The 144179-nt window shown below is 38.1% G+C and overlaps 1 protein-coding gene across 1 annotated transcript; it reads right to left on the bottom strand.

Moving 5' to 3' along the window:
• Positions 1-69422: 69422 nt before the first annotated feature.
• Positions 69423-132301, bottom strand: LOC134852926 (uncharacterized). The gene is made up of 7 exons (XM_063868794.1): positions 132146-132301; positions 131460-131894; positions 101645-103239; positions 77134-78074; positions 71919-74165; positions 71139-71572; positions 69423-69723 (listed from the first exon to the last, which is right to left on the bottom strand). Exons 1-7 carry the CDS (start codon positions 132296-132298, stop codon positions 69451-69453), a joined length of 6078 nt encoding a protein of 2025 aa, XP_063724864.1. The 5' UTR covers positions 132299-132301; the 3' UTR covers positions 69423-69450.
• Positions 132302-144179: the final 11878 nt, after the last annotated feature.

Below are 144179 nucleotides of genomic sequence, written 5' to 3'. Positions count from 1 at the left end.
TTTGCACCAACTGTCCTGTCCAGAGTTCTATAAGTTTATTTGAATATGAACTTCTTTCGATGTTGCACATGGTAAAACATTAATTGTGCGATTGAACGTTTACACGGTGAAAAGTGTAGTTTTTTTGCTAACCGAAAAATCGAACCCACTCGACAATTAATTTTTTAAATGTTTTTAAAAAATAGAGTTCTGAAATGTTTAAATAGATTTTTTTGCTTAACTTCGACTGCTTAAAGTTCCACTGGTTGACAATTTGTCGGATTCAAATCTCGATGGTTCACCAAAAATAACGATTCACAATGACTCGAAGAAAAATCTTTTCGAATTGTGTTTCACCCGCCAACTGGTTCTTTGCGAAACTAATATTGACTTCTGTTCCTCTTTTCAGTGGGGTGCGCTGAATTTTTTCTATGGGGGGTTGGTTTTTCAAAAAATTTTGAAAATTTTGCAGACCCTTTTTTAGGGTCGGCCAATTTGATTTTCCGAGCTCTCCTAAAATAGCATGGCTCTTTTTCCTTTTCAATTTTTACAAGTGAAATTACTGTTCCCACCAACCGATTGTTATGAAAATTGACACGCTAACTTATTAGGCCATGACAAAAATATTTGGTCCTAATAAATAATCTTGTAAAAACCCTCATTATACCATAAAATTGATGCTGACGTGAGGTGAGGGGGGGGGGAATGGAAAAAGAGACAATTGTATAAGGACCCTATTTTGCTAATAGCGCGCTCCTCCCTCATAGTTAATCATATTGGCACTAAAGGCGCCTTTAGAAAAATTTTGAGGTTGTTTCGCAAGAAATGGATGTCATAAAGTTATACCAAATGGAACCAGATCTAAACTATAATTTATTATTGGATATTTTATCATTATAAATTATTTAAAACTAACCAATCATGATCCATCTAACTAGCAACCCACTTATTTGTAAGTGCTAAAATTACTTGTAATTTCAGCACCAGAGAGATTTGAATTTAATTTGGAACTTAGTTGCCTCTCCAAGAGACCTACTCGTAATAAACCAGTATACTCTAGATCTATTGAGACTAATTGAGACTAGCATATTTAAGAGTAAGATTAAGATCGGTATTAGACTAAGAAGTTGCACGAATCTATCCTGCCGAAAATAAGATAGCGTGACGAGCAGACGGGGTACCCTATCTGAAATTACTCTATGAGTTACAAATAGAATTTATTTCATCTGGTGCGACCAAAAGTCTCGAACAAGACCTTAAAACGAATTAGCTTAGAGCTAACAAAATAGATTAGAGTTAGACAAAAACATTTTCAAAATGTTACGCGACAAAAATTTAATTGAAATGTCTCTAGGACTCAATAGATCAGAGCCACTATTCCGAACAATACGAGAACTACGCGGTATTGAAAGAAGACCTCGGACAAGAGACGACATACGACTATTGAGAAATTGTCGACTAATTAAGTTTCATCGTCGTACGGCAAAAGCCAATACAAACTTTTATATTTAGAATTTTATTAGCAATGAATTTAGATTTTCATTTGCAAACCTAGAATCCTTGAAGAAAAATCTTCAATGATCATTACAAGCGCTAAATTTAATATTGTAAAACAACGACTGATACAACATCTCTAGTCGTTCCCTCCAAACTGCAGTAAAATTAAAAAAGATATCTGGAAATTTTTTTTATTGAAGACAAAAATAAAAATTAGTTAGTATAAACACAAATTCTTTATATAGACAAATCATCTCGGCATCTCCAAGCTTCATCACCTAAACATAACAGCAAACCATAAAACCACTAACTTCATCCAAACTAAACTTCTCTTTCAAATAAACTTAAAATTATTTCTAAAGGCCTATCCTAATTTTTACCTTTATTTAACTTTTTTTAAAATTAAAACAGATCATAAAGGTTTTCCTTGGATCTCAACTACTAAACATTTAACTTAATCAATTTTTTATCATTATATTTATATCCTGATCGTCAAGGCTTATCCTTGGATCAAATAGAACAATTTTGTTCTTCCCCACCCAATTATTAAGTGTCTAACGACCTCAAACATCGATTCACTACCCAACCTTTTCTCAGACCCAAGACTGATAGAAATTTTTCAAGCAAACTAACCATTCTAATTAGGATAATTAGTGAAGAACTTCGGTTATTCATCCTTCACTTGACCCCTTCTTACCTGACCCAGGCTAATACTTAAACTTAGTAAGTTGAAAATAGTATCTTACGACCTACTTGCGTTCTAATTATACCTGAACCTTGTGAATCGATTTACTATTCTCCAACCCTCGAACACAATCATTACCCCTAAGTAATATTAAGTAAGTTAACACCTTAACTTAGACTAGTCACGAGAAAGTAACAATCATTCTCCGGAATCGATTTATGCTTTTCTCTCCAACCCCGAATACAAGACCCAAGCTAGGCTAACCACAAAAAATTGTAAGGAATAACAGTCTAGGATATTAAAATCACTAATAACAATCTTGTATCCATCATCCTAAATCTTATGTCACTGAACAATTTAGAAAACAAACAAACATTTGTACTACACAGTTGTGAAATCATCACTAAGGACAAACACAATTCTGCCAAAATTTAATTGCAAATTTATTTGAACGAGGAAATAGCCCATGCAAAACTGAATTTTCAGAAAATAGAATCAAAAGACAAATTATCGATTACTATTTAAAACGAATATGTAGTATACAACATTAGTATGGAATCTATTACATGGAAATCAGTTCACCAAATAAATTTCATGGTAAATACACAAATCAAACAGACGATGTAGATAAAGAATTTTCAAAAGTATTCACAGAATACATAAAAAAAATACAACATCAAAACTCACAGAGAGCGAATTCACGATTTACTAACAATATATTTTCAATAATATATAGTTGTTTATCTATAATAGAAAAAACAGAAACCCAAAGTACTTCACCAGTTCAAACATCACGACACACGAATGTAAGAAGTAAAATTGCATCATTTTCAGAATTTTTAAGTGCAACCCGTGAAAATTTATCAAGCAATGAAGTCTCCTAAAACGTTAAACATGACCTACAAAAAATTTTGGCAAGGTTTATTACTGATTATTTCACACATAATATTGATTTAAGTTCACAAGCAAGAAAGAATTTCATACCCATAAGTACAAATGACGACACTGTCTTATCAGAACAATCAGATTTTGTTTGGGACGCCGAATGGTCTCACCCACTATTTTTACCATACCGATAGACATCTCAAGCCAAGCAATTAACACAATCTCTAATCACAAAGACTACGTAAAAGTAATTCCATTTACAATAGACGCAACACCTTCAAACTATAACTCATTTTTACCTGATAGAAGAGGAATTATTAGTTCAAAGTAAACTTTTGTATAACAAGAAAATCTAAATGGAACTAGTAATGTTACCCAACAAGGTATTCAAACACCATCACATTTCGTAAATGAAGAAATAGTCGAAACAATAGTGACAACCACACAACAAAGTATTTCACCAATACACCCAAACGTTACAACGCCAAGACCTAAAAATCCAATATTACCACAGGTAACATTACAATCCACGGTTAAACCCTCAGTTGTTCCAAATTACTCACATATGGATTATCAAACATATAGACCAATGACGAAACCATCGCAAAAACGAAAATCTTTCACAAGGAATAATTTTGCAGAACACAACTATAATTATGTCAATCAACCACAAACAACTCATCTCCCCCGAATAAACATGCAAAGTCAATTATTTTCACAAAGATCGAATTTCCCACAAACATCATCAAATTCAGAAAATTTTCTTGACTACCCACATACTTCACAAGATAAGAGTGAAAATTACCCATTTTTCCAACAAAACAGAAATAAACAAGAAACACCTTATTATGCATCTAACTATTTATCATCTGATGATGACGACTACTATCAACCAGATATTTTTGCACCATATACACAAGAATACCGTGTACAAAAACTTCGACACAATCAAGCATCTCAAAATATAAATTTTTACCCACAAAACTCAGCTAATACACAATTTCATCAACCATTGCAAATGCAAAACCCAACTAGTACGCAATCCTACCAATCAGTACAGATACAAAACCCTGTCAGTACACATTCTTATCAACCAACACAAAAGCAAAATGAAATCCCGTTACCATAATACTTACAACAACATGAACTAACAAAAAGTCAACTTACAAACTTCTCACAAATACCAAGTGCCGCAGAGTCATTACAAATGACAATGAATCCATACCTAATGGGTGGATCGTCAAAATTATCAAATAAACCATTAATGGTGTTCACAGGCACAGACCCTGAATATTCCTTAGAAGATTTTTTAAATGCAATCACAGCAAATTTACTTTTGAATATAGGGCCTGAACCAATAAATAAACCACTCCATCAAAATTGGATACATAGACGCATAGCGTTAATCCAAACAACGCTTGATGGTGCAGCTCAAAAATGGTTTTCAGTTTTAACTATAGACATAAAGTCAGATTAGAAAAGATTTACACAAGAATTTTCAAAAAAAGTTTGATTCTGAAAGAAGCAAACAACATCAAAGAGTTTAATGTAATGAAAATTGTAGATTACCAAACGAAACAATCAGACAATTAGCTGTTAGAATCAAAACACTAGTTCGAAAAGCATATTCACTTAACACTCATGATTACAAAAACACAAAACTGACAGAAATCTTAATGATGACTCTGACACCTCAATTAAGAGAATTAGCAATTAAAAAGAGAGCATCACATCCCTCCTCAATTCGAGAACCAGATTTAGATTTTAGAAAACTAGTTGATAAACTAGAACAAGCTGAAATCACAATGAAACTCGAAGAAACAGAGAATCTCGTACAATACGTTGATAGAATTCAAACAAATACTACACATATAAATAACATACATGACTCAGACGTAGACTTATCCAAAAAAATCACTGAAATTTTGAACATCTATGAGAAAAATCCAAATTTTAAAGGTAAACTATCTTTCAAAAAACGGTGTAATTATTGCCGGAGATACGGACACAGCATTACCGAGTGTCAACAAAAACAGCAAGATAACCAAAATATACCACAAAAGTACAAAGAACCAAATAAATCATTTGATCAGTACATGAAAAAAGACCAAAATTTACCAATTAAAAATGTTCACAGTTATAATAGCATTGGAAAACCGCATCCAAGTAACTCAAATTATTCAAGAAACCATAGCTTATGACTCTAGTTATAGAAGCAGATCACCAGAACAAAGAAATGCACGAAATTCCTCACAAAATAGATATAGTCGATCAAGTAGTCAAAATAATTAGTATCAAAACAACTATTCACGATCGAATTCAAACAGACGAGAATATTCGTTTGATACCAGTTCCCTCTCAAACTCTAGGAGTAGACACTATTCAAACGATAGATCACGAAACTCATCTTACAATAGAAACAGGAATTATTGGAACAATAGAAATAGAAGCTATTCAAATAATCGAAATTTATGAAAACCAAAGATCAAATTATCGAAGACCCAACAACAATTAATATCAAAATAGATCACGAGATAACTCGCAAAACAGAAACTTAAACTATAACAATCAATAAAGAAATTATTCCCAATCCACTCATAGGAATAACAACCGTTACCCCGATTCCCAAAACAAGTATAGAAGCAACACACCAGAACATCAAAAGCAAATTAATCAAGTACAAACAACTGAAGAAAAGAATTTAGATCCCCCGGTATCGGCAGTACAGAAAGTACTGAATTACAAATAAATCACATTAATTGTGAATCAACAGACAGCGAAAGCGATACAGGTACTGCCATCTCAGTCAATATGATTGAAGTTGAAAATGACTATGAGCCTGTTAAATATGAACAACCTATTCATTCACACATCTAACAGAACAAATATCAAATACAATTCCAGACCCATATCAACTATTTTATGCAATGTGCGATGCTTCAAATTTTGGCATCGGCGCAGCATTGTTACAACCACACAATGGAACGAATAAAATGAATCTCATATCAGCAAACTCTCGCTTATATACACAAGCTGAACTACGACTCTCTACCCTTATGAGAGAATGCACAGCTAGAAAAAATACACTTACAGAAAATGAATTTTTGATACTTGGATCAAAACATCTAACGGTTTTATTTATAGATCACAAATCAATTATTTTTTTTTTACACAAAAATCAAAGCCAAACCATAGAGTTTACAGATTTCAATTAATTCTAATGAATTTTCCAAACTTACATATAGTTCGGACGGAAGGAAAAAACCTTGCATTACTAGATACACTAAGTAGAAATACACCACTTGAACTACTTACAAGAAAAACTACCGTTGAAATACATAAAATATTCAATTTTACCTCGCAAAAAATGAAACATCACCACGATTAAAATGTAATTATGCACTAAGAACTGACATAGATCAATCACAAATAAACAATTTAAAACATTTTCCACTCTATTTAGATTATCATAATAATCACTATGAAGTTGATTTATTAGGTGCATCCACGTTTAAACCAATTCCATGTTCGCATTGGATTAAAAACAATACGCAACAAAATCTAATTAAACAAAAACCACACAAAATGGACCCTTTTCCATTAATAGAACAAAAAAATTTAACTGACACTATAAATTTATCAGGACCATTACTAAATGATTCAAGATATACAAAAAATCAAATTTTTAATCTTCATGACCAATTTGACACGATACCCCTATCAAAACTAGAAGTAGAGAATATTTTTCTACCAACAACAGAGAACATTTCACTGCAACTATTACAAAAACAACAAAATCTTGACCCTGTTATCAGACAACTCAAATCATGGCACAAATTTAAAACTAAACCAACAAAAGCTGATACCTCATTCTTAGGAAATAAAACATTCCTCCGATATTTCAGAAAATTTAACATCACTACTATAAACAAAAACACAGATCTTCTAGAATATCAAACACTTGATTTTAAAGTACACTGTCTTCCTTTAAGCATGATGTTGATAGCATTCAATACGTCACGTACACTATATACAAAAAACACTCTCTAATTTTACCCAAATTTTTTACATACCAAATGCATCAATTGGGATCAAATTATAGTTTAACGACTGTATAATTTGTACATTAAAAAAAAACCTTTCCCGAATCAAAAGCAAACTGTACAAAAACAAGTTTTTCAAGGGCAAAGTCTTCATTTTATTCATAGAATTTCATTTGAGACAAAAGGACCAATTTCAACATCCTCCGAAGGAAACACTTATATAAAGGTTATTGTTGATGCATTTACGCACTACGTAGCACTGAATCCAGTACCACATTGTTTTGCTTTTTTACCCATATACAACACTTTACGAACATTGGATAGCTAAATTTAGATTATCCGAAATACTAGTCACAGACAACGGCACAGATTTTATAAATAATGAAATCATCATACTACCTCACTTTTATAATATCAAACAAAAACCACGTACATCTCATGCACCTTGCACAAACGGGTAAGTCGAAGGTATGAATCCTTCATTACAAGAATACCTTAGATGTATCATTCATGGAAATGATACACGATACACCGAATGGTCAGCAGTTGTAAAATTATTCCCTTTATCTTATAACTCACAAATCACAAGAATATTAGGAATGTCACCATACGAAATGGTATTGAACCAAAAACCACGCAAACCAATTATGTTCACAGCAAATACACACAAAAATACACAAAGTTATTGTCAACCAAATAAAGATTCAACATGTTATAATCTACTATTACATACGCATGATGAAGATCACTTTCATCATCCACACATTTTAAAATTAGCTTTCGGCACACATACCGAATGGATTTTAAATAGAGATAAAAAACACAACGAAGTTTATCAAAAAATAACAAAAAAATTGTTACAAAGGGAATTTCTAAAAAATTACAACCACTCCGAAAAGGACCATATCAAATAATTGATAAACCCACTGAAGTAACATACAAACTTACTGACTCCAGTAAAAAGAAATTGTTCATCATCGTAACAACCTATTACCTTATAATCCAAAAGAATACGCACTTCGCGAATTAACTCAATTTTATTCTTTCACAGGCTTAAAGATTATTAAAAACAATCCAGAAATTGAACAAAACCAAAACATCGACAAAAACAAGAATCAAAAAACAATTCAACTAAAAAAATGCATTACCCCAAACATCTTTTATACCAGAAACAAAAACATCTCAAAAAGAAAGAAAAAATAGAAAAATGACACAAAAGAGTTTACCACAGGATCCAGAAAAAATTTGAGCATAGAGAATCATCACGACTTAGAAGTCAGCCACGAAAAAATTACAAAACACTTTCATTCCACAATCTAAATTGTTAGAGAAAGTTGAATTTCAAAAACAACTTTAATTTTAATCAATATCAAGATTCTTTTTAATCATTTTCAGTTCTTACATTTTCGTAATAGCATGCTGAAAACACATTTGAAAAATTCTAGTTCAAAATCAGCCAATAGAATTCATCCATATTAATCACCTTATTGACACCAACACAACTTCATTAGCCGATAGATATTAATCTCCAGGCATATCTATAACTATAACTTTAAGGCCGGCAGGTCAAAAATAAGCAACCTGCTAAAAATTGACAACTAAAAGAAACACTACGTTAATATAACAACCCTCCCCTGTTAAATAATTTGGATTAACCAATTGTATTTCTTTTTACACAAAAATCAAATCCAAACCATAGAGTTTACAGATTTCAATTAATTCTAATGAATTTTCCAAACTTACATATAGTTTGGACAGCAGGAAAAAACCTTGCATTACCAGATACACTCAGTAGAAATACACCACTTGAACTACCTACAGGAAAAACTACCGTTGAAATACACAAAATAAGAAATTTTACCTCGCAAAAAATGAAACCTCACCACGATTAGAATGTAAGTATGCACTAAGAACTGACGTAGATCAATCACAAATAAACGATTTAAAACATTTCCCACTCTATTAAGATTGTCATAATAATCACTATGAAGTTGATTTATTAGATGCATCCACGCTTAAACCAATCTCATATTCACATTGGATTAAAAACAATACGCAACAAAATCAAATTAAACAAAAACCACACAAAATGGACCCTTTTCCATTAATAGAACAAAAAAATTTAACTGACACTATAAATTTATCAGGACCATTACTAAATGATTCAAGATATACAAAAAATCAAATTTTTAATCTTCATGACCAACTTGGCACGATACCCCTATCAAAACTAGAAGTAGAGAATATTTTTCTACCAACAACAGAGAAAATTTCACTGCAACTATTACAAAAACACAAAAATCTTGACCCTGTTATGAGACAACTCAAATCATGGCACCAATTTAAAACTAAACCAACAAAAGCTGATACCACAATCTTAGGAATTAAAACACTCCTCCGATTTTTCAGAAATTTTAACAACACTACTATAAACGAAAACACAGATCTTCTAGAATATCAAACACTTAATTTTAAAGTACCCTGTCTTCCTTTAAGCATGATGTTAATAGCATTCAATACGTCACATACACTATATACAAAAGGACACTCTTTAAATTTACTCAAGTTTTTTATTTACCAAATGCATCAATTTGGATCAAAATGTTGTGTAACGACTCTATAATTTGTTAATTAAATAAACCATACCCGTATGAAAAGAAAATTGTACAAAAACAAGATTTTCAAGGGCAAAGTCTTTATTTTAATCATAAAATTTCATTTGAGACAAAAGTACCAATTTCACTATCCTCCGAAGGAAAATTTTTTATAATGGTTTTTGTTGATGCATTTACGCACTACGTAGCACTCAACCCAGTTCCACATTGTATTGTTTTATTACGCATATACAACACTTTACGAACATTGGATAGCTAAATTCAGGTTATCCGAAATAGTAGTCACAGACAACGGCACAGAATTCATAAATAATGAAATCATCACACTACGTCACTTTTATAATATCAAACAACAACCACGTACATCTCATGCACCTTGGACAAACGGATTAGTCGAAGGTATGAATCGTTCATTAGAAGAATGCCTTAGATGTATCTTTAATGGAAATGATACACGATACACCGAATGGTCAGCAGATGTAAAAATATTCCCTTTATCTTTAAACTCACAAATCACAACAACATTAGGAATGTCATCATACAAAATTGTATTTAACCAAAAACCACGAAAACCAATTAGTCCACAGCAAATGCTCACAAAAATACACAAGGTTATTGTCGAACAAAAACAAAGATTCAAAATGTTATAATCTACCATTACATACGCATGATGAAGATCACTTTCATCATCCACACATTTTAAAATTAGCTTTCGGCACACAAACCGAATGGATTTTAAATAGAGATAAAAAACAGAATGAAGTTCAACAAAAAATAACAAAGAAATTGTTACAAAGGCAAAACATAATTAACCAAATTAATTCACGCTTTATGCCAGCAACAGATTTAAAAATAGGAACATTTGTTTCAATTCCGAATTTCACTACACAAAAAGGAATTTCTAAAAAATTACAACCACTCCGAAAAGGACCATATCAAATAATTGATAAACCCACTGAAGTAACATACAAAGTTACTGACTTCAGTAAAAAAGAAATTGTTCAACATCGTAACAACCTATTATCTTATTATCCAAAAGAATACGCACTTCGCGAATTAACTCAATTGTATTCTTTCACAGGCTTAAAGATTATTAAAAACAATCTAGAAATTGAAAAAAAACCAAAACATCGACAAAAACAAGAATCAAAAAACAATTCAACAAAAAAATGCAGCCCCCCAAACATCCTTTATACCAGAAACTAAAACATCTCAAAAAGAAAGAAAAAGTGGAAAATGACAGAAAAGATTTTACCACAGGATCCAGAACAAAAATTTGAGCATAGAGAATCATCACGACTTAAAAGTCAGCCACGAAAAAATTATAAAACATTCTTTCCACAATCTAAAATAATAAAGAAAGTTGAATTTCAAAAACAATTTCAATTTTAATCAATATCAAGATTCTTTTTAAAAATTTTGAGTTCTTACATTTTCGTAGTAGCATGCTGAAAACACTTTTGAACAATTCTAGTTCAAAATCAGCCGGTAGAATTCATCCATATTAATCAACTTTTTGACACGAACACAACTTTATTAGCCGATAGATATTAATCTCCAGGCATATCTATAACTAGAACTTTAAGACCTCCATATCAAAAATAAGCAACCTGCTAAAAATTGACAACTAAAAGAAACACTAATTTAATATTACAAACCTCCCATATCAAGTCGTATAAAGATCAACAATAATTTCCCAACTCAGACCTCAAAAATTCTCCAACCAAAAATGACAAATGAGCCTAAAGAGCAAAAAACACATGACAATTTGGCCTCCACTATTTCCAAGTTACCCCCAATCCTCCACTAAATAAAAACAAAACTATGAAGACCTCCCGAACACCATAAAATAACCCCTCAACAATATTTGACAAAACCCAACCCACTTGTCAAAAAAATCAATAAACAATCCGACCACACTTGAATTTAGCCCCAAAATTTAAAAAAGATTAGATGAAACGAATGAATTCTTAAATGGTTTTCTCCATAACAGTCAACAACTTTAAACAAATAATTTCAAATTTTATCATAAAATTTTCTAATCTTCTTAAACTTTCTATAATCTTTTCAGCTGAAACTTTCGAAACTCTAGTAAATCTTTTCATAATTTTTTGCAACCTTTTTTAAATTTTCTATTCTTTTTTCAAAATATATTTCCAATTTTCCAAATTCCTTGATAAACTCAACAGGTACGATAACTTAAAGTCTATTTAAATGTTTCGAACCATTTTTAGTAGAACTGATAAGTTTCTACTATTTTTGTTTTTTCTCACAATTTTAACATCCCTAAAATGACAATGTGCAAATATATTAAAAAAGGCAATCATCACATTCGCTTTAGCAACCATGCTTTTAATCCGTTTCATTGAAGTATACTATAGCAAACATAAATTTTCCCTATTAAAAGTTGAAAACTCAAATACCTTTTCAAAATTGCTAATCAACTATCAATCACCAGCCACCACCAACAACTTCCCAAGAAAACCCAATAACACCTACAACAACCCAAAAATCCCAATCACCAACACGCATTTTTTTTCAAAACAAGCCATATACATTTGAAGAAAGACACGCACGATTATCTGAACCAATAGGACAACTTTTTCGCCAAGCACTTTTGAGCGAACCACAAAATGTGAAAAATTGTTTCAACCACTTGTAGAATTCTCTTCAAACTTGTAAGCAAGATGCATTGTTTCTTCTGATTTTGAAGAAGCTGTAAAAAGTGTTTCGCATTTTTTCGATAACATGTGAAAATTGTTTCAGTTTTTTTGTCACGATGCAGAAACCTTCAGGTAATTTTTAGTTTCGTACAAATTTTCTAGTGTTTTTCCTAATATGTGTGCAAAAACTTATCAAGTCTCTTTAAATGTGTGCAAATTTTGAGCAGTAAAACAAGTTCTAAGTAAATTTTGAGCACTAAATCAAGTTCTAAATGTTTTTCAATGATTTATCCTGAACTTCTCATCTATACAAATAATCTATACCCCACTCTACAACAAGATCTCAATCGAGTAGGACAAACTAGTCAAAACCAAAATATACTTGAAATGAATAGACAGATCGTTCATCCAAGACAAAACAGAAATTTTCGAACACCCAGAGTACTTTTTAAATAACTCAATCACCGACACCAACCCCCTCAGATCTTTCTAGTAGCACACTACCAGAAACTCCCACATTTGCTTCACAATAAAACATTTCAAATCTTCCATCAGATTATTTAGGTTCAACTCCCACATCAGAACAAATTAGAGAAAACCCCTTCAACCCCCCAGAATCCACCAAACGCCTACCATATTGGACACCACACTCATACACTCAACGTGAACCAAAAATCGTGAACGAACCAATAGATATTTCTTCTGACACAACATCATCAACCCTACCAGAATCACTTTCATTTCCATTAATACCTTCAATAAGTCAATTATCAAAACTTTCCAAATTCCTTGATCACCTCCACAGGTGCGATAACTTCAAGTCTATTTAAATGTTTCGATCCATCTTTAGTAGAACTGATAATTTTCTACTATTTTTATTTTTTAACATCCCTAAATTGACAATGTGCAAATTTATAAAAATTGCAATCATCACATTCGCTTTAGCAACCATCCTTTTCATCGTTTCCATTGAAGAATACTATAGCAAACATAAATTTTCCCTACAAAAGTTGAAAACTCAAATACCTTTTCAAAATTGCTAATCAACCACCACCACACCAGCCCCCACCAACAACTTCCCAAGAAAACCCAATAACACCTACAACAACCCAAAAATCCCAATCACCAACACGCATTTTTTTTCAAAACAAGCCATATACATTTGAAGAAAGACACGCACGATTATCTGAACCATTAGGACCAGTTTTTCGCCATGCCCTTTTAAGCGAACCACAAAATTGAAAAATTTGTTCAACCACTTGTAGAAATCTCTTCAAACTTGTGAGCAAGATGCAGTGTTTCTTCTGGTTTTGAAGAAGCTGTAAAAAGTGTTTCACTTTTTTTCGATAAAATGTGAAAAGTGTTAAAGTTTTTTTTTGACACGATGCAAAAACCTTCAATTAATTTTTAATTTTGTACAAATTTTCTACTGTTTTTCCTACTATGTGTGCAAAAATTTATCAAGTCTCTTTAAATGAGTGCGAATTTGGAGCACTATATCAAGTTCTGAATGTTTTTCAATGATTTATCCTGAACTTTTCATCTATACATATAATCTATACCCCACTCTACAACAAGATCTCCATCGAGCAAGACAAATTAGTCGAAACCAAAATACACTTGAAATGTATAGACAAATCATACATCCAAGACGAAACAGAATTTTTCAAACCTCAGAATTCTTTTTAATATACCTCAATCACCGACACCAACGCTCTCAGATCTTTCTAGTAGCACACTACCAGAAACTCCCACATTTGCTTCACAATAAAACACTTCAAATCTTCCATCAGATTATTTAGGTTCAACTCCCACATCAGAACAAATTAGAAAAAACCCCTTTAACCCCCAGACTCCACCAAACGCCTACCATATTGGACACTACACTCATACACTCAAGGTAAACCAAAAACCGTGAACGAACCAATAGATATTTCTTCTGACACAACACCATCAACCCTACCAGAATCATTTTCATTTCCATCAACACCTTCAATAAGTCAATTATCAAAACTTTCAAATTCCTTCATCACCTCCACAGGTACGATAACTCTAAGTCTATTTAAATGTTTATAACCATCCTTAGTAGAACTGATAATTTTCTACTATTTTTATTTTTTTCTCACAATTTTAACATCCCTAAAAATCACAATGTGCAAATATATAAAAAATGCAATCATCACATTCGCTTTAGCAAGCATCATTTTAATCTTTTCATTGAAGAATACTATAGCAAATATAAATTTTCTCTACAAAAATATGAAAACTCAAAAAAATTTTCAAAATAGCTAATCAATCACCAACACACCAGCCCCCACTAACAACTTCCCAAAAAAACCCAAAAACACCTACAACAACCCAAAACCCCCAATCATCAACACGTATTTTTTTTCAAGACAAGCCATACACATTTGAAGAAAGACACGCACGGTTATCTGAACCATTAGAACCAGTTTTTCGACATGCACTTTTAAGCGAACCGCAAAAATTGAAAAATTGTTTCAACCACTTGTAGAAATTTTTTCAAACTTGTAAGCAAGATGCATTGTTTTTCTGATTTTGAAGAAGCTGTAAAAAAATTTTTTTTTCGATAAAATGTGAAAATTGTTTCAGTTTTTTTTTTGACACGACGCAAAAACCTTCAGGTAATTTTTAATTTTGTACAAATTTTCTAGTGTTTTTCCTACTATGTGTGCAAAAATTTATCAAGTCTCTTTAAATGTGTGCGAATTTGGAGCACTAAGTCAAGTTCTAAATGTTTTTCAATGATTTATCCTGAACTTTTCATCTATACATATAATCTATACCCCACTCTACAACAAGATCTCAATCCAGTAAGACAAAATAGTCAAAACCAAAATACACTTGAAATGAATAGACAAATCATACATCCAAGACGAAACAGAAATTTTGAAACCCCCAGAGTTCTTTTTAATATACCTCAATCACCGACACCAACCCCCTCAGATCTTTCTAGTAGCACACTACCAGAAACACCCACATTTGCTTTACAATAAAACACTTCAAATCTTCCATCAGATTATTTAGGTTCAACTCCCACATCAGAACAAATTAGAGAAAACCTCTTTAACCCCCCAGAATCCACCAAACGCCTACCATATTGGACACCACACTCATACACTCAAGGTGAACCAAAAATCGTGAACGAACCAATAGATATTTCTTCTGACACAACATCATCAACCCTACCAGAATCACTTTCATTTCCATCAACACCTTCAATAAGTCAATTATCACCAACACTTTTCCCCCTAAATTTTCCAACAAATCTTGGCGCCAGCTATCAAGAACAATCATCCACAAAAACCCCTACTATTAGATTGGAATATATTCGTAGCACCTCCCTAATATTTGGATAACATCAAGCAAGCAGTAGACTTCACAATTGCGCACTGAGTAGACTAAAATATGGAAAAGACATCCACAAAGATATTCAAGAACCTAACATCCAAATACTTCAACAAATTAATCTCACTTTAAAATTCGATTACGTTAAGACTTAACAACCTTGTTCAACACCCCTTCTCCATAAGCCCAACAAATATAACAGCTCAATTTTTACCTCCCTCATTTATAACAACTGAAGTTATATATAAATACGTTAGATATACCAAAAAGACAATTGGATATATCATTTTTCATAACCCATATTCAGGATTATCATAGACATGTATAATTTAAAGACTTCCACATTCCAACAACTTCTATTTCTAATTTTTTCCGAGCAAAATCAAAACCCATCTCCTCGCACGGGACCTCAGGGTTTATTAGTAACACACTACGGTTGTGAAGAAAGCGAACAAAAAAACACTACATAAATATGCTATAAATCAAGTAACACAATGTGAATCCGAACCACAAGCTATAGAAACTACGAACATAGTAGCTACATTATACTCAAAAGCCCGAGCAAAAACACTTACAGGCTATAAATTCACAGCGACATTTTCCGAAAAGAAAGTACTTTGTTCACAAGTCTTAAATGGAAATAAAAACCGACTTGATCACGAATCTTTCTATCAGAGCAATGACCCTGAGATTGTAGAATGGAATTTCTTGGGTTAAATTTAACATCAAACAAAAACTCACACTGAAAAATAGTGAGTTTCAAGTTTTCACAGACTCCGCACACCAAGCAGAACTTGGAAGATACCAAGGACATATCAGATTAGACAAAAAATACACATACAATGGCGCACATGGAAGGTTAATTTATGATCTTCACGATTAACATCATTGGATTCCACACATTGGAATAAATAATCCTTCAGACTGCAAAGCAGATACAAAAAATAGTGTATACCAAGTAATAATGTTTTTTGATAGGAAAATACAAATTGAAAAAGTACAAATCACATGAGATTTAAACGATAACACTATAATCTATCAGGAAATCAGACTACCGAAAATGATCATGGTTACTATGATCCTACTACTAGGACACAAGCAACAATTGTCTGGTTTCCCGAAGACACTTGTACGGCATTTCAAGTAGCAAAAATACACGCTAGAATGATAAAGTTTCATCAAAAATATTTCATCGAATCAAAACTGTTTGAAAATGTAAACCCAGATCAAATAAGACACAAAAATCATGAATTTAGAGACATCTATAATATAGAAAATAAATTTACACGTTTCCAAATCTATCAAGAAACAGAACTCGCATGTAAATATAGAAATCCAACCTATGAAACACAATATTCCGAAATACTTTTCGATTACGAACAAGGTTTCGATATGAACACTGGAAAATTAATAAAGGATCCCCACGCAACACATCATCCTCTAAATGAAGGAACCTCGTACATCCCAGTAAACCATCTAAGAAACACAGGAAACACTGGTGGAAAAATAAAACCACAAGACACAGACAATACATGACTACAAGAACTATCACTTATGAACAACACATATTATGGCGCAATTCATTATGACATCCACTTAGACATGAAATTAGACTTCACAATTAGTAGAATTTTTCAAGAAATGTCACTCTCAGAATTAGAAACACTACATCAACTATGTGAACTAGAATGAACACAGATTTTACAATCGCTAGCACCTGCAGTTCTAAAAATACCCTACGCAGAAAATTTATTATCCGGAAGTGGATCAAATTTCCTTGACTATGAAGGAAACATTTTATGGTTTTATACTTGCACCAAAAAGTATCACCTTTATATGTTTTTGAAGATAAACGATGTTATAAAAGAACGCCAATATTCTATAAAAATAAGTATTTTTGTTGATATACTTTCAATAATGTGCCAGTCGGTCATATTTGGAAGTTTGACCTTGAGAGACACGAGAGCACTTAATTTTGGAGTGGAATTTGATTTTTCAAAAATTCGAATGGGGCCTGTCATGCACGATTTTCTTGCGACAACTGAAAACAGAAAAAGTAAAATCAGAACAATTGAATGACGATAGCGGGAAAGTTGTCCAGTAAATACAGTAGGAAATTGCTATTCGCAATTTCCGTCATAATAAACTAGAGTAGAGCTGTCCTATCTGAAATAGAAGACAGAGTATTCCCGAGAACTGGACAATTATTCGACTGGACAATTATTCGAACTGGACTAGAGTGAACCTTCGATGGAAAGGTGGACAGCTTGAGTGTCCCAATGGTTCACATAAAACTACATTCTAGAGTTCAAACTTACCTTTACCATTCAAACTGATAAACATTAAACTCATCTAGTTATCTTAGTTAATTCTAGAGTTGCTCACCAATTCAATTACCCCCTGTGCTTGAGTGCATCAGCATGTGAGTCCCTAATTTAAATTTCTAGATTGTGTTTTGTGAGTGTTATGTTGAGGTAAGGCGAGTTTTAGGTTGATCCATCTGAAATGGATCAAAGTTCCACTGTCTAATAAAAAGTAACTTAACGGATTGTTCCGACCCGGTTTTTAACGGCGTTCGCGTATTTTGGGTATTTTGAGACCTAAGTATGGGGACGTTCTCATTTCTAGAGTGGGGGGGGATATTTTGGTAATAGCCTTTAAGCTGTAACGGGTCGTAGTCTCATCTCACAAGCGAACCGAATTGGCTCCGACTGATTTGAGGTAGAAAAACACAAGAGATAGTGTCCCTGACTCTTGAGCCAATGGTTATAGGGCCTATTTTTCTTAAGCCTCATATGTGACCGCAGTAGACGAATGTTACATAGTGTTTTTATGGCGCTCCTGGGTGTTTACGACTTCAAGACTACGGAGTCGAACCCACTTGACACAGCTCCGGGCTGCATGCCCATTCTAGAGTACCGGTGGTACGGTTCGGCGGGAACGTGCAAACCTTCCGGTTGTACCGTGATAGCTTTTTAAGAAAACTCGAGAAAACTTCCTGGTATGCTCTCCGAACGAGGCTTAGCTAACCGAGTGAAGGGGGCAACTAGGGGGGCAAAAACACGAGCAAAAAGACAAAAAGCGAAACAAAAACCAAAAAAGAATTAAAAAAAGGAACAAAAACCATAAAACGAAAAAAGACAGTGACTTTGACACCAAATTAGTTGTATCAAACCTTTATATTAATTAAATAGTATACCCATACTGTTTTACAAGTTCGATCGTTTCGATCAACCTAGCAATTTAACCCAGTAACCTCAATAAAGTGCCCGAGTGAGGGGCGTTGTCAAAGAAATACAGATAGCTTGAAACTTAGCTGGACAACTAGGAGACTTGACTGGAAGAGGTGACCAGCCGAGTGGGAAAGTGGTTCAGGAGCACTTGGGCTGAACCAATAGGAGACTTGACTGGAAGAGGTGACCAGCCGAGTGGGAAAGCGGTTCAGGAGCACTTGGGCTGAACCAATAGGAGACTTGACTGGAAGAGGTGACCAGCCAAGTGGGGAAGTAGCCAAGAAGGATTTGGCAGTTCTCGAGTTCTCAAGTTGGGCAGAACGGGTATCGTTAAAATCCACATTACATTATAGGAGATAAGTGTAAAATTGGATAAGCGAAATCCCCCGGTTTTGAGGAACGTTTTTACTTGAGCAGACCTGGAGACACGTCTACGGTTTTCTCTTGAGAGGTTTAGCACCCGGTGCTTAAGGTAATTTTAGGCTTAAGAAGGGGGGCTAAAAAGGGGGAGGTTAGAAGGGGGGCTGGTTAGGCTAGAGGTTGGCGGTCACAAATTGTAAAAAAGGGGGAAATTAGAGTAACTAATTAATCGACATCGTTGATTTAGTTACATTAGTCATTAAACACGCGTTGGTAATAATAGGTGGATATCCAAAATTAAACAACGAGTTAAGGTAGGTACCCTGGTCGGATTGGTAGGGGGGAACGGATATAGACAATTTTTGTGATACCCGATAAGATCATTAGTTGGGGGGAGGAAAACGCGTGGCAATTAGGTACCAGACATTTTTTTCGATAGAAGGTAGACATTTGTCACCTTTGAAATTTAGGTGGGTTCATCTCTCTGTTTTTATTATTTTTCTTGTTTAGATTTTTTGTTGCATCTTGGTGAAGATTTGCGATTGGATTTTATACAAACAGGTGATCACAAGATACCTGCGCTCAAGTTTTGGTTTCAAGTTGCTGGAAACATTGAAAAAGAGGTAACTAAAAAAGGGGGTCAGCATTTGGCCATCAAGAGAAGGTTTTTGGGAAAATTTTTAGGAGAGCTTGAGTGGTGGTACAAGGTACGGTGAATCAGGAAGTCCCTACAACGAAGAAGAAAGAGGTCCCACCGCTCAGACATCTGTTAACAGTCTTGGGACAGTGCCAAAGAAGTCTTGGGACAGTACCAGAGAAGTCTTGGGACAGTGCCAAAGAAGTCTTGGGACAGTGCAGTCTGGGGACAGTCTTGGGACAGTGCAGTCCTGGGACAGTCTTGGACCAAAGCAGTCTTGGTACAGTCTTGGGACAGTACAGCCTTGAGACAGTACAGTCTTGGGACGGTACGGTCTTGGGACAGTGGTCTTGGGATAGTGGTCTTGGGACAGTGGTCTTGGGACACTAGTCTTGGGACAGTAGTCTTGGGACAGTCGTCTTGGGACAGTGGTCTTGGGATAGTGGTCTTGGGACAGTGGTCTTGGGACACTAGTCTTGGGACATTGGTCTTGGGACAGTGGTCTTGGGACAGTGGTCTTGGGACACTAGTCTTGGGATAGTGGTCTTGGGACACTAGCCTTGGGACAGTAGCCTTGGGACAGTAGTCTTGGGACACTAGCCTTGGGACAGTAGCCTTGTGACATCAGTCTTGGGACAGTAGTCTTGGGACAGTCGTCTTGGGACAGTGGTCTTGGGATAGTGGTCTTGGGACAGTGGTCTTGGGACACTAGTCTTGGGACATTGGTCTTGGGACAGTGGTCTTGGGACAGTGGTCTTGGGACACTAGTCTTGGGATAGTGGTCTTGGGACAGTGGTCTTGGGACACTAGCCTTGGGACAGTAGTCTTGGGACAGTAGCCTTGCGACACTAGTCTTGGGACAGTAGCCTTGGGACACTAGTCTTGGGATAGTAGGCTTGGGACACTAGTCTTGGGACAGTAGTCTTGGGAAACTAGTCTTGGGACACTAGCCTTGGGACAGTAGCCTTGGGACAGTAGTCTTGGGACACTAGCCTTGGGACAGTAGCCTTGTGACATCAGTCTTGGGACAGTAGTCTTGGGACAGTAGTCTTGGGACAGTAGTCTTGGGACAGTAGTCTTGGGACAGTAGTCTTGGGACACTAGCCTTGGGACAGTAGTCTTGGGACAGTAGTCTTGGGACAGTAGTCTTGGGACACTAGCCTTGGGACACTAGTCTTGGGACAGTAGTCTTGGGACACTAACCTTGGGGCAGTACTCTTGGGACAGTCCTGGGACAGTGATCCTGGGATATTACTCTCGGGACAGGGCTCTTGGGACACTGACAAAAAGTACTGGGACAGTACCGAACAGTCTTGGGACAGTAGAAAGAAGCCTGGGACGGTACAAAGAAGAGTAGGGACAGTAACTGGAAGTTTTGGGACGGTAAAAAAATTGGAGTAAAACTACAATAAGTGTTTTAAGACAGAATTAAAACAGAACAAGACTAGTCGGAACCCGGTACGGTTGTGACCACAAATAAAGAAAGTTTCTCGAAAGATTTGGAAGGAGAACTATGAACATTGTTTTTATCACGTCGTATATTTCCTTTTAAAATTTTTCACATAAGATTTTATTCTTAGAATAGAATTGTGTAAATAGTAATTTTGTAAATATGAGCAATTGTAAATAGAAATAATGAGACGGAGTAGGGTACCGGTGTTCGAAAAAAGGTCAACTGGATCAAACACGAAATATAACTCGTCGCTACGCGGAACGACATCATTGGGCCCAACGAAAACAAAAGATAACTTTTCAGTTAGCATGGTCAGCACGAGGAGTAGTACTGAGAACAAGACGAAAGAAGGTGCTAAAGACAAACAGGCGGAGCCCACAATTGAAATCGATCTAGAGACACCAGACCAGAGCGTAGATGAAGTGGATAAGAAGACAACGGAATCCACACCGATGCCCCATATGGAAGATCAAAATCCAAAAACCGTGGAGCTTTCGCCGATAGATGCATTGGAAGACACAACAGGCAATACCCAAGAAACAGTAAAAGACGACTCTCAAGTAAAGAAGACATCTTTTACAGAAAAGTTGGCGATGATGGTCGGAATGAAATCGAGAGACAACACGGCTGAAGAACCAAAAACTTAAAGAGCACGAACATTTGGGACAGTGAGCACGAAGGCGACAGAAGCCAACCTAAAAGAAGAACAAGCCAAAACAGAAGCTACAGCCGAAAACAGGACAACGGCTGACCATGAAATAGCCACTCTTGAGCTCGGCGACTTGATGACAAAACTAAATCAGATCGAAAAAAAACTGAAGTACAGTGAGGAAGATAGAGACTTAATAAGGAAGGAGTTGAAATACAACAAACACGAGTATCTGGATAGTTACTTTAACCTGGCCAAGGCAACAGAGGAGAGACTCCAGCAGATGTCAGACAAGGTAGATGCCACCAATGAAGAACGAGATAAGAACATCAAAAAAGATATGCAACAGTTGAAAAACCGATATGATGATGTCAACAGCCAATTAGGGAGCCTGGAAACGAGAATGGACACAATGAGCAGGAATCAGGCCGAAAGTTCATGTGCAATACATGCGAAATTGGATGCAATGTTTAGAAATTCTACCTCACAAGAAACACCGGCAGCGGATCGCACGCAAGGCACCAGAGTTGACTTTGTGGAACCACAAAGGAACAAACGGCAATCGACACCGTTGCCTTTAACCCGGGATGCGGTGAGCATAGCACCAACAGCTGCTAAAACAATCATGAAAAGTGGAACATCAAACACAATGGGTGGTCCGGGGGACTCTACAGCTAACAGCAACGCAGGTCCGGATGCCATGACGTGGGCAAGCAATTGGGAGATGATGAATAGGACTCTAGAGGCCTTCGCCACGAGGAACACTGACTCGAGGGATAGAAGAGAGGGAAAATTAAGGAAAACTTTCAAGAAGCCAAAACAATTCAAAGATGACTCCGATGGATGCATTGACACTTGGCTGGAAGTGATGAGATTACATCTAGAACAAGACAACTTGAATGATGAAAGACAAGCATGCACAGCCATACTCAGCAACTTAGAAGGCACGGCATTAAAATGCGTGGTTGCAAAGAAAGAAGAAGAACGCGATACCGCGGACAAAATCTTTGAAATATTGTTGAATCGGTTCGGGTCAGGCATGAAGGGTCACCAAGCGGTGATGCGATTTGAAAAGAGAAGGCAGAGGGACGATGAATCAATTGATCGGTTTCTAGATGACCTTGAGAGCTTGAGAAGAAGGAGTGACCCTGAGGAGTCGACAAACAGAAGAAACTTTAGCATCGCCTCGAAGTTCATTGATGGGGTAAAAAAAGTGATGACTTAAGAACAATGTTAGCAACATACTACACATTATCGAAAGACAGCGCACCGACCCCAGAAGAGATGAGACAGAAGTCAAGAGAATACATGCTGATGAAACCCAAGAAATACTCATATTCAGATAACAGAAGCACGCAAGGGGGAAGCCAGCCTCAAAGGTCGTCATGGTACAAGCCTAGAGATGACATGGACAAACGCAGATCATGCGCGAACTGCGGGTCGGCGGATCACCACGTGGCTGACTACACAACATACAAACAAGACATGAAGAGTCTATGATACGCACCGGATGAGGAAGACACGAGCCAGATGGAGGAACACGAGTACTATAGTGGCTTAATCATCAAGATAGGCGCGAGATGCTTCTTCTGTAACCAAGAAGGGCATTTCAGAATGGATGGTCCCTTGTTCTGGGAAGCGGTCAAGGACCAGGGTCACCCCAAACATAAGTTGGCATTAGCGGCTGTGCAGAATCAGCGGAGTAGACAAAACGAGTTTGAATCTAGGAACTTAGGAGCACCGAGCACGGAATTGCCGACGAAAACAGTGAAAGCTGTAACACATGTTAATGGCGCGAAAGAAGCCACAGCCGGGAACTCTCTAGAGATAAATTATGAAAAAGCGGCGACGGAAGCAATTAACAAAGTGAACTAGGATCTGGCAGCGAAAGAAATAGAACAACGACTAAAGCAGGAAATCGAAAGACAGAATTTCAACGAAGCATTGACAGGATCGAATCCAACACCAGAGGCTGTATCGGGGTCGACAAAGAATGGGAATTGTAACATTGTAAAAATGGTAAAGGGAAAGCCATTTGGCATATCAAAAATAGGGGCTAGAATAATGTCGATAATCACAGTGGGCGGCCACGAGGTAACCAGAAACTTGAGCGAACCGAGCGACCAGACAATAATGCACATTGACGTGTACGCAGATTACTTGAGTTGTATAAGCCCACAAACGACTTCTAGAGCGTTGAGAGCACTACTCACGAGAGGGGGTAGCAAGTCGGTACGTGTTGATAACAGGTATACTGAAGCTTATGGTCCACACGAGGTGATGCTAAATATAGATGGAATCAACATCTATACCAAAACAATGATAACATGTGATGAAGACCTAATTGGGCAAATCTACGTAGCGAAAGAAGAGTTGAAAGTGAGATCGATTGGACACTGCGCCATGCTTGAAGAAGATGCGATGCACATCGGGACGGAGGCAGATGTGACAGGGCACGTGCTAGACATAAGTGGCAAAAAGACTCAGTTACGTGGTTTACTTGATACGGGAGCAGTCTTGAGCGTCATACCAATCAAAACTTGGGAACGAATGGGCTTCAACAAAGGTGATTTGATAGACTAGAGAATACGGCTGTCAGCTGCAAACAAAGGGGCCCTGCGGGTGTTGGGCAGAACACCGATAATAGCCCTCAATCTGGGGGAACGTAACCTGTGGATGAGCTTTCTTGTGGTAGAAAACCTAGATGAATCTGACCAATTTATTTTGGGCAGAGACTTCATCAGGAACTTTGATGTAGCGATTGATCTAAATAACGCAATGTTCAGGATACGGAACCCGGATAGGAGGTACGCAATCAAACCGGTAAATTTGATAATGGCAAATGAAACCAAAGCACCGGTATTCTTGAGTAGGAGGTCGAGGCTAAAGGCGAATGAAGCGGCAATCGTAAGCTTGAGGATGAAAAATTACAATGAACTAAGTGACAACAAGCAAGTGTGTATAGTTCCGAATCCTAATAGTCAAAGTGCTGCTGTTTTAGGAAGATCCTTCTCGATAACGAAGAGCGGCCTCTGCGTCAGTGACTTGTTGAATACTCTTGATATACCGATCACGATACAGAGAGGGAGGAAACTGGGATACGCTTTACCGGTTAAAACCCGATATGAAATGACCGAGAACTCAAAACAAAATGAACTTGTTGATTGTCCCAATCATAGGGACAAAATTTGTATCTTGAGACGACTACAGAAAATAAAAGGTTCTTCAGGTCTTGTTAAATCACTTAAGTCAGAGACGAACGATGGGCTGTCGAGCTGTTCGAACTTTCCAGAGCGGCCCACACTAAATGAAACGGAAACTGAAAAATCGGTTCTGCCGGAGATTGAACATTTGAGGGTCAAACTGACAGATGAACAGCTCGAAGCCATCAAGGACGTACTAGAACGGAACGAAGAGGTTTTTTCGAGGCATAAAGCGGATATCGGGTGTTGTAATTTCGTTGAGCATGAAATAGAACTTGAGGAGAATGCGGTACCGCACAGGGAGGGGGCGAGGCGCATGACCCCACATAAATTGGATGCGTGTAGAAAAGAGATCGAAACAATACTAGAGTATGACATGATAGAACCATCCAAATCACCGTGGGCGTGTGGAGTAGTGATGGCCAAAAATAAAGGCGACCAGTTGAGGTTTTGTGGTGAATTTCGATACCTGAACTCCGTCACGGTGAAGGATGCCTATCCCATACCTAGGATTGATGAGAGCCTCTCAAAGTTATGTGATGCAAAAATTTTTACGACTCTTGATTTAGGCTCGGCCTTGGCAGGCACCACTAAGGAAGCAGGACAGGGACAAGACAGGGTTTGCCTGCGAGTTGGGTATGTTTCAATGGAAACGGATGCCGTTTGGACTTTGCAATTTCACAGCCACGTTTCAGCGGTTGATGGCACACGCGCTGATAGGCGTGACAAAGAAGTATGGCAATCTGGTAATGTGCTACGTGGATGACGTGGTAAAAGCGACGCCCACACTGGAAGACCACATTGAGAGACTTGACGAGGTGTTTGCATGCATGAAAAGGTCGGGGCTAAAGTGTAAACCATCAAAGTGCGAGATACTCAAGGACTCAATAAAATACTTGGGCAGGATGGTAGACAAGCACGGCATCAGACCTGATCCGGACGCCGTGGAAGCAGTCCTAACCTGGAAATCACCGAAGACGGAACACCAGTTGATGAGCTTCCTGGGTTTCGCTAACTATTATAGAGAGTTCATCAAGGGCTATGCGGACAAGGTATACCCGATGCAACAATTAATGAGGCACAAGGGCAAGAAGTTCACGTGGAACAACGCAGCAGAGGAGTCATTCCAGAGAATAAAGAAAGAGCTATGTGAGGCACCAGTACTGGGTATGCCGACTGAGAAAGGGATGTACGTGCTGGACACGGATGCGTCGGTAGTTTCTGGAATTCTCCATCAGGAACAAGAGTGGAATGGGAAGACAATCTTGAGACCAATAGCGTAAGTGAGCAAAGTCCTAAGTGACACAGAAATGAAGTACGGAGCACCGAAAGCAGAGATGTTCGCGGTGGTTACCTTTGTCGAGAAATACAGGGCATACCTGCGCAGTGAGCCATTTAAGTTGCGAGTCGACAACCGGGCACTAAGCTGGCTGAAAACGTACTGAATGGACCAAAGTTACATTGGGAGGTGGATAGTTCGCCTGGACGGATACAACATGATAATTGAGCATAGAACACGAGATAAACATCAAAATGCCGACAGCTTGAGTAAGAAGACGGAGTTCTACGAGAGACAAGAACAAAGAGAGGCAGATAGACCTGAAATCAAAGATGGCTTCTCCTCCATGGACAAGGAAACGTACGACAGTCTTCCACTCACGAGATGGCTGGACAAATCAGGCAAACCGATTGAAGATCATCCCGAATTACCTAAAGAACCTCCAGAAAAGACCATCTTGAAGAAGAGCAGAAGGATTCCGATAGAGATAATACTAAAGTCCAAGATCGTGAGGGAGACGCTCAAGGCGAAAGGCTATGATCTTAACCAGGTAGAAGCGGGAACTGCACAGATAGATGATGACTTAATGAGGTTGCTAGAGAAACTATCAGATGATAAGCCCGTGATCCAAGAGGAGGGTCAAGAGGAACAAGAAGTCACTATACTTTGGAGAAAAGAAACAGTGAACAATACTGACTCCTCAAGAGGAAGCGTCACTGATAGCAAAGACGTCGTGCGGTCACTAGTTGACAAAATCCCCGAAAACATTCTGGAGCAGACCAAGGTTAGGAAAAAGAAAGTGGCGTTCAAAGAAGAAGCTGAACACCTGGGACTAGGTCAAGAGTCCGGGGAGTGGTCCATGTTCACGGAGGAAGAAGAAACCGGAGAAGGGAAATTGTCCGGGGAGCGTGAAGAATGGGATGAAGACTCGGATGAGAGCAGCGAAAACCAAGACAGTCTGTGCATGATATTGGCGGAAGAGAAGATAAGGCACCACGACAGGGAGTTACAGACGGATCCATCTTCAGGAACGTATAATCTGGACATACAAGAGATACGAGGTGGTGAAGAACTTGAGAAAATTGCGGTTTCAAGGAAGCCATTCAGGGAACTATCATGCAACTCAAACGTCAGAACGAATCTGGTGCCAGAAGATGGTATGAAAATCGTGAAAAGGATGATATGCGTGAAGCTGATTGATGACATCCACAACCCTGGCGAGATGAATGGACAGATCATGGCGCTAAAGGAGCATGTCAAGGCGAGATATAGGCTGTGAGACCTAATAAAAGCCCAAAAGAATGACAAAATGACAAGTATCCTCTCCAAATGGATCCAGTCGGGGGTCAAGGAGAAGGGGAACTCGAGGAAGACAGCTACAAGATCTTGAGCCAGTTCTACAAAGAAAAGAAAGACTTACTCTATCACACAGCTGATGGGGGGGTACCGTGCAAGAGGAGAGATGAGGAGAAGATATTACACAAACACAACCTCATCATACTACCACAGTTGTACCAGACAGAGGTGCTCTTCAGATCGCACGATCAGATGGGGCACCAGCGGTTAGACAAAGTGCAACAAAGGATACTTCACAGGTTTGATTGGCAAGGAATGAGAAAAGCTTGCGAGAGATGGGTGAATGCCTGCCTGGCATGTCTCCAGGTAAAGGACCCAAGGAAGATGAAGTTCCCTCTCAAGTCTGTTGAGAGCTCAGAGTTCAACGAAGTGGTGCAGATAGACCATCAAAAAATCTGCATGACGGAGTCGGAATATAACCAGATACTGGTTATAATAGATCACTTCACAAAGTTGGCGGAAGCAGTTCCGTGCCAGACAGCCTCGGCCGAGGAGACATATGTGATCATCTGATAACACATTGGATATCGCGGTATGGTTGTCCAATGACTTTCCAGTCGGACAACGGCAAAGCTTTTGTGGGGGACTTGGCAAAAGAATTGATGAGGAGATCGCACATTGCTCAAGCACACTCGACGACCTACCACCCACAGACCAACGGGTTGGTAGAGATACAGAACAGGACACTGGTCAACATGTTAAGGGTGTACTGCTCAAGATACATGACGGACTGGGACAAATACCTGCCACAGGTAGTAGGGGCCTACAACAGTACACAGCACTCAACGACGGGCATCAGTCCTTTCATGATGTTGACGGGCAGGGAGAGAGCAATGCCTCTGACATTCTTTTACCCGCAATACGAGGGGAAAAGGACGTCGCCTCAGGCATATGTGAAAGAAGCGATCAAAAGACAACAGGAGCTAAACGAGCTATGCAGGAGGAACACGGCGCAAGCGCAAATGAGACAACGCAGAAAATATGACGAAAAAATATTGCAAGCAAAGCCATATGAAGTGGGCCAATATGTGTGGGTCTTCCAAAGTGCCATACCGCCCAAGGGGACGAAGAAACTACTCAAGAAGTGGAGGGGACCGTTCATGATAACGGAAGTACATCAACAAGGACGGTTCTACCACTTGAGTACTGGGCGAGCAGCACATTATGAAAATCTGAAGCCTCACGTCCCGTCCCCGGAGGACTGGTGCATACCGAAGGACATGGAGGGTCTCGAGTACCTGGTGGTAGAGGCAGCGTGTGAAGTGAATGAGAAAGGCACCAGAGAGAAAAATGATGGTAATGAGAACTTGAGTTTGGACGACAATGAAAAGATAGAGGTGGAGTCTGAAGCAGGGTCGTTTGTAGAAGAAGACTGGAACGATCCGGAGCAAGATGAAGTGCCGAAGTGGATGGAGCCAGATCGACCAATACCACCGGGAACCAGGACTGGCAATCGTAAACGGACAGGCATGAGGTACAACAGATACGGGGATGACTTTTTGATTGATAAGATACAGCCAGACAAATTGGGCGAGGAACTACTGAGTGCAGGCGAACTGGAAGCCGAAGAGGAATGGCAGGTCATTGATGATGGTGGACACTATCCGCAGGAAGATTACTCGACACCAGAGTTGGAGACGGACCTCGAACAGAGTGAGATAGAGAGGAGGGAGAACACAAACTTGAGGATACTAGAGTGGATGCGCGATGTCAAAGACGAAAGCCAAGAAGGACAAAGTATTCAACAAGTCGACGTGTCAGCAGAAAAACATATGAAGTCAGAGGACCCTCTCTTCGGCTGGACGGCAACAGACAGGCCACTGGACATCCCGCCGGACAATTCAGACCCGACAACATCGACGGGGAAGTCGATAAATATTTTTGTCCGGGGAGTGGGGGGTAGGACTTACCCCACCGAAAATTTGATGATAAAGAAGCTCAAGGAAGTGAGAGAAACAAGCGAATTGGAACTGGAATAAGAAGAGCCCGAGCCTAACATAGGCCGGAATTTCAAAACGAAATTTGAAATACCCAATCAGTACTCGGAAAACATTATGATAACAGATAGCGACTTCATCCTGTCAAACAGGACGAGCGCGATCTGCATCATGGCAGACATGAGTTTCAAGAGAGAATACCAGAACGTTGAGTTTCTATTCAGGCAGAGACCGGGGCTGGGAGGAATGGCGGCACTTCCCCCATCAGTAGCGCAAGTCCCAGGCAAGTAACTGTGCTTCCTAGTGACGAGAGTCAACGAGAGGAATACCATCGACCCTGAACACGTGATGTTGGCACTCTCCAGACTACGAGACTTCATGATTGAAAGAAGGATAACGGAGGTCTCAATGCCGGTCTATGACCCAAACAGAGGCAAGTTGAGCCCAAGGGAACTATACGCTATCCTGCACGTGGTCTTCGCGAAGACGGAGATAATGGTACATCTGCACAAGAAATACTACTTGAGCATCGCCTGAGTTGGGTATATGGGGATCTCGAGTAGGACGGAAAGGGTTCTCAAGTTGGGTACTGGGGTACGGCACAGGTAAAGGGATCTTAAAACGTGATTGGCATGACAATTGGATTTTAGAAAATTGACGGTGCTAAAACATAAAATGAGTTTGCATGCTTTTAAGGGAACTTCCAATCGAAATGTTTTAAGTAGAATGAAAATGATAAGGTTTTAACCATACTGGTAAAAGGGGGGTTTCTAGGTTAGGAACACAATATGTTACTCTTAATATGGATTTTGTTTTCAGACCAAGTTTGATAAACAAAGTTGAGAATTCAACTATACTCAAGCGAAAGACAGAAAAGGAAATCTTGATTGAACTCGCGATAATCAGCACTTGCAGCAAGTATTTCCAAGAAGACATTTCTGGAGTATTCTTGAGTCGGTACGGTAATTCTTGAGTTGGTAAGGTAATTCTTGAGTTGGTAAGGTAATTCTTGAGTTGGTTAATACTTGAATTCATCCCGAAGTCACAGAAAATGGCAGACAGGTTCTGAAGAAGCCTACTCTCGATGAGCTGTACAGACGCCTGAGGGACCTGGATTACACCCAAGTAGACGAGAGGATGGCGGTAATGCTGAATGCCATCCTCCAGTTAGAAGAACAAGGTGAATGCAGGGAGTCTGCGACGGAAGCTGTCTTGATGGTCGGCTACACCACCGAGGGAATATCAAATTAGGAACAAACCAGTTGTTTGTAATGGAATGTGGATGGAGGAGTAAGGGGCTTTGACTTGGCAAGGAACCCTGGCCTGAGTAACAACACCGAATATGGCGCAGGAGATCTCCCACTACCAACTAGGCCATCAGCAAGATCGACAGGCCAGAGCTCGAGTAAGGTGCCATCGATGACGCGAGCGCAACAGACGACTGTGGCATATCCGGATCTTAGTGTTCTAAAGAAAGAGCTCGAGAAGACGCAGAGGGAGAGGAACAAGGCGAACCTCGATCGGGATCAAGCAAAGCTGGATCGGGAAAAGGCTCAGCTGGAAAGGGATCAGGCGGTCATCGAACGAGACCAGACACTGAGGTCGCTTGAGATGCTGCGGGCCGAACATCAGCAGGAACTAAGGGTGCGGGAGAATGCCGCGAATTGTGAGCAACTGAAGTCGGAGATGGAGAGAATAGAACAACGACAACGTGAACTTGATGCACAGAAGGGAGCCAGGCCAAAGGAACGGGTGGTTACCAGCTCGAGACCAGAGTCACGCATGGAGGTGGATGAAGCTCCCAGGGCAAGGGGACGGTTCAACCTTGACCGCGCGGCTCGAGAGCATATGAGTGAAGGATTGGAAGTGTGGATACCGACGGAATCAACGTCCTCCCTGCGCGGTCTGGAGACACAACCCATACGCCCGCTGATGGATGTGGTACTGCCAGGATATACCCCAACCTCAACTTCGAGCAGCAGTCAGGTGAGCGGCAGTTCATCGCGTCTGAAGGAACTGAACGAGAGATTACAGCAGAGAAGTCGTGAGAGTTCGGCAAGGGCGGAGCTTCCTCCGACGTGGAGGGAGCAGCCGGTCAGGAACGTGATGATCTCGAGTTATAAGAAGAATACCGAAAAGAGATACCACAGGCACAATCGGCTGGACTGGAGTTCGGAACAGAGGGCCAGGAGGGATTGCCTTCATGATGCAGCCTGGGTGGAATACCTTTCGCCACCTCGCGTGCCAGAAGGCGCAGTCCACCTAATTATAGGGGATAGCCTGTTGCGGGTGTTGACCTGGATCCAATCGCATTGGCAGACAGGAATCTTGAGTTTCGCTGGAGCTGCCACGCCACAGATGTTGGCAACACTTGAGATGTTGGAGATACACGAGATGCAAGAGTATACACGGTGACTCTGATGATCGGAACGAATGATGTATCAAGGGGAGAGGCGAGAAAAGTGACGAGGTTGCACGAAAAGATGAGCTGCCTCCTCGAGGAGTTGAGGATCCAGATGGATCCTATCCTGCTCACAGTATGTACTACCCCTTACAACATGAAGTTCGACCAGCACGCCGTGGAGATGAACGAAAAGGTGCGGAATCTAAACGAGGTGATCAGAGAAATCCACCGGAAGAGCGTGCTCCCCACTGGGTTATTGGATGTGGCGGAGCGGATGGAACAGGCGGGATTCCCTGACGATACATCCGCTGATGGAATCCACTTCGACAGACCGAAGGGAGTGGAGTGGCTGAACGATGTCTTTCAGGGACACATAAATGCGCTAGAGGCGGATCTGCTGGAGACGGCCCAATTCACATTCGGGCCACCACCAAACCCACCATTCCTTGCCTCGAGGGCTTTGTATAGTCGTTTGGGACCGAGGATCGACTCTAGAGACAGCTCAAGAAGCAATCAGGCCAGATTGCCGAGTCCCATGCCAATGGAGTCTGAAGAGGTGACGTCATCAACGCCCCCGGGCTCGGTAGTATCCTCAGTGGTAGTAGCAGAGAGCAAGCGGATGGAGAGGCCAGTGGAAACCACTCGCTTGAGATATACAGAGAAGGTGAAAGGGTTGGATCTAGAAGATTTGGAATGCAGGCGAGAATTCGCGGAGACTCTGTGTATTGAACGAGTGTCGCACGAAGACTTGAGCAGACATCATTGCGTGGACTGGTTGAAGGCCCATGAGACGCACTTCTCGAGGGCAAAATTGATGGAGACCGCGGACCTGACCGGGATTCCCACGAAAGCGATCATGGGACCCATCAACTACAGACCTCTCAAGCTGCTGGGGAGTCCGGGACTCATAGCAGAACCCCCCAAACACCGAACGGGTATTGCCAGGATCAGATTGGCGACCCCGGCACAGTTGAGGGTGGTGGACAAGCTGCTGATTCCGGGGGAAATGGAATTGCCAGATGCCGCCAATGAAGGCTCGAAGTTGGCGGAAGATCCCAGGTACGGGAAGCCCTGTGGGAGCACCCAGCTGGCCAAGACCTTGGCAGTTTACGATAGAGCAGATCCGGCTGCTGCGAGGGTGGTCATCGTGGCGGGATCAGACTTCGAAGGAACGTCTCCTAAGTTGTTTTGGCCAGAGACTCTGGTATACTCGTTGCCAGGAGCCGAACTAAACCAGATGTTAACTCCAGTGGTGGCAATAAAATCGGAGATGCCCTGTGAGCCTGAGCTGCTATTGTTTGCAGGAATGAATGATCATTTGCACGCGACGGGACTTCTTGAGCAGCTGAAGGGCAACGAACCAGCACGAAGGGGAATTTGGGAAGCCATTCAGACGCTGTTTGCGGCGATGAACGAGGTGCAAGAAAATGTGGTCTCGAGATTCGTTTCCAAGACGAAGGTGGTGTTCACTACATCCCCCGGATACGCGAGTATGCCTCCCGCCCTGCAATTTGTGTACGCGGTCTTGATCCTGATAGCCGAGGGAAACGAATGGCGAATTCTAATGGCAGCCCCCAATCGGGAATTGGAGCCAACGAACCTGAGGCTCCGCAAGTCAGAATTGGCAGCGGCATGGGCGGACATATCTCATGCACTGAGGGGCTTCTATGGATTAGCCGACATCCTAATCGTGTTGGACGAGGTACTCTTGCTAGAGATATCGAACTTTGCCAGGCAACTTAAGTTCAGCCCAGTCATCGGGGACGAGCACCCGGCGATAATTCAATTGACGGCCAGCTTGTGGTTTCGGAGTATGGAGGTGACGATCACAGGTTCCACCAGCAAGTCTAGAGGCCCGAGCAATGAGAGAAAAAATGTGGCCGCAACGGAGAAACAACTAGAGTCGATGGCATATCGTCTGAAGCAAGAGAATGGCTGATGGCCATTTTTGACACCAAGGCTGGAGAACGCCACGGATAAGACGAGGGAGGATGCACCATCCCTCGTGAAGCAAGTCTGGAGTTTTCTTGAGAGGCAACTGGAGCTGGCCGAAGGAAAAGAGATGACGGTGGCTAGATTTGTCTCAGCGGCCAATGAAGTGACAATCGGAGGATTCTGGAGAGAGCACGCAAAGGGCGAGCTGAGGACAAGAGGGGATCACGAGATTCTTAAGTTCTTGAGTCCTTGCTGGGGGAGAGATTTCATGGCGGAAATGGTCGGCACAAAAGCGACCCTCTTTGGAGCCTTCGTGCAGGAGATACTGGGCATGCCCATCAGCCTGATTTTGGCTTTATACCTGGTTTACCCCAGATACTTGTTCAACATGGGCCCAGCGTACATGTTCAGTCGAGGAGTAGAGACACTCCGGTTTGATGGGTATCTGGCACTAGTGCTCTTGACCCATGGTGAATTGGGGTCATTTCATCGATTGATGATATATGTGGAGCCCCTGTCTATTCCTATAAGTGTGCAGCGGGGTTGAAGACGCTGTTAGTGCAATACCTCATGATGCAGAATCGACACATGACGGGTGAGGAGAAGAACCCAAAATCGAGAGAAGAGTGGAGGAAGATGAATGGAGGCATGCCTCTGTTGACTGACCTATGCCTGGCAAGGAGATCGGACCCGATGGGGATAATCCGGGGTCTAGAGGAGGTAGTAACGTGCATTTACGGACCAGCGGTGTGTGCGCATTTCCAGATCCCCTAGTGACGACGTATCGTTACTCGGTAACGCACTTGAGTCTTATAAGTGTACTGGATGGGACGGCACTCAATTGGTGTCAGCAGAATGTGCTCAGGGCGCAAATGAGCAAAACGATACTCTCTGGAAAGGTGAAAGATGCCGAGTTCATAGCGTATAACTTCCGGGGACAACTACAATGTAGGATGGGAGGCAAACGTGAGGGCCCCATCGAGACATATCCCAAGTTCTGGAACTTGGACCCTCTGACAGCGGACGGACGGGAGATCTTGAGGATTCCTGCTTGGAAGAACAGCTTTGAACTGGTTAAGAGGGAGCTGGAGGCCATAATGGAGAAGGAAATCTTGCCAGCCACCATGCCTGAGTTCCCGATAGCCAGGAGGATGACCTTGGGAATGAACAGTCCCTTGGTAGTTCCATCCATATTCGCGAGAGCGACAACAGAGGAACTGCAGAAGGACTTCACTGATGGCTGGGACCCCCTGTTCATTGGCTACACGGCGGCAGTTTATTTCCACACTAGTGAGGCGAAGATAAATTCGTGGACGACGCAAGCGAAGAACGCAAGCTGCCCCCGGGTGTGAGGTGCGAAAGGTCTTGAGAACTCTTGAGCGGGAGGGACTCGAGAACATGCTGCCAGTGTGGGATGATGGCAGGATGATTGTGAAGGAGGGGCATATTGCACTGACGGTCGACATGAAATTCGCGACACGAAAGTATAAGGCACCCTATGGGCTGGAGCAGGTGGAGATGAGACAGGAGGGAAAAGAACTGGATGCAGCAGGTCAGCTGTATGTGGCCCTGACGGAGTATAAGAGATTGAACCCTGCGACGCTATCACCGCTGTCGGTAGATACACCTGGAGACAAGAGGAGCGGACCTGTGGAAGACCGGTTCAAGAGAATTCTTGAGAGAAGAAGGGTCGAGTCAGAAGAAGAGAGTACGGACGAAACTCTCAGCGAAGCCGGAGAGGACATGGAAGTGGGGAATACGCCGGAACCAAAGCCATCAGGGGAGGAGCTCACCACTCAAGAGCTGTTGAAAGACCTGAGCGAAGAGAATTGGGCAGACACTGCCACTCCACTTCTGACCCCGTCTCCCCGAAAAAATCTTGAATTGCCATTGGCGAGTGAGACTTCCAATATGGGGATGATACTTTTGAGTTCGGAAGAAAGGGAGAAGAATACATTCGAAGGAAATAAGGACATGTTCCTGGGGACTCTGGATGACGACGCTTGGCGAAAGTTCTTGAATGAGTTCAATCAAGAAGTGGGCAGCGAGACTACGCTGGACAAATTCAAAGATGAACTGTGGGACACAGTTGTGAAGTTTGGAGAGCCGCTTCTGATGGGGACAGGCCTGGATGAGAAGGCGAGAAAGGAGCTGCTGAGCAAGCTGGTCGAGCTGAGAAAATCACGATCAAGGACCAGAGACAAGAAATGTAAAGACAGATCTACTCTGAAACAAAAAACTGTAGATAAAATAGTTGATGTTGTAAAAGGGAAAACGTTGGGACTAGTAATATGATTAAAAGTACTAATATCCTTAAGGCTCGAGCAGGAGGGGGGCAAGAGTTGGAAGGGTTGGATGCAGACAGAGAGGTCGAATCAGTGATGATAACGACAACACCCTCAAGCAGAGATGTGAAGACTCGCAAGAGGAAGAGAGAAGTAGAGGGATTGAGTAGTCTTTCAGCGGATGCTGTCTCGGAGGGAAACTTGAGAGAGACGGCACCCATGGTAGACAAGAGACGGCGGCATACAAGAGCAACACGGAGCTCAGAAGACCACTCGAAGTGGAGAGGGAAATAGAGGTTTCCACCAGTTCGACATCGGAGGAAGACTTCAAGACCCAGAAGACGAACGTGAAGAGAGGTTCAACGAATGGACAGACATGGGAAGTGGATGTCGGCAAGGAATGGGTCTCGAAGGGACATCAGGCCACTGGGAAGCAAATGACGAGTGATCCCCTGGAAAAGAGTAGAACGAGGAACACCTCCCGGCCATGGTGGGTGGCCCTCGAGACATTGAAGGAAATGGAAGACTGCTTGAAGAAGTTGGAAGTGGAGTGGCTCGCAAGCGACGTAATTGGGCCACCCAGCAAAAGGCTGAGATTAACAAGATAGAATTGGCAAACCAACTGAAGAGGACCTGGCAGAACTCATTGAAGGATCATTTTGAAGAAGCAATGAGGACACCCTCGTCAGCATCGCCATTGATGGCGAATCCCTTCGTTAGAACCGCAGAACAATTGATGTTCACATGGAGTCTGGTGGGAATAGAATTGGAGACACTGACCTCGTATGACAGATTGAAGTTGGGAAGCAGGAAACTGGAAGTGTATCAAGCACTGATGCAACACGTGGCCAGGGATATTTCAGGCTTGAGCCTGGCCAGGAGGAAAGACGCCACCTGTTTCTTGAGATGGATAATGTCAATGATGTCTGATAGCACCATATTGGCGTGTCACCAAAGAGCAAGCGGAAGTAAAACCGTGGAAAGGAGGGTCTCAACGGTCATCTTAAACGTATATCAGAGTACTGGAATAGAAAAGGAGGATGGTTCCAGACTATCCCTAGAGAGCCACAGAAAGCTGGACGAGGTACGGAGATTTTACAACAAGAAGTTCGAAGAGGAACACGATGTTCACCGTAACCTGGCCTCGCCAGAGCAGTACTCGAGACTCAGTGAGAAAGGGGAATATCAGTACGTGTCGGGAGTAATGGGGATGGCCTATAACCCCTTCTTAGACTCAGAAGCTGGAGGTGCTCACCGGAACCACGAGGTAGCGGAGCTGCTGAAGTTTTGGACAGAGAAAACAGTTGAAATAGACGCGGTGGAGAGAGAGAGGCCGAGCCTGGGCTTGATTCTTGAGAAAACACCGGAGATGGTGAGCATACCGCGCTCGGACAAGAGAGTTGAATTGAAGATGGGCAATGGCAATGGCTTGTTGATCACGAACTTGGGAGTGGTATGGAAGTTACTAAGGCCCTCTTGGTGCCCACATCCCCACGCAAATCTGATCGAGGAGACCACTGAGCGGGTGAGGTTAGCACCAACGGAAGATGAAGATCTTGCAAAGTTGAGTGTGGTGCACAAACTGATCTTATCTCAGGTGAAGGAGTCAGGCGAAAAGACGAACAACCTTGGGTCAGCAAAGAAGATGGAGCCGGGTAGCTGTCTGGATTCGACGTGTGGGAGTGGAGAGCACACCTGCGATGGACAATCATGCGTCAGGATACTGTCCTTTCAAAAAGAAGATCTGGTCACTTGGTTTGAAGACATCAAGGAGAGGGAGAAGAGTGAAGTACAAATAGTGGCGGAGTGTTAGGCGAGAACTACGGTGAACATAGCAACAGCTCTCGGATTCTTCTCGAGAATGTGTAGTCTGCAGTCACTGGAGAGGCTAGAGTCTGAGCACCATTTGGTGACTGCGTTGAGCGTGGAATCATGGCCAGGGGTGTTGCAGGTGACTCAAAAGCACATCCGGAGCTGGAAGGTCGGTCTCGAGGCGGAAATGGGATTTCCCATGAGCGAAGCCTATGGTCTGCCATTGAATGCAAATCCCTGATAGGGTCAGTGATGGCCAATTTGTGTGGAAGCCACTACCCACTGCACATGGCGATGGTGGAAGCATCCAGCCAGAAAGTATTTGTGGACAAAGCCTTCTCAGTGCCCAAGTGCGTAAGGTTGGCTCGGGTATCGCATCACTCACACAAGTTGTTGAGAAAAATCCGAGGGACAGTGCCAAAAGAATTGAGAGATGACTTGAGTGAAATCTGGGGAGAAGAGCTTATGAAGTTGGAAAGTGAGAACACAAGCGATCACGAGAGACAAAACGTGATCGGAAAACCTGTGGGGGGTGCTCCAAATATGGAGGAGAACGACACGATGCATGAGAAAATGATGGAGCCCGAGCCTCTCTTGGAAGCCTCGGGGGAGCGCAACCTCAGGAGCATTGAGATCACCCATGGAGAATGCCCATGCCACTGCCTGGCACAAACGGTGTGGTATCCAGACCACGCGAACCTCTGCCTGGTATGGGATATGGAAGAAGTTCGGTCGATAGGATTACCGGATCACCGGCAAAAGGTGACGCTTTTGGTAGTGAGTACGATGCTGGCTCTGAGATGGATAGAAGAGAATATAACGAAGTATCGGGAAACGAAGACGCCAACAGCTGAGTCAATATACGCGATTGACTACAGCAGGCGACTCGAGTTGTTTGAGACTGCATGCAAGGTATTCGCCATACCAATGGAAGTCAGACACGTATGGAGCCGCTTGAGGTACATTCCCTGGTTTCGAGCGACACTGACGTCTTGGTTATATATGACAACGAAAGATCACATGAGAAAATATCAAAAGGAGTATCGACAGTTCCAGGCTGAGATTGGACCGGAAGCTTTCAAGAGACCCCTGTTAACCCATCGAAATGCGATCACGACAGGATGGAAGAGAGTGGGTAAAGTGTCTAGAGACAACACTAAAGCGAGGGAGTCGATACTAGAGGAGGACTTGGCGAAGAATGTGAGCCTGAGCCTTCACAACTCCTTTTGTTTGAACCGGGAATCGAGGGTGAAGGGACTACCCAACCAGGCAAAGAGGCTGCAAGAGCAAAGGGAATGGATGCAATCCTATGAACAACTGAAGGCTTGGGAGGAGATCGTGATTAGCTCCGATGATGAAGAAGCACTGTTGAGACAGTTTGCGGTGTCTAGTACTTCGGGGTCCGGCACCTCCAAGGCGAGGAGTGCGAAATGAGCGGGTGGCTCAAAGAGAGTCTTGAGTCTTGAGAGGGAAGGGGGGCTTGAGCGTGAATTCGGATGAAATCTGGGTTCACGAAAAAGAAATTTTAACAAATCAGATATTGTTATTAATATGCTATATTTACTATGTAAGTCAAAATGCTGCATGACAATTTCCTGATTGAGGGGGACAAAAGAAATTTCAAATGATTGGCTTGAAAAGCAAGAAGTCAAGGGTGCAGGTGTGTGCAGATTTTGATTGCTGTTTAGCGATAGTGTGAAAATTTTACATGGCTGTGAATTTTGGGGTGTAGATAAGCTTAAGTCTGCTGCAAACTTCTGTAAATGACCACTGGCACTGTACCTTGAGCAACACTCGGTTATTTGGGACTCACTGGCAGACGACAGCACGCGATGAGGACATCGATCTTGAGTCCGGGGAGTATGTGCCAGTCGGTCATATTTGGAAGTTTGACCTTGAGAGACACGAGAGCACTTAATTTTGGAGTGGAACTTGATTTTTCAAAAATTCGAATGGGGCCTGTCATGCACGATTTTCTCGCGACAACTGAAAACAGAAAACGTGAAATGAGAACGATCGAGTAACAATCGCGGGAAAGTTGCCAGATAAAAACAGTAGGAAATTGCTGTTCGCAATTTCCGTCATAATAAACTAGAGTAGAGCTGTCCTATCTGAAATAGAAGACAGAGTATTCCCGAGAACTGGACAATTATTCGACTGGACATTTATTCGAACTGGAATAGAGTGAACCTTCGATGGAAAGGTGGACAGCTTGAGTGTCACAATGGTTCACATAAAACTACATTCTAGAGTTCAAATTTACCTTTACCATTCAAACTGATAAACATTGAACTCATCTAGTTATCTTAGTTAATTCTAGAGTTGCTCACCCATTTAATTACCCTTGTGCTTGAGTACGTCAGCATGTGAGTCCCTAATTTAAATTTCTAGAGTGTGTTTTGTGATTGTTATGTTGAGGTAAGGCGAGTTTTAGGTTGATCCATCTGAAATGGATCAAAGTTCCACTGTCTAATAAAAAGTAACTTAACGGATTGTTCCGACCCGGTTTTTAACGGCGTTCGTGTATTTTGGGTATCTAGAGACCTAAGTATGGGGACGTTCTCATTTCTAGAGTGGGGGGATATTTTGGTAGTATCCTTTAAGCTGTAACGGGTCGTAGTCTCATGTCACAAGCGAACCGAATTGGCTCCGACTGATTTGAGGTAGAAAAACACAAGAGATAGTGTCCCTGACTCTTGAGCCAATGGTTATAGGGCCTATTTTTCTTAAGCCTCATGTGTGACTGCAGTAGACGAATGTTACAATAGGAAGTTCGAGCCGTGTTTTTAATAGCAGTCACGTAGTCTGAGGATCCGAGACTCAGCTATGTGGTTGTGTTCGCATATAAACGAAAGCTGATCAAAAGTCGTTTGACTGATGGCCTGAAAAAAGTAACTTTTTACTTAGCCCTAAACAGACCAGAAAATCAACTGGCTAGGTCGAGACGGTGAAAAAGGAGTAGAGTTAAGGTAACTGACGCGTGCCAGTCGTTAATAGGTATTTTTTCTACGCTCCGTCGCTGTGTAGTTTTTGGGCGAATGTTAAATAGACGTTTTTATGGCGCTCCTGAGTGGGCCTTTTAAAGGCATAAGACCATCATGATCAGCAAACATTTCAGCGACGAACCCTCCGCTCCGGGAATATGCCCGAGTTAGAGGCCTTAATGACGTTTATTGTACTAGGGGGAGGGTGCGTACCCTCCGCCTGGTACTATTTAGCTTTTTAACTTAGTTAAGACCGAAAATTCCGGGGGCTGGAGGGTTAGGTGGGAAATCTAAAGCCCGCTTGTCCCGAGACCAAAATCAATTAAAGAAAAAGCGTAAAACCAAACAAAAATAGTGTATAACCAAAAAAAAGCCAAGAATAAATTTATTTGAAAACAAAAAGTACAAAAAACAGTAAAAAATCCAAAAAAGACCAAAAACAGTTTAAAACATAAAGTGACAGTTAATATGTTATTTCAGGACAAGATGTGATCTGATTTTCCTAGTTATTGTTGTTCGAGATTGATTTATAAATTTTCTGATAGAAAGATTGTGTGTTTTGGTGAAGGGTTGGGTGCCCTCCCTTGAGTGTAATTTCAGCATTTAAGTGCGTTAATGGTGATTTTGCCGGGAGCCGGAGGGTAGAGTGGCAAGCTGACCGACGTGTTCCACAATCAACAGGGACATCAGGGACAACATCCACAACGACTGTTGGGTATCGTTGAAATAACTTTAGTATCATTTGGGTACTATTTCATTAAAATTTAAGTGGTCGGGTGCACGATTGGCGCGGTCCGATTGTACCCTCCATCGATCACAATTTTCCGAGTTAAGGGTCCTAATTCGGGTGTTTTGGTGCAAAGGAGGGTATAGTAATATTCATTAACAACTACTAATAGGTTATTTTCCTTATTATATTTTACTTATCTCCTATTTAGACCCAAGAAACACCCACATTTTGTCAAAAATTACTGATTTTCGACCAAACTGTAGACCCCCAAAACTTTAGATATCCGAGATTTTCCGTACAACAAAAACCTTTATATAGGGAGTTGCTACGTAGTTCGATCCCCCTGACGAAAGAAACCGCGTTAAAAATGGCTCAGTAGAAGTTAGAAAAAACAAAATTTTTTCGATCAAAATTTTGATAATTTTCTGAATTTTGTCAATCTTATTTGGGGATCGAGCTTTTGAGTTTTTAAAGTTGGGACAATAAAATTTTTTGCGTTAGGAGCGTGCTAGCGTAATGTGCTCAGTTGCCAAAGAAATTTTTGAGTAACCCTCCGATTAGCTCCGTGGATAGAGCTAACGACTTTTCACCGAAATTTTCCACGAGACCCGCCGAAGAATTTAAAACAACCCCCCATAGAGAATTTAGCTTGTCTTGACACTTTCTGAGGCTAGGTGAAGACCCTTCCAAGTGAGGTTCAAAATTTGAAAATTTTGAAAGAACCCTCCGAAGAAACTAGGACAATTTGAGCAACGGAAGATATCCATTTAGGGCTGGGATAAAAGGTCAACTAACAACGGGCGTGCATCTTAGGATCACAGGAGCCCATTTGACCCGGAAATTTGTGATCAACTTTGGATTCGAGATCGGGTGTATCAGAAGTACCCGAACCAAAATTTTTTTGATTGTGATTTTGGTTGTGTGGTTGCCTTGAGCTACTTAATAGGAAAACTCGGGCAATCCGGGAACACATAAAAGAAGACATCGGTGAGTGTATTACGCAAATACACACTCACTTGAGAAGAAAAGTTGTTCCCTGCTCTCGTACACTTGGAGCGTCCCGGTTGTGGGGGAGCTTTTTCATAGACTTTAGAATTTTTTTCATAGACTTTAGATCAGATGTTGCCTTGGGCTACTTAGTAGGATAGATCGGGCAATCGCAGGACACCTTAGGCAAAGACACACTCACTTGAGAAGACAGTGTCCTGGGCTTCGTTCTTTTGGAGTGTTCCAATTGAGGGAAGTCTTCTTCTTTAAGACTAAGTTTCGTTTATTTATTCCTGAATCATCACTGCTTTTATACAAAAGATTGTTTCATTTTAACAAAGCAGTGATTTCATAAGAGTGTGGTGGTAAATTGATCCCGACGAAAGGTCGCTGTCACCTGTAGAATATTCTTATCTGATTATCAATCGAGTTTTGTGTATTGACTATATCTTGTGAAAATTTTGTGATACTGTTATACCATACAACGGGATTGAGTTAGCATTATATCAATACTGAGCAGGCCCTGTGTGTAACTTTAGCTGAGTCACTAATATGATCATCGAGAAATCTAAGAGGCATTTTAGATACTGATGAAATCGAGTAGGCAGCGTTAAGAAGATTGACTTGAACTTATTTGCGGTACGTGTACATCGCCATCAAATTGTAGGATTATTACGATTTATTGCAAAGTATGCAGCGTAGAGACTCGCTAGGATTGACTCCTAAGATCCCCAGGCTGAGCAAGGGGAGCACGCGAAAGTTTAAAACTAGGCGTAGCCAATCTTCGTTTAGCAGCGTTTCCGACGTTTTTGCTGACAACGAATCGACTACAGGTCAAGCTGATCTTTCAGTGAGCAGAATAAAACTAAGAAGCGAGAAGAGCCTCGGTAGCAATCAAGGGCGAAGCGCCGAGGCCGGACCGGCGAGCGAGGCGCTTGTGGACCCCTTTGACGAAGGGGAACGAACGCTTATTCTACCCGACTTTGAGCCAAGCGGGGACCTCGAACGGGAGGAAGTCGAGAGGACGGAGGAGGCCTCGAAGCGTTCCGAGGTCGAGCCGCGTGAGGAAGTGTTGTTCAGGGGAATGTCCAAATCAGAGACAAAAAGTCATTAGTGGAGAAAAGAACTTTCACACCCGGCCAATACCCACTCATCTCTGGCCAAGCCGAGCAAGAACGCGATGATGTCGAGTATAAGTCCGAGTGAAGAACAAACGGGTTCGAAGGCAAGAAAAAATTGGAAGTCTTGGTACGATGAGCGCATGGCGTCACTACAAACCGAGGGTCTATCCTACAGTTATGACCGTCAGGAGATAACACACTCGGACGTGAACTTCGCGCCGTGCCCGGTGAACGATCTGAGCAGTAAGGCGTTGTCCACTTCGTCGACCAGGCCCATGTCTGATGGGTTAACCCTGGGAGTATCCTCGAATTTCGACAGATTGATGACGTCGATGGGCAAACTAAAAGGCGGTGCGTCATCAAGTACCATGCTACAACCACAGTTGACCTCATCTTCTCTGGGGCTAACCCCGACATTAGGGGCGACAGGCGATATAAGCGACATGTTTGCTGCCGTAATGACATACTTGGAGGAATTGCGACGGGACATGACCAAGAGAATGGATCGAGTCGAGGAGAGAGCTCACCAGACAAGAGAATTTGCGGGATGAGCTGACGCACGTGAAGTCGCAGGCGAGAGTCAATCAGGCTCAATTGATTCGCAACAACACCGATCAATGCCTGGCGGAGAGCTTGGCACAGGCAAACAAGGAGTCAGAGGAAAGAGAGGCTAGGATGACAAGAGAGATCGAGCGACTTGCCTGGAAAAAAGGTTAGATGCCGAATCTGACCTGATGATGCGGAAGCTTGACGGGATCTTAAACGGAAGCAATCGGGAGGAGCGTTCCAACCCAAGGGAGCGCTCACGCCAGGCGAATGATGGAGATGGAGCAGGCAGCTATGCCGGGGCCCAGCAAAGTTCGAAAACGAACTACGAATCTAGGAATAGGGACTGACCCAGTGTAGCCCCCTCGAGGCCTGGCTGGACGAATCCAGTCCCGCCGGAGGCAGATGCCACCCCGGAGACAAGGTTGCCCACTGTGCCACAAGTCAGATCGGTGCCAGATCTGACTACGGTCTCGCAAGACACAACGATGTATGCCTCGATGTTTGAACCTCTGAATAGATCTCTCGAAACATTCATCACCAAGCTCTCGAAGTCAACCGAGAGAGGAGAGAGGTCAAGACGGACACTGAAAAAGCCAAAATCATACAAAGACGAGTCAGACAGCTGCATTGATACTTGGATAGAGATGATGGAGTTGCACTTTGAAGAAGAGAATCTCTCCAAGAAACAGGAATGCAGCGCATTAACAAGCAACCTGGAGGGGACTGCCATAAATTGTGTAATGGCCAAAAGGGCCAATGAAAGAGACAGCGCTCGCAAGATATTCGACAGCCTGCTGAATCGTTTCAGCTCTGGAGTACAAGGGCACCAGGCTAGGGTGAAGTTCGAAAAGAGGCGTCAAAGAGATGACGAATCCATAGACAATTTTTTGAACGACCTTGCATTACTTAGGAGGAGAAGCAATCCCGATGGGAAAAAATCCGAGCGGAACTTGGCGATTGCTTCGAAGTTCATGGACGGAGTAAAGAGTGAGGAGTTGAAGACCGTGCTAGCCACACACTTTACCCTGTCGCTTGACCAGGTACCCACGCCCGATGATTTGCGTATGAAGCCGCGTGAATACTTGCTCATAAAACTGAGAGCGCAAAACCGTTACAACAATTATGGCAGCTACAGCGGAACAAACACTGGCGCGAACTCCAGTTGGTACAGACCTCGTGATGAGATGGACAAGAGGAAGTCATGTGCGAATTGTGGCTCGTTGGACCACCATGTTTCAGCATGTTCTGCTTACAAACAGAACATAGAGGCGATAGGCTACTTTCTCGACGACGTCGATGCGACCGACGAGGACCACGAAGAGTACGTCAGGGGGCTCATCATGAAGTATGGACCGAGGTGCTTCTTCTGTAATTTGGAGGGACACTTCAAGTCGGACTGCACTCAGTTTTGGGATGCAGTGGCGGACGCGAAACATCGCCGCCACGAAGAGGCGCTTTCGGGTGTCAAGGCCAGTCGAGCACGTCTGATGCACGAGGCCGAGTCTCGGGGAAAAGAGACGACACCAAGCACCTTTACGACTAAGAAGGTGAAGACCTTGCGTGACGAGGTGGTAGCTTCCAGCCTGGAGGCAGATTCGGCCGGCCCACTCAAGGTGGATTATGATTTGGCGGCAAAGGACAGCGTTACATAATATCAAACAGGAGCTAGCCACGAAAGAAGTGGAGCAGTGGATAAGGTCAGAACTGGAAAGCACAGATCTTTGGGAAAATTTTGACATTCTGAGTAAAACGACGAAGGAAGAGGACAAACAGGAACCCAGAAAGCAGGGACTAAATCTAAATGTCATATCGGGTAGAACGTTCGGCATGACGAAAGAAGGGACAAAGATAATGTCCATTATCTCAGTCGCAGGACACCAGGTGGTCAAAAACTTGAGTGAACCATCCGAGATTACACTGGTCCAGCTGGATATTTATGCATACTACCTGAGGGAGAAAGATCCCAAGCTGGAGTCCAGGGCAGTGCGAGCGCTGCTCACGACAGGACGTCCGAGGCTGATGAGAGTGGATGGACATTACATCGAAGTCCATGGCCCATTTCCGATTCTGATGAATGTGGACGGCATCAATAACTACACAAAATCTCACGTAACTGATGCGAGTGATCAGGTTGGCCGGATATACATTGGTCAAGAAGAGCTGAAGATGCGACGAATCGGACATAATGCCATGCTTGAACAGGATGCGGTGCACATAGGTTGCGAAACCGTGTGGATAATCGTGCACTTGCCTGGCTGAAAATCTATTCGATGGACCAAAGTTATATTGGTCGCTGGATCCTGCGCCTAGATGGATACTACATGATCATAGAGCACCGTACCCGTGACAAGCACCAGAATGCTGATAGCCTCAGTAAAAAGACAAATCTATGAGCGCCTCGAGTAGAAGCAGGCTAACCAAGCGGAGATCAAAGACGGGTTTTCCTTCCTAGACAAAGAAACCTACGACAAACTGCCACTCAATAGATGGCTGGATAAGTCAGGGCACCCTATACCAGGACACCCTGACCTTCCAGTGGAAATGGCCGCTGAGATAAAGGTTTTAGCCAGGGGTGAGCCCGTTCCGCTGGATCTGCTAGTCCGATCCAACCTGGTATAGCAAGAACTTACCAGGCTGGGTATAAACAGCATAGCCCTGTTAAATATGACGGTGAACGTGGCGCCGGCCGTCATGGGAAGCTCCGTGACTTGTTGGATAGGGAAGTGGATAGGCATGATCGTGAGTGGATGGAGACCATGCAGCGGTTGACGGTCACTGAGAAAACAGAGAAGAGGCCAGTGATCATTCGCAGCCGAGGTGTTGAACGGGATTGCCGGTCGATAGTGAACCAGCTGGTGAACTCAATGCCACAGGATGTCTTGTTGAGGACTTCGTTCACTGAACATCGGACATTGACCCAGGCCCAGGCCACGGAAGAAGTCAGGGTCAAGTCGAAATCCAGCTTCACGAGAAAAATACACTTTACGGATGCAAAAGAAGAGTACGAGCCGAGCTCAGATTGTTCATCCAGGGACGAGACAATGACCGGGGAGTCAGGCACCTTCTAGCCAGTACAGGACGACCAAGGGATAGAATGTTGTCCGGGAGCCGGATTCAAAGCGACCAAGGGACAGAGTTTTGTCCGGGGAGTCGAGAAACATCACAGACAGATTGGGACATGGTGGTGTGGGATCATTCGGTTCGAGTGAGGACTCGAGGACCCAGTCCTGGGACGACCCATCAGAGACCACTTCCAACTCTGATGTATCAGAGATTGCGATTTATTACTTGTTGGTGGACTGGAAACAGCGCGGGCTGGACCGAGAAATGCATCAGGATCCGGACAGAGACTGGTACACCTCCGATGAGGAGGGCACTGTGGTGGACAATGCCGCCGCTGAGTTCGAGCTAATAGCAGTTTCAAAACGCCCCATCAGATTACTACCACATGGTACGGTCGTCCGTACTAATCTGGAGCCATCCGTTCAGGAAGCAACACCCTTGAAGAAGATTTTGTGTGTAAAGTTGATGGACGATGCTCATGCTCCAGAAATAATGAGCGGGCAATTGAACGTGGTAAACACGTATCCGAAAGCCAGGTACCGGCTGTCGAATCTCCTAGGGGCTCAACGAAATGATAGAATGACAAGCATTCTGAAGAGATGGATCGATAATGGAGCACCTGACAAAGGAGATTTGGAAGAAGACAGCTATAAGATCTTGAAGCAGTTCTATCTGAAAAGAAAATATTTGTTGTACCTGAACACAGACGGAATCGTAGCCTGTAAATGTATAGAGGAGGACAAGGCCCTTTACAAGTACAATTCGATAGTATTACCACAGTTGTACCAGACCGAATTGCTCTTTCGTTCACATGATCAGATGGGCCATCAAGGCGTGGACAAAGTGTACAACAGGATACAGAAACGATTCGAATGGCCTGGTTTGAAGAAGGCTTGTGAGAACTGGATCTCTGCATGCATGTCATGTCAACAGGCGAAGGACCCAGGAAATTAAGGTTACCCCTGCAGTCAATAGAGTCATCGGGATTCAACGAAGTGGTGCAAATACATCATCAGAAGATTGGCATGACAGCCACGGGTTATAATCAGGTGCTGGGGTAATGATCGATAATTTTACGAAATATGCGGAGGCAACCCCTTGAATGACAGCATCGGCAGAAGAAACGTGCGATCACTTGATAAACGTGTGGACAGCGAGGCACGGCTGCCCCATCACATTCCAATCGGACAATGGTACAGCGTTGGTGGGTGATTTCACGAAGGAGTTAATGAAAAGGTCACAGGTGGCACAGGCCCACTCGACCACCTATCACCCACAAACGAATGGCCTAGTTGAAAGGCAAAATCGCACACTGGTATCCATGTTGAGAGTCTATGGCTCACGCTACACGGATGACTGGGACAGGCACTTGCCGCAAGTGATGGGCGCTTACAACAGCACAGAACATTTCACCACGGGAATAAGTCCGCATATGATACTAACTGGTCACGAAAAGGCGCTTCCGTTGACGTTCTTCTACCCTGAATATGAGGGGAAATGAACAGCCAAGCAAATTTACGTGCTTGATGTTATTAGAAGACAGCAGGACCTCAAGGACTTATGCAGGAGGAACACGCAACAGGCGCAAATTAGACAAAAGAGGAGCTTTGATAAAAGGACAGCCGATGCCAAAGCCTACTCAGTTGGCAATTACGTCTGGGTGTTCCAGAAGGTGGTTCCACCAAACGGAACCAAAAAATTATTGAAAAAATGCGTGGCTCATTTCAGATAACAGAGGTGCACCAAGGAGGTCGTTTTTATCGATTGAGCACTAGAAGAGCAGCTCATTACGAAAACATCAAGCCACACAATGCCTCATCAGAGGACTGGTGCATCCCAGCGGACATACAAGAGGGAGAATATTTGATAGTGGATCCTGATTGTGAGGTGAATGAAAGGGGTACTCGCGATACAAACGACGGGAATGTGGTGGTGGACGATTGCGATCTACCACTGGACCTGCAGTTGACCGTGCGAGTAGAGGTGGACGACGAAACTCTACCTTATACCGAAGAAGACTAGGACTGCTCAGAACAAACTGAAATCGACAAAGGAATACAACCTGACTTTCCTCTCACCATGGAGACACGCCAGAGCAAGAGAGGAAGGAACAGGAAAAAGTACAACCCATACGGCGAGGATTTCGTCATAGACAGGATAGTTTTAAGTGACATGATGGACTCGCTGGTAGGACTGGATGAAGAGGCGGTGCCAAAAGACATCGACTTGGTGAATGACATGGATCAGGATTGGATCAATGATCGCTCAGAACCAGAAGTGGAGTTCGTACCAGAGGCAGAGCAGACTCATGAACAAGAACTTACGAACTTGCGAGTGCTCGAATGGCTCCATGATCTGCGCGCCGATCCTAAAGAGACAATCTTGACGATTCAGGACGTCGATAAAGACGGCATCAAATACGTCAGTCATGACAATACCGAGTCCAACTGGGTCGCCCCAGATTGTCCTCTACGCGTTCCGCAATCCAACATCGATCTGCTAGACTTTGGGCGATCGACGTGGACGTCGATGGATTTTTTTGTCCGGGGAGTGGGGGTAAGACTCACCCACACCAAAAACCTGATCATCAAACAACTAAAATCGGCAGGAGAAACTCGGGAGCTGGAAACGGAAGGCGCGAATGCTGAAAAACCCCCTTTTGGACGATCTTTTGAATCTTATTGTGACCTACCGAACCATTATTCAAACAATATCGTCATAACGGACAGCGATTTCATACTCACGGAACGTACATGCCCTATAGCGATAACCGCGGATGTAAGCTTCAAAACAGCACTAGAGACCTGGTGTGGGAGGGATGATAGCGCTGCCCCCTGTTGCATCACAGATACCAGGGAAATATTTTTGTTTCCTGGTTACTAAGGCCACTGATAGGCAACACGTAAATACAGAGAGCTTGGTATTGGCCTTGACTCGGCTTAGGGGTTTTCTGGTTGAGAGAGGAGTGAACTCTTTCTCTCGTTACCAGTCTATGATCCCAATAGGGGAAAACTACATCCGAGAAATTTATATGCCCTTGTACACGTGATATTCTCGGAAACTGACATAGAGGTTTAATTACATAAGAAGTTTTATCTCAGCATATGCTAGGAGTGGTATTCGGCAATAAGTGGTTTTTATTAAGTTCACTTTATAGGAATTAGGACTAAGTTTTAGGTTAGCTATTAGGGATTATGTTTATATGTAATAGTGTAGACAATTGATGTTATTGTGTTATGTTATTGTTAGGGTATGTTTTATGTGATGTTTGTGTCGTAGAAGACCTGGAACACTCCAGGTAGTGGAGGTGACAGCGCTCGCTGGTGCTACCTTGACAAGGACGCAGGTGGACGATCCACCTTGGTGCTAACTTTTAAATCAGGAACGAAAAGAGAATTTCAATGGATCGTTTTAAAGACCTGAGTGATGTTTTATCCTGAAAAAATGACGGTTTAAGTCGTGACTTGTTTTTTAGATCTTGATTGATCAAATTTTGTTCATTGAATCAAACAAACTTGAAGGAACTTTACGACACGAGAATCACCACGATAGAAATGGGTGATACGAATGAAAAAATGGAATTCCTCTCAGCGAGTCTCGGAGCGACTCTAGACCATATCTATCATCGTCTGATTGACTGTGACTTTACACGAGAAGACCCGAGACTGGCAAAGTTTGTGGTCGCACTCCTCTACGCGTTAGGACGGGAGGGTCGAGGGAATCGCCCCACAGAAGTGGTGTTAATGCTGGCCTTCGGTGAGTCCGAGACCGCCGAGAGAGGTCGAAATCGATTGATGAGATGGCTGCGAGGAGAAATGTCTGGACACGATTTGGCTCGTGAGCCGGGACTAGGCGAGCAGAGAGATCACCGGCTAGGTGAGATGCCCCTACCTTTTCAACCTGCGCAGCCGCTCATCGGAGCAAAAAGACTACGTGATGGGTCGGGCCCGTCACATTCAGTAGACTCTCCAACTGCTGCTCCTCCTCTGAAGAGAGTGATTTTGAACGAGATAGAGATACAGACCTCGGAGACGATCGAGCCGTTAGAGAAGAAAGAAAGGGATCAGAATGAGCTGTGCTCCAAACTGCAGGAATACAGGGCAATAGCTCGAGAAAGGGACAAATGGAGAAAGAAGTTCGAAGATCTGCAGGTGTCCTTTAATGAGGAAGAAATAAAACACCTGAAGGAGCTGTATTTAGCGAAGCTGAGCCAGGTGTCACCGGAGGGATCCAGGGACACACGCTCCAGGACGAGAGCACAGGAGCTGTGCGCACCGAGAGAGCCCGATGCTCCTCAGCAGACATCACAGTCTGCTCCCAACTCAAGAAATACGACACCAGATTCTCCGTCACATATCTCGCTCCTCAGTTTCAAGAGTCATTCAATCAGGTGGCTACAGCAACAATGGATGAGATCAATAGGACCACTGGGCGGACACTGGGTAGGGTCGTCCCTTCCCAACGCTTTGATCGTTCTTCAAGCAGCTCGGAGCGAACACCCCAAACTGTAGTATAAACGGGGACTGCGCATGGCGGAATTTTTCAAAAGTCTCGTGTAGTAGACATTAGGAAGAACCTGACGGTGCGCAACCAGTTTGCGCAAGTGGCCATGGAGCATCCTCGAGCTTGCTTGAATGGCATGAGCTGGAACCCCGCCACAAGCAACCAGGTAATTCCCCCAGGGAATCGTCACTTGGTCATAGGAAATAGTTTGGTGGTGGATCTGAACGAGATCTTTGCCTATGGTCAGACTACTGCTCTATCTTCTGGAGGAGCTTCCGTGGCTCAGGTCATCAAAATGATGGAGTTCCAGAGCGAGGATTACCTAGACACGTTGGTGATAATGCTCGGGACCAATGATGTCTCGAGAGCCCCAGTGATCCCAGAGGGCAAGTGGGAGCCTCTATTGGCCTGCCTTCTGAATGAACTGAAGGAGAAATACAGGCCCAGACATGTGGCGATGTGCACGATACCGCAGAACCCAATAGTGGGCACTCTGGTGGCTGATTTCATGAACGGCAACGTGACCCGGTGGAACGAGATGACCCGCGGTCTGGTGAGAAATAATCCCGGCTAGCTGCGACTCATGGATCTTGAGAACATGCTGCGCATGATTGATCACCTCGCACTCACCAGAGAAGGAATACATTTCAACACCCAGCAAGGGAGACGCTGGATCAATGACGTGTTCCAGACGCAGTTGAAGGAAGTGGAGCAGGAATTGAGGGCGATCAACTCACTGGCTTGGACCAGTTCGACTGGAGGAGGTAGAGTGTGGGGCAACGAGCCAGAATCACTCGTCAACCGCCTCGGGCCCTTGGCAAAAAGAAACAGGTGGAGCTGCTACCGTAGCTCCAAGCTCAGATGTGTGAGAAAGGTTGAGCACTGCTCCTCTCCCTTGGAGACCGTTGGAGAACCGACTGGGGAGATCGGTTGATCAGAATCAGCCTAGGTCCCAGGCTCCTGTCGACGAGCGCCATGCCGGTGGAGTGAGTTGAGCTAAGATGCGTGCTGCTTTGGAACCGTCCAGACCCCAGCGGTCGGGGACAAAACAAGACGGACATGTCAGTGAAGTTGAACATGAACACATTGATGCGTCGGGAGGACGCAAGGAAGATGATCGGCGGAGAGGGTCCTACAGTGTCACGATTATATCGAATACCGGGCGTGGATTGGCTGTTAGCGGAACAGGAACAGTTTAGCTCCGCGACTACGCTCAGGTACGTGGACCTTAATGAATTGCCTCAGTACAATACCTTTGGGCCCTTGAACACCCGATCTCTCGCGTACATCCGTCGGAGAGCCAGAGAACTGACACCACCTGCTCGGAAGGGCAAGTTTCTGGCAGAGAGTAAGCCCAACAACAAGCATCACAAGATGTACAGGCAGTTCGCCTAACCACCCGGCCAGGCGCCTGGTGAGTATTCCAGAGATTATCCCCGAGCAACCGCGGTGGAAGTAGACGACAAGAGATATGCGGGACTGAAGGCACTAGTTGGTGACAACCTGTTTGCCGCCTATGATCCCTTGGACATGAAGGCTGCCAAATATCTGATAGTGGCCAGTTCGAATTACCTCTAAACGCCCCGTTCTCTCTTTTGGCCTGATGTGATTTTCTTGACGGCGCCTAAGTTTGACTGACGATAAGCATTTTGACTGACGATAAGACTGACGATCAGCAGGCATGACGATAAGTATGCGAAGGGTACTCAGCATGGAGCCGCAGGTGATAGTGATTGCCGGCTCGAATGACCACCTGCAGAGCAGAAGGTTTGTCCCGTCTGACCGATGGGTCGATCCCGAGCAATGAAGTCATAGGAGAAGCGATAATGACATTGCTCTCAGCCATGGCCGAGATGGACTCATCGGTACAACGACACTTCACCAAGAATGTAGTGAATGTCATCTTTGTGTTATCACCGGGGTACGCCATATTGCCAGAACCCCTTCAGTTTGTGTACATGATGGTCACAATGATAGCAGAGGGACGATTCAGCGTGATAATACCCGCGCCAAACAGGACGGTGGACCCCAACAACTACTACCCACACCGATCCGAGCTTCCTGCCAATTGGGCTGACATTTCCAATGCCATACAGGGGTTCAAGGGTTGTAGCACAACTCGGTTGGTGCTAGATGAAGTCCTGGGGTTGGAGCTGTCCAACTTCGCCAGGTTGCTGAAGTTGAGACCAGGGGTAGATGACAATCACCTGTTGGTACAACAGGTGGCTAATGATCTCTGGTTCAGACAAACGGATTACGCAGAAAATGAGCAGGGGAGGACAGTCAGGAAAAATATAACATCAGCGGAAGAGGATATCATGGCACTGGCTTTGCGGACGAAGCCACACACAAACTCATGGTTGTATTTGTCACCGAGATTGTGTACCTTGGGAGAAGACGCGTTTGAGCATGCACCGGCGGTGATCAAAGAGATACACGCGTATCTGAAGAACTTGTTTAATGAGAGGGATTCAGCCGGGGCATGATGTTGCAGTTGATGCAGGACGTAAAAACGATGTCATTGGATAAATTCCAAGCTGATATCTTGGCCACGAGGGCACAATATGAACGGTCAGACGCTGTCTTGGGTGGAATGGGAGTGGGATGGACGCCATCCTTCCTTTCAACGTGCTACCCGAGGGCCTCTCGGAACCTGATAGCGAGCTTTGTCAAGGACATCCGGAAGCTGTCAATCGGCCGGATATTAGCCTTGTACGTGACAGTTTGTCAAGAGAATTTCGTGAAGGGACCTGCGAATCTCTTCACCCAAGCGAAGGCAGACTTGAGATTGGATGGACTCTTCACCCTGATCGCTATGACGTATGGTCGTTTGGGCGATTTGCTCGTGCTATTGCGCTACCCCGAACAATTTCAGGGAACGAGTCGTGAACTCAACGCGCAATTGGAAACCACCTCGCTCAAAAAGATGAAGGACTGGAGGACCCTTTTGCTCCAATATCTCCTGCAGCAGAACAGAAGTGTCACAGGAGAAGATAAGGTGGCGACGGATGGTGGGTGAATGTAAACAGTATTGTGGCATGCCCTTGCTGACAGATCTGGCTGTTATGATGCGGATCGATCCGCTGACCCTAATTCATGGATTGCGGGAATTCGTCACGGTGGTGTATGGACCCGTGATGTCATTCGTAATCCCGGACAAACTCTGTGTTGTATGTCAACCTAGTCTCGGTTGTGGATTGTTCCGTGCTGAATTGGGTGGAATAGAAGGAGCTGAGAGGGCTGGCCAGCGACGATAGGCTGTTCGGAAGAATAGCGGAGCCAGGTTGGGTGTTGATGGATTTCAACAACCACTTCAAGTGCCGAATGGGCCGTGAGGACCTTTCCCACATCCAGTTTAACCCAAAGCTTTGGAATCTGAGACCAGTGGTGAAGGATACAGGAGAGGCGATGCTAGTCCCACTTTGGCGGGAAGCCTACGCACACGTCAAGGGAAAACAGCAAGAGTGGCGTTCTGGGTCCAGGCCATTGCCGGACCAAGGCCCCCGATACCCACCGATAAGGAGGATGTTGTTGGGAGTCACATCCCCCGCCATTGCCCCCAGCATCGGAGCGGCTCGTGATGCGGAGGAGAGAATGCTCAAGTGGAGTGAAGGGCTGGAGCCGCGCTTCATCAGTTGGAACGTTGCGGCCATGCATACGTTTGACTTCACGTTTCCTGATGCTTGGAGGTGGAAGAAGGTGAAAGCATCACCTTCGAGGAAACCAGAGGTCTCGGCTGAGGTGTGGAATGATGTGTATACACCTGCAAATGATCTGTCAAGATTGAAGTGGTCAGGAGAGGTGAAGGTAGTAATCCTGGAGGTGGAAAAAGAGTGCAGAGGAGACACGTACATAACGGTGGATGATCTGACGCCACTTGGCGAGGAGTCGGTAGAATTCCTAGTGAACGATGAAATATTCTACCATGCAGGGGATCTGACCGTACCGGCGCGGCCGGACTCGGGCATGGATATGCGACAAAGCCCTTCGGGACATGAGCCAAAACCTGATACGAATGACGACGAGCGGATGGATCAGGACGATGATCACATGGAGGGAAATGGAGAGAAGTCGGGTCAAATGGACCTAGGACCATTGGAGAGAGACTTGCTGTAATATCAGTTTAGTGAAGACGACGACGGGGAAGTCGATGGGAATCTATTGCTGATGACGCCATCGTCTTTCATGTCCCCTACCCCGGAGTAGGGACCCACAAAAACTGCTCCATGAGTCACCAAGGAGGAAAATTGAGGAGACTATGAGGGTATCCTTCCTGAGTACGCTACCGGAAGAGGAACGGGAGAGATACCAGAGCGAACTAGAACGTAAGACAGGAGCAACCTGGAACCGAGTGACCTTCATGGAGAGGACAAGTTAGAGCTGACGGAGAATTCTAACTTGAATCGGAAAGAATACGGCACGGTGATGTCCTCGGAGGCAAACGAAATCGGGCTGGAAAAGCTACTGGAAATCTCTTGGAGGCGGGCCTCCAAGGATACTTCGACGAGACGATGCATGCGCCTGCGACAGTGGCAGCATACTGGCTTATCCGTGTACAAGAACTGACTTGCAAGTACGATTGGCTTGGTGCTTGATGGGCATCAAGAAGGCGGAATATGAAGCCAACAAAGACTCGAAATCAAAGGAACAGGAACTGGAATTGATGGAAGCCCTGCGAATACTGATTTCTAGAGATGATTCGTCGATAGCCTGCGCTAAGCGTTAAGATGCCCGTTGCTTTGTAAGGTTCGTGGTGGATCGTATACCCACTCCTGTTTTGGGAGAATTCATAAAGACCATTCGGCAAGGGGGAGTTGATTGCGAACGAAATTTCCTGAGGGTACTCCTGGAGCTACATCAGGACATGCCGCTGGCCGTACCGAATAGGGAGTCGAACGACATGGAGAGTTATCGCAGGTTGGAAGAAGTGAGAAGGTATTCCAACAAAGAATTGAAAGTGAGCCGGGAGTTAATTGAAGCAGTCAGGGGACAAAAAGACTTTGACAACACTGGGGAAATTGAAGTCGTTCCAATATGCGTCTGGCATACCGGGGATGGCATATAATCCCTTCGTAAATGAAGAAGCCAGGGAAGCGTACTTCGACTATGAGCAAGTTGTAGTGCTTGATTTCTGGGTTGAACGGATCATGGAAACTGGAATGCTGTTGGTGGAACAACCCAAGCTGGGAATTGTTTTGGAAGAGCAAGTGGTCGAACCCTCGGTTCCCGAGCTGAAGGGGTAAGTGAGTTTTGATTGTGGTTCTTGTGGCGGTCCCTTGAAAACCAGCTTAGTAACCATGTGAGTACTCATTAAGCCTTCTTGGTGTCCACATCCAAACGCCGGTTTAATCTGGGATATGACGGCGGATATCATATTGGACTTGAATGATGACGCGAGTCTACATGATCTGGCCATGATACACCATCTCCTGGCCATGAGGATAACGAAGCAGAAGAGCAACCATCCACAGAACCATCCGAAGGAAATCCATCGAGCGATTGGTTGAGACAAGGCACCTGTCTTGCTGACAGTAGTGGAATGGAAGGACATGTGTGCAACTCGGAACACTGCCTGATTACGCTGAGCGAGCAGCATCGACAATTGGCACAATTGTATGAAAGGTTGAGCATGTCGGATAAGAGTGGAATGGAGTTGATCGCGGACTGTCATGGAGTGACGGAAACAAACTTGATCACTCCCTTGGGATTTTGCAGTATGACGAGCTCGATAGAATCACTTGAACGCCTAGAGCGTGCCCATGGGCTAGTGACGTCCCTTAGTGTGGAAGTATTCCCTGGAGCGATACAGACAGAGCAAAATATTGGAGGCTGGCGAGAGGCCCTAGAAAACGAAATGAATTTGAAAGACAGCGAGGCCTATCATAGACCCTCTGGCTCGAAATATCTGGTGGGTTCAAAAGCTCTGCACCATATTGCAATAGTAGTACCCTACGCACATGATGGTGATGGATGCGAGGACGCAGCAGGTGTTGGTACCAACTCTTCTCTCTGCCAAAGTGCGTGAGGTTGGCCAGAATGTCGGAAATGTCATATGAGTTATTGGCAAAGATCATTCGGGCCGTCCCGAAGAGATCTGAAGGCGAGTTGCAGGACTTAGTGAGAGAAGATTTCATGAGATTGAACGAGGGTAATAGGAGCGAGTTCCAGAAGCAGAAAGCGAGTGGAGCGTTACCCACTGAATTCCCCACTATAGAAGAAAAGGACGATGAGCATAGAATAATGATGTAAGTGGAACCGTTGCAGGGATCCTCAGGGTATCGGACCCGAAGGAACATACTGATGACCCATGGGAGTAACCTTCTCACTGCCTAGCCCAGACGTTATGGTACCCAAAACGCGGGAATATGGTATAAGTATGGGACGTGAAGGAGTTGTACTCCACGGGATTGCCAGATCAGAATCAACAAGTGTCAATCATGGTGGTTAGTGCCATGCTGGCAGTGAGATGATTGGAAGCTAACGCGGGCACAAGTGAGCAGGAGACGGCCGTGCCGACTCCTGAGCAGCTGAGCAACGTGAAGATGAGTCGTGAATTGGATCTTTTCAGAACCACCTGCAAGGTTCTGAGAATACCCAAAGCCATTGAAAGGATATGTTCAAGGCAAATGTTGATGCCTTGGTTCCGTGCAGTGATGACATCATGGATGTATGAAAGCGCGAAGCGTCATATGTCTAGGAACACGGAAGCCTATCAATCTTTCCAGCTAGATATAGGACCGGGAGCCTATAAAAGAGCATTCTTGACGCACAGAAACGCTGTTACCACGGCGGTGAAGCGAGTGGCTGGAGCGCCTTGTGTGACAGAAACTGAGAAAAGAGAGGTCTTATAAGCTGACCTAGAAAGGAATATAGGCCTGTGTCTTCACAACAGCTTTTGCAGGAACCCGGAACAAAAGGTTAATGTGGACTTGCTACCTTGTTGTAAACCGAGGCTGTTGGAACAGGAGAGCTGGGGGACGGCCCGCAACTCCACTGACATGTTGGAGAAAGTCCTCGAAGACAGTGGAGACGAAGAGCAAGAGCAAGAGGCAATGGAGTGATGAAGATGTAAGCCAGAGATGGAGAAAAAAGACGTAGAGAGAAGGAGAAAAACTTGATTGTCTTTGTGTGCTAAAACTTAAACTAATCAACCAAGTTTGATTGTTGAAACTGTTAAACTTTATGTTTTGATCCAGTTTGGTCAGAGCAAACTTTGAGAAATGTTGCAAGTGTTGAAATTGTTGAAAGAGAATTTTAGTTGTGCTATCTCTCTATATATATGGTGAGTGACGTTAAGTTTCATGGCAAGATGATGTAAGAAGTCAGAAAAGAAATTTTATCTAGGAAAGTCCTCATGGTGCAAATTTTGTGAAAATGTTGAAAGGCAGTAGGATGTAGTATGATGCCATTTGTGACACGTAGTGAGTTGAGGTCGAGTAGATAATTTTTATTGTCTAATGCGATTTGTAAGGTTGATTATAGAGAACTGGAACACTACTTGACGATAACCCGGTGTTATGCGATCAATAGGGACACTGATGGGGACTGTCCGGGGAGTATGTGCCATTCTGCCAGACGGGCACAGCGCAACCTTCCGGTGAAACACGAAAAAACGATAAAAGGCCTTAACGACGAAAAAGTGTCGTTAAGACCTTTTTCGTCGTTATAAGCGTATTTCTCAGAAATACAAAAAAACGGCCTTTTGACTGAAAAAGGTGAAAAAGTCAGAAAAAAACCAAATATAGTGGAAAACAGTCACACTTCAATACAGAAAAACGAAGCCTCTTATCGTGATGATCACGCACGATAAGACCATTAGCAGAAGAAGATAGTGGGAAAGGCGGCGTCAGTGGGGAAGGAATACTAAACGGAACCCTCCCGTGCCACGAATTGAGAGTAATAACGACGTTATTACAAGGAGAATACCGAAGCGGAGGCTTGGTCCCCCAGAGACTGATATATGGTGAAAGACTGTAGTAAACTAACTTTTTGGCTATTCTACTGCCATAGATGTTTGAATTGACACCGGTATTATTTGATATTTTAGAATTGAGTAGCTAGAAAGAGGAAAGGGTCAATCCATCTCCAATGGATTTAATATAGAACTATCAACAAAAATATAATAAAATAGGAAGTTCGAGCCGTGTTTTTTATAGCAATCACGTAGTCTGAGGCTCCGAGACTCAGCTATGTGGTTGTGTTCGCATGTTAAAAATCGTTTGACTGGTCGCCTGAAAATAGTAACTTTTTACTTAGCCCTAAACAGACCAGAAAATCAACTGGCTAGGTCGAGCCGGTGAAAAAGGAGTAGAATTAAGGTAACTGACGACTGCCAGTCGTTAATGGGTACTTTTTCTACGCTCCGTCGCTGTGTATTATTTGGGCGGATGTTACAACACCTGTAACTAAAATTTCTTTAATTGTGGATTCTAGCCGTTTCTTTTAGTAAAAACCACCCTATGACCCAGCGATGAGGTTATTTTAGCATGTAACAGGAAGCTGATTAAAAACTGTTTTGCTGATGGCCTAAAAAGTGTGACATGACAGTTAGCAGTTAAGCAGGCCAGAAAACCAACAACCTAGATCGAGACGGTTAAAAACCGGTAGAATTCAAGTAACTGACGTCAACTGATATAGTCAGTCGTCAATAGGGATTTTTCCTAATTTCTTAGCGATAGTTACAATTCAGTTGAAACTAACAAAAACTTAGCTTTACTTCAAAAAAACTTAACTTTTCAAAGCACTAATTTGGGTCATTCTAAACATCGCTGGCATTTTTTGCTCAAGCTAAGACTAAAAATCAAAAAATTAAAACTGTTTTTCGCAAAAATTGTTGTGATATACTTATTAAATAGTTTCATGTGATATGATACGCTCATAATGAAACGCTTGTAAGAAAAGGGCCCGGTACGTGAATTTAGAGACAAGCTCGTCAAGCCGCGATACACCCCCCGCTACCCGGATATCACCACCGGAACCTCCACCCGTGAAAAACCAGATTGTAATTGCTTTCATTTCTTTTCTATTTGTTTTTTAAATCTATTTCTCTACAATCGATTTAACAATCTATTCTTCCTCTTATTTATCTGTTTTGTACACTGTTTAGTGAATAACCTTGCCGAAAAACAGGCCGAAGTGACTACCCAAGTGGAGCAGGAAATTGGTAATAGGAACCTCAAGGACCAAGTACTGCAGCCCCAAAGATGTCGGAGCCATATTTACACTCGTACAGTGGTGCAAAACTAGCCGATATTGCCACTACTTTCTCTCGCACTACCCTTCGCAGAAACTGAACTGTGTTACTATAGTAGCCGGCTTTATTGATAACTCATCTAAGGTTTCAGATGTTGCTAATGATTGGAGGTTTTTAATAAATTTGATAATTCATAAGTTTAACCCAATTGTGCTTATTATCCCCAAAAGCATCCTCTCTGCAATTAATCACTTCATTAACAGAAAAAATTGGTGCTTTAAATATTTCTTCGTTTCGCCTTATTAATACATTTTACCACTCAAGAATTCGAATTCTAACGTTAATTTTAGTGCTAATATAATTTGTAAAGATGGAATTTTCAGTTTATTGCTCGCTCAGCTAACTTGATAATTTTTTATATAAACTTACCATCCTCGCTGCCAAATTATGGCCGATCAAACGCACTGCCATATTTGCAAACGCCACCTCCAAAAAGGAGACATATGGTGTGTCATTTGCAAAGCATACATCCATGTCTCATGTAGCGGGTTACAGAGCAGCAAATTTTATTACGATGGTTTCTCCAGCATACAATGCACTCCCGAGAACTTTGCAAAATGGCCTAAATCCACAAACAGACCAACAAGCACAGCCCGCATCAAAACTCAAAAAGAAACATCACCGGCAACACCTGAAACAAACGCACTGCCAAACGCAACACAAACTTATCCAACGCCCCCAGCAATCTTTACAGTCCCCTTCGACCCCTGGAAACTTATCGATCAGGAACTCTAAATAAAAATAAATAACATATAGAAAAATGTCGTTAACTGGAAACCTTGCTTCATAGTTCTAAGCAAGAACAAGCTCGGTTTCCAATTCATAGAATTACTGAACCAGCAGCTGTTATCATTGGTAGAAGAAACACCAAATTCTAACGTCGCAATGAAAGCAGCAATGATTCTCCCACATCTGCTGCTCCCCAAAACTAAATAAGAAACGAACGGAAAAAATTCCAAAGCACTGAACTGCCGCATAATTTTATGGAAGCAAGGCTTATTAGACGAACTTTTCACTGAAGCGAAAGCTCTCCAAATTAGACATCCAAAACAGAAGAAGTCCGAAGTAAACGAGAAAGTTAAGCAATTCGATTAACTAATGAGTACAGTCAAAATATCTGCCGCCATTGGCTGCCTTTCAGACAAGAAAACAAATGGAGTACTTGCCCGTAAACAACGTCATTGAAGGAAAAACAGTCCTTAATATTCTGAAAAAAAAACATCCCCCAGCCAAAACAGCGAACACTAACTTTTTAACTGAATTAAATGAAGACACAATGCCATACCAACCCTCTATATTCGAACAAATAAACGCCAAGACAGTAAGAAAATCAACCCTGAAAACGCACGGAAGCCACGATCCCTCAGGTCTAGATGCGTGCGAATGGAGAAGGATATTAACTCACCTCATCCAGACATCCATTGAGCTTTTCAAACTAATTGCTAAACTATTCTATACAATAGCAAGTAGAGCTGTCCCCCATGAAAACTTAACAGCTTACAACTCGTGTCGCCTCATACTTCTGGACAAAAATTTAGGGGTAAGGCCCATTGGTATAGGCGAGGTTCTGAGAAGAAGATTAATTGGCAAAACAATCACCCGATGTATAAAATCAGACCATAAAAATCTCGGGAAAAAATTCCAACTCTGCTTAGGCCAGAAGTGTGGAATTGAATATGCTATCCACAGCTTGAGGAAGGAGTTTGATAAACCAAAAACGGAAGCCATACTAGGTATTGATGCAGAAAACGCCTTCAACTCGCTCAATAGAGAACTTGCTCTAAAATAATGTAGAAATCCTTTGTCCGGCACTACATCATGCGCTGTCCAACTCATACAAACATCCCTCAAACTTATATGTCAATAACACGGTTTTGATATCTACCGACGGCACAACGCAAAGTGATCCCCTCGCAATGGCTATGTACGGAATTGGAATAATCCCACTGTTTGAGCTCCTGCAAAAACTAAATATCACCCAAAAATGGTACGCAGACGATGAAAGCGCTGCAGGTGATCTTAAGAATCTCCGTGCAATACTGGACAACCTAGATGTGCACGGAAATGCTTTGGGGTACAATGTGAAGCCTTCCAATTGTCAAATCATAGTAAAGGAAAACTGTCGTGAAAGCGCCATAAAAGTACAATTGTTGATGGTTTTAGAGTCCTTGGATTGGTCATAGGAACACCATCAGCATGCAAAGAGTACATCGAAAGCGAAATTGAAAAAACAGCTACCCTAACCGAAAAGCTTTCAAAAATAGCTAAATCATTACCACAAAATGCGTACTCCTGCTACACAAAGGGAGTTCAAAATAAATTAAGCTTTCTAACCAGAACAACTCCGGAAGCGTTTAAAAAAATGGATGAAATTGAGAAAAACGTAAGACAGCAGCTACTTCCTAGTATTACTGGTAAAAACCATATAACCGATGAAGATCGCAACCTTTTTGCACTACCACTAAGAACGGGAGGATTAGAATTCCTCATTAACACGGACTTTTCCAAAAATTATGAGTGGTCACGTGCCATTTGTGATCCGTTAGCAAACAGTGATACAGAAATACCTGAAACGGAACAAACTCTGACAAATAGAAACATCAAAACTGAGAAACAGAACATCACAATCTCAAAAAAGGCTAAAATTTGTAACATTCGCCCGGAAGATACATATCAACGGAAGATAAAGCTAGGTCCTAAGACGACTGGCCATCATCTAAACAGAGCTTTACATGTTTTTCACCGTCTCTACCAAAGCCAGTTCTTTTGGTGGTCTTTCTAACATCGGGTGGACAAAAACGTTACTGCTTTCGGCTTCGGTCAAAACACTCAAATTAACTTAATTACACGCAAAATTAGTGAGCTCATGGCTGGGTCTCAGTATCCCCAGACCACGAGATCACTCCTAAAAACAGGGCTACTACTATATATTAAATTATTATTGTTTTTGTTCAGTAGATAAAAATCATCATCTCCATCGAAGATGGATCAACCCTTTCCCCCAACTCCTAGCTTCTCATCCTTATCAAAATGAATTCAGTTATTAATTAAATTCAACTCAGGACATGACAGGGAAGCTAAAAGTTAATACAAGATAATAAAAGTTCTAGTCCCGAGACCCCTCCGGATTCTCGAATCCGGCGAAATAAGACTCTTTTTCTCCTTCAGGAAGGCTGTCCTCCACCCTTCATCGTTGTTCGCAACGGCCTTGCAACTTTCATAGCGACACAATAGTTGCAACTCGGAGCGGTCTCTGCTACTTCTGCAATTCGTTTTGTTTTTCAATCACAATCTCTGTTGTTTTCGCTATCGCAACTAATGTTGTTGTGTTTCTTTTGAGTTTTTCCGCCAAAATGACCGTTTTTGACGTTTCTGAGAATTGTTACGTCATCACTTCGAAAAATTAAAATTTCAAAATACCAGAATATCTTGACCTTCACCGTTTTACTAATCGTCCCAATAACGTTGTTAATAAATTCGCTGCTAAAAACTCTGAGACTGCAGAGATTGCATTTTGTCCATTCTGGTCGAATGTCACAATTATGGAAAATTGCTCATCAGAGAAAAGAAAAAAATTAAAATAAATCTAGCGTCACAGAAAGGAGGTTCGAATTGGCTAAGCGTGCTCCCCCTAAAAATACAATTTCTCTCTCAACAAATCAGAGTTTAAAGATGGATTACATCTGAGATATGGATGGGAACCTCCAAACACCCCACATACATGCCCGTGTGGACAACCGTTCACACTGACCCGCTCCCTACTCTGTCCCAAAGGTGGATACACTCACCTCAGTCATAATGAAATTCGCGATACCTTTGCGACACTCCTGGACGAAGTATGCCATGATGTTGAAATAGAGCCGAAACTTCAATCGTTGGTAGGCGAAAGCTTTCATAACAAAACAACCATTACTGAAGATGACGCTCGACTTGACATCAAGGCAAATGGACTCACGAGAGGTCGATACAGCCGAACCTTTTTCGATGTAAAAACTTTCAACCCCCATGCTAAATCCTGCCCTAAAACTATATCTGACGCCTACACATATCATTGAGAGTGTCAAAACATTAAAATACCAACAAAGAATTCTCGATGTGGAACACAGCAGCTTCGTTCTAATAATTTTTGAGTGTACCGGAGGAGCAGCACCGGGCTCTACAAAAATTGTCCAGAAAAAGCAGAGAAACTAAGCGAAAAACGGAACGAATCATACTCGGACACAATTAACTATGTAAGAACAAAAATAAGTTTTGCACTTCCGAGGAGTGCAATCCTCTGCTTTAGGGGGTGAAAAAATTCTACAAATACATCCAACATAGACAATTCTATCTGTGCTGTAATCGAGGAGGGTAGATTTTAATTTACAATTCTCTTGACGCATTAAAATAGACTTGATTTATTCATAAAATTTTGTCGAGGTATTTATATAGCGTTGGTCCATTTTAATTGACCCCTTTGTTTTCTCAATACTTCGACAAATCAAAAAACTTCCAGGTCGTTCGAATTAGGAATGAAAATTTCTTGAAATTAGTATATCACTCGAACCACTCAGCTGATTTGTATCTTTCGGCTGGAAGTACATACCAACAGAAAGTAACGCTAGATCCTAGAACCATTGCCTAGCGTCCGGATTAGGGATAGCCTAGTTCCTGCAAAAAGCAAATGTCACCCAAGAAAAACAGATAGAACAAGAGCTGCAGTTGATATTAAGAGTGTCCGTGCAATACTCGACAACCTGGATACGCTTTTGGGTACAATAAACGCTGAAACGCTTTTGGGTACAATGTGAAGTCTCTCAAGTGTCAAATGATTATGAAGGAAAAATGCCAGCCGAAACGCGGAAAGGCTTTTGTGTACAATGTGAAGTCTCTCAAGTGTCAAATGATTATGAAGGAAAAATGTCGGAAATGCGCCATAATGGTATTCGAAGAGGCAAACATTACAAAATTAGATTTTGTAGAGTCTTTTGATCAATGCTAAGAACACCATCAGCATGCGATAAGTAAATGGAGAGCAAAAACAAAAAAAGTACTCTAACAAAAACTTTTCCAGTATAACTAAATTATCACCACAAAATGCGTGCTCCTGCTACACAAAAGCATTTCAAAATAAGTCACGCTTTCTAACAAGAACATCCCTGGAAGTATCCAGGAAAACGGACGAAATTGAGAAAAACATAAGACATCAGCTACTTCCTAGTATTACCGGTAGAAACCATATAACCGATGAAGATAGCAGCTTTTATGCACTACAACTACGAATGGGAGAGTTAGACCTCAGAAAGACGTTCTTTTCTAGTACTTAAGAGTGTTCACGAGCCATTTGTAATCCATAAGAAAACAGTGATCCAGAATTATTTTTGAGAAATAGAAACATCAAAATTTGAAACAGAACATGGCATTTTCGAAAAAAAATTAAAATTATTGAAAACTGCTCATCAGAAAAACAATAAATAAGAAATCTAGCATCAGACAAAGAAACTTTGAACTGGCCAAGCATGCTACCTTTGACAAAATTACAGTTTTCACCTCAAAAAATCAGAGTTTGAAGATGGCTTACATCAGAGACATGGATGGGAATCACAAACATTCCACATACATGCCGATTTGAAAAACCTTTTTTACTGATCCACTTTTTAAAAAGGACTAAAAGTAGAACAGAGTAAAAGACTAAGAGTGAAGAGCTGATCTAGTTACTGAGTTTCAGTCTCAGTTCTGTTAATAATCATGGCGTTTAGTAGTAGCCTGTGTTTTTTACCCTATCTTCTTCCTCCTTTGATCGAAACTTGGCTCTAGGACGTTTGCTTGTAGGTGCTATACTCTTGTGGGTTTTTAATGTTGATTAACTTTAGATTTTTATTTTCGAAAAACAAGAGAAAACAACAGCTTTTTTTAAAGGTCCCATTCTTACTTGCAATAAAACACACCACTAACAAATTACTTACTAATTGGCGATGTAGAAACGTTCTCAAACAAAACTGAAACGCTTAACGCTTCGGCAATAAATGAAGTAAATCTAGTACACAACTTATTATCATGAATTGAATATTGTTACACAATGTTTCAAGGTTGTTTCGTATATTTTATCAAAATTTACCAGCTCGACTCTCCTGTTGTCCATGAGCAATTAGGCATCTCATGATAATATTTTATTGAGAAAAAATTTTGCGCTTGAGTCAGTTTAAGCCACGTCTCTGTGAACATTATTTCAATCGGTTTGATTGGAAAACTGTTGAAAAGAACGCAAAATTATTGTTTTTTTGTTTACTTGATGTTTCTGAAACAATTTCTTGAAGTATTTTTCATATTTACGAGAAATTAAGAAAAAACTCTGCAAGACAAAAGTTTAACTGTAACCAAGGACTCACAGAAATTTGCGACAGTTTGAAAACTAATAAGCAGATGAGCCGAAAACTGATATTCAAAAAATGTTTTTCGATCTGAATGAAAGTGACTGTGCGCTAAAGTTTTCGCAACGAATATAAAGCGGATTGATTACACCAGTGATCCTACATGCAGATCACTTCCAATTGAAAAATTGAACAATAAATTTTTTGGTTATGCGCGTTTGTCCTTGAATCGCCTCTGATTATACATCGAAGAAAGTATGCGGTTTCAAAAAATTTGTTCGGAAAAAATGTTTTACATTTCTGTTTTTGATATAGTCAATGTACCAATATTATTGGAAAAGTAAATTTAGATTAATTTGGTTGAAAAAAAATAATTGCGTAAATCCTCCATTTGATAAATTTTTTTCGTATTTCATCAAATCTCATTTTGTCCACACTAAATGTATGTAATGAAGTGTTCATATAATTTTGAAGAGTGCATATTTTTTATGTTCAAAGAAAAAAACGCCCGATTAAAAATGAAAAGCTTTTTCATATATGGCAACGAAAAGTTTTCAAACTTCAAATTGAAGAAATAAAACAATTCGTCTCTTATTAGCGAAATCGTTTTTAAGCACGAAAATGTTTTCAAGTAAAAAACACTTTGACTGAACGTAGTCCACATTCAACTTCACAAACAGATAAATTGGAAACTAATCTAAATTTTTGTGCAAAACCGAATTTGATTTTTGAGTTTTCCATACGGCAACAGACTTTCAATCTGTCTGAAAAAAAAACAGACCACGATTTTCGATCAAGTAAGTTTTTGGTATCTATTTTTCTATGATAAATACCATTGCTATTTTGTTTTGCGTCAAAACACAAAAACATGCAGTTGAACTCGAAACATTTTTAAGTTGAGCAGAAACGCTTAGATTATGGTTTTTCATTCAAATAATTTTTTTAAGAAATAAAATTTATCACAGATAATTCAACTAAATTTTGGCACGCATGTTTTTCATTGGAGTCCTATATATATGTTTGACAGCCAACACAGAAAAACTGAAGTGTTTCGAACTTTTCAATGCTCAGTTTGTTAAAGAAAAACATTTTGTTCCAACAAAAGTAGTCCGAAATAGTGTTTCGTATTCACAAATTTTAATTTATATATAATTTTTTGAAAAACCAAAACACGTTATAAAAGTATACAATTATAAGAGAGATCAGATTTATACGATAAATTCTGCGTCTAGAAGAAACCGATAAATTGCCAAAAATTTTTTGTGGCAAATATCTTTTCATCGAGTTCTGCAAGATTGATGGAGATAAGGGCGGCTCAGCTCCAACATAAAACGTTTTCTAAGAGCAATCTGAGATTTTCTGGCAAAAAATATAATCGAACAGCAAAAACTTTGAGTAGTTGTTTTTAATTGAATAAGGATTTTGATCTCAAAATATAAGATTAAGTAGAAAAAATACATGAACATAAAAAAATACGGTATACGATGTATTCGGAATGCACATTAATCAGATCTTTGTAGCTTCAACACACTGGTCCGATAAACCAAAGAAAAACATTTAGTAGGTCAAGACTCGACTGCTTTTGTTTATTTTGTGTCTGATCATAAGTTGAATTGGGGCATATTCCTAAACTAACCATTAACTGTTAATAGAACTTTTCCTTTTTTTTCCATCTGCTCGTAATTTGCTGTATCACTCAGGTTAAAGTAAAACCAGTTAGGTTTTGCTCGAAATGTTTCTGCTTCCTGGCAATTTTTCAAAGGTCGGCACTGGAATTCAAGCTCATAGGGGTCCGAGTGGTGGTCTCTGTCAACTTTCTGTTTCATTGTGAAGAAAACAGTGGCTTCGTTGAACATCAAACTCTCGTCAAAGTTGTTAAAGTTTCGCAAGCAATTTGTTGCTGCCTAGAAAAACATTATCTTGACTCAGAAATTTTAACTATCTAGAGTAATATTCGGTTTAACCATTTTTTGTAAAATATTCTCGAACTAAAAATGACAAAACTGAACACCCTCAGTTTTAACCCTCCAAAACAATTGGATGAACTCTGAGAGGTTCAAGATTCAAAACATAGCTAATAGACAATTGGAAAAAAGCAATGAAAGCAATGATACATAAAAATAGCTAATTTGTTTTTTTTTGGAAAATTTTCAAGCTTCGACCTTTCAAGAAAAAAACGCCCTTGAAGCTCCTCGAATTTCAAAAAATAAAATGATTAGTGTTTTTGATAACATTAACTCAATGTGAGAAAACTGGATCATTGTAAAAAAAAATTTCGCTGTGATTAGTGAATGAAACGAAATTTGCAGGGATTAAAGAACAACATCCGCAAGAAAAGTTTCAATTTATTTCATTTTGAGCTCTAAAACCTGACAAAAAACACAAAGTTATCAGAAGAAAAGTTGAAACCTCATTATGAAGTCCCCGGGTCGTACCCATCAATTTTGAGCCATCAGTTAAATCGCATTTGACGATATCAATTTAAAGCGGAAAAATCATGAGGAGACTTGTTGACTGCATACTTGTGGTAATTGATTCCAGTAACTGAGTCCCTATCAAGGGATTTTTCTTTCTTCAATCTTTCAAATTGTTTCAATTTTCACTACAAAAAATATGAAAAAATAATGTCTAGTTTTGTTTTTTATGTAGCATTATATCCTCAAAAAGGTTCCAACAAGATAGTTTCTGTCTTAGTCAAAATTCTGAAAAGGAACAAAAACAAAACGAGACCACCTCAAAAACACAACTGACAGTCAAACTTTAGTTTAGGTGAAAGTTTTCACAAGATAAGTTAGAAAAACGCTCGAGACAATTGAGAAGAGACAAATAGTAGTTTCTGCTACCGCCATGTCTCGGAAATTTAGTAAGGAAAATGTCTTGCAACATTAGGGTCAATCTTTAAATTTTACAAGAGTGAACCCTTTAAATACTCTATGGCCACATTTTTTCTTATTTGTAGACACATCCCCCTTGCCCAATAAAAACTGTAGAAAAAGCAAACGAGATCAAAACCACAATTTCTATACAATATATAAATACACAGTTTTCCCGTCTTAGCCTTTAAATAGTGAGATCTCTTTAAGTAGTCTCCCCCCTCCACCTTTGCAAGGGTGAGATTATTTACTAGGAACAAACTGCATATGCTTAACCGTTGAATTATTTCAATTAAGGGGCGGCAATTCGTCAGTAGGTACCAAAAAAAAGGTAAATTGAAGAAGTAATTGGAAAAATGGTTGTTGAAAAAAATGGCAAGCTTCATATCAATTGTTTTTACCACGAAAACAAACTTCATTTCAAAAAAGTATTTTGAATAAATTACCGTTTTTGTACTGATAACAGCAACTGGCGAAAAATGGAATGAACTGACGCTAATATGATTTTCGCCAACTTCAAGCTCTTTTTCATCGGTAGCCACTGTTTTGGCTACTGAACAATCTGCGTAATTTCCCTTGTATGGAAGTTTAACAATCACTTTTCGAAGAAAAGTAACATGTTTTTGCGCAGAAATGAAAACAACGGGAGTGATCAGTTTTTCCCAGCTTTCTAATCTGTTAATTTCATCCGGAATGGTTACTTCAATCGCTAGTTCTCGCTCTCCGATGAGGCAGTTCTCCGGGAAGTAGATTTCAATCAAATCTGACTGGTAGATTGAGTCCACATTCTCGAATTGAACGAAAATTGTTTTCTCGTTATTATTCAAGTAAAACGTTTCTGAAAACGTCTTCTGCTTCTTCATGTCATATTTGCATGGTTCTAAAACGAGCAAGATTAAAATGTTAAACGTTGGCTTTGCTTTGAATGATTAAGAATAACATACTTAATCGAATGTTTTAACATGAAAAGATATGAAGTAGCTTTAGGACGCATTTGAGAGCTGTTCGAAAACAAGTACTTTAGGAACATCAAGTTCAAAACTCAAAAACCAGGATTGCTACTGTAGTTTCAGGTCCAACAAAATATAATCTTTCCATTTTCGTAACAAATCCAAAATCAAAAACAGTGGCCTTTGGGCGTCTTTTCTGTAGACGAATTGAGCATTTGAAAAATGTTCAAAAAGCAAACATTTTTTGGGAGAAATCTCAACAGTCAAAACTTTTACCTGCATCTGCATCTGTTGTTTGAGTAGGGGACCCATATGGTATCAGCATATTGGTCAAAGAAGCATCTTTAGTCTCATAAATTTTGATCATTTCAGTCTCAACCAAGCACTTGTCTATTGAACCGAGGAAATCAATAGCCCATTTGATATTATCAGGCTGCAGTGTCTCGCACGCTCGGTAAATTAACCCTCTATTGTAAAATTTAGACCTCAGGCATTGTTCGTGCTTATGTATTTTATCGTAATAATATAGATCTGGATCATAGCCGATGTACTGTGTAAACGAGAGTTTCGATGAGCTGGGATACAATAATAGGACCAAAAAATTGTAGCTGTTCCACTTCAGACTTAGATTCAAACAACTTTCTAATTCTGCAGCGTCAAAGATGAAATTGATTGGCTGGCATCCTTCTTGGCAATGAAACAATGTTTCAAATGTGATCCTAATTTTTTCGCTTGTAGATTGACCTTGGAGCTCGGAACTAACGTCTATATAGCTGTTGTTGAATAGCATAAGCTCAAGAAGGAGAATATTGGGAAACTGAAGAAGATTCCGGATGCATCCAAACACGAAATTCACATTTGCGGTTGACCATGCTGCGTTTAAAATGCCTTTTTGTAGACCGAGTTGACTAGTATACTGACAAAGCAGATCTGAAGATACAGTGGTGGTGGAAAGATTTTTAAGGTTTTCAAAAAAATCCATTTGTTGGACTGTAGTCGAACAAATTTTTTCAATCGATTCAATTTCTGCCGATTGAGCTTCAACAATTTTGTTCACGGGAATATCGGAAGTTGTTTCAATTCTATGTATGAGGTCAAATACGCAACTCATTGGAAAGTTTTTATTCGTTTTGTTGATTTTTTCAGTGGAAATGTCATTTGGCAAGTTTCTCAACAGATACTGAATGAAACAAACAAGAAATCTCCTGAACCTTGCTTCATAGTCTGTGAACAACTGGTTTCGATCTGAGGAGAGGATGCTTTCGAGCCGGTAAATTTGGCCAATTTTATTATTCTTTAAAATTTCACAGAGTCGTATCGCATCACAACTATTGTACCTCAAAAAAATTTCTTGTACGATTTCATACAGGGTGTAATATTGTATGAATTCGCGATTGAACATGAATTTCTCTGTTTCGGTTAACTGGCTTTTGGCAATCCATGATATGGGGCAGTTTTCGGAATTAAAGTGGTCCCACAGAAGACGAAAAGGTACTCTTTCTGCTATGAACTGTAACAGTTCGCGGTAGATGTCTCGTTCGTTAGAACCTGATGACATCAGCGCTGTTACAATGGTATCTTTACCATAATCAAGAGGTTCAATTTCCCATATCAAGCTGGGCTCCATAAATTTTTTTAGGAATTTAATTGCCCAATTGATATTTGCATGCTTTCCAGTTTCACAGGCTTTGTAGAGTAACCCTTTGTTCCACTCATGCTTTCTAAGAAAGTCGACATATTGATTTCGGTCTCTCAAACTTAGTGGTATTGACTTTCGGAAACCCAAGAAGCACTGAAACGTAAACTGAAAGACTTGTTGTCCTTCTTCGAAAGAATCAGGTTCGGGGTACCAACCAAAACCACTGTAGAACAAAGTAAACTCTGATATATGGGGAAGAATTTCAGGAGCAATATGTGAAAAAGATTCATGTGTGAGGAGAAGCTGCTTCATTTCCCATTCAAGAAACTTGTATTTACTTGAATCTGACAGGAAATTTACCAGATTATAGGCCACTGATCCGTTCCAGCTCTGAATGGCTCTATGCAGTAGTCCTGTTCCGTCAAAATAACTTGCAATAATTTGATAATATTCTTCACTGTTAGAAACTGATTCAAACTTTGGCAAGTCGAAGATGATTTGTGCACATTCATCAATTTCATACGTTTGCATGCCTTTAAAATTTGGAATTATTTTGAGAGATTCGATCCAAGAGTTTATTTGATCCAGCACAAGCTTTCCTCGGATTCTCTTGTCGCATATCAACAAAAGAAAAAACAGTACAATTTCCTCATAAATTGAGTTCGTTCGATCAGGCAGTAACGACGATAGAGGCCTAGATTGATACGTACCAGTTATTTCCAATTCAAGTTTATAGAAGCTGTAGGACTTGAGAATTTTCAGCGAAAAAAGAATTTTGGAGTTTTCACCACTTCTTAATGCGTGAAAAAAAAGGAATAGTGTGCGCCTGTTTGAAGTCATACGTTCTAGTACATCTGACGAGAGTAGAGATGGGTTATTAATGTCTAAAACAGAAAAACGAATTATAAGTATTTGGATTATATATATTTTTTGCTTATATTATGCAATCTGCATCCAATTTTTGCGTACCATTTTAAGTTATGTTTGGTGCCTTTAAACGTTGAAAAAAGTGCCTAAGTTTTAATACAGAGGCAAAGCCAGCACCAGCGAGAAGACGAAAAACGAAACAGCTTTGTAAAGTGAAATACAATATAAGCCTAGAATGAAACTAAACCTCAATATTAAGAATTAAGCTTCGAATTAGTGACTTTTTCAACATATCGGATTCGACACTGCAACCTCGAGATACGGAGTCTCGCGCCTTGCCCGCTCGGCCACGAAAACTTAACGATCGACAAACACTACAGCTACATATGCTAATAGATTGCCAATGCAGAACAATTTGCATGAATTGGTTTGGAATAAAATACACTGAAGGCATCTGCGCTAACTTTGCATGTTAAAAAGTGGAAAGCATAAAGCCAAAATATGTATAAATTTTGCATTTCAAAAATATTGCAAAAATATCGAGTTGGAAAATTTCTAAAACTGAGTTTTTAAAATTGAACTAATGTTTTTAAGCAAACAGCTTTTTTTGGTTCAATTGAACAATGAGAAATGCATCAACGGTGTTCACTTATTACTAATCGAATGACAAAGCTTATGCTTTCAAGCTATCAAAAAATTGTAAAGGTGTTTCAGAAGAGGCACAAATATTTGCAGCTTAGGTTGGAAAAAATACAAGTCGTACTATTTCACTACGCTCATTTTGTTCGCTAGAGTAATTACGGCTAAAATGTTGGATTATGATGACAGTTAGTGATTAATTAGTGAACAATAATTTTTTGATAGATTAATTTTTTTGGTGTACGACCTGGTATGAAAGAGATATTAATTCGCCACAAGATTGTTGATTTTGGGACGACAAAACAGAAACCTGGTCTTTCTAGATTTAAAATTGCAAGCTATTTAAAAATCTTTATGTCAATTTGAATATCTTTTGCGACTTTAGCATAAAAAAGTCCAGAATTGTGTTCAAAAATCAATTCATTAACAATCTTTTGGGAAGGCAATTTCGAAACATAGCCAACAGACAGTTGGAAAAGTGTCAATGAACGCAAATAAACAAAAAATGGATGTTAATATAATTTTTCGAACTTTCGAATATAAAAGAGAAATATAGATGGCGTGAAATCAAACAATTTATGAAATATGAATTTTTCGGTAAATTTTTTTTGATAAAACGCTTTTTTGATAAAAACTAAACCAACTTGAGAAAATTGGGTTGGTTAAATTTTTATTTGGCTGGGATATTCGATAATTACATTCCACATGATTTTGTAGAAAAATTAATGATAGACACTTTTTTGTTAAAATTAACCCAGTTTGAGAAAACTAGATGAATACGTATAACTTTTATTTCACTGGAAAATCTGATTAATAATTTCCATTTTCAAATCAAAAGTCGATCCCATTTTTCGTGGCTTTTACACTTTTGCTGTTCGATAGTGGAGTTTGCTTTCCTTTTAACAAAAGTAATGAACTGAACATCAAAAAAGGAAAAGTCAAACTGCGAAAAATAAAATTTGACCGTGAACAAATTTTTCAGAAAAAAAATCAAAATCATCGCGACCTATATAAGAGTCTTAAAACTGACTCTTAAAACAAACCTGGAACAAATATCTGAAACAAGATGATACGTAGTACTCAGAAATCATTTAGCTTCAAAAAACATGGAATTACCTGAGCCGTTAATTCCGAAAGAGAGTGGGTCACTGCATCAATAATCCTCAAGAAGATGAAGTGCGGTTGAAAAAACAAAAAAGTTTAAAGTTATCGAGCAAAACAGGGTAAAAAGGAAATTAGTTGGTTCTTTATTAAAAAGGAACAAAATATAGGTTAAATTTGTTCTCAGTGGTTGAAAAATATACAAAAACATACCCTGTTTTGTTTTCACTCGTAAAATAAATCAGCTACAATCGGTCAGACAATTGAAGCTTATGGATGGAAGAGAAACATCAGTTGTTCCAAAAAAACGTCAAGGCAGAAAAAACTCTTTAGTTGATGCGGCACAACTTTTCAAACGGCCAACTTTTCCAGTATCCCTGTTTCGTTTTATCGTGAAAAAAGCATAACTCAGCAAAGAGTTTAAAATAACTCGAAAAAACGCTAATCTGATCATTTCATTAATCAATTCAAAATTTAGCCAAGAGACAGTTCTAAGAGAGCCAATGAATCTCAAACTTCTTAACTTTCGAATTTCAATGAAATAAAACATTTGACCTTAATGCTATTTGAAGTTTTAGACCAATTTTGCCATTTTTTTTTGATGAAATTAACCCAGTTAGAGAAAACTGGATCAGTAAACTTATTTGTTTGGAAATCTGAAAATTAATTTCACTTTTGAAACAAGAATTCGATCAATATTTTTATAGTTTTTAAAAACTTGCTGTTTCGTAACTAAGTTTCCCCTTCTTTTAATAAAGCAAATATATTGAATCATTTGAACTGAAAAATATATCAAAAGTCAATCAGCGAAAAATTAGATTCTGTAAATTTTGACTTCTGAAAAACAAAACATCCTGTCTAAGCGTACGAATTATGTTCGTTAACTCTTAAAAACAGTTTCTAATATAAAACTAAAAAATCACAGTGGAAAGTTAGTAATAGCCAGTAAAACTTGCATCATTGAGAACTGCAAAAAAAGTTCTTGCTTTTTTTAAACCTCAACTGAGAAAAAAATTGCAATGTGTCTCAAATTTCTCTGCTCCAAATAAAAAACTGCTTTCCAAATAAGATGCTAAAATACGCCAAGATGAAAAAATACGAGTTTTACTAATTGAATTTTTTTTTTCAATATTTTATGTTTCTACACTTCTTTGTACCGATATGATACCAAAATTGGAAAATTTCATCTCTGAAACACATACACAGAAATATTTGACATACGAAGGGAGAAAAGAAAAATTTCACCTGGACAGAAAAGTTTCCAAGCTGATGCAGCGACGGCAACTGAAAGCACAGTTTCCAGGTCATGAATTTCCCGCAAATGAAGTAAAGTTTTTTCACTCCAATCTCGTTCAACTCTTTTCTGCAGCCAATTGTAATCCGCATCACTTCGTTCTTGGGGGCTTAGCCAGTAGGAAACGATAGGGCTATCGCCTCTCATGAAATTCCAGTAGTTAGACTCGATCCCAATAAGACGTTGGACATAATCGAGCCACTTTTTATCTGCTTTCAGTGTTTCCGTGGCTATAATGTCGACTTCAAATTGAGCTCTTGTGATTGCTAAATTTATAGCACTAAGAGAGGTAAACGCCTCAACCAGTATCAAAACTGATTGGAACTCGGTGCCCGTGAATGGGAGTTGACGTGGATCGACCTTCGTTTCATCTATTATTACAAATTTTTTCTCGTCTACATTCGCTGTTTCAAAAAATTTAGCATTCTCATAGCGATCACTGTTTTCTTTCATTGTGAATAAAACCATGAAAAAATCTGTATTTCTATGATGATACAAGAAGTTTGTTGTGGCTGGTGCATTCAATAAATTCAATTGATCTGACAACTGTAAATATTCCAGTCTAATTGCTGGCTGAGAGGACTGAAAACATCCGGCGATGACGTCTTTATTATCTGTAAAAACTCGACCAGCATTGGATTCGATAAATTTGTGCGAAGTGTCACAAATGTGTCGTGAGTTTCTGAACAGTACATGTAACGTTTCCCGTTTAAACTGTGACAGGTGCGTTGATAGATCTAATTGGCTAACAAAGTGGCCAGTTTCCACAGCTACAGCCCAGATAACGTTAGAGAGCCCTAGAAACTTCGAAAGTGCCAAAGCTTCCTCTTCTGAATAAATTTCGTCTATTAGAATTGCAATTTCACTTGGGTTTTCGTGACTTGATTGGTTCCTTAAACACAAAACCGCGAGTCAAAGAGTGGATCAATGGATTATATTTGGTTTTAGTTTCTAAAAAAAAGTACAGATATTGCGAGGCCAAATCTGTGCAGTTTCTGAAATGTAACCTAATTTTGATTTTCTTTGAAGTGCTGTTTTGGATTACAAAATCAAATTGCTAAAACATTGTAAAGCATAAAATCGCTCCAAAATAGGCGAGTTTGCGAATCTGCAATGGTATTTCCGGATTCCGGAACGGTTTGTGGAGTCGACAAACAAATAAAAAATAAGTATAGTAATTGAGCTGTTGTGGTATTCGCAACTAGAAGCGAAATACGCAAATTTTAAGCGGAATCATCTTACACTTTGGGAAATTCGCTTGAATTTGTGGGTTCCGCTTGCAAAATTTGCGGATTCTACTTTGCGGATTCTAGTTTGTGGAATCCACTTACTTCCTGCGGAACACGCTTACAGTTGTAGAATCCAAAACAACCAGCGATATTCGCTTGTTGCCGAATCCGCAAAAAAACAAATAAGGACAAAATTTAGTGATAATTATATTTAGGGACAAAGTGATTGTACGCGAATTCCACAGAAATTTTGTAGGTGAAATCCACTTACTTTTTGGAACAAGTTTAAATGCTTATCTTTGGAATCCAAGAAATTAAAGACACCAAATTGTGCGCCTATCCAGCGCACAGTTTGGCATCGTACTGGATTGACAAAAATTAGGTTCAGTTGGTGTACATTAAAAACTTAATCTCATTTATTCTCAACGTTGTACCTTTGGTATTTGCCGTGACATAAAATACGATTTTTCAGCATTTAAATTTTAGGAAAGTTGTCATTTTTGTCAGGTTTCTAAGTTTTTGTGTGACATCAGAACAAACTAACGGTAATGCATTTTGGCTTGGATCCAAATAAAATGGGTACCAATATCTATTAAAAGCAGCAAAGCAATTCCTTAAGGTTGACAAGTGTATTGGTCGCTTGGAAATGAGTAATCAAGATGCCCCTGAGTATCTGATCTCCTTTGAGCGTCCTTAAATATCATAACTCAGCGTAATAGCAAAATCACGCTACACTCATATTTGCCTCCTTCTGTGCAAGACATTGAAGGTATGAAAAAAATTGCTATATCAACTATAATTTGAGTGAAACCACGGAACTGGTTCTTTTTTGGAGGCTTGATGTTTGCTGAGAACTGCAATTTTTATTAAATCTTATAGTTCACAATTTTTTTCAAATTGTTCTAATCAAACTATCATTCCATTCAAACCATAATTCTATTGAGGTGCACATTTTTGAATTTGAACAAAAAACTATTGGAAATGAACGCGAGCAAGAGGAAACTGATGACTTAATAATTCAATCAAAAGCTATGTTGAAACTTCCAAGAATTAAACAAGCATATGGAGCTTTGCTTGTCTCCAAAGTCTCACAAGCAAGCGAAAATTTTTCTAAAAAAGAACTGACACATGGGGAAAGAATCATCAAGTCATCCGTGGTATACTCTGGTTGAAGCAGTAGTAAAAAGTAAATTGGAATTACTGTTGTACAAAATGCTGAAATTCTTGCAATTGTTTTCAAACTGAAACCTATTTAAGAACCAATTAATGACCAGCTGTCCAACAGTTGTATTTTGTAGAGTACAGCAAGTTAAAACAGAAAAATGGTTTGTACGGAAATCATGAAGTACAGTTTTAATAAGCCATTCCACATACAGGTTCCTGTTATCAGTGCAAAAGATTCTAAAACAATAAAACGAGTTGCTTATGTAAACTATACTTGAACAAACTCCAAAAACTAGTTCAAGCCTTATGACCATTTCTGCTTCTTAAGAAAATAGTGTAAAATGACTGTTATGTTTTGCGATGTTTTAGTCAGTTGTATGTAATTTACAGCCTCAGCAAAATCACTTGTGAGTTAGAACATTAAAATTGTACAAAAAAGGGAAAATTTATCAAAAATGACTTTTATCTTATAATTGGTTCTTTATTGTAGCTACTTGATTGGTACTTGATAGCACGAATAGAACTATTTAGCTGAACAGTTGAAAACTCAAAATATCATGTCAAACTTTCCAATCAACAACATCGTTGTTCTCATTTTTTCAATCAAATTTTTTTAATATGAAAAAACTAACTGTCAAAAGCATTTTCAAGGTCTGAATTAAAGGCTCATTTAAAAAACACTTCGTCAAGCACAAACATTATAGTTATTTTGAGATATGTTAATGTAAAATAAAATGTCATGCTGAGATTTTTTGACTTTATTTGAAAGATACTGGCTCTCATACTCGCTCAAGTAAAAAAAAATTGGTATTTAAAAAAATTGGTATTTAAAACATAGGCAACTAATTAGATTTTTATTGGAATTACTAAAAAGACTGGAAACTTTTGATTTGAAAAAAAAAAAAAAAGTAAAATAGATTCGGCAATATTCTAGGCCATCAAAAAAACCTGTTCGCTAATCTAACAAGCGGTTTGGAGTAACTGAATCATCAAACAATCAGCCCCATTCAAATTGACCAAAAATGCCATTTTCAGATACAATCTTCTAAGCTGCAGTAATTAGTAACTTGGTTACTGGTCAACCTTTCTAGCAAAATTTTCGCAATTATACTGACACGTGAGCAATCTTTTTGTAAATGGAATGACCGAAAACGTTGCACTGAGTCGGGTTACGGAAAATATATCCGGAATTCAATTTTTGAGTGCCGTACCACACTCTACACAGTGGTCTCATCTGTGCTTGTTGGTTTTTTTTTATCGCTTAAAGTTTGAAAACATCTTAATCAATTTAGCGAAAAAAGCTTTTTGACACAACTTGAATCCTCTTTTTCTGATGCACAATCCTAGATTGTTAGCTTTGTGCAACTGCTTCTTGTTTCTATCTTTGCTGTGAATAAACAGACAATTGGAAACGAATCAAGGAAAGCAAAGAAACAGGAAAAAACAGCTTCGTTGTTTGAAAAAACGTAAGCTTTCGAAATTGAAAGTATACAAATAGTCACCTTTGAAGCTCTATGAAATTCAAGAACTAATTAAATAAGACACTTTTTTGATTATATTCACTCAAATTGAATGGGAAAACTGGATCGAAAACAAAAACTTTTATTCAATGGGAAAAAGACAGCTTCGTTTTTTGAAAAAAGCCTCAGCTTTCGAACTTGAAAGTATGCAAATAGTCACCTTTAAGGCTCTTTGAACTTCAACTAATTATATTAGACACTTTTTAGATTATATTCACTGGGTCGATAACCAAAAATTTCATTCCGCTGGAAATTCTGCAAAACAACTTTTTTTCGAAGCTAGAAATCCATCACGTTTTTTGCGATTTTTACACTTTTGATATTCAAAAGTGGAGTTTGCCTTCGTTCAACAAGACCTTAAAATAGACATCGTTTTTTAACAAGTTACATCTAAGTTGAATAAGTTAAAGCTATTAGAAAAGCATTCAAATAAATCTTCAAAAACCTCTGTTGTGATTAGATTTTAACAATCCATTGCTACTAAATTAAACGACTCTTGAAATAATGATTGCATGTAGCTCTAATATGTTTATATTTGATTTGTTTTGGTTCTGCATAACAAATTATTGCTAGGACTTTTCGACTTTTTACAATACTTGTACCCAAAAAAGGCCGTTGAAACTGGATATAAATCTAGTATAAGCAAGAGCCATAGCAAAACAAAGCCAAATTTTATTTCTTACAAAAATGCTACAATGAATTGGGTTACTACAACTATTAGTCCCCAGATCATGTGGCTAGGTGGTCAAGGCTCTTGTATAGCAATTTTGAAATGGTGGGTCTTACTCGAAATTGATCAAATTTAAGTGACCCGGGCTGAGGTGTTCGACTGATGATTCGACTGACACGGCCGAACGGAGTCCAATTTGTTTTTGCGAATTAATACGGTCGAACGAACACAATAGTCGAACAAAGTCGAATCATGAGACAAACAGGGTCAAATCATGGGTCGAACCGGGTCGGTAGATTCAAACAAAGTCGAATCATGAGTCGAACAGGGTCGAATCATGAGTCGAACAAGGTCGATAGCGTCGAACAGGGTCGAATCATGAGTCGAATCATGAATCGAACAAGCTCGAATCATGGGTCGAACAGGGTCGAATCATGAGTCGATCAGGGTCGAACCATGAATCGAACAAGCTCGAGTCAAGGGTCGAACAGGGTCGAATCATGAGTCGAACAGGGTCGAACCATGAATTGAACACGGTCGCATCATGGGTCGAACAGGGTCGAATCATGAGTCAAACAAGGTCGAACCTTGAGTCGAATACGGTCGAATCATGAGTTGAACAGTGTCGAATCATGAGTCGAACAGGGTCGATAGAGTCGAACAGGGTCGAATCATGAGTCGAACAGAGTCTAATCATGAATCGAACAAGCTCGAGTCTTGGGTCGAACAGGGTCGAACCATGAGTCGAACAGGGTTGAACCTTGAATCGAACACGGTCGCATCATGGGTGGAACAAGGTCAAACCTTGAGTGGAACAAGGTCGAATCATGGTTGGAACAGTGTCGAATCATGAGTCGAACAGGGTCGAATCACGGTCGAACGAACACTATAGTCAAACAAAGTCCAATCATGAGTCGAACAGGGTCGAATCTTGATTCGAACAGGGTCGATAGAGTCGAACAAAGTCGAATCATGAGTCGAACAGGGTCAAATCATGAGTCGAACAAGATCGATAGAGTCGAACAGGGTCGAATCATGAATCGAACTAGCTCGAACAGGGTCGAATCATGAGTCGAACAGGGTCGAACCATGAATCGAACACGGTCGAATCATGGGACGAACAGGGTCGAATCATGAGTCGAACAAGGTCGAACCTTGAGTCGAACAGTGTCGAATCATGAGTCGAACAGGGTCGAATCATGATTCGAACAGAGTGTAATCATGAATCGAACAAGCTCGAGTGTTGGGTCGAACCATGAGTCAAACAGGGTTGAACCTTGAATCGAACACGGTCGCATCATGGGTCAAACAGGGTCAATCATGAGTCGAAGAGGGTCGAATCACATCGAACGAACACTATAGTCGAACAAAGTCGAATCACGGGTCGAACAGAGTCGAATCATGATTCGAACGGGGTCGAACTATAAGTCGAACAGGGTCGAATCATGAATCGAACAAACTCGAATCATGAATCAAACAGGGTCGAATCATGAGTAGAACAGGGTCGAATCATGAATCAAACACGGTCGAATCATGGGTCGAACAGGGTGAAATCATGAGTCGAACAGGGTCAAACCTTGAGTCGAACAGGGTCGAATCTTGAGTCAAACACGGTCGAATCTTGGGTCGAAAATGGTCGAGTTATAAGTCGAACAGGGTCGAATCATGAGTCGAACGGGGTCGAATCATGGGTAGAAGAGGGCGAATCATGAGTCGAACACGGTCGAATTATGAGTCGCACAAAGTCACAACATGGGTCGCACGGAGTCTCAACTTATCTAATTTGGGTCGCGCAAAGTCGCAAGATGGGTCGCGCAAAGCTTAAGTAATGGAATTGAAAAAGTCGAAAACGGATATCGTCCGACCGTTTCGGTGGGATCATGGGTCGAGCACCTCAGCCCGAGGTACTAAAAAAACTTTTTATTTGGATAAAAAACTTGAGTGTTTTTCGCCAGAAGTAATATATTCGTACAGTACGGGTATCAAAGATTGGGCTGGGCAACTCTTTTTTCTCAGTTTCTTTAGAAGTTCACATCGAGTTTTACTTTAAAAAGATCATGGAGTAGTTAGTAGTATGAGGGGCCGCCAGGGATCCTTAGGGGGGGGGGGGCAAAATCACCTGAAATAAGACGTGGGCGCCTAAGATCCGACACCTAAGGGGTCCTAAATTATCTTGTAGTCAGCCGGCATTTTGCTGGTGGATTACAAGATCCTCACCTGAGGGTCCAAATTTTTGGGTGGCCTCCCCCCTGAGGATTTTACCAAGAGTCATATACCCATGTAGCAAATTTCTAGATCCCTGACGGATAATCAAAGTAGGATCCTTAAAAATTTTTTCACCCAATTTAGAAAAAAGCAAAAATTAGCATTCTTTCGCCCTTTGGTACGTTCGACTTGGAATGCTGCCATACTTTTGGAGTGGGTAATAAAACCAAGCAAGTATAGCTTTGGCCAGCATAGTGTTAACGGTCTATTGAATGCTGTAGAGTATTTCCATGATTTAAATGTATTAACACTGAAACGTATGTAAACCATAATTACTCACCAAGGTTGCAATCCGGTTGCAGTCGTCGCTGTTACGTCTAGACAATAACGTAATCATAAAAAATAGTAAAATTAGGGAATAATGAATGAATTGCAAAAAACGAACTTAATGGGAAGTTGGCATACAAGTAACATTGATTCGGAGCATTTATCTTTCACTGTTTTTTCAACTGGGTGTCGAATAAAATACGAATACATTCACAATCGTCATATAACTTTCGTGTCGAGAGCCAAAGAAATTGCAAAGAGAGAATTTGCAGGAAGTTGTAAAGAACAGTTTTATCTGGATGAGCTTTTACACATAACGTGGTGTATTTATGCAAAACAGAAATATGGAAAAGCAACTGACTTGACCTTTGCTACCTATGAAAATATCTTTGATAATTCAAGTGATTTCAACTCAATGATGATTGAGAAAGAGCTGGTGCGAAAAAAAACTACTTTGTTTTAATAAATTTTCAAAGTATCAAAAACTTCCGGTAATTTATCTAAATATATACCATCGTGATATAGGTCTAAGTAAGTGGTATCTGGAAGGTTACTTTCTTTTCCATTGGCTTGAAATTAAGCAGGTCGGAGAAGTGCTAGCAAAAATTAAAAATGAAATTGGAAAAACGAACTGTAACTTCAACGGACTTGGAAACTATCCATGAGATATTTATTACTTTGAAAAAAACGTATCCAGAAAACACCAACCGTCGGAATTATTTCTTAGCAGTTTGTTCCTTATTCTTCTTCTCGACTACTAACGATAGAAACTACGATGTTGCTATCAAGCTGAGACCTTATGGTGGAGTGATCGGGATAGAAAATTCTTCGGTAGACAAATATTTAAGTGATTCAAAAATTTTACGAAAGCATGCTGTTTTACATGATGCCGCCGGTTTTGTTCGTGAAGTTTACAATACTGGTCCCACATACTGCTATGTTTTACCGTGGAAATGTAACAACAGCCTGATTGGACACTTGAGCGCTATCACGTTTTGCTCATATATCAAATTGAGGAAACCAAAACTCTATCATTTGTTGGAATGCTGAGTGAAAGATCAGTCGTGTTGGATTTGGAAGGATTTCGATACAAGAAAAACACTTGAATTTTAAAAAAATTAGCAATCACAACCGCTGACTACAGCGACTCACTAATTTTTCTACCACCAGTCAGTTTTAATTCCCTTCGAAAACTCGAGCAAAAAGCGTACAGCTGGCTAACGAATTACTTGCATGGACTTCATTGGGATAGTGGTGATTACTTATATTTAAATCTCAACCAAATTATCCAAAGTGTTGTTTTGAGGAATCCCGGAGCTTCATTCTACACTACGGGAAAGGAAAAGGCAGACTACTTGGCCCAATATTTAGACCGCAGAGTAGAGAATCTTGATGATTTGGGTTGTCCAAGAGTTGAAAACTTACAATACAACAAATTTTTAAACTGCTGCAAACATATACCTCATTACAACTCCAAAAATCATTGTGCTCTAAAAAATCCAAAGCATTTTTTGATTGGTTGAAAAATAATGGCGATGATCAACACGGAGAGATTAGCCAAAATGGAGACATATCTATCTCCAAATTCAGTTCATTGTGGCTGGATGACCCCAGAGAGTGATATTAAAATTTCATTGACCCGAATAGAGCACGTTGACTGCAGAGGCCAAATTGTGCAACGAAAAGAGCAAGTTGTTCTATCTGAAGAAGAATTGACTACTCTGCGAAGATTTTTTTCCTGTGATTGATCAATTCATCTATTTCCAGCGATTCAAATATATTGGAAATGTTAGCCAGCAAGCAAGGAGTCTACCTGCCCAAGCTGGTCTTAGTACCCAAACATCGTCATCCCGGAGTTCAATTGGATCTAACCAGCAGTGAGCTACCCAAAAAAATTCAACAGAAAATGAATGAGGACTCTGTGAAAAAAATTATGGTTCATGCAAAAACTGAAGTTGTTCCTGCTAACTATGTTTTGCAAATGTATGATGATGAGGATGATAGTGATAGTAATGTCTGTACAAGTTATACTCGATATGAGATTTATTACTGTTCAGAAGAGTAAATATTTTTTTTAACCACAATTTTTTTTCACTTTGAACAAAATGTCTGAAATAGCAGTTGATGAACCTGATGCAACTATCATTACTGATTTTGTTTATGAAGAAAATAATGACAATGTTGAGCGAAAACCTTGGAAATTTTGTAATAATGTAACCGTACCGAGATCTGAAGTAGTTTTCATGTCTCAAATGATTTTAATTATAATATTATTGACTTTCTGTATCTACAAACTCTGTTTGACGAAACTAAGCTGTGAGGAAACATCAGTTTGGTTCTCAATTCTGTCCGGTTTAGTTGTTGGCTACGTACTACTAAATCCTCGGATATGAATAAAATTGATGATACGTCAACGCGAGTATTTATGGCAGTTGTTGGACCTTCAGGATCCGGAAAAACAGAGTTAATATTCAAACTTTTGAAAGGAAAAACATTTTATCCAAGGTTTAAAAGAGCAATCTTCTTTTACACAGAAAGTCAACCGATGTACAGTGAAAAAGGGAAGTCTCACAATATTATCATTGAGTTTGTGAAATTCAACGGTTTTGATGGGCTAAGGAACATTGAAAATGTTCTTCTAGTATTTGTTGATTTCTGTGAAGAAATATACAATGATAACGAGTTTGTTAAACTCGCAACTGCAGGGAGACACAAAAGTTTAGATGTTATATATGTCAAGCATAATTTATTCCAGCAAAGTCGTTGGTCCCGAACAATTGATTTAAACACATCGTATATGATTTCATTCAAATCACCTCGTGATATTCAGCAACTAGAGCATCTTGGAAGGCAACTGAATTAAACAAAAATTTTTGAGAAGCTGTTATGAACTTGCCACAAAGGACACATACGGACATCTTTTAATTGATTGAGATCCCCGAACATCAGATTGCTTACGATACTGTTCAAATATAATACCACCAGGCCCATCAATTTTTTACTTTTCATTAAGTAAGGCAGAGCCAGTCATACCCATAACAAATGAACGCGAGAAAACGATCTTTTCTGCAGCACATGGTTCAATTGAATCCGTCTCAACTTCGAAGTTTTATTAGAAAACATCAAATCGAAATGTGATTTCAGTTATAAGCGAGTGCTTGCTGAATGTAGTCAATGGTAACGTGCGAGTTAATATCCCTAACATACACAATTTTGAAGAAATATATAAATTGTTAATCAACCCACAGACGAACCTTGATAGAAAACAAGCAATTATTTTAAGTGAGCAAGGGTTTAATCTAGTCCGACATATTCTCTACTTTTGCTTCATTACCTTAGAAGATAAACAATGGTGGCAGCCGAAGAGTTCGTTTTAATTCCAAAGCATGTCTATGTTCGAGAGCAACCACATGCAGCACACGTACTGCTTGACAATTCAATTGAACATAAAAAGCCTCAATTATCATACTTGAACCGAATGAGACCGCAATTCGAGCAGTTGAAACAAAGTGATGCATCAACTGACACAATACCAATACCAGTTACTGTTGCACCTGAGGACCACAGACAGCCAACAACAACAACAACAACAACAACAACAACAACAACAACATCGCTTATGACCGAAGATGAGGGAGATGGAACAAATGTTGGTAGTGATGAGTCCACTGATGCTATGGATGCTGTTGAAAAACATATATTAGGACAGTTAGAAATCATGGACTTGAAAAAACTTACACGAGCTAAAAATGTTCTGGAAATTATTAAATCATCGACTCGGGTCAAAATAAACAAAATTGACGAAATGATTTATCTGGACACGGTCCCCACTGGAATCAAAGCATCAGTTTTTCTGTATGATATACAACAACAGAACAAAAAGTTACAAAATCCTGCTTTCATAATGATTATTTTGGCTCTTAACCTTAACGAACAGTCGGTTATGAATACATATGCCAAACACGCGATCAAGTCAGCTATTGCTACTACAGCCAAAATCAAAAGTCCCACCAAACAACCAACAAGTATTGACAGTACCAACAGCCCATCCTCAAGCTCAAAAACAGTCAAAAAACGCAGATGCACCAAAAGTACAAGCTTATATCGAAGAGGTAATAAAGAAACTACCCAGAAGACTCTGATTCGTACGGAACGCCCTATTACGATTGGGATACTTCAGCGACACAAACGACGGAGACAAAAATGAAGAGATGGCGAACCTACACCAGCTGAAGAGAAAATATTTTAAAAAAAGTACACATCTAGAGGGGCAGCTCTTTTTGGAAGTGTGAAGAACTTGAAAGACGAAACCAAACTACCGCGCCGGAAAATTAGACATTTTTTACACTCAGAGCCCGCATACACAAAATATCGAGCAGTTCGTCGAAAAATACCTCGGTTAAAAGTAATAGTCTATGACATAGACGAAATATGGTCAGTTGATTTAGCATATGTTGATAAACTTGCAAAATACAACAAAGATTTTAAATATCTCCTGGTTGCTGTGGATTGTATGTCTCGATATCTACGTGTGCAGCCATTGAAATCAAAATATGCTACAGCAACAGCAGAAGCATTCAAAAAATGATTAAGATTAAACAACCGAAAAAAATCTGGGTAGACAAGGGCACAGAATTCAAGGGATCATTTCAGTCACTATGTGATAGGAAGGGTATTTTGACTTACACAACCGAGAGCGAAAAAAAATCTGCATTTGCCGAGAGAAATATTCGATCTTTGAAAAGTCTGATTTACAAAGTTTTCGAGCACAAATGGACTTACTCTTACATAGACAAGCTTCAAGAATTTGTTCACACAATTAACTCACGAACGAATTGTGTCATAAAAAAGGGAACCAAATAAAGTGACTAAAAACGATGTTCCACATCTAATTTCATTACATGTAGAACATTCTCATAAATTAGTTCGGCAACCAAAACTCTTTGTTGGCAAATTTGTCCGATTAGCAAAAATTGATATTCCTTTTCGGAAGGGATACAATCTTTCACAGACGAAATTTTTGAAATATTTGACGTACCAACAAGAAATCCTCCGACTTATAACCTTATCGACGCAAACAAGGAGCCAATTTAGGGAAAATTCTATGAGCCTGAACTAATCAGAGTAGTAGAAAAAGTAGGGCAGGAAGAAAAGAGGAGGAGGAGGAGGCACAAGAACAAGAACAAGAAAATCAGCCATGACTAACAATTTTGATGACGCTATCAAGGATTCCTTTACGGTTACTTTGGTTTCATCGGCGTCTATGAACATTTTCAGTGAAAACTTATTGGCCAACTTTGAAAATTTTTTAAACGAGGAGATCAATCTCCAAGGTGAATGAAAAGTAGCACTGACAGAAATAACATTCCCCACTCATATAAACAATGTAACAGACACAAAGCTCATATACTACAAAAAAGGCAATGTCAGAGCAAGTCAAAAAAAAAATAAAGATAAAACTTCCAGGCCATATGACGGTGAACGATTTGAAATTACGAGGGGTTTATATGATGATGTTAAGAAAATAATTAACGAAATCAACTTGAAGAAGGAGCTTAAAAACTTCAGTTATGATATCGATCCGATTACCAGACTCCTCACGTTATGGATGCATTACTGGGAAGGAATCACGTTTGAGAGTCCTCAGATTCTCAGTATTTTGGGTTTCAAAGGCATAAGGGATGGAACAGGATACCACATAGGTTACAAACGTTCCAGCCAAGTACATAGCATATTAACAACTCAAAGTTTGATCGGTACTCAATTAATGTTTATATACTTGGATATCATTCACTATCAAAGTGTGGGGGATACCATAGCTCCGCTATTAAGAGTCATTGATACTAATCGGCGAGTGAAAAACGGTAACGTGTGTCAGATCAAACCTAATCATCGCAAAGTTTTCAGCAAAATAGATTACAAGAAACTGCTAGTAATTTATATTCAAAGCATTGGAGTAAACTTGCGAACCAAGCTGGTATTAAATTTTAGAGCTGGTATTAAGAGCTGGTATTAAATATGGATGCGTATTACCATAATCAAGCTACTATGCCGCACTTCTCAGGGCACTACAGACAACCAGGCAGTGGCTTTGGTGCCTTGGCAATGGGAATTGGAAGAGTTGCGCTTCCTTTAGCTCGCAAATTTATAATACCTGCTGCCAAACGAATAGGAAAAGAGTTGCTTGTTCAAGCTGCTCCGGAGCTTATTAGTATAGCCACTAAAAAAAACGCCCAAGCAAGCTTTGAAAAGTACAGTCAAGAATACGATTAAAAAACAAGTTGGAAGCGGAAAAAAATCTGCTCGCAAGATCAAGAAGAGGAAGACTTCAGTGAAGAGACTCGGAAGAAAAACCAGCGGTACCATTTCTAAGGAACGAACTCTACCAAGAAGTCGCTCTAATTTCTTCACCAGAGTGCGAAATGATTTCTAATTTGATACCAACTGAAGCGACCCACAGTTCTCTAGATTTGTTTTAAAAACCTCCTCTACTTGTAAGCTTTGAAAATGCTTTTACCCAAAAAATGGACCATCCTACTCGCCTGATTGTCCTATGCTAGAGTTTGAAGCTTTGGGAGATCGAAACAACTTCATTGATCTTCAGCGCACTCGTCTTGAAATAGTGCTGAGAGTTATAAAAAACAACGGAAATGTTTTACGAACTCATGCTACCGATGCGGGACTAAGAGACACACCATATTTGGTCAACAATCTACTTTCATCTTTGTTTTCCGAATGCACGCTGTCTTTAAATGGCGAAAAAATCTCAACGACCAATGCTAATTTTGCACATAAAAGTTTTATTGAAACTGAATTTTCTCACAGTATTGACGCAAAAAAACCTGGCTTGCTTGCCAAGGCTATCACTATGAGGATAATCCAGCAAATTCGGATGGTACGGCTGGGAGAGCTGTTGATGTTGCAGAACGTAAACGTCTTGTATCAGCTTCGGCCGAGTTGAGGTTGTTTGGTAAAATAGCATGTGACTTCTTGACTTGTGACAAGCATTTAATTAGTGGTGTCACTGCCCGTCTTTCTCTGAGACGTTCTCCTAACGACTTTGTTTTTATGTCAGAGGACAATGGTAAACATTACCAAGTTCAAATCACTGAAGCTAACTTATATGTGCGAAAAATGACAGTGACAGACTTTGTGTTATCATCGATAGAAAAAACGCTGCTGAAAAGCCCAGCAATTTATAACTACATTGAAGTCCTACCACGAACATTTTTGGCCACTACCGGAGTACAAAGCTGGCGTCAAGAGGATGTTTTCGCGAAAGAGCCAGTACGAAGAATGATTGTGGCAATGAGTACAAATGAGGCTTACTTGGGCACAAATAGACCAAATCCTTTTCATTACCAAAAATTCAGATTGAATGAAACCATTGCGTACAGGAACGGGCTACCTATTGCAGGTACTCCAATATCTACGACCGATAACAAAAGAATTAACTATAACACATTGGAAGCTCTGGATTTTGTTTTTAACAATAGTTATGGAATCAGTCTGGCTAATTATAGCAATCATTAGATTATGGCATTTGATCTCACATCCACTCAAGAGGCTTCACATGACTTTATTCATCCTGAATTGACCAATTGCACAATATCCGTGGAGCTTAAATTCGACGCTCCACTTGCTGGGAATATTGAGTTACTTTTCATGGGAGAGCGCGCATCAACAGTATACGTCCGTTCTGACAGAAAAATTGCAAAAAAAAGAGAGAAAGAGAGAGAGAGAGATAGAGAGAGAGAGAGATCGAGGGAGAGAGAAAGAGTAAAAAACGGGAAAAAATGGACAATGTTCAGATATTTGAGAATTTGCAAGCATTTAAAGTATCTATTTGAAGGTATTGGACCAGCTAACTGTCCATTGGCTTTGAAAAAAGACAAAACATTTTAAATTGTGAACGCATCAAACTCTGATCAACCGGGTACTCATTGGTTACTGTTTGCTCGAGCTGATGGACAAGTTTTCTTCGCTGATCCCCTTGGACAAAAACTAACAAAGTATCCGAACGTATACAAATATGCGAGACGCTTCATGAGTTTACATGACGGTGAAACTAATCAAATACTGATGAACAGACCTATTCAATAAGCAAACTCAGTTTTATGTGGACTTAATTGTGTTTACGTTGCCCATTTGATAATAACATCTAGATTTCCTCTAGGACTTAAAGTGAATGATCATGATATGATGCGATTTGCAAAACATATGCTGATATAATTGATTTGATATTATGAAGTGATTTAATTTATATATTTTTTTAAAACTGTTTTTTTTTCCAATATCTAAGTCAGGGGGTTCTAGAGCAATCCTGTTAACAACAAAAACAATCAAAATTCAAAAGTCTCCTGGAAATTTTTCTATCGAGTCCCAAAAAATATTAAGGCATGGATCGCTACGCTCCTCAGGAACGCGTTTCGCTGGTGTAGTCAGTTTTTTTAGGGTTTGATTAAAAAAAACAAAAGGAAAACAGAATATTAAAATTTGAATTTCTTTTCCATAATAAATTTAACAAACAAAGTTTGTGAATCAATTTCTAAACAACCATACCCACTCAGAATAATATCAATGATTTTAGAAAACTCGGCGGCATTGTCACCATTCAAAATATTAATGAAGCGTTCAATTGTTACATTAGTGAATAAATCAGTTTGGGTTTGATTGGATCGAGTTTGTGAAGCAAAGCAAACTTGTGGCAATCTTCTTCGTAGAGGAGCACTGCCAATGTCAGTTGGGTTGTTAATAGAATTGTTGTAGTTGACAGCAATTTTTAGTTTTTCCATCAGGGGTCCCGATAGGTGAAGTTTACTGCAACCCTATATTAGATGCTTGAAAGATGAGAGTAGACAAGGTACAACGAAAGTGGTTGAGGTCATCTTGTTCACTACGTCGACACAATCCTTGGATACTTCGATGAGAACATGGATGTGGGGATGGTCATTGTCGAGCAATTGGGCGCAAGACTCGTTCTGGATTGAGTGGGTTGCAAATGCAAAGTTTGTGTTTAGGGGGAGTTGTGAGGCGTCGGGTTGGTTGTTCAGAATAAAAAATTTAAAATTCTTTCGAAAGTTTTTTTTTTTTAAAATTCAGGCGACTGCTCATACATTGCTTCAACCATTCTGCTGGTTAAATCAAATTATTCATACGTATTTTTTTCTGCTTCAGGCAACTCTACACTTTTTATTATTCGAGTATTCATCATCCGCATCGTTTTCATCACCACTTTCAGCACATTCTTTTTCGGGGCGGACTGATCGTTTTGATGTGTATCGTCTTTTATGATGCTTATCATTTACAGCTGAGGAGGATGAGGAGGAAGTGGAGGAGGAGGAGGAAGAAGGTGAAGTCTTTTCACCAGTTTGTTTTTTAACCAATTTTTTAATCTTTGAATAATTATCTGCCAAACAATCAAATTCTCTTGTCGTTAAGGTCACTGCTTGATAACATTTAAATGCACCATCTTCGTTCTTTTTATATAATTTAACTGAGATATATAAACCCGTTTTGTCAACAGTTTTCGTTCCAACCCGTACAATGCGTTTTTCTCCCAAAGATATATCTTAAAAATCATTCTAAAAGTCTTTATCATTTTCTAGCGACGAGTACATAGTGGTGGTGGTAACGTTAGTGAATTGCTGGTTCAACTGTTTTATGAGAGAGTGTAATGAATAATGAACTGGATAGAATATAAACAAATCTCCGTGGATTTAATTTTATGGCGCACCTTCAGCCTATAGCGGGAGAATTTAATTAGTTTTTGCAATTGGATTTTATTTTATTTTGGATTGTATAAGATAAAAGCGTGTTTATTGCATCTGTCATTTCTGTCTGGAAAGCCCCTGAATGGGTCATAAATCTCAGTTAATGTTAGATGTCGGTATAGATGTACTCACTTTGAAGTGGAGACCTTTATAGCCCCTCCTCCGAGGGACATAAAAAAAGACGTCATGCACTCTATTTGAAGTAGAGATAGCAATAGCTTGCATCTGTCTGGCAAATTCCCGTTTAGCTCATAAATCTCAACGTTTTTACCCTGCCGGCATGCATGTTATCTCTTTGAAGTGTAAAATTTCTGTCATTTTGTGCTTAGGGTATCATAAAAAGGCGCCATGCTGTTTCTTTGAAGTATAGATTTCCAAAGCGTTCACATTTCTTCTTTAATTGCAAAAGCCCTGAAAACATATTAAAATTTCACAAAACCATATTTATGGCAATTGGCTAAATCTTAGACCTCCTGCAATAAAAAACTGAAAGTGGTAGGTCAAACTAAATCTACTCACTAGTTTTATTCAATCTCTCAAAATCAATCATTACAAAATTTTCAACGATGGCAAATCCACTGCAAATCATTTCAATTAATTCTCTTGAAAGAGCTATATTATAGCAAATTTATACCAGAGATTCTATCGTAGTGGTTCAACAGGAACGGAAAAAAAGTCATCGAAAAGCAAGTCCTTTTGACGATCTTGATCCATGAAGCACAGAATTCGATGAATGGGTCACTAAAAACCATATGATGTTACCCAATTACTTGCTAGATCAAATTGGTATCCTCATAAAAAGCAGAAAACAGGTCTGCGAGAGTTGCTGTCTGACTGAATCATATCCTGCGCTGAAGCGCACAGATATTCAAGACCCTACTTGCCTTGATCGTTCACCGAGAAAAATACTTCTTAACTACGATTGCCAATCGATCCCCTTCTACGAAAATCAGGAAGGATCCATTAGAAATTTAGCAGAGCGAGAAATCTACTGGAACAATGAGTCGATTGAAACACCAGATTCAACAGAGAAAAAAGATGAGGACCAGCAGACGCCCAAAACTACAATAAAACCGGATATTTTTTCAATCACTCAACAACAACAGCAGCACACTTCTTCTGCTTCTTCTTCCGCCAGTCAAAGTCCCACTGCACCAAACCTAGTAGCTGAGACGCTGCCAGTAGCAGCTTGCTATGCGCCCAAAAAGCGTAAAATTGTATTCAATCCGTTTTAAGAAAATTTTTCAAAAAACTGTTTGCTTTTTTTTAAAAATGTTTTGATTTATTAAAATTATTGAGCTTGTTTTGGTTTGATGTGTTGCTTTCACTTTTTATCAAATCAGTTTGATTTCTATTTGTATATAAATCTATATATTTTATGTTTTCTGTGTCAATTGAGTAAATTAAATTTGAGTGTATTGTTTTCAATCAAACTCAATCGATAAGAAAAATCAAGAAAGAGATAGATAGAGTATCAGGTAGAACGTTCCATTAAAATCTTTTAATTTTGAGATAGATATGGAAAGTTTTGTTACAATCGACTAATTGCAGGACACGCTTTGTTTCCCAGTACGACAAAAAATCATAGCAAACCATTGGAATCAAAATTTTAGATTAATGTTAATTTTGAAATTTTGTTTAATTTTTCTTTTTCATCCCAAAAATATTCACAAGTCATTTCTTACTCTACCAATAATCTAGTTGAACAATTAATGATCCCTATGGCTTGTCCTCTTATAAGAGAACAGAAATGGTCCACAAAACCAAGCGTCTATGTTTATCAGATCAAAAATTATCGGTTTCAGAACCTTGAATTAGTCAAAAACCTATTTTTAGAAAAATATGAAAATTTCAAAAATAACCATTTTTGAAAAAGAAATCAGCAAAATCTTTTAATCCGAACTAGAAAACTTGACGCTCTGTTCAAAATCAAATCAATTGGTTCGCTTTTGTTAAGTTATAAAAATTTTTATTTTTAATGTAGTTCAAAATTCTGAAAATCGAAAAAATGAAAATTCACCGTGAAGGAGTTGCTTTTAAGCAAAAATAATACGTTTTACGCGATGTTCGTCCAAAGGACGAGTTATGGTTCAGGGATGCTGATGGATACAAAAAACATTCGAATTTCATCTCGGTTCACGTTCTAGACACCCAAGTGAAATTTTCACTTTTTCGAAAATCGCTTCTAGTGAACTTTAGAAAGTGTTTAAATGCGTCGATAATCTTTCCTGATCGGTGTTAACCATAATTAAACATTAGAGAATAATAAAAAAATAGGTTTTTTTATTCAATTTTTTTCGATTTTTTCAAATTTTTTCAAATATTTACATTAATTTTCAGCAGAGTTTTTTCGTATCAATTATAAAAAATAGCTTTTAACAAAAATTTGCCATACCACCTTGTTGCCCTACCATAGGGGAAAAGAATCTTTTCTGGAAAAAGTTCTGATCGGCTATCTGAACATAATCCAGCGTGTGTACACTCTTTCCTGGTCGACTGCCTGCAAAATTGAACAATTTCAAGCTAGAAACATAGAAAAAAATTTTATTTTGTTTTTTTGATTTTTTTAAAATTTTTCTATTTTTTGTACTTGGCAATTAGAGGTTTTTAATCTCTTTTATTGACAGCTAAATTTGCTAAGTTTTAAATTTGCTATCGACAAGATGTCATTGAAATCACGATGCCCGGGCCCGACAACGATCGACATGTGTTTAAAAACTTTGGTGTACGATCGTTTGTACCACGTATAGTATACTTCGACTTGGAGTCATTAATTGTACCCGTAGCTGGCCCAGAGCCTGACAACGAAAAATCGAACACTCACCTTATCGAAAAACACCAGAACTGTGGGTACGCATTCGCAGCTGTAGAATTTGGAAACCCCGAGATGGTCATGTTCGAGTTGAAAAGGGGACCTGACAGTATCGAACATCTCTTACTGAGCTTGGAAACGCTTGCAAAGGAAGTTTACATTGAAAAAAGAAGACATTACGCGTTCACGGGGCAAAGAGAAACAAGAAAAGAAGATACATCCGAGTGCTGGATATTCGAATTGCCTTTTGATGGGATGAGGAAAAGGTATTAGACCACTGTCACTATTCCAACAAGTTTCTCGGGTGGGCACATAATGCATGCAACATCAACCGCAAGACAACTAATTTCAGTCCTGTAGTTGCCCACAATCTAGCAAACTATGACCTACATTGTATCATTCGAGCATTGAATAAAAGCAACCCACACAATGTCTTCTCTGTCATACCGAGCACCGAAAAAAATTCATCTCAATAACCATATCGGTATGGATCAAAACGTTCTACGATAAAAGTGGAAAAACTAGAAATGTGTATGAGAATCTGAGATTTATCGACTCCTACAAAATCATGCAATCTTCCTTATCAACGCTCGTTAATAATTTGCCACCTGATAATTTCAGAAAACTTCTTCAAAGCAAAAGAACATTCAATGGAGAAAATCGACCTTTTGAAACGAAAAGGGTACTACCCCTACAGCTACATTGATAGCTTCAAGAAATTCGATGAACCGCGATTACCCTTCCGAAGACTGTGGACGAATAGCCTAGCCGGCGGTGAGGTCAGTGTAGATCGATCAGAGTTCAACCATGCAATCATGGTATTCATAAAATTCGGCTGTAATTCAATTGGTGACTACCACGACCTGTACCTCTCTACCGATGTGCTGTTACTTGCTTCTGTGTTCAAAGCTTTTCGATCCGTGTGCTATGAAACATATGGAGTCGATTGCGCGCACCATTATACCCCAAGTAACTTGGCAGGGGGATGTGTTCCTTAAAATTTGCCGAGCAGATCTTCGAGTGCTAACCGAGCGCGACCACCTTCACTTTGTACAGGGGATGATTCGTGGTGGAATGTCGTCTGTAGATGCCCGAAAATACTGGAAAGCCAACAACCAGTATCTTGACGACCACGATAAAAATGAGGAAAATTCGTTCATCGTAAACATCGACGCAAATAATCTCTACGGAGGTATCATGCAAAATTACTCGTTACCCTTAAACGATTTCAAATGGGCGGCGACTCGGTGGATAAACCTAAACTACTACTGACGGAAGAGGATAGTGAGTGGGGTTACCTAGCGGAGGTACATATCGAGTTCCCCGACGAGCTCCATGACTACTTCAAAGACTATCCTCCCGCGCCATCAAAAGAAGTTGTACAGATAACTGACTTGAGTACCGATCAAGTGGAAATGATGGGCAAATTAGGTATCACCAGTCTACCCAAAGTCAGGGTTGGCATGTTATTTAACATTGAATTTAACTTACAGTGTAATTTATAATTTCTAACAGTGATGTTAGCTATTTCTTAGAAATATGAGTAATTCTTAGAAAAACACAACGCAACTATACTGCATGCTTGTTCCGAAACGATTGTAGCGAATCCCGAACGGATGAACAAAAAAAATCAAACCAATTGCAGTTTCACTTGACAAACTACAGAGCGAAAAATCTCACCCGACGTATGGGAAGCTTCGTGCTCAACTCGGCAATGAGAAAGCCGGAAAGTTGGCGTTTCTGTTCAAGAAACTTAACTCTTGTTGATATGTTATTTTAATTAACAATTTAACAAAAATAACATGTTTTTTTCGATAAGTAACAGTCAGTTTGTTATTTTTGTTTTTAACTTACATTTTGCCAACCCTGCCCAAAGTGCATAAGCTTATACAGTCTCTACAAAAAAAAGTCAGGATATATTTTGCATTATCTGACCCTTCAGCTTTACATACAATTAGGTGTGAAGGTGACTCACCTTCATAGAGTGCTGCAATTCCGACAGTGTAAGTGGATGACCCCTTTTGTACAGATGAACACTGAGATAAGAAAGAAGGCTAGGAACATTTTTGAGGAAAATTTTTATAAGCTCAAAACAAACTCATCTTTTGGCAAGACGATGGAAAGTAAACGAAACAGAACAAAAATGAGTATGGTGCGTAACGAAACTGAGCTACTGCAAAAGTTGTGCCAGAGCTCATTGAAGTCATTCCAAATTATACACGAAGACCTTGCTACAATAACATTCAATCCGAGTTCAATCCGGTGGGATAAGCCAACGATCGTTGGCGCAGTAATATTAGACATTGCAAAAAAATACAAGTTCGAAACCCACTACGTGCAAATGAAGCCAAACTTTAATCTCGAGCTATTGTACTCCGATACTGATAGCTTTATTTATATGATAAAATGTGACGATATATACGAGGAACTAAAAAAAATGGGACACTTGTTTGACTTCTCGAACTATCCCAAACAAGGACCACTGTATAATGAAACCCACAAGAAACAGGTGCTAATGTTCAAGGACGAGATGGGTGAAGACTTGATAGAAGAATTTGTAGCACTCAAACCAAAATTATATTCTCTTAAACTCAAAAGTAAGTGGTAAAAATTAAACAAATACCAAGAACCCAATGTCAGAAAAAATAATTAAATTTGGTTGGCACCTTTAATACCTTTCACAATTTCTTTCTTTTTTGCTTTTATGATAATTTGTAGATTGATTACATAAACAGAGCTCGTTTTAAAAGTAATATCTTTTTTTTTGTTTTAGATAGGAGCAACAAAGTCTCAGCGAAAGGAATCTCTTGGTATGCACAAAAACAGCTGACATATGATCGCTTTAAGGACGCCCTATTCAACCACAGAAAATTTCGAGTTAAAAACACGAGTATCAGATCGAAAAAACACGAGCTACAAACTGTCAACATAAATAAATTAGCGTTAACAGCTTTGGACACAAAGATATTCCTCCTCGGTGACCTGGTAACTTGTTTACCTTTTGGTCACTTTTTGACCCGCGAAGAAGAATTTAATAACCAAATTTTACTCGACGACTGGGATGGTAGTTTAGAAAATAACCCTTGTTCTTCTTCGACACCATTTTTCGATAACTTTAATACACAGCCGTTTCAAAGGGAAATAAATATTGATGACTCGGACTGGTCACCGCCAGACCCAGGACTGTATAACAGAAGGAAATACACTATGAAAGAATTGCGTGAAGATTTGGCTGAAAGTTCTAAAACTGTAGATAAACCTTACCCAAACAATCTTTACATTGCGTTCGAGGCTCAAGAAGAACGTGACAAAACTATGGCGGCTGACGGAAATAGCAGTGAATTAGATAATACCAGTTCGGAGAGTGCAAATAACTTTCCAGTAATTGCAGAGAAAAGTAAAAGGGTTTTAAACCGCTCCCAATTAGACAATGATTAATTAACTAAATTAACTTTTTACCTTTCATTTACCCCACTCTGATTAATATTTTGCTTGTAATATTTGTAAAGCTTAATTTGCAAAAAAACTATTCCCAAATTTATATTTCATTTGTAAAATAAGCACATTTGAATTTGCATACTTACCACAATCAGTAATAGAGAATTTGTTTCTAAAATTTGTCCGGTCTAATTTGAGCAAATACCACTTGTCTTTGTTTCCAATTAAGTTCTACTCGCCGCTATAAACTCAATAAACAATCGCAACGGGAGAAATTTGATTTAGCCAAGCAAAGTAGTTCCAAACACCAAAATAGAATTCGAAGCTGGAAAGAAATGTTCCAGCAAAACTAAAGGGAAGTGTTAGCGGCCAATGACGGCGTCAAAAAATCATGCATTCTGAAGGAATGAAAGAAAGAAAAAAACATGAATGTACAAGGACTGAGAAAATGAATGTGAAAAATTAAGGATCCTAGTTTAATTATCCGCCAGGGATCTAGAAATTTGCTACATGGGTATATGACTCTTGGTAAAATCCTCAGGGGGGAGGCCACCCAAAAGTTTGGATCCTCAAGTGAGGATCTTGTAATCCACCAGCAAAATGAAGGCTGACTACAAGATAATTTAGGACCCCTTAGGTGTCGGATCTTAGGCGCCCACGTCTTATTTTTATTTTAGGTGATTTTGACCCCCCCCCCCCCCCCCCCCCTAAGAATCCCTGGCGGCCCCTCATACTACTGTAGTTCTTTTTTTTTAACTAAATAACATATCGGTCACTGATCCCAAAATATAATTAATAAATTGTTGATATATGGTATAGATGGAAACACGGGGCTGTATGTAGCAAACAAATCAATTTTCAGACAAGTAACTTTAGTGACGCCCTTGTTTCATCAGGTCTTGAAAAGTAGCAGTAATTTACTTGGATCCATTTCGCTGCGTATATTTTTGACACGAGAGGGTCTTTTAATAAAATCGAAGTTCGATGGATGCTAGTATAGAATCTACTCGTCAGTTCGGTTCTTACGAACGCTTGAATCATTCGGCGCATCTAATGTCTGCCATTTTGCTTATATACTTTATGCTAACTTGACTTCAGAATGCAGCAAACGATTAAGGTTATTAAATGAGTGAAAGTTTGCTAAACACACGCTTTTGACTGCAACGATTTTAGCCTTTTAAGAACACTTTTTTTCACGTTATAGAATTTTTGCCTATTATAGCCGCATCCGACTATTTCAATCTACGAGATAGAACAAATCAAAATCAATTTGTTGATAATTGGTTGAAAAGAAACGTTCAGACATGGATACAAAAAAACTCACCTGATTGAAATGTGGTAATCGCCTGTTACAGGAATTATGACCAGCTTGCTTTTCAACAGATCACTTCCATGTTTTTCAACCATCTTGGTCAGAGAGTCCCGAAATAAAGTTTTTGTTTCATTCACAAGATAATAAATTGTCTTCACATCATTTTTTTCAGCTATCAGTTGACATTTAGCCAGTAGAAGCGATGTTTTGCCACATCCCGGTTCTCCGCTAATCAATAAATGCGTTGCGTTTTCGTTAGATAGAATACGGTGTTGCTCTGGGCTCAGAATGAAGTCGCTGCCACTATATGTCAAATTGTCTTGTTTTGCCTTCCAGTTACTAAACGATCTTCGGTATCTTTCATCGACATCACGGAATTGGAGTTTATCTGAAGAAAGTTCGATGAAATTCAGAGAAGACAAGGCTATCAATGCTGATAAATCACGGAATACAAAAGATTGTGTGCTCGATTTGGAGCTGAACAGTTCAGCAAATGAAACCGTTTTTGTATTACTGGGAAGGTCAGGTTTTGAGTTTGTCATCGCTGCTAAATCGCGATTGGAACTCAATAAATCACTTGGGGAGAGGTTATGGAAAAGTGTGAGTTTTTCGTCGATTCTGAACAAATAATCAGTCCAGGGATCAGGTTGAGCTACAAAAAACATATTCTGTGACCAAAAGGGTTCGTTGTATTTCATTAAGTTGAACATATCATTGTATGTCGGATTCTCTTTCATCTTGTCTAGTGCATTTCGAAGCTGCAGGAATGTTATATTCGGCAGGATAATGCAAACTTGGAAAACCCTTTTAATAAAATCTGTTGCATTTTCGTGGGTCTGTTTGATCGAGGCAGTGAAAATTGAATACAGAATAGTCTGAAAATACGGAATGGTTGTTTTGAGAACATTAGTTATCATGTTGCTGACAGTTGTACAGTGGGAATTGGTTCCGTAATTCGTCGTATCTGTTAACCCAATTTCGATGGCAATGATTTTTTCATCACCAATGTAGAGCCAGTCAGTTTGGAAATCTCCAGGTTGAACGGAATCATCGTCAAGTAAAGTGGCAAAATGTCTGCTGCTGTAATTTTTTAGCATGATACCATTCGGTGATTTAAGCTTGGAAAGGTATTCGCGAATAAACAGTTCAACTTCACCTTTGTAAGAGCTAGTGTCTGTCACTTTTCCTAATTCCCCGTTATCAGTAGTTTTGTACAGAAGGTTATCGCAAATTAAATCAATATCGGGCACAAAGCAAATTTTTTCGTTACGATCTTTGAAAAAGACGTCAAAAAGTTGAAAAACTTCTTCTGTATTCTGAAATGATATTTCTGCACCACCACCGCAAATGAAACTTTTTCTCCGCAATTTGAAGATGACAGTTTCTTTAGGACAACTTCTTATAAGTTTCATACATGGTCCAGAAATGGGTTCTTTCAAAGGAGCAGACCATGTTGTGCAGAGTCTATTTATCTTCTCCGGCATTTTGTAGATAAACCAATCAATTTGATCAAATAAAGAAATGTGCATTCTTTTCTCAGCATCTTGAAATTTTTTCACGAATTGCTGCATTGTGTTCGAGTTAGATCCACAGACACACAAAATGAGCTGAAATAATCAAACTTTTAACTTCAAACAAAATTATTGATATCTGGGTCCATGTTATGCCTAAGTTAGCATATGAGTAAATTAGAATCAGCGGAAAACTACACAAGAAAAAAACTTCGCGTTTCACGACCAATGCCATAAAGGTCAATCCTGGCCAGACTTTTGCGATTGAAGCAAGTGCGGCAGAATTTTTCAGAATTTTAGAAACTTATGTATAAATTTTGCATATAATTTTTTGCGGGCTGAAACTTTTGATTCTTCGTTTTGTTGTACTTTTCTTGAAATAAAATTAGGATCTCAATGGCTTTTGATTGCATTGTCAGAAATTGAAAAAATTAAATGACTTAAAACAATACATGTCTGTGGATTGAACGGAATAAGTGGGGGAAATGTTGTGTTCATCAGAAAGCGAAAGACAATCCTGAAGACTTTGAATGTCAGATCTTAAAAAACCTATCTCAAAAAAAGCGGATTGGATCAAACAATTTCCAGGATCTAAATGGATACTTTCGAGGTTTTTTGCGGCTCAATGAGATCGAGAACTTTGAACGGTAAAGCTGCAAATATGCAAATGTTTTGTTTAGGATAATCAGTCTTACACAATTATGTCAACGAACCAGAGTGAGATGGCACGGGTTAAAGAAAAACCGAGAGAAGATTTTATTAGATTTTAAATGGCAGTCGTCGAAAAAACTTGATTGAGAAAAAAGACATTAACCGTCCATAAATTAATAGTAAGAAGCCAGATTCTGGTTTTATCGCTCAGCTGATTCACACAAAAAATAAGTAGGGCAAGAAACGAGTTTGTCAACAATCAAAAAAAGTGTTGTCCCAACAAACTAACGTGAAAATTTGAGTTTATGTCCGGGGCGGCTCACTCATAGGGTAATTTCAGATAAGGTACACTGTTCGTCACGCTATCTTATTTTCGGCCGGATAGATTCGTGCAACTTCTTAGTCTAATACCGATATTAATCTCATCTTATTTTCGGCCAGATAGATTCGTGCAACTTCTTAGTCTAATGCCAATATTAATCTTACTCCGAAATCTCCTAGTCTCAATAGATCTAGTTTATGCTGGTATTCGCGAGTTAGGTATCTGGAACTGTCTTTTAGGTTTTATTCAAATTGCTCTGGTGCTGAAACTGCAACTACAATAATTGTCAGTGTTACTTATGGATCATGATTGGTTTGCAAGAAATATTTTATAGGAATAGTTTTTATCAAGAATACAATTGGTTGTAAGTACTAAATTTAAACTGATTCTACCCAACCGGGGCTTAGATCGTTTTTAGTTTACAGATTGTTTATTGTAGTGAAGGATAAATGGAGATATTTCTCTGTTCTTCTGAGTAGTTTTCTTTTGAAGCAGGGACTGCGTGAAGGAAGGAGAGATGTAGTTGTCTTCGTAGAGAGAAGAAGGGCAGTTGTTCTTGTTCCAGAAGTATGTCTCGTTTTATTCTAGATCGTCTTGAGTGAATGTGTCAAGATTTCAGATTCATGCAATGATCGTTTGATTTCGTTAAGCTAGAGCAAGACTACATGCAAGATGGAGTTTGACTTCTTTGTGTAAAGCGCCAAGTGACTAGAATCTGTATGTGAAGTCCACATCGAGTTGGCCGTTGTTCTTCTTCAATGGATACATTTCCTACGATGTTGGGTCCATACATTAAATTCTGTGAGGGTCGTTACTACTGCAACAAACTAATAGTTTTGACATTCCACGGTTGGAATATCGTCGAGTTTTCAACTCCCTTTGCAGCTCATTCCGTTTGCTCTAATAATTTTTTCTACATTGCATATTAAATCTACATTTTGTTAGTGAGATCAGTTTTAGTTACTTATTAGTTATTTTTGCAAAAAAAAATTTTAGTTTCGATTGATTTGCAGCCTCTCTTGATAAAAATTGAGGATCGAGATCGTAGCACATAGCGGGAGCATGTACTTTGAGCGAAGTTAGATTTTAACCGTCTCTTTGAGCAGAGTCTCTTTTTGTAATCAACTTTTTTTGTTCTTTTTATAAGGTGTTTTTCTCTTTTTCGTTTTTGTTTTGTCTTTCTCAACAAAAACGGATTGCTGAGTACCGTGGGACGTTCTTATACAGGAAGTTGGTTTTACGGTGTTAGTAAGCTGCGTTGAGGGTTCTGCATTATTAAAAAACACATGGGGGAGTTTGTTTTAATCGAGTCCAACTTTACGAGAAGTTTGGCAAGCATGCGGATTACGTATTTAGTGCGAAGCAGAGGCCAGAAAAATTCCAGCGCTCTGATGGTGTTAGCTTCTTCAGTAAGAAGTGAAAATTTATTATTTGTGTTTTGAATTCGACTATATAGTTTGTGGTTAATTTTAGTATTGTTAATATGTTCTAATAGCGTTATTTCAATGGGCTGCATTTATTCGTGGAGGAAATTGAGTGGCCGAGCGTCATCAAGAAGGAAAGTGTTGGTTAGTGGGCAGAATGTATACATTCGTCTGATGGGATATAAGTTACGGAGGATGCCGTTTAAGTTAATTGATTCAATACATTGAGTAAAGTTTAAGAAATATGGTGATGTATACTTTGAGTTAATAACGTTGTTGTGGGTTACGTATTGATGAGTTAGTTATGTAATGATTTTGTATAAATCTACAAAATGTTTACGTGTGGATTAGTTTTTTTTTCACATGATCACGTTTGTACAGTGAAAGTAATGTCTTTTTCCTTGGGTGTAAGGAAGTGAAATTTGAGTGCTAAAAGAATAAATTTATTGAAAAATTTGGTGTGCGGGCAATAATGTTATTTAATTCCTTATTAGTGCTATCTAGGTGGAATATAGAATCGAATTTAATGAAAAAAAGTATGTTAGTTGAGGTTTAGTTTGGTATGTCTTCCATATATCGGGTTATAGAATGATCATGATGATCAATGGAAAATCGGTTAGGGCGTGGTGCTATGAAACAATTAAGGGCCTGGTGTATCCGAATGGTTGTTGAATTTATTTTAACTTAGTGCTGTGATTAATTGATGAGCGAGGGAAAGACATACTTCATAATTTTCGGGTTTGTTTTTCAAGGGAAGTTTCAGTAGATTAGTAAAAAAGTAGTACGTGATCCAGAAGAGTGTGGGAACTAGCACATTTTCATCAAAAAACAAGTTCAGCGGGTTATCGTTAGTTGTTGCATAGTATGTATATTGGGGAAAAATGGTAAGTTATAAATTAAAAGTTCTGTGGTGTTGATGTGTTGTGGGTGAGGGTAATATAACAGGGATGAACGTGGACAACTAATAAGGAATTGAGGTGTAGTATTAAGGTGCTTTCGTTTAAAAACTATTTGTACTCTTGTGGGTGCAATATGAACTTATGGATTGAGGATCCGGATGTTGAAGCTGAGTGGGTTAGTTGATGAATTGTTAATGGGTTATTTGTGTCGTGAAGGTGTTATTGCTGTGTCATAAAGTTATCTTTTTCATGCCCTAATTGATTGTCAGTAATGGTGCTAGTAGCGTCGGGTTGGTTACTTGAAATTGGGGAAAGGATATCAGAAGCGTCAAAATATAAGTTTATTTTTCTACTATTGGGAAATATTTTTTTCGATTTTGTTTTTGTTCAGGAAATTTTTGTTGTGCATTGTTTTTTTATCCGTGGAGAGTATGGCAATGAGTTAAACATATTTTTCCTAGTTATTCTATTTCATTATACTGTTGTTTCTATAAAATGGAAAGGGTTCTAAGATGTTTTTTTTGCGTAGTGTCAGGTTTAGTTCTTACTGCGTATTTAAAATCCAGTCGTGGTGATGTTTTGTCTTTTGCAAGGCAGAATTTTATATTTTGTGTTATTTGTACTGTTTTTTGTGTTATCAGTTCTGGTGGTGTGTTTCGGCTAAGGTTAACCGCTAGTAATCTAGGAATTTGTCAGGGGTTTCTACATCAGAGTTATTAAAGTTAGAGATGGTGTTGAAAACTGTTTGTGCTGAATCGTCTGAGTCCATGAGTGGTAAGTTCGAAGAAAATCTAGGTAGCAGGCAAGAGGTGAGGTCTGAGATTGAAATGCAGAAGGAGTGGCGTTGGAAGTTTGAACGATTGGAAAGGGAACGGTTGAGGGATCCAATCTGTCGGCTGATTGTGAGTAAGTGGTGAATTTTTTTAGTGTATGAGTAAAACCAAAGAACATTTCTTCATAGTCAATGAACTTATAGCGGTTTTCTGATAATTGATATTCAGCGTAAGATATTTTGAGTACCGCTAATGCGAGCGATTATAGTAATTGTTTTTTTTCGAGCTCACATAAATGATGATTATGGTGATGAGATTATCGATTTTGATATGGATGTGCTGGGTCAAAAATTATTTTGCCTGTTTCCATGTGGAAGCGTTTTTCGTATTCGACAAGAATTTCTGAATAGTGTTTTTGAAAATTGGTATGGGAGATTCACATCATACTTCCGTTTCTGGGTAAACTTGAAAACGTGTTTATTTATTTTGTTTATCAATAATTTTCTATTTCTGTCCAATTGATCTGATTAGATCAGAGTTGATTTTGTCAAAAGGTGTAGTTTCGTTAAAGTGTATGTGGTGAAAATCTATCGTTCTTGAGTGAATTTTAGCTACTCAAAATATGGCACTCGTGTCCTTAAAAAACCAAAATATGGTTGCCTGTGTTCGTGTAGTGGGGTCAAATATCCTAGCTCGTTTTTACAGAGTAAGCGTGTTTCTTCATACAATATAGTATCATCTTTTAAATTTCGTGTTAGTTATACTTTTTCTAATTACTTTGTTCGATCAAAAAACATTATTTCTTGGTAGCCTTTTTTTGGTGTCGGCGTTACATTTTGATGGGTTATTGATTCAAATATGTGGTATCCATTTGTTATAGCGCGAATCATATGTTAAACGTCCGTGTGCGCTGTGGTACTGGAATTTGTCTACTCATTCTCATTCAATATGACCTTGATATCGTTCAATTTGAGCTTGGTGTGCCGAGTCTAGGAAGATATAAGAATTTACCAATTTGTGATTTGTACCTTTATTTGTGACCAAAAGTTTTTGTTGTAGTTTTTCCAATCTTCGTTGAAATATTTTTTTTCCGAAGTGAAAGCCAAGTGTGGTCGACATGTTTTTTGATTTCGGCAAGTTGGTTGGATATGGAACGTTTTTGGTGAGGGGAAGTCTGGGGGTTTAAGTATTAAATTTTAGTTTTCTTATCGGACGCTCTGGGGTTTATGGGAGGTATCACGTTTTTAGGCTAAATGATCATGTCGAAATTTGTCTTTAAGCTTATTTATTGTTTTTTTTGGAGAAATTTGGGGTATATATTGAGACAAGGAATTGATTTTTTTGTTGAGCGATTGGTAGGGATGCAACTTTTATGTGATTTTAACTTAAGTTAGAGGAGTAGTTCTTGTTTTTGAACTTGGGGTCTTCAGGTGTGAGTTTCAGATCTAGTTCAACTTAGAAATATGTCGGCTAATTATAGTGGTGATGAAATGGGAAGATGTTAAAACGAGTTCTAGTGGTTGATTTTGAACTAGTTAGTTCGAGAAGAAATTGAAGGTCAAAAAAGTATGACGTTTGAAGATATTTATCTAAGGATGATGACTGCGTCTTAATTAATCTGGGGTGCTTTGAAATTCTACTTGCTTTAGTATTTTGGATTGTAGAAAAAATGCTTTATAATCTTTTTTTGGTTGATTTCTAAGACGAGATTATTGGCGTTGATGTGATTTCTTTTTTATTTCTGCTACTAAAATTTTTTCTGCAAGCTTACGATAACATCTTTGCTTTTGAGCTATTCTTTGAGATTCGTTAGGAGTTTCTTTTTGAACGTTATCAATGGGTAGCCGTGATGTATCTAAGGTTACTGTTTGTAGTTTTGTGGTATTTTCAGTAGTTAAGTGGTGTTTTGTCAACAATTTTAACTCCTGTAATTAAATATAATAGTGTTAATTCTCGAAGAGCGTATTTTTCGGGTAATATGACAAAAGATTATTCCGGTTCTAACTGTTTCCTTTTTTTTGTGATCGATAAGTTTATATGTGACGTCTGTAGGTTTTTCGATTATTTGAAATGGACCTTTTCTGATAGGTTGTAGCTATTTCGAAATTCCTTTTTAATTTCAGGTTCGATGCTGGTGTAAAGCGTTAATTGATTTGAGATTGAAAGTTCTGTCTTTGTAACAATTTCTTTGAATTTTGAAATAAGTTTCAAGATGATTTTTATCTCGGTTTAAAATCAAAATCTATTCTGTACGTTTTCCAGAGGCTAGTTTTGAAATATGTGGATGATTAGAATGATCTTCGTCATGGATGTAAATTGGTAGATTATAACAAAAAATTTTTTTTTGCTCGACATGAATTTATGCGTTTTTTGAGGAATTTGCTGTGAACCTTATCGGTTTGCGTGGTTTTTGGTTTCAAACCAATTCAAATGGTGATAGCCCAAGAGTTATTTGTGATTAGCGAATTATATGCTAATGGGAATAACTTTCCGTCTGGTGACCATTCGGTGTATTTTTGTGATTGCCATTTATAATACAACGAAAGTGTTCTTGTAATGAACGGTTCTTGCTGTCTACTAATCCATTTGCCATGGGGCATGGGATAATCTAGGTTTATGTTTTGTATTATAGGGTTGGCATAATTTTGTGATTTAGTTATTTATAAATTCTGTTCAATTGTGCGTGACAAATTTTTATGGTAGTCCAAAATATGCAATCCAATGATCGTAAAGTGTTGTGTAAGCATAACAAGCCTAACAATGAGGTACAGGATTAAGTGCTACGGACTGCGTAAAAAAAATAACTACTACCATTATAAACGAATTTACTTCTGATGAGGGTGATTTAGGGCCTTTGGTGTCAAACGATATTCTGTGATTTAAATATAGACTTTGTCCATCGCTTAAGGTCTTGTGGTTCCGTTATTTGTTTTCGGTGTGGATGTGGTTTGTTTAATTGGAATCATTGTAAAATACTTTTGTCAAACAAGTTGTCATTTGGCAATGGTGCACTTGGAAAGATAAATTTTGAATGAAATTTGAATATGTTTTTTCTGAACCTGCATAACCTTTTGTATAAATACGATTAGAAATAGGCTTAATGGTAGCCATGATACTTATGTTTCAGGAGTGTGATAATCTATGAGATCAGTGTTTTCGTCCATTGTCGTATTATTGATTTTTCGGAAGTACCGAAAAAAGGTTTTATTTCCTAAGATTGTGATGTCTGCTTTGATTGATTTGTTATATATTTGAGTCCACAATGAAATTGTCTGATGACGAAGTCAAGATTTTGGTATTTTTGTAACAATTCAAGTGTCATCTTTTCTGTGTTTTGGAGAAAAAGCTTTTGGATATCACTGTTTGAGAGAGGTATTATATTCAGGGGGTCTTGTATAATGAGTATCCTGATATTGTATGTTTTGATTTAAATCGGGAGGGCCTGGTATATGTCTGTCAAGTTTCTTTTCTGTTAATTGGAATAAGTTTTTTCGGTTTTTTTTTGTTTAGGTATAATTTTTGTTGTGCCATATTTTTTATCCATGGAGAGTATGGCAATGGTTTAAACATATTTTTCATAGTTAGTCTATTTCATTAAATGGTTGTTTCTAATTGGCTGATTGGGATTTGGAATCGTGTTCAAAAATTGTTCTGTGAGGATGGTTTTTTTTTCGTCGAAGCACTTTTGATGTTCTAATGTCCATCCAAAACTAATATATTTCCGTAGAAAGTAATAACACGGTGGAAGGGCTGTTTAAAAACATCGCCTAAAAATTTCATTACGTTTTCTTAAGAATTAGTGGTTTAAAAATTTTACTCATAAACGTTCTAAAAACTTCTGGTCCTATGGATATACCATATAAAAGTCTTAAATTCGTATTGTTGATTCCAATAACGAGTTGTGTTAGTCGACGTGATTGTTTATCTATGGGTTTTTGGTTGTATATGCTATTCATGTCAGCAGTGGTATAGTATTGTCCTTGTATCTTTGTGAGTATTACTCGTTTTTAATCTCTAGGCCAATTGCTACTTGATTCATCAATTAGGGAATTGATATATCTTGCATATAGAACAATCTTTAGTGATTCGCCTTCATGCGAGAGTAATTAAGGGGTTGAAAAAGATATTTACATTCGGTTGTTGTTCTTTGTTTATTGATGAGATAGTTTCGTATTGGTCGAGAATGTCTACCTTGTAAGTCAACTGGTACTTTAGTTGCTCGTTGTTTTCTGAAAATTGCGTCATGTTTAATTGGAATGTGTAATGGTGAATGTGTTTTACCAACATCAAACTTCAATGTGGCGTAAACCACGGAATGTTTTAATTTTAATTTTGCTATTTGTTCAATTTCTGGCTGAATGACTGGAAGATGTTGAAAATTGATGTTTGTTTAAAAATTTTCTCATTCCTTTGTATATTTTGAGATTTGAAACGTCGGTTTAAAAAAAGGCTTTTTGCTGAAATAATCAGTATTTCGCTTGGAATCGTTAGTAATTTTGCTTATAGATAGTTCTTCAATCAATGTTGATTGGCACATATCTGGTAATTTCAAAATATTATAAACTCTAAATTCTTTTTCCTCTGTAGGATGAAAAAATGCGGTTGTTTGGCAATATCTTAAAAACCTTAGAGTAGTGTAATCTTATATGGTGAATTGATGTATAGACGTAGGGATATTAAATCTGTGTTTTTAATTTTAGCGTATTTGAAGTGAAATTGTTACTCTAAAAAGTTTTTGAGTTGCTCTGAATTCAAGGTCAGACTATTATAGCTTTTGTTTGTTTTGGTCAGTGTTAAATTATTTACGGTTTTGATTTACTTGACTGATAGAGAAATCAAATATGTCCTGATAGTGGTTTGTTTTCCTTGTTGGTTATATATAGTATAAAATTTATGGGATCTTGGGAAAACAGTTAGAGATGTAATTTTTAGCTTTGTATATTTGTCTTTGGTATGTAATTTACTACTTAGGATGTGAATACTTGGAATGTATTTAGAAATAAATGGGATTCCAACGATTTTATGATTTAATGTATGTTATGTGGAATATTTGCTTAAAGGGGGTATGTAAGAGATTGTTGTGTTCCATGTCGAGTTGGGACAAGGGACAATTGTATTTTTCCAAATCTTGTTAAACTCGTGCATTGTGCAGTGGCAGTTTTACTAGAGGTTTTTGAAGGTGAAAGTTTTGTATGTAGGTTTTGGATATCATTCCAAATAGATGTATAATTAACATTTGATTCTTCGCCAGAATCAATTTAAAATTCTATTTCAAGATCTAGTGCTTTTTCGTGTTTTTTTTTGGAGATGAGGGATTGTCGAAACATGTTTTGGGTGACACTCTATTTGTTGTAATTTGATAAATTTTGTTCTTAATTGGATTATTTCCAACACCATGCGGAGTATAGTTTGTAGTATCTTGTTTGTTATCTGGTTCTTTAGGATTTGAACTATTCATTCGGCTTTCGTTTCATAAACATGATCTATGTGAAGCATGTTGATTAAAAATGTTTTTTTTTCTGTGTCGTTTTCGTTACCTGTGCCTTCACAGTGTATGTGATTTAATTGTGATTTTGAAATTCCTCTATTGTCGATGCCTGGAAGGTCTAAAATTGTTTCATCTGTAGATTGTACTTGGGTAACTTGTTTTTGATGTTTTGTTGTACTACTTTTACAGTTTGACTTTGTATTTTTGAAGATTGAGTATTAGTTTGATATCGCGGCTGCGAAAAGTTTCCTAATCTATTTTGATAGTTGCTGTTTCCATTTCTAGAGTTATCATGGGATCTATTATTATAATTATTGTAACATGGTCTATAGTTAGCGTAGTATCGTAGTCTAGTATTCGATTAGTTTCAAATTCGGCTGTTTGAAGAATTTCTTGAACGGCCATTGAGTTAGTATCTATTTTGAGAATTTGAATAAGAATGATTTCTATAGCAGTTTCAATTTGATCTTGAGTAGCCAATTCTCTTCTGATTGTTTTGACTATTTGATCTGCTGTATCTATCGTGTGAAAAATGTTGTGAATTTCGTCGATCTGGTGATAGGGGGGTTGTGATCTGTTTTTTTTCTAGCTATCTGGAAGTGGTTTTCCTATGCTTTTGTTGCTTTGATCATTTTTGTGCTTTTGGTGAAATTTTATCTTTCTCGAGTGAATTTTAGCCTCTTCAAATCTGGCACATGTGTCCTCAAGAAACCAAATTATGGTTGCCTGTGTTCGTGTAGTGGGGTCGAATATCCTTGTTCATTTTTATAAGGTAAACGTATTCGTTGATACATTATAGTATCATCTTTTAAATCTCGTGTTGGTTGTACTTTTTCTAATTGATTATTTCGATCAAAAAACATTATATTGGTAGCCTTTATTTTTGGTGTCGGCTTTACTTTCTGATGGCATATTGATTCTAATATGTGGCATCCATTCGTTATTGTGCAAATCGTATGTTAAACGTTCGTGTGCGCTGTGATCTGTTTGAGGAATTTGAGGAATTTGCTGTGAACTTTATCGGTTTGCGTAGTTTTTGGTTTCAAACCATTTCATATGGTGATAGCCTAAGATTTATTTTTGATTTGCGAATTATATGCTAATGGGAATAACTTTACGTCTGTTGACCATTTTTTTAAATTTTTATCATTGCCAGTTATAATACTTCGAGAATATTTTTGTAATGAACGGTTCATACTTTCTACTAATCCATTTGCCATGGGGCTTGGGAAAATCTGGGTTTGTGTTTTTTTTTATAGATGTGGCATAATGTTATGCTTCATTAATTATAACTTGCGTTCAATTGTGTGTGCCAAACATTTGTGGTAGTGCAGCATTCGCAATTTAAAGTTCCTAAAGTGTTGTGGAAGCATAATAAGCATTACAACGAGGTACAGGATTAAGTGCTTCTGGATGCGTAAGAAAATCAACTTTTACCATTAAAAACGAATTCATTTCTGAGGAGGGTAATTACAGGCCTTTGATGTCAAATGAAGCTCTGGGATTGAAAAACGGACTTTGTCCATCGTTTAAGGTCTTGTTTTTCCGCTATTTGCTTCTGTGTGGATGTGGTTTGCTTAATTGGCATGTTTTGCTATCATTGTATAAATTTTTATCTAAATTGGTGCACTTGGAAACAAAAATTTGGAGTGAAATTTGAATATGTTTTCTTTTCTGAACCTGCATGTCCTTTTGTATGCAAAGAATGTGAAATGCGATTAGAAATAGGCTTAATGGTAGACATTATACTTTTGTTTCAGGAGTGTGATATTCTAGGAGATCAGTGTTTTCGTTGATTGCCGTATTGATGATTTTTGAGAATTACCGAAAAAAAGTTTTAAATCCGAAAATAGTGATGTCTGCTTTGATTGGTTTGTTATATATTTTTTCCAAGAATTCAGTTAATATTTAGGTCAACCTTTAGGTATTTTTGTAACAAGTTAAGTGTCATTTTTTCTGTGTTTTGGAGGATTTTTTTATACATTATAGTATCATCTTTTAAATCTCGTGTTGGTTGTACTTTTTCTAATTGATTATTTCGATCAAAAAACATTATATTGGTAGCCTTTATTTTTGGTGTCGGCTTTACTTTCTGATGGCATATTGATTCTAATATGTGGCATCCATTCGTTATTGTGCAAATCGTATGTTAAACGTTCGTGTGCGCTGTGATCTGTTTGAGGAATTTGAGGAATTTGCTGTGAACTTTATCGGTTTGCGTAGTTTTTGGTTTCAAACCATTTCATATGGTGATAGCCTAAGATTTATTTTTGATTTGCGAATTATTTGCTAATGGGAATAACTTTACGTCTGTTGACCATTTTTTTAAATTTTTATCATTGCCAGTTATAATACTTCGAGAATATTTTTGTAATGAACGGTTCATACTTTCTACTAATCCATTTGCCATGGGGCTTGGGAAAATCTGGGTTTGTGTTTTTTTTATAGATGTGGCATAATGTTATGCTTCATTATTTATAACTTGCGTTCAATTGTGTGTGCCAAACATTTGTGGTAGTGCAGCATTCGCAATTTAAAGTTCCTAAAGTGTTGTGGAAGCATAATAAGCATTACAACGAGGTACAGGATTAAGTGCTTCTGGATGCGTAAGAAAATCAACTATTACCATTAAAAACGAATTCATTTCTGAGGAGGGTAATTACAGGCCTTTGATGTCAAATGAAGCTCTGGGATTGAAAAACGGACTTTGTCCATCGTTTAAGGTCTTGTTTTTCCGCTATTTGCTTCTGTGTGGATGTGGTTTGCTTAATTGGCAAGTTTTGCAATCATTGTATAAATTTTTATCTAAATTGGTGCACTTGGAAACAAAAATTTGGAGTGAAATTTGAACATTTTTTTTTCTGAACCTGCATGTCCTTTTGTAGGCAAAGAATGTGAAATGCGATTAGAAATAGGCTTAATGGTAGACATTATACTTTTGTTTCAGTAGTGTGATATTCTAGGAGATCAGTGTTTTCGTTGATTGCCGTATTGATGATTTTTGAGAATTACCGAAAAAAAGTTTTAAATCCGAAAATAGTGATGTCTGCTTTGATTGGTTTGTTATATATTTGTGCCAAGAATTCAGTTAATATTTAGGTCAACCTTTAGGTATTTTTGTAACAAGTTAAGTGTCATTTTTTCTGTGTTTTGGAGGATTTTTTTATACATTATAGTATCATCTTTTAAATCTCGTGTTGGTTGTACTTTTTCTAATTGATTATTTCGATCAAAAAACATTATATTGGTAGCCTTTATTTTTGGTGTCGGCTTTACTTTCTGATGGCATATTGATTCCAATATGTGGCATCCATTCGTTATTGTGCAAATCGTATGTTAAACGTTCGTGTGCGCTGTGATCTGTTTGAGGAATTTGAGGAATTTGCTGTGAACTTTATCGGTTTGCGTAGTTTCTGGTTTCAAACCATTTCATATGGTGATAGCCTAAGATTTATTTTTGATTTGCGAATTATATACTAATGGGAATAACTTTACGTCTGTTGACCATTTTTTTAAAATTTTTATCATTGCCAGTTATAATACTTCGAGAATATTTTTGTAATGAACGGTTCATACTTTCTTCTGATCCATTTGCCATGGGGCTTGGGAAAATCTGGGTTTATGTTTTTTTTTATAGATGTGGCATAATGTTATGCTTCATTATTTATAACTTGCGTTCAATTGTGTGTGCCAAACATTTGTGGTAGTCCAGCATTCGCAATTTAAAGTTCCTAAAGTGTTGTGGAAGCATAATAAGCATTACAACGAGGTACAGGATTAAGTGCTTCTGGAAGCGTAAGAAAATCAACTATTACCATTAAAAACGAATTCATTTCTGAGGAGGGTAATTACAGGCCTTTGATGTCAAATGAAGCTCTGGGATTGAAAAACGGACTTTGTCCATCGTTTAAGGTCTTGTTTTTCCGCTATTTGCTTCTGTGTGGATGTGGTTTGCTTAATTGGCATGTTTTGCTATCATTGTATAAATTTTTATCTAAATTGGTGCACTTGGAAACAAAAATTTGGAGTGAAATTTGAATATGTTTTCTTTTCTGAACCTGCATGTCCTTTTGTATGCAAAGAATGTGAAATGCGATTAGAAATAGGCTTAATGGTAGACATTATACTTTTGTTTCAGGAGTGTGATATTCTAGGAGATCAGTGTTTTCGTTGATTGCCGTATTGATGATTTTTGAGAATTACCGAAAAAAAGTTTTAAATCCGAAAATGGTGATGTCTGCTTTGATTGGTTTGTTATATATTTGTGCCAAGAATTCAGATAATATTTAGGTCAACCTTTAGGTATTTTTGTGACAAGTTAAGTGTCATTTTTTCTGTGTTTTGGAGAATTTTTTTGGATATCACTGTTTGAGAGAGGTATTATATCCAGGGGTCTTGTAAAGTGAGTATCCTAATAACTGTATATTTTTGATTTAAATTGGGAGGGCCTGATAGATTAAAATTGTCTGTCAAAAAAATTTTTTCTGTTAAAGGGAATAAGTTATTCCGGTTTTGTTTTTGTTAAGGTATTTTTTGTTGTGCCTTGTTTTTTATCCATGGAGAGTATGGCAATGGTTTAAACGCATTTTCCTAGTTAATCGATCTCAGTGGTTGTTTTGACAATCCAGATATAATGGAAAGTGTTCAAAGGTGTTTTTTTTGCGTGGTGTCAGCTTTAGTTCTTACTAAGTATTGAAATTCTAGTCGTGGTGATGTTTTGTCTTTTGCGAGGAAGAATTTTATATTTTGTGTTATTTTTACGGTTTGTTTGCCTTATCAGTTCTGGTGGTGTTTCGACTGAGGTTAACCGGTAAAGCAACTGTGTAAATAGTAAAATTATTGGTTTATGATCTGTGAATAGAACTAATGGATGTTTTGATCTAAGGCTTAAAAATTCATTTTCCGTTTTTGTTATTATTATGGCTGTACATTCTCTGATAAGGGTAGAGAGTGAGTTCTGCTTGTGTAAAAAATCTTGAATTTGCCGATTTTATTTGTACCTTTATGTGATTGTAGGAGTACTACTCCAATTCCAAAATTGGAAGCATAGCACACAACGTGGATTGGCTGATTGGGGTCTGGAATCGTGTTTAAAAACTGTTCTGAGTATGGTTTTTATTTCGTCGAAGCACTTTTGATGTTCTAATGTCCATCCAAAATTAATATGCTTTCGGAGAAAATAATAAAATGGTCGTACGATTGTTTGAAAACATCGTCTAAAAATGTTATTACGTTTTCTTAGGAATTAGTGGGCTAAAAATTTTGCGCATAAACGTTGTAAAAACTGCTGGTCCTATGGATATACCATATAATAGTCTATTAATTCGTATTGTTGATTCCAATAACGAGTTGTGTTAAACAACGTGATTGTTTATCTATGGGCTTTTGGTTGTATACGCTATTCATGTCAGCAGTGGTACAGTGTTGTCCTCTTATCTTTGTCAGTATTACTCGTTTTTGTTCTATCGGCCATTGCAATTTGATTCATCAATTAGGGAATTGATATATCTTGCATATAGAACAATCGATTCGCCTAGAACAATCGATTCGCCTTCATGCGAGAGTAATTACGGGGTTGATAAAGTTATTTCCTTTCGATTGTTGTTCTTTGTTTATTGGTGAGATAATTTCGTTTTGTTCGAGAAAGTCGAGTAGTCTGCTTACAGTACCTTTTAAGTCCACTGGTACTCTAGTTGCTTGTTGTTTTCTGAAAACTGCGTCATATTAAAGTGGAAGGCGTAATGGTGAATGTATTTTACATCATCAAACTTCTATGTGGCGTAAACCGTGGAACATTTGAATTTTATTTCTAATATTTGTTCAAATTTTGGCTGAATGATTTGAGAATGTTGAAAACTGATATTTATTTAAATTTTTTCTTGTTCCTTTGTATATTTTGAGATTTGAAATGTCGGTTTAAAATAAGGCTTTTTGTGAAATAATCCGTTTTTCACTTGGAATCATTAGTAATTTTGCTTATAGATAGTTCTTCAACCATTGTTGATTGGCACATATCTGGTAATTTCAAAATATTATAAACTCTAAATTCTTTTTCCTCTGTAGGATGATATGTTGCGGTTGTTTGGCAATATCTTAAAAACCTTAGAGTAGTGTTATCTTATATGGTGAATTGATGTATAGATGTAGGGATATTATACCTGTGTTTGTAATTTTAGCGTGTTTGAAGTAAAATAGTTACTCTAAAAAAATTTTGAGTTGCTCTGAATTCAACGTCAGACGAATATAGCTTTTGTTTTTTTTGGTCAGTGTTAAATTATTTACGGTATTGATTTACTTGATTGATAGAGAAATCATTATGTCCTGATAGTGGTTTCAAATGTTTTCCTTGTTAGTTATATATAGTATAAGTTTAGTGAATCTTCGAAAAACAGTTAGAGATGTGTTTTTTTTTAGCATTGTATATTTGTCTTTGATATGTAATTTACTACTAAGGATGTTAATACTTGGAATGTATTTAGAAATGAGATTCCAACGATTTTATGATTTATGTATGTTATGTGGAAGATTTGCCTTAAGGGGGTATGTAAGAGATTGTTGTGTTCCATGTCGAGTTGGGACAAGGGACAATTGTATTTTGCAAAACTTGTTAAACTCGTGCATTGTGCAGTGGCAATTTTACTAGAGGTTTTTGAAGGTGAAAGTTTTGTATGTAGGTTTTGGATATCAATCCAAATAGATGTATAAATAATATTTAATTCTTCTTCTTCAAGATCTAGTGCTTTTTCGTGTTTTTTTAGAGATGTGGGATTGTCGAAACATGTTTTGGGTGACACTCTATTTGTTGTAATTTGATAAATTTTGTTCTTAATTGGATTATTTCCAACACCATGCGGAGTATAGTTTGTAGTATCTTGTTTGTTATCTGGTTCTTTAGGATTTGAATTATTCATTCGGCTTTCGTTTCATAAACATGATCTATGTGAAGCATGTTGATTAAAAATGTTTTTTTTTCTGTGTCGTTTTCGTTATCTGTGCCTTCACAGTGTATGTGATTTAATTGTGATTCTGAAATTCCTCTATTGTCGATGCCTGGAAGGTCTAAAACTGTTTTAAGTTGGATTTTTTTAAGTTGGATTTTTGTAGTTTCGTGTTGTTGTAAGAATTATGGTAATGCAATTTCGTTTTGCATATGATTAGGTTGATAACTTTGAGTTATCATAGGATTTTGTGATTGTATTTTATTATTTGATGATGCCGAAATTTGTCATTGGGTAAAATATTGTCCGGATTGTAATGATAGTTCTGAGTTCATGTAGGGTTCAAAAAGATGTGGTTGATAAAAATTATCTGGTTGATCGATATTATTCCAATTAATTTTTTGTGGGATTTTATTGTATTGTTTGTCATTTTGATTGAAATAATCTTCATCTTCAGAATAATGTGGTTGACTTTCTGTAAATTGTTTGTTTGTTGAATTTTTGTTTTGTTGAAAAATGGGTATTTTTCAGTACGGTCCGTTGGAGTTTTTCGTTTTTCATCAAATAATACTGACTGGGGAACTGGTTGTGATTTCTGTTGAGTATAGTTATGCTCCTGTGATTGGTTTTAGGTTTTGCCAGAGGGTCATGCTATTTATTTGTTAATGTCATTGTTTGAGAAAAAATCATAACTGTGAATTGCAAATTTTTCCTATCTGCGTGTTTTTGTTTGTATATGGTCGTGTTTTAGTTATTGGTCTATAAATTTGATAATCCATGTGGGGAATAATTTGAAACAACGGATGGGTTAACTGTTGACTGTAGTGTTATTTGTGGAAAGGGATGGTTTTTATTATGTGGTGATGTGAGTCTTGAATGAATACGAGAAAAACTCTATTCTGTTGTCGAAGGTATTGTTTTAACTATTCCTAGATGGGGTTCACAAACTGTGATGGGGTTTGGAAATCTTGTTGTTTCAGGTTTCTGGTTCCATTAAGTGTTTCTTGTGCGTTCAAAAATGTTGAATTTAAACTAATAGTACCTGCTGCCATGAGCTGTTCTTCGGTACCTCACTCTGGTTTATCTATTTGTACGTTTCTATACTATAAGCATACCTTTGTAGCTAAATTTGCAGTAGGTTATTCTCTGATCAATTTTATATTTTGTGTTATTTCTACGTTTTTTTGTGTTATCAGTTCTGGTGGTGTTTCGACTAAGGTTAACTGGTAAAACAAGGTTTTTACCTGCTGTACAAACTATTTGTTAGTTTGGAATTTTCATTATAATTAATTGAAGTCTATAAACTCTTCAATTTGTATATAAATTTTTTTGTGTAAATAGTAAAATTATTGGTTTATGATCTGTGAATAGAACTATTGGGAGTTTTGATCTAAGGCTTAAAAATTCATTTTCCGTTTTTGTTATTTTCATGGCTGTACATTCACTGATAAGGGTAGAGAGTTTAAATTCTGTTTGTGTAAAAAATCTTGAACTTGCTGATTTAATTTGTACTTTTATGTGATTGTAGGAATACTACTCCAATTTCAAAATTGGAAGCACCGCACACCACGTAGAATGGCCAATTGGGATCTGGAATCGTGTATAAAAATTGTACTGTGAGTATGGTTTTTATTTCGTCGAAGCTCTTTTGATGTTCTAATGTCCATCCAAAACTAATATGTTTCTGGAAAAAGTATTAAGATGGTCGTAGGATATTTTGAAAACATCGTCTAAAAATGCTATTACGTTTTCTTACGAATTATTAGGCTAAAAATTTTACTCAGAAACGTTGTAAAAACTGGGGGTCCTATGGATATACCATATAATAGTCTATTAAATTCGTATTGTTGATTCCAATAACAATACCGGATTTAAAAGCGCTTTAGTGAATGAGTTTTGCAAAAGTAGAAGTATAAACATATCTTTACATCAATTGGGGACCATAGAAGTAGTGGCTTGGCGGAGAGACTGATTCAAACTATCAAACGGAAGTTGGAGACCAAACGTTTTGACCCAAACTTTAAAAATCTAAAATTTACGCGACAGCAAATCATTGATGACATCAGGAAAATGAACCACGCCACCTTAAAATATCTCTGTTCGAACTTCATTTTGGAATTTTCAGTAGCACGCGATAATGTGGTACATTCTCGTTCTTCAGCTAAAGAATTAGGGAGGAACCTTCTAACGCCGGAACAACTGAAAAGCCCGGACTACAGCAGAGATAGGGTAGTCCGAAACGCATCTTAGCAAATAATCTTTTGGTGAATTAAACGGATAATGATGATGGAATATGGATGTTGTAGTCCCCCAATTGAAAGAATTAACGAACGAATAGTTAAATTTACGAAAAATGTATCCAACTTCTAGTAAATTGTATAATTTTCTTAAAAGTGTTCTCTGAGAAAGAGAGAAAAATTACTATACAAAAATATCAGACACAAAAAAAAATATAATACTATATCTTTGTCAGTACAAAATTTTACCCTGGCATTGCAATTGACAATTTTGTATGATACTTTTTCGGAAATTTTGGAAATTTCAAAGAATTTTTTAAAGATTAAGGACAAAGTGATAAAAGAGAACTGAAATTACTCGTAGCAATAAATGTGACAGAATAAATAATCAAGTTGAGGTAAAAACGAAAAGTAGATCAAAACATCTGATTGGTCGAGACTTAAAAATTTTTGCATATTTTTATCTTAGTTCCAATGAAAAGTTCATGCAATTTTGATTGGATGTATTTCATTTTTTTTAAATAAAATTTTAATGTCTCAAGAAAGTAATTCACGCTTCCTTAACTCTGTGGATAACTGCTTAAATGCATTTGACATATGATCGTAGGATAGTTATGTGAAAAAAGATAAGATAAGACATAAAATTATTAAGTATAATGGAGCTGCATCCGTTCTCCAGATAACCTGGGGAACAAAAGATTAAGTGGGATATAAACGTAATCAACCGTGAGAAGGATTCCCCTGATATCCCGTGGAACGGAATATTAAACCTATCAAAGATAATCCCCTCTTGTCAATTTTCCCCAGATGACTTGAGGGAATATAAATAAGATGAAATAAATATTTAAAAGATTCTTTTGACAAAAAAAAAAATTCCGTGATATATTAATTTCTGAATCCCATACTCTAAATCAAAACTTAATTTTGTCGAAATTTACCATCTGAAACTCACCATCCAAAAAAAATTTTCTTTCGATTTTTCAAGATGAAAAGGTTTATTCAAGATAAAAGTTTATTTGCAAGTAAAACGTGAAAAATTTTCAAAAAACATCCGAAACATACCATCTGAAAGTTACTATCCAAAAATATTATTTTTTCGAGTTTTCAAGATAAAAAGGTTTTTTCAAGATAAAAAATGTATTTGCAAGTAAAACTTGAAAAATTTTCAAAAAATTTCTGAAGTTTACTATACCGAAGTTATCTAAAACAAGATAGCCCTTAAATATCACAAATCGTAGAAGTTAGTAAAAAAATGCAATTATCGACAAAATCAAGCTCAAAAAATACAGGCGCCAAAAATTTTTCCGAAATTTACCATCTGAAACCTTACCATCGTAATACATTAGGAATCATATTCCATATCTTAATGAGTTCCTAAGTCTCTACAATGAGTTTCTAATACATAGAGAAATCTATACGCTATAAATGGGAAATTCGGGCGCCGAAAAAAAATTACCATCTGGGCTCTTCCCCCCCCCACCTGAAAATTTTCAAATAATCTTTTGGTGAATTAAACGGATAATGATGATGGAATATGGATGTTGTAGTCCCCCAATTGAAAGAATTAACGAACGAATAGTTAAATTTACGAAAAATGTATCCAACTTCTAGTAAATTGTATAATTTTCTTAAAAGTGTTCTCTGAGAAAGAGAGAAAAATTACTATACAAAAATATCAGACACAAAAAAAAATTATAATACTATATCTTTGTCAGTACAAACTTTTACCCTGGCATTGCAATTGACAATTTTGTATGATACTTTTTCGGAAATTTTGGAAATTTCAAAGAATTTTTTAAAGATTAAGGACAAAGTGATAAAAGAGAACTGAAATTACTCGTAGCAATAAATGTGACAAAATAAATAATCAAGTTGAGGTAAAAATGAGAAGTAGATAAAAACATCTGATTGGTCGAGACTTAAAAATTTTTGCATATTTTTATCTTAGTTCCAATGAAAAGTTCATGCAATTTTGATTGGATGTATTTCATTTTTTTTAAATAAAATTTTAATGTCTCAGGAAAGTAATTCACGCTTCCTTAACTCTGTGGATAACTGCTTAAATGCATTTGACATATGATCGTAGGATAGTTATGTGAAAAAAGATAAGATAAGACATAAAATTATTAAGTATAATGGAGCTGCATCCGTTCTCCGGATAACCTGGGGAACAAAAGATTAAGTGGGATATAAACGTAATCAACCGTGAGAAGGATTCCCCTGATATCCCGTGGAACGAAATATTAAACCTGTCAAAGATAATCCCCTCTTGTCAATTTTCCCCAGATGACTTGAGGGAATATAAATAAGATGAAATAAATATTTAAAAGATTCTTTTGACAAAAAAAAATATTCCGTGATATATTAATTTCTGAACCCATACTCTAAATCAAATCAAAACTTAATTTTGTCCAAATTTACCATCTGAAACTCACCATCCAAAAAAAATTTTCTTTCGATTTTTCAAGATGAAAAGGCTTATTCAAGATAAAAGTTTATTTGCAAGTAAAACGTGAAAAATTTTCGAAAAACATCCGAAACATACCATCTGAAAGTTACCATCCAAAAATATTATTTTTTCGAGTTTTCAAGATAAAAAGGTTTTTTCAAGATAAAAAATGTATTTGCAAGTAAAATTTGAAACATTTTCAAAAAATTTCTGAAGTTTACCATACCGAAGTTATCTAAAACAAGATAGCCCTTAAATATCACAAATCGTAGAAGTTAGTAAAAAAATGCAATTATCGACAAAATCAAGCTCAAAAAATACAGGCGCCAAAAATTTTTCCGAAACTTACCATCTGAAACCTTACCATCGTAATACATTAGGAATCATATTCCATATCTTAATGAGTTCCTAAGTCTCTACAATGAGTTTCTAATACATAGAGAAATCTATACGCTATAAATGGGAAATTCGGGCGCCGAAAAAAAATTACCATCTGGGCTCTTCCCCCCCCCACCTGAAAATTTTCAAATAATCTTTTGGTGAATTAAACGGATAATGATGATGGAATATGGATGTTGTAGTCCCCCAATTGAAAGAATTAACGACCGAATAGTTAAATTTACGAAAAATGTATCCAACTTCTAGTAAATTGTATAATTTTCTTAAAAGTGTTCTCTGAGAAAGAGAGAAAAACTACTATACAAAAATATCAGACACAAAAAAAATTATAATACTATATCTTTGTCAGTACAAACTTTTACCCTGGCATTGCAATTGACAATTTGTATGATACTTTTTCGGAAATTTTGGAAATTTCAAAGAATTTTTTAAAGATTAAGGACAAAGTGATAAAAGAGAACTGAAATTACTCGTAGCAATAAATGTGGCAAAATAAATAATCAAGTTGAGGTAAAAATGAGAAGTAGATAAAAACATCTGATTGGTCGAGACTTAAAAATTTTTGCATATTTTTATCTTAGTTCCAATGAAAAGTTCATGCAATTTTGTTGGATGTATTTCATTTTTTTTAAATAAAATTTTAATGTCTCAAGAAAGTAATTCACGCTTCCTTAACTCCGTGGATAACTACTTAAATGCATTTGACATATGATCGTAGGATAGTTATGTGAAAAAAGATAAGATAAGACATCAAATTATTAAGTATAATGGAGCTGCATCCGTTCTCCAGATAACCTGGGGAACAAAAGATTAAGTGGGATATAAACGTAATCAACCGTGAGAAGGATTCCCCTGATATCCCGTGGAACGGAATATTAAACCTGTCAAAGATAATCCCCTCTTGTCAATTTTCCCCAGATGACTTGAGGGAATATAAATAAGATGAAATAAATATTTAAAAGATTCTTTTGACAAAAAAAAATATTCCGTGATATATTAATTTCTGAACCCATACTCTAAATCAAAACTTAATTTTGTCCAAATTTACCATCTGAAACTCACCATCCAAAAAAAAATTTCTTTCGATTTTTCAAGATGAAAAGGTTTATTCAAGATAAAAGTTTATTTGCAAGTAAAACGTGAAAAATTTTCAAAAAACATCCGAAACATACCATCTGAAAGTTACCATCCAAAAATTTTATTTTTTCGAGTTTTCAAGATAAAAAGGTTTTTTCAAGATGAAAAATGTATTTGCAAGTAAAACTTGAAAAATTTTCAAAAAATTTCTGAAGTTTACCATACCGAAGTTATCTAAAACAAGATAGCCCTTAAATATCACAAATCGTAGAAGTTAGTAAAAAAATGCAATTATCGACAAAATCAAGCTCAAAAAATACAGGCGCCAAAAATTTTTCCGAAATTTACCATCTGAAACCTTACCATCGTAATACATTAGGAATCATATTCCATATCTTAATGAGTTCCTAAGTCTCTACAATGAGTTTCTAATACATAGAGAAATCTATAAATAAATGGGAAATTCGGCCGCCGAAAAAAAATTACCATCTGGGCTCTTCCCCCCCCCCCCACCTGAAAATTTTCATATTTGAAGTTACTGTTCACATTGTCCGATTGTCATGAAAATTGACATGCAGACCAATTAGGCCATGACAAACATGTTTGGTCATAATAATTAACCTTGTAAAACCACTCGTTAGACCATAAAATTATTGTTTGAGTGAGGTGGGGGAAAAGGAAAAAGAGCCACCATCTGAAATCTGGTATCTTAATACATTGGGAAACCTATTCCCTATCCTAATACATTGGGAAGTATATAACCTATGTTAATACATAGGGTGCTGACCGGATACTCTATAGCCTATGTTGAAACACGGGGGTCAGCACCCAAACACCCCCCCCCCCCCTGATCACCTCACTCTTCTACTACTACTGCCGCTTTCAGCTCGTAATCAAGAACTTCAACTCGATTTTGCCGGGTTCGCTTATTGACGAAAAGGCAGGCAATATACATATCCTAGTCGCGATTGATCGTTTCTCAAAATACCCTTTGGATATGTTAACTAAAACAACAAGTACGAAAAAGATGGTCAATCCCTCGAAATCTGATATTCGTAATCATGGCTGAGCGGAACAGATTAGAACCGACCACAGTACCGGATTTAAAAGCGCTTTAGTGAATGAGTTTTGCAAAAGTAGAAGTATAAACATATCTTTACATCAATTGGGGACCACAGAAGTTGTGGCTTGGCGGAGAGACTGATTCAAACTATCAAACGGAAGTTGGAGACCAAATGTTTTGACCCAAACTTTAAAAATCTAAAGTTTACGCTACAACACATCATTGATGACATCAGGAAAATGAACCACGCCACCTTAAATATCTCTGTTCGAACTTCATTTTGGAATTTTCAGTAGCACGCGATAATGTGGTACATTCTCGTTCTTCAGCTAAAGAATTAGGGAGGAACCTTCTAACGCCGGAACAACTGAAAAGCCAGGACTACAGCAGAGATAGGGTAAAAGTGGTGCCACGGGGAGAAAACAACATTCCGGACATACCATACAGATTCAACCCACTGTTTGGCGTTGGAGATATGATTGCGGATAGTCAGCCGTACAAAGCCCTGGAAGGACTACCTAAAGCACCCAACATCTGGAATCAACTCAAGCGTAACGTTCAACCTCAACAGGGAAGAGAAATTCTGTCGGAATAAGCCTCCAGAAATAGTGACATCGCGAACTTGCTAAAAACTGGGATCACGAAAGGCACATTATGATTCTACGATCACGTGGGGAACCCTCAAATACAGGCCTTGTCGCACTCCCAAAGGCTGAACGTAGCGGCGTTTTTGAGGCCGAAACGAACCTCAAAAACGCTTAAATTAGGAAGTCTAATTTTAGAAGATCCGCTTAGAGTCAAAATATTCCGAAAACTTGTTGATGGAAACTCTGGAAAACCTCTGTTTAAATTAGCTAAGATCAAGATTGTTTGAATTACGGACAACACATAAATTACTGACAAAGAAAAGTATTTCCGAAAACTCATATCATCTTTAGGCCAAACTTCAACGTTCGTGAGTTTCAGCGACACCAGGCACAACAGGCGAGAGTACACAAAGAAAAATTGCCCCTTGACCGGCTACTCAAAAATCCACATCCCCGGCTTCAAGACAGACCAGCAGACCTGTTAGAGGTACGGTGTTGGACCTCACTGCGGAGTCATCAAGTGAAGACTCAATCACGGCTGGACTATCTTTTGAGCTAGTAGAGGCTACGGGAACTACCACAGCGCCTCTCCATAAAGATCAGACAGGGTCATCTCACATTCACATTGCAACTCCAGCACAGGCGAACGTGCACGTCGAGCTAGAGGCAGGGCCACAGAGGTCCTCAGTTTCTATCCTCTTTCGGGATGATTCTACAACAGAACCGAACAGCAACGAACCGACTAAGTGTGATTCGACTAGGTCAACAATACGATCTAAAAAACCAGCAAGATTTTTTGGTGATCCATTACGGCAATCCGTCAAAAGCATCGAATCTACAGAAATGCACGAGTTAACCCAACCAGCCAAAGACCAAACTGAGCAATCCCGACCTCCTCCGTTTGCTCCAATCAGCAGACCAGAACGCGCCTCACCTTTCCTACGGACTAAAGAGCAGGTCACTTGTTCAAGGAATTACGACCCTCAGACCTTCATTTTTCAAACCATTTAGATTTGATAGTTTTATATCAAATCCATTCATTGACTAGCTATAATACATTTTTGCCCCTTCAAAAGTCAAATAAAATCTTCCATAAATTTTTTTCAAGTGTGGGACATGTAAGGAGGCGACCTTCGGTACCTCGCTCTTTTTTATCAATTTATCCGTATCTATAAGTATAATCATACCTTTTAAGTAAAAAGGCAGTAAGTTGTTCAGGGACACTTTCCACCAGTCCGTATGTTTGTCACACATAGTTGCCGTAAAGTCAGTTGCGAAACCCTAGATTGTTAAAATCAAGCTGCTAAATTTCTCATTCAAACATATTCAATTCTTGATGTTCTGAATCTAAATACATTATTCTATTCTTTTTTATATATTCATTTATAAACTTACTATTCACAATTTATACTCAATTTTTCTGGTCACAATGTGAAGTAATAATGTCACCTAACCTATCAACAAATATTGCGTTTTAATTTAAAGGTGTTGCATCAATGGTGAGTGGAGTGACTCTTGAACAAGCTTTATGTACGGAGACAGTAGTGATTGCGCACTTGAAATGTCGTTAGTAATATTGACAAATGATAGCTGAGACCATTCAGGGTCCCATATATAATCTGTTTGGTCTGCTAGTAGCATCTTCTGAAGTTTATTGTCGGATTTTTTTCTTGCTGTTGAGATTAAATCTAATTTGTGAACAAAATAGTCTTTTATGAACCATGCTAAGATTCTTTTTAAATCAACTTTTACTATTTGTGATAATTCATTATGGTGAGTGTTTCTCAAATTGTATCTAAAAATCGCGATAAAAGGTTGATTTATTGTCTTACTGTTGCATGTCGAGATGTTTGAGTTGGTGATACATTTAATACTTCGTTTGTTTCTAATATTGAAATATAAATAATTGCGAAAAAGTCGTTTGTGAAAATCGAATTTGCTCTTTGTGATTTTTGATGTTGAATATTTTTAATATATACTGTAAGAATTTTGATAATTTTATGTCTACGTAATCTGTTTGTATTCTCTGTGGTGTATGTTTTTTTTTGGTTTGATTTGTTCAATAGTAAATATTCCGTAATATGAAATGATATTATTGGTTCCTGGTAGATAGTGATCGAGTATTTGTCTTCTAATTTTTACTCCGGGAAATTCTTGGTTACATGAGCCATTTCCTTTTTAAACAAATTAGCAGTCAAACTATGACAAAAAATTAACTTGATCTCTAGCGGGATCACTCTCTGGGTGAATGACAAAAGAAACAAAAGAATTATCATCGAAATTTTTGTGGTATTGAATCATTTTTTGTTTTACTGTAAATGTGTAACTTTAAATGTGTCTTATTGGTTGGTTCCAATTATAGAGTCGTACCGGTTCAATTTTCTAATCCGAACGTTTCGTGTTTTTGGACTACTGCCCTTTTCTATAAAATTTTTTCTCTCAAGCTCTGAGTCCAAAACTGATTTTTAAAGGATTTCAGTGTTCAAATTTTCACGTTAAAGTTAAAATTGTGTTTCGAGTGTCTCAATTCTTTCACTGACCCAATTCCGTAGATTGTAACATACTGATTGTAACATACTGATTGTATCTGTCTGATTGAAAAACAATGATTGATGTCTGGGCGGAAATTGAAGATTGGGCCATGGAATGAATTTATGGGTGTTGCCATAACTTTTTCTGGCCCAGATATGGTGATACCTAATGAAGAAGATTTTGAACAGATACTATTAATTAAATTTCATTTTCGAAATTAGAAGTCGATCATGTTTTGATGATTTTTACATTTGTGCTCTTCGACTTAAAAAGAAATCAGAGGTCAAAGCGCGAAATATTAACATTGCGCGTGAGCAAATTTTGAGGCTTTTTTTTGAAAGAGCAAAAAAAATCGACAAGATCTATATAGGAATACTCAGTACGTTCACTACTTTATGATAATTAGAAAAAAATTTTACACACAGAGGCGAAGCTGCGCTTCGCAAAAACTAACATGAACACGACAAGAAGCAGTTCTCTAAAGTAAAATAATAAAAATAAATACATCTCGAATTAGCCAGAACTCGGCTACGTGTCGGATTCAATCATGCGACCTAGAGATTATAAGTCTGTCCACTACCCACTCAACCCCGGATGCTTAAATTTTTATTATCACTAGCCACGGATAAGTCAGCTACATATGCTAATCAATTACCAATCGATGGAGCAAATATGGCACCAAATACAAAAAGACACAATTTAGCCTGGCACCAAAGTAGCAGCAAACACAAAAGATACAATTAGGTATAAATCATGCATTTCAAAAAAAATTCAGTTACATTGATTTGGAAATTTTCTGAAATCGAATTTATCTACCATTGTACTGCTGTTTTAAACAAATAACACTTTTCAACTCTTTTGATGAATTAAAAAAAGTATCAAGTGTATTAATTTTGACTTATCAAATTACAAAGCATGTGTGCTATTATACTGCTACAGCAGCCTACCGATTCAAAAGTGCCACCAAAAATAGCACTTTAATAGGCGAATTAGGTTGAAAAAAAAATTGTACTAAAACACTTTATACTCGCTTATAGTTATCATTTTCGTTTAGTGTTCAGTTGTTGTTTTTCAACTAATTTTGCAACTATCAACATTTTAAGTTGCAGAGAGCTACTCAGTTAAATCAATAACTTGATTTACAGGGATTAAACTACATTCACACTGTAGTGATAAGAAATTTTTACAAAAATGGCATATTTAGTTAAGAAACAAGGAAAAAACTACTACGATATGGACAATTGGTATTTTTTGCTTCCGCTCTAAAAACTTTCGATGAAACTAAAATTTTACAATACGCTTTTTACGCCATTATCTTCATTTGAGAAAGTGATTTGGAAATGATTGACTAAATAATAGAAGTACAAACCGTGGGAAAAAAAACAAATGATGGTACAACTCAGCGCGTTCATTATCAAACAAAGGCAGAGAAAGAAATTCTTTAAGTATGAAACTTTGTTTTAATAAATTAACGTACCTTTCTGTCGTTTTTTGTAGTGTGTTCGGTGTTTGGATCCTTTCCAATGAGCTCATTTAACTTTTGAGCTTGGTGAAACACTGAGTCAACGATCAACTGTATTTTTGTTGAACAAAATTGCTTCCCATGTTCTGCATCGACTTTGTGTATATCACGTACGTTTTTGATTAGAATGATAGTGTTCGACGCCCGTGCTGGGAGAAACAAACACCCATGTCTTATTTCATCCGTAATCTTTCGTCCTCTTATCAAAAGCCCATTTTCGCCACTCTGTAAAATCGCATAGATAATTTTTGAATAACCCTGTGTAAATTTTGTCAAGGGGTTAAACTGATGAAGTTCTGATGGGAAACTTGGGACAACTTTCAAAGAATGATGAAAGTCTTCCAAAAACGCTTGTGAAACGTCAATTCCTGTTGGCTGATTTTTTGGTACCTGAAACAAATTTTTAAAATTCAAATGTACGTAACATTCAGAAAAGTTATGATATGAAACCAAGTAACATTTTCAAGATACTTCTATGGTAAATTTGACCTATGTTAATCATTCAGCTATAGTTCTTGTTCTTGGGAGACGAAAAAAAAATTACTTGTTGAATTGTTTGCTTGCTGACAAGTTTAATTTGGTCGATGAATTTGGAAAAAATTATCGTTGTACTGCCTGTCTGTATACCACAATCTACCTACCTCATCTGTGAGGGCAATATCGCATCTGCAAACTGTGCACTTGGGCTTCGTTTTCTTCAGAACTTGCGAAATGCAGTTATGGCAGAATCTATGACCACAGTTTAAAGCCACTTCATTCTCAACAGCGTGCAAACATATTCCACACTCATCCATCAAATCCTAAAAATTTCAAAAAAAGTCCCCTGTGAAAAAATAGAATTATTTTATAACACAAAGAAAAACTTGAGAAGACCACTAACCAAAGAAAAACAGTACAATTTATTACTTCTTTACAAGTTTCATATAGACATATATTAAAAGATAAATAAAAACTGAAATAATAATTATATGAAAATACAGAGGCCAAACAGAACTTTGCGTCACTTGCAATGCAAACTAAAAGTTGAAGCTGAGAAAAATGTGTCGCGAAAAAAAACTACATTAAAAAACTTTCATCTAAATAAAAAAAGTTTGTATCTGCTAATGTTTACTTTTAGGAGCATCTTCTTTCGAGAAAAGCCATCAACAGCGTTAAAATTTTGACCGCCACGTTGAGCCGTTGTAACTGATGAAGACAATCATTGAACCGATTTTATGATTAACGTACATCATTTTGGGCTATAAAGATTTGCAACTCGATGAGTTATCCCCTCCAGAAACACACAAAAGCCTTAACAAATCTTTTTGACTTGAAATGGCCTTAGTTGACATCCCATTTGAAATATCCCATCCAAAACCTTTTAAGCCTAAAAAACATTCCACAAAACGTAAAAAGGAAAGAAAAAAACGAAATTATACAGGTTCATAGATAGAAGTTTTTTTAATTACGGAAACGAATCAAATATTTCTAGCACTTCAAACGAAAAATAAACTGACAAATAAAAGTCCGATAACTAAAACTCTCTCTGAAAACATTTCATTAAAATCAGCTACCGGATAGTATCAAACTTATTACTTTTGCCGTCTCAAGCATGGACGTTTCCTCCAAACTAAATAGGGTTGAATTGATATGTCTAACTTGATGTACTTTTGAAGTAAAGTGAGCAAACGTTCCAATGATATTGTTAAACAATTAAATCCTATAAAAGCAAGCGCAATAAATACAGCAAGTCGCGCAAACATAAAAATAAGGTTAATGAAATTTAATGAACGAACTAAAAAGCCGACAAAAATCCTGAAAAAAAATTTCCAGAAAACTTTTTCTCGTTTGTTTTTTAAATATGATTCAAAAAAGCTGAAGAGTGATTTAATTTTTTGAAAACTCTGGTTAGAGTGCAACCGTTTACACAGTGCCGAAAATCTACCAAACATTTTGGTCAAAGATTAAAAACTTTTGCTACTCTTAACGTTCCATCAAGTGCGTATGCAGTTAACACACTCTAATCATTTTATTGTTAACCATGAATCATGATGGTTACCATTTGCCCCTTCTATGAAGAAAGCGACGGGATAAAATGTTTCTGTAAAAATGAAATATTTAAATCAGTAACTGAAAAAAAGAAATGTATAAATGTGACATATTAAAATTTATAAATATATGAAACTATTATAAATATGCAATCAGGTAAACTTTTACGTTCAAATATATTTAAAATTTTAAATATATCATTGTAAATAAGTTTGCTTTTTTTCTTTATTTTGCAATTTGGTTACTCAAAAACTGTTCAATTTAGAAAAGAGCGACTTGTTCACGCCTTCCAATTTAGCATTAAAAAAAAGTCAACCAATGTTTTACAATTTTAATTGAAGACCAACAGTATAAATTTACCGTTGATTTAGCCAGGACCTTGACGTAACTAGCGACTGAAATTGTTGTACCAGTTAACTTTACCCATGAAACTTTTCTAATTTTACCGATATGTCTCTACAAACTGCTTTCTAATTGATTCTATATTTTAATTGATTTTGTATTTAAAAAAACTCTTCTATTTTCGAAATCAGAAGAGACCAACGTGAATCGATTTTAATAATTCATATTGTATTAAACATGCTGGTGTCCGTTATGTGCTTAATCAACAGTAGATGCAAAACTGTCAACGAGTGGGTGCCGGACATCAAGCCGACGGGACTTCAAGCCGAATCGTAAAATTAGGGACTTCAAGCCGAACATTTTCTCATTAAATGATGAAATAAGATTAATTTGAACACTTTTCTGAAGATTTGCTCATCTTCATGATCTTTAGTCGGTATTTATTAGCGTTTTCATAAAATTTAAACCTCCAAATGATGTTTAGGAAAGTTGAAAAATAAAACACGGTTGAAGGTAACTTTCTTGTTTATAATTTATGCATTTCAAAAACCGGCTGATATTATTAACTAATGCCAATCCTAAGTGATTCATTGTCGTAAATAACGCTTATTATGGACTAAACTAGCGTAAGATTTTGAAAAGCAACGTTTTACAGATGAAAATATTGATTTGAGGTGCTTGTAAAGTTTAATTTTCGGCCTGAAGTCCCTTCGGCTTGAAGTCCCGTCGGCTTTTTGTCCTAGACCCTGAACGAGTACCTGCACATTAGTGTTAGATGGAAACTAATGTCAATGTCAAAATCAATTTACACAGAAATGCTTTTTCAATTACGCACAAATACAAAAATTGCAATTGACATGAGCAAAAATCAAGATCGTCGGGATCTTTGGATGATAACCCAATCAATTATCAAATGTTGTTTTAAGAAAGCTCGAAATCATTCACAAAAGAAGGACAATTGAATGATAGAGGCGGCTTCGTATTTGAAACTGTTTTGCCAGAAAAAGAAAAACTATTTGAAAAACATTTTACAAGTCTATCTATGACAGAGGTGTATACACCTTATACTCTTGTTCTTGACAAAAGAACTGCTCAGCAGTAATTGCAGATACCTAATTCAAAGAAAAGTGGAGAAATCTTGAAACTTAAAATGATTTTGCTGCAAAGCCTAAAAGATAAAAAAAAATGACTATATAGCGGTTATTGTAGCGGTACAAGTTGCGAGAAATTGTGCAAATTGATCAGACTGATGAAATTGAAACCGTTACTGAAACTGTTGCACTAACTAAAATTTGTTTTTAAAGTTCATAATGTTTTTCTGCATTTCCAATGAATAAAAAAAGGAATTCCATGGAATATTTTTCTGTATAAATGGCCGATATAAATCTCGGGGAAATTAGAAGACAGTAGTAGAGGTTGGAGCTGAAGTGTGGGGGGGGGGGGGGAGGAAGGGGGAACGAAACTTTTTTGAGTTTTGAGTGGAAATGTCTAGTTTTTTTAGCAAAAATTTTGGCGCGTGTTATCTAATTTGTAAAAATCAAAGGTTAATTACGTATAGATTGTGTAATGAAGGACTTTTATTTAGTTTTTTGGTGCATGATATTTGGTGTATGGTGCAATTTTTTTTATCGAAAAAATTGAAAAAACTTCCAAAAAAACTTCAAAACACGATAAAGTTTGTTGTAATTTGACTTATTTTATTAGATACTTTTACTTTCTATCAACCTGAAACTATGCTGAAGCCTACGGTAACTTCGAAAAAAGTCAAGGTTTTTGGAGAAAAATTTCAAGAATTTTAAGTTTTTCGGAAAAAAAATTGCAAAAATATGGATTTTTCCACAATTTTCAGTCAAAAGATTAAAATATGATAAAATTTATCCTTTTGAGAGCTCAGAAACAGGTTATATAAAGTTTTAAAAATCAAAGTTAAAGCTCATAATGGCTTCAAACCTACTGAAACTTTGAAAAATTCAAATTTTTTGGCAACACTCCAAAAATTCAAAGTATTTGGAAAAAATTGCAACAATTTCATAGTTTTGGTTAATTTTTTGTTGCTTCTGATCGAATTGAAACAATATACGTAGGAAAAAAATTAAATTTGAGCTCAAACTGTATTTAAGTGGCATCATGTTGGGACAAGGATACAAAAATTTGAATAAAAATTTGAATTTTTCCATAATTTTCAATCAGAATATTGAAATACGATAGATTTAAGCATGATTTCAACAACAAAGCCGGTTATATAATGCTCTCAACATTAACAGGAAAGCTCACAATAGCTGAATCATTATTGGAACTTCCGGAAAACAGTAGAAACTGTCGTTTTTTTGAGATGGTAAAAATTAATCAAATCTATCAAAAATTTTAAATTTTTAACCTTTTATTTGGGCAATTAGCTGGTTTTTTGTCCAAACCAACATTAAGAGCAAGATTTTACAAAACTTCTAGATCAAACTCCACGATTTAACTCCTCCTCAGTTTTTTCTCAATGATCAACCCAAATTTGTACAAAAATTCCAAATTCTGAGAAGTTTTTTTCACGTTTATAGTGAAAAAAAAGTTCATTACAATGATGAAAAATGAACAGTTAATTGCTGAAAATGACTAAAATTGGGATAAATTTTTCTTAAAATTTATTCGATAATGGCTCAAGTTCAACAAAATCTTCTTCATAACTGATGATTATCTCTCTGTTGCTTCTGCAACACAATTTTCATGGTTTTCCGTAGAAACTGTCTATGTTTTAAGGTTTTTCTTGCTTTCGGCTTATTACATGTTTTCGCTTTTGAACTCATTTTGCAGAAAAAGTTAGACAAAACTGGAGAATTTAGGAGGAAAATAAATTCAATTGAACGAACAATTTGCTAGCAGAGATGAAATTAGAACTGATACCGTCTGATTATTACGATGAACATTGCAAATGTCTTCCTCAAGGTTCCCTTGTTCAATTGCTAGAGTAAACTATCTAAGCAAAAATACAACATTTGGGATCAATAACTATCACTTTTTTTGCAAAATAGTAATTAAATCGCTTTTTATTCCTAATTTATGACGGAAGTTTTCTCAAAAATATCCAAAGGAAAAAAAATTGGTGCTAGTTAAAGCATTCAAAAACATATGTAAAAAATGAGAATATAAGGGTGTTTTTTTGTATTTAAGAACAAATTGAGAGCAGCTTTATTAGTTATAATCTGAAAAACTCCGGAAATACTCAAGGGTACCTAGTTCTTAACATCTACATTATCTAAAAACTTCTAAATGAGCGCGGTTCAAAAAATTGGTTTAGCAAATGAAATCAATGTGCAATTGGAACAATTGTATAATTTTCTGCTTTTTATTAACCAAAAAACTATATAGTAAAAAAATGGAATTATAGATCTTGAAAGCAAGTTTTTGATTTATGCTTATGTATCTTCTTCCAAAAGATGTCGGATTGGGTTTACTTTACAAAAATTATCCTCAAAACATCAGACAAAAACAGTTACCTGATATATCAAGTGATAACAAATTTTTCTAAAGAAATACACATAAGTACAAGTCTTCAAATCTTTGATACTTTTTAGGTCGGACTTTTCCTCAAGATATACTTACTTTTTATTCTAAATTTTAGAAAAATTATCCCAAAACTCCTAATGAATTAATTGAGTTAATTGAATCTCAGTTTCTGCTTCATGTACTATCTGCCAACTTAATCCAATTTGAACAAAATGTTACTTGACAATTGAATTTTAGATGGAAAAATGTATCGTTTCAACGAACGTTCAATAATCCGAAGCTGAATTAGTACCATAAATACTTTACTTAAGGTCTTTAAATTTTTTTCTCAACCTGATAACTGTATATTGCTGTTTCAAATCTGATTTTCCAAAATGAAGAAAATTTTTGGTTGAGAATGATATTAGTATTTTGATATTTTCAAAAGTTAGCACAAGCATATATTTTTTCATCTTTTCCAGGACAGTTATTAATTTTTTTTCTGAAATCGTCAAAAAGCAGTAAAAAACCCAAATTCTTAATAAATCCACCCCCATTATTTGCTTAATTGCGCACTACTCTATGAATACTTTTAGAATCACAAAACAGAGAAAACTTTTTTTTAGCAACTTGGCAAAACCTTTCAATTAGTCGATGTTTCACAAATATTCAGTTTTTTACAGTTTTTAAACAAAAACTTAACCACTCATTAGCGTATGTTATGCACTAACTTACAAATTTTTTGCAACCAATTCTCCGCAAGCTTCCAACTAATGGAGTTTTTACTGTTGATTAAAGATTTTTGGATCAACTTCCGTGGAAAGTTTTTCGACAATTTGAACTCCTTTTTTGCTGTCTATATCGTCAATCAAAACCTTTGAAGAAAAAAATTACAGGTCAAGAATTGTGATGAAAATAACGTATAATTTTTCAAATTTTTTATTCAATTTTTCAAAATTGTATTTCAGACTCAGTAAAAATTAGTATTCATAGTAATTTCTCCTAAGTTTTAAAAAAATATATAAGTTTTACCTTCTCTTAGAATGTGTTTGGAGACTGCTGAGCACAAAATTTAACATTACGTTGACAATGCTTCTTCTTGAAATGATTAGTGAGTTCCTCGCTGCTTCAAGAATGTAAGTTACAGTTCGAACACTTCAAAACATCAAAGGTTCTACGATGTCTTGACGCTTCTTTACTTGTGTATTCTCTGCCACATTCAAGATATGCAACTCTTTCGTTTCTATTCAGTGACGGCATCTCAATAAGAGAAGAAAGAAAAAATGGGAGACTTACAATGTCCCAAAGTTCTAGATAAGAACAGTTTAACAGCCTCAAAAAATGAATAAAAGTGAATAAAAACAGCAAACTTATTAACTAATTATTTTTAACATAAAAAAATCAGATTGGATATCATCTTATTTGGTCAAGTTGAAAGGTTAAAAAAAATCCAATCTAACCATGGAGTTCTCAAAACAATCACCCAATCAGAATCGAGCATTTCTTCCAAGGAATTTTTTATCTTTTTGATATGAACCAAACAGAATCGAGCTTTCCATTACAGGTAATATTTGTGGTCTTAACAAATCAGAATGAAGTGTTCACAGATTTTGAAATATTTTATAAATAAGAACAAAGCACTGAAACTTCTCAATTAATCAATTTTATTGAAAATTTTTCTGGGAGAACTCATATATACGTTTGACACCAAAGCGAGATAGATTAGATTTCTTGTCTGGTTTATATAAACTTTTCGATACTCAATTCAAATTTCGAAAATTTTATCAAAGTTTTATTGATTTGTATTATTTCTAATCAGTGAAAAAAGAAATTACCAAAGTATACATTTTTGTCGTTTTCTTTTTTGTATATTTTAGTATAAACAACCGGAAATCTATCAAATTTAGACAATCGATTAAAAGATACCCTGACAAATCTAGATTTGGTATTTGTATCAAATTCAAAAAAGTAATCGAATTGATGTTCCTTATCTCCAATTTTTGTTTTATAGGCTCTTCCGTTATTTTGTTTTTTACTGATCGACCACTCAATCTGAGTTAACTCTTCTAAATAAAAGAATTGTTGATAAACCTGGCAATACTCTTCTTTTTTGTAGTCTCCCCTCCAATTTTTTAACAAAATATTTATCTATTGTGTTTCTATACAAGTTAAAGCTAATACAATCTCCATCAACGTCATCTGCCCACCACTCTTGTAATTTTTTGTAGTAGTTCAATTTTAAAATATGATGAATGTCCATTTCAGACATTGAAAACGCTTTTGATAGGAACAATTTTCTTACTGAAATGAACGAAGAAACCTAAAAAACTCGAATTGTTTTATCATTTTTTTATGTTTTGTAATAACAATCACCATAAAAACTTTTTCCACTTTTAGAAAATTGATGTATTCAATCAAAAATTCAAAATATTGTGCAAAAAACTGTAAACAACCAATGAAATACAGAAACTTAAAAAGTTGATGAGGTTTTCAACTTTATTCTTGTCTGTAAGTTTGTTCAAATCAAACCAAATTTATTTCAATAAGGAGAAGTACAGTAATTAAATAAGTTTTGTTGTAATTTTTTCAGCAATAACTTGAAAACTAACTGATAATTGGTTCATATTTTATTTCAACTTGGATTAAATTGTACGTTTTGTCTGAATTTTCCTCAGATATCATACTCTAAATATACACTTCAGTGAGAAAAATAGTTTTGAGCCAATAATATTTCAATTACCAAACATACAAAACATCACAAAGCATTACTGAGTTTTACAATTATCAACCAACATAAAATCTCCCAATATTCATTCAAAGTATAGTTGACATATGCAACTTGCTTCAAGTCTTCATTTTCCTTTGCAGTGAAGAGTCGAATCTGAATGAAGGGTGGCTTGTTCACATTGTACTACTTGATTGTGACACACACCCTCCTCATGCTGTGTGTTGCTATTTCATATACTCTATTACAGATGTCGAGCTCCTAATCCATAGTTGATTCTTTACCAGATTTGGCTTCATATATAGGTACAAGTTCAAGACTTTCAGCATCGTGAATAACACTATTCCGTATTGCCGATATTGCTTCTCCTCCTTTTTCACTAAGATAGACTTGTTGGGACTTTTTAAATTGTCCTAATTCATTCATTTTTAATGAATAAAAATGAAAGTATGGTTCAAAGTATAGTTTCCCCTTATAGAATTTCTGGAACCAATCAAATCCCCCAATTTTTTTTTCGATTTCTTGAAAATTCAATATAGTTGGGACTATCAACTTTTCTCGAGTACGTTTTGAGGAGCAAACTGATCAGATGAGCGGAAATAAGAGAAATGATTATGAGATTAAATGAAAATGGAGTAAGCAGTATGAGTCATCGCGATTTCCATATATGGAAGTAGTACTAAATATGGAAGGACTTCCCTATATGGAAACTTCGTAGGCGTTACTACTACTATATAACTCCACCATTTTCTGCAAAATTTCTTTTTCCTAATGGCGGCTGCTATGTGTCAAGCTCTTCCCAGATTTTATTAAGATTATAATATTGAATCATTGTTTATTTCTGTTTTCAACGAATTTTACACAAAATACAAAGTAATCCAAGAACATTGCGTGTCTACTCACGATTCTTACTGTTGCAAATTTCACATAATTTTAATTGGAACACTTCATGGCCAAATTTTTCAGAGATTTCAATCAATACACAAAAATCAAAATATAAATCAAGAAATTGATTGTCTTCACACTTTGAAAAAACACAGACTCTTTTCGAGTATTGTCACATGAAGTGTAGAAGTATTCAATCAGCTTAGTTGCGGAGTTCAGCATAATTTACGATGGAAATGAGCAGAAAAAACACTAAGCGTACCAAGAAAACTACTTGTTCGGAAAAAGTTCAAACAACTTTATCTAAGTTCTAATCAAAAACTTGCATCTACGCAAGTTCTGGGCTCAGAATTTTTAGACAGAATTCGAAAAGCGCAAAACTCAAAATATGAATCTGATTTGTTCAAAATAATTGATTGTTTTCTTGAGGGTTATAGTTCTGTAACTAGTGAGCGTGTCAATTTTTTCAAATTAATTTTCGATTATTTCTTCATAAAACTCTGGTCAAACTTAATTAAATTTCAATTGAAATGCTTTTCGTGAATAAATTATTGTTACTTTTTTTTACAAGATGCAAAAATATTAATCACTTTACAACAAATATGCGCATTTTTGAGCACGTTTTTTGCAGGACGCAAATTTTTTCATATTTTATAAAATATATACATTTGCAAAACCTAACTTCTTTTTTCTTATTGTTTAGAAATTATCAGTATTGATGACATCGAGTGCTTTTCCTTATCTTAAGACACTGTTTTTCTGATGTTTTTGATTTAGATACGTGCAAAATAGATTTTTTACTGACCAAACTTAAAAGAAAGAAATTCTTAAACTTTAATTTTTAACATTGCAGGGAAATTTTGGTACAGCTTTTTTAAAAAGCAAAAAAACGAAGTTTTTCGTTGAATGCGATTTTTTTTGATTTTTTGAACAAAAATGCAAAAAAAATTATCAAAATTTTTGCATATAGCGAAATTTATAGAGATTTTTTTTCTTAAATATGCGAAACTTTTCGACAAAATTTTTTTGCACAATGCAACTTTTTTAATGATTTTTCAAAAAATATATGCAAAAAACTTCTTTTTTCTTATGCAAATGTACAAAACTCCTTTCTTGTAAAAAAACTTAATTAATTATTGCAAAAAATTTTTCTTATTTGATGGCTTTGAGTGCTATTCCCTATCTTAATACCTTGTTTTTCCGTTATTTTTGATCATTATAATGCAAAAAAGAGATTTCTTTATGATCATTTGCATTTCTCCAAGTTGGTTCACTGTCATGGGTACTTGCTTTGTATGCTGTTCGCTGAAATCCCTGCGCATCACCTCCACCATGTGCCAGACTTGGATTGGAATGTCCAATCGTGCCGGAAAAACTCCACAAACTGTTTCTCGCACTTGGGTTTGTACTAAATCACCCGAAATTTTTACCGAGAACATAAGGTTGTTATTCTGCACTGAGAAGATCATTTTGAGCATTTAGTTGCAAGCGAAGCTGAATAAGTAAAAGGTTTAGAGAAGAAACAAGATTTAAAGTTGCGAGAGAAGTAGTTGACGGTAGTTAAATTGAAATTAAAATGTTTAGAGCTGAGAGAAGAGGTAGTTGACGGTAGTTACGTTGAAAATAAAATGATTTTTAGTGAAGAGAGAGGGGTACCTTCAATTCGAATGTGTGGTTTTAACCAATCAGAAAGGATTTTCCTTATTTGGATTGTAGTCGTGTCCAATCAGATTTTATTTTCATTTTTTGGAGTTCTTATAGAAAAGTCGCGCCCAATCGGAAACAAAGCTCCATTTTAGGCATGGTCGTTTCCAATCACAAAAATGTTCATTTTTGTTCTCGTTGTCGTATCCAATCAGACAAAATTTTACCTTCTAAGGACCTAAATCTTCAAAATAAGTAAAAATATACACAAAAGCAAATGTAAAAAAATGACCAAAAGTTGTTTGCTGTAAAAATATGAAATATTACCAATATAAGTAACAAAAGTAGGAAAATTTAAAAAAAGTAGCATCTCTGCAAGTCTTCTCATCAAGTTAATTGAATTTGATTTATATAATCGATGAGAAATTGCTGATTTTTGAGTAGATAGTCAAGTTCCTTGATTTTGATGTAGATTTGAGGGGATAACTCAAAATTGATGAATTTTTTAAAGCAAATCTCTAGATATCTGATTGCAAATGGGTCATGGAAGATTTTGAACTTTGAAAATCTTTAGAGAAATGGAGGAATGGAAAAAAGAACTTTGCTGGGGAGTTTTGACAAATTTGGGAGTTGATTAGCGAATAAAAAGAGTCTTTGAAATATTAGCGTACGACTTATATTAGACTACTACTATATAACTCCACCATTTTCTGCAAAATTTCTTTTTCTTAATGGCGGCTGCTATGTGTCAAACTCTTCCCAGATTTTATTAAGATTATAATATTAAATCATTGTTTATTTCTGTTTTCAACGAATTTTACACAAAATGCAAAGTAATCCAAGAATATTGCGTGTCTACTCACGATTCTTACTGTTGCAAATTTCACATAATTTTAATTGGAACACTTCATGGCCAAATTTTTCAGAGATTTCAATCAATACACAAAAATCAAAACATAAATCAAGAAATTGATTGTCTTCACACTTTGTACAAACACAGACTCTTTTCGAGTATTGTCACATCAAGTGTAGAAGTAATCAATCAGCTTAGTTGCGGAGTTCAGCATAATTTACGATGGAAATGAGCAGAAAAAACACTAAGCGTACCAAGAAAACTACTTGTTCGGAAAAAGTTCAAACAACTTTATCTAAGTTCTAATCAAAAACTTGCATCTACGCAAGTTCTGGGCTCAGAATTTTTAGACAGAATTCGAAAAGCGCAAAACTCAAAATATGAATCTGATTTGTTCAAAATAATTGATTGTTTTCTTGAGGGTTATAGTTCTGTAACTAGTGAGCGTGTCAATTTTTTTAAAATAATTTTCGATTATTTCTTCATAAAATTCTGGTCAGACTTAATTAAATTTCAATTGAAATGCTTTTCGTGAATAAATTATTGTTACTTTTTTTTACAAGATGCAAAAATATTAATCACTTTACAACAAATATGCGCATTTTTGAGCACGTTTTTTGCAAAATTTTATAAAATTTATACATTTGCAAAACCTAACTTCTTTTTTCTTATTGCTTAGAAATTATCAGTATTGATGACATCGAGTGCTTTTCCTTATCTTAAT

This window comes from Symsagittifera roscoffensis, chromosome 8 (genome assembly GCF_963678635.1).
Source record: "Symsagittifera roscoffensis chromosome 8, txSymRosc1.1, whole genome shotgun sequence".
Lineage (NCBI taxonomy): Eukaryota > Metazoa > Xenacoelomorpha > Acoela > Convolutidae > Symsagittifera > Symsagittifera roscoffensis.
This window is presented reverse-complemented; position numbering and strand designations above follow the sequence as displayed.

Coding starts and splice junctions, on each gene's coding strand:
- LOC134852926 (XM_063868794.1), bottom strand. CDS start 132,298: ATGGATGAGTGTGGAATATGTTTGCACGCTGTTGAGAATGAAGTGGCT. Junction 74,166..77,133: donor TTGGAAACTTTTCTGTCCAG/GTGAAATTTTTC, acceptor TTTCTGTTTTAG/ACATTAATAACCCATCTCTA. Junction 71,573..71,918: donor AACAACAGATGCAGATGCAG/GTAAAAGTTTTG, acceptor TGCTCGTTTTAG/AACCATGCAAATATGACATG.